The sequence below is a fragment of the Typopeltis vanoorti genome, chromosome 25 (genome assembly GCF_054136105.1).
Source record: "Typopeltis vanoorti isolate ZY-2024b chromosome 25, IOZ_Tvanoo_1.0, whole genome shotgun sequence".
Taxonomy (NCBI): Eukaryota; Metazoa; Arthropoda; class Arachnida; order Uropygi; family Thelyphonidae; genus Typopeltis; species Typopeltis vanoorti.
In genome coordinates, this window is record NC_143573.1 from 13,176,089 (window position 1) to 13,295,529 (window position 119,441).

General features: G+C 36.1%; 1 protein-coding gene and 1 pseudogene across 1 annotated transcript; one reads left to right on the forward strand and one right to left on the reverse strand.

Moving 5' to 3' along the window:
• Positions 1 to 8,962: 8,962 nt before the first annotated feature.
• On the reverse strand, positions 8,963 to 92,938 carry LOC150092549 (prenylcysteine oxidase 1-like). Its single transcript, XM_090414444.1, has 5 exons — positions 92,187 to 92,938; positions 63,694 to 63,900; positions 29,799 to 29,976; positions 19,898 to 20,106; positions 8,963 to 9,838 (listed from the first exon to the last, which is right to left on the reverse strand). The coding sequence occupies exons 1-5, from the start codon at positions 92,251 to 92,253 to the stop codon at positions 9,069 to 9,071; spliced, it is 1,431 nt and encodes a 476-aa protein (XP_090270570.1). The 5' UTR covers positions 92,254 to 92,938; the 3' UTR covers positions 8,963 to 9,068.
• LOC150092550 (integrator complex subunit 7 pseudogene) lies at positions 44,510 to 47,031 on the forward strand (annotated as a pseudogene).
• Positions 92,939 to 119,441: the final 26,503 nt, after the last annotated feature.

The window sequence follows — 119,441 nt, forward strand, 5'->3', positions numbered from 1 at the left end:
ATCCTAATCAGTAAACTGAAGCAGATGGGGATGGATATAGGGTTGGTGAGATGGATAGGAGGGTGGTTAGTGGAGAGATACCAGAGAGTGGTTTATTCAGGAGTTGAGTCTAAAAGACGGCTTGTGACTAGTGGTGTGCCACAAGGCTCTGTTCTTGGACCACTGCTTTTCAATTTGTTCATCAATGATATAGAAAAGGACCTGAGAGGAAGTGTTCACTTGTTTGCTGATGATGCAAAGTTGGGTAGAGCAATTGTGAGTGCACAGGATGTCAAAATTTTACAGGATGATTTGGATAGGTTGGAGGACTGGGCTAGGAAAAATGGATGTCAATTTAATGTGGCAAAGTGTAAGGTTATGCACTTTGGGGTGAAAATAATAGCAGCAGTATATCACATTGGTGGAACCGTACTCCAGGAGATTGATGAGGCCAGGGATTTGGAAGTGTTGGTGGATAGGGAATTGAAGTTTAGGGGGCACATTGCAAAAGTGGCTAAATCAGCTCATCAAATCACTTGGCTTATGAAAAATACTTTAACATGCAGAGACAAACAAGTTGTTGTTCCTCTGTATCGAGCCTTGATAAGACCCCATCTGGACTACTGTGCCCAGTTATGGGTGCCAGGGTTTCTTCATGATGAGGAGGAAGTGGAGAGGATCCAGAGACGGGTGATCAAGATGATAGCAGGTCTGTGGAATAAACCTTGAGAATAGGTTGAAGATTTGTTGGTTGCAGAAATTGGTCGATAGGCGGAAAAGGAGTGATATGATTGAGACATTCAAATTACTGAAGGGTTTCTATAAGATTAATCCAGAAGATATCTTTGAAAATAGGACTGGTGGTGGGAGGACTAGGGGCCATGCATGGAAGCTGGGCAAGATTGTGGTTGACAAGGGTGTTTGAGCTAGGTTTTTTACTTGGAGAGTGGTGAATGAGTGGAATAAGCTGCCAAAGTCTGTTGTGGGTGCTACGACCATCAAGGAGTTCAAGGCAGGGTATGATAGATACTGTGTGATGGTCGAATAGTTGTTCTTTTGACATGATGTTAGGGCCTCCCTCAATGAGTCTGTCGACTCCTTGGAGTTGCCCAGAATAATAATAATAAGAAGAAGAATGATGTTTCTAATTTTGTTAGGTGGCTGTTTGGTGTGTTTGCATAGACTACTATACCGTATCTGAGTAGGGATTCGCAGATATCCCTATTCAGATATCTGCGAATCGCATATGGAATAATGTCTTTTACTTGGAAGAGTTTTGCTGCGATGATCCGGAGTTTGGTATGTAGGTATTTTATATGTTTTGTCCATTTAAGGTAGCAATCTATGTAGAGTCCAAAGTATTTTGCATGTGTTACAGGTTTGATTTCGGGACATTGGCAGGTATTTTTGTTGTTAATGCAGCGGTATGTGTGACAGTGTATCGATAGTGGTGAGGGGCGCATGAGTCTTGGGTAGTGTATTATCAACATCTATGATTTGGTGCCATTGATTACAATTGCATTTTGGTAGAAGTATGTTGTGATTTCATTTAGGTCATGTTGTGCTTTGCAAAGAGCCGTGTTGATATCTGTGTTGATTGTTAGTAGTGCGGTGTCATCTGCGTACTGAAATATTTGACTTCTTATGGCCATGTTATGAATATCGTTAATATGTTGAATAGAGTGTGTGATAATATGGCGCCTTGAGGAACACCGTGTTTTATTTTTATACCCCGGCTGTGACTTGTACCTATTTTTGTTACTTGTGTTCTGTTTGAGAGGTAGTTCCTGAATCATGTATGCAGTGTTCCTCTTATACTTATTGAGTGTAGTTTGATGAGCAGTATGTCATGTTCAAGTGTATCAAATACTTTGGTTAAGTCAAGCAGTATAAGAACGGCGTACTCGTTTTTGTCGAAAGCTTTGTTGTGTCGGTGATGTCTTGTAATATAATGATGGTGCTTTTTGTTTTCTGAAAGCCGTATTGGTTTTGTGACATGATGTTGTACTTTTGTAAATAGTTCTGTAGTCTGGTATGTGTTATTTTTTCTAGAATTTTTGAAATGACTGGTTGAGTAGCTATTGGTCTGTAGTTCTGAGTATCGTTTCTTTTACTATGTTCATAAATTGACGTAATTATTGCAGTTTTTAGTTGTTGCGGAATAATGCCAGTGTCGAATATAATGTTCATGAGTCTCAAAAGTATTGGATTTATTTGTTCAAAGTGTGTTATAAGGTTTGTGAGTCTTATTTTGTCTATTCCTGGAGTGGTCTTTGGTCTGAGTTGTACGAGTGCTTCTTTCAGTTCCTGTTTTGTTACAGGTGGAAAATACATAGTTTGTTTTTGACTTTGTGTCGGTAGTTTTTTGTTGATCGTTGGTAGTTTGTCTTTTTTGGGTTGTGTGATATTGTTTGTGAAGGCATGGTTGAATGAGTTTGCTAGTTCTCTTGGTTTGTGTCCTGACCGAAGCTTTTTGCAATAAAATCTTGTGCTGAAGTTTTCTTTTTTCGAGTTACTAATTCGTTGAATGCAGCCCATGTTTGCTTCATGTTGTCGTTATATTCCATGAATTTTTCGAAGTAGTAGTGTCTTTTTGCCCTAAGAATTTTTGTTGTTAGTTGATTTTTTTTGTATAAGGTTTGTAAATGTGTGTTACTGGGTGACTTTTTGAGTTTTTTCCATAGATTTTCTTTTACAGTAATGCTTTTTAATATGATCAAGTTTTTTCGACTTTTGTGGTGGTGGGAGGGGGGGGGTGGAATAAGTAGCGTAGTAAAACGAAGTTGAGACAAAGCAGTGATCGGCAATTTTGACGTTAATTACTGATGATGTATACTGTATGTATGAATGGGAGCCTGTATGTTGATATGATCAATGCATAATTGTGTTAGTGTATTGTTGAGTATTTCTTCTCTTCTTGGGGAGTTGATGGTAGGTTTTATGTTGTATTGACTTAGTATATCAAGGTTAGTGGTTGAAGAAGCATGGTAAAGAGTATTTATATTAATGTCTCAAAATGAGCCTATGTGTTGTACGGGGTTCGATGCCGCTTAGCCATGCTTCTAACTCATGAAAGCTGAGTGGATTACTATCTGGAGGTCAATATATTGTATTTATTGTGTATTTGTGATTTCCAAAATTAGTGTTTCCGTATGTTCGAAATGAATTTGTTTTTCCATCACATTGTATTTTTCTTTGATAAATGCCACGCTGCCACCTCCTCTTTTGTTTGGTCTACATAAGCTGTAGGTTTGGTAATTATTAATGTTGTATGCGTAAATTTCTGTGTCGTTTATTGCAACTTCGGTCGGTATTAGCGCATCTATATGTCATGGTGTAGTTGAGCAGTGTTATCAATGTAAGCCGGTGTTTTTTCATACTTCTCATGTGTATGTACGATAGTGAAGTTGGTATTGGTAGAAATGTCGTATGACCATTTCTTCAGCGTCAAAGACCTTGAAGTTATTATATTGTCTGACTGGATATGTTCGCCTATGTTTGAGATCTCCATTATATAGTTTTTAAGTGATTTCTAATCTTGTTCTTAAGGACGTGAAGAGTTAGTGTTTTATATTGATCGGCTGTGTAGGTCGGATTCTCTTGTGATTATATAAACTCGAGTTTTTCATTCTTTCTCATAAATATCTGTGAATCCTTAGTCCACAGGAACTTGTAGTCTTTCTCTGTTTTTGTCTTCCTTGCTTGGTATAAAAGATTTTTGAAGTATGGAGCCTAGTGTTGTTATATAGATTGTTGTTTGGAGTTTGTCAGTTAGGATCGATGTTGCATTGTTTTCTTGCTTGCTACAAGAATGGAGTCTCTCAGACTTCTTCTGGTAAAACGAGCGATGATTAGTGGCGGTCTCTCTCTGTTTTTTTGTGGGCTAATAGAGGTGATTCTGTGGTTGCGATTTGAATCCAAATTTTGCTGCCGATCAGTTGCATTAGGTTGCGTAAGTCTTCTGTATTTTCTTTTGTTATTCCCTCAATTTCAAGTTCTTTTTTTCCTTTCTTTTTGTAGCATGTGCTCCATTTGACACTTGAGTGTGTTTACCTCTTTTCGCAGTTCTTCATTTTCGCGCTTGAGTGTTTCTGTCGCTACCATTAAGCGACACTGCCCAAACTGGCAGTGTTGGAATCACTTGTGACGTGCAATCGCAAGAGCAAACGAATATCGGCGAGTCTAGCTGCAATTGGCCGAACGCGATAAGTTGGGAAGCACATTGATTGAATAGTTAATAATTGGAATTGTTCGATTAACGCTTTAGATTACGAAACAAATGCACTGCGATCTAACACAGTGTTGGAATTATCGCGTTCGGCCAATTGCAGCTAGACTCGCTGATATTCGTTTGTGCTTGTATGTTACAAGTGATTCCAACACTGCTTGTTTGGGCAGTGTCACTTACAGATAAATTGTATGCATGCGCGCGTTATTTCTGTAAGATACGAAACTTTTATTATGGGTGTTTGTTCGTGATGAGGGTGAAATATTTTTAATAAAGAAATTTTTTAATATGTAAATTTATTTATTAATAAATTCGTTACTGATTAGTAAAAAAGTATTTTTTTTTTAAAAAAATTCGTATATGCAGCACCCCCCCCCCCCACACACACACTTAAAATTTTCACTGGCCGCCACTGGACTAAACTGAAATCCCTCTGACACTATATAATCAGATTTAACACTTGTCGACCTTGAGTTCCTTCTGTCACATGCTTCTTGAGGAAGTTGTCTAACAACAGCTGAATAAATCTGGTTTCATTCTCATGAGGTTTCACCACTACCCATCGATGTCCATATAATTAAAACCATCCATGATTACTCATTTAGCACCCATCAAGTTGATTTGTTAATGCATTTTGTCATCGCCAGCAACCACCCTACTAGGTCTGTGTCAACACTCTCCCACTATGTATTTTGTCAGAAACCATTTCACACCTGTGACTGCAAACTCACTGCTATATGGAAAATTGTTACTACTTTTGCAGTCATAGCTTTCCACCTCACCGGACTCAAATGATCTGATATCATTAGCAACTTGCCCCATTCCTTTCTATCTTGTCTATCCTTCCTAAAAATACCATACTTTTACACTCGATACAAGTTAGCATGTATTTCTCTGTGAACCAGGTCTTACTGTCTATAATCTGAAGCCCCAATGTGTCCACCAAGGCAGCAAACTCTAGTCCTTTGTTCCTAATACTCCTGGTATTCATGTACAGATACAATAAGATACCTCCAAGGAATCCTTTTTGATAAACACACAATGATCTTTTCCTCATGATCACCTCCATGATAATGCATATTCATGCCATTAACAGAGTTGAATAACTTGGTTGCTCTTATACTTAGACATTCAACCATTTCTCCCATCATGATGTATTTTCCCTGATTCTCCATATCAGGTCTCATGCCAATAAGTAATTTCTCAAGACTCCTGATACCAAATGCATTCAAGTGCAAGCTGTCCTTGTAATATAAATCAGTTCTTTTCTCAAATGCACCCCACACATCCAAAAATTTGCATCCATTCCTTCTACACAACATATGCATCAAATTTTGGCATCGTGGGCATTCTTTGTTGCAATTCACTTCTATCATATCTCAGTAACAAACTAAGGATTTTCATTCTCATACTATAAGTACTGGAAAAGTTGGTTAAGGTCAGAATTCAGGATTGGGTGGATCAGAATTGATACTCTAAAAGGAACAATGGTTTTGTTAAGGATCGGTCCTGCCTTAGCAATTTATTAACTTTTTATAATAGAGACGTCTGAGTTGGAAAAGGGGGATGGCTCACAGTGATACTTCTGGATTTTGCAAAGGCTTTTGACAGGATACCTCATGGAATACTGTTGCACAAATTAAAACAAATGGGGATGGATACTATACTGGTGTAATGGATAAGAATATGACTTATGGAGAGATACCAGAAAGTAGTGTATGGAAGAGCAGAGTCCAGGATGAAGCAGGTGACCAGTGATGTGCCTCAGGGGTCTGTGCTTGGGCTGTTATTGTTTAATTTGTACATAAATGATATAGGAAATGATTTGAAGGGGGAGATGTTCAGTTGTTTGCTGATGATGCAAAGTTGGGAAGCACAATAAGAAATCAAGCCGATATTGAGAGTTTGCAAGATGATTTAAATAAGCTGGTAAAATGGACAAAGGGAAATGGATGTCAGTTCAATGTGAAAAAGTGTCAAGTTATGCATTTTGGGGTTAAAAAATTACCAGCTGTGTACCACATTCATGGAATGGTACTCCAAGAGATTGATGAGGCTAGGGACTTGGGGGGTATCAGTGGATAGGGAGTTGAAGTTCAGCAGACACACATGCTAAGGTGTCCAAGATAGCATATAGGATTACTTGGTTATTGAAGAACACACTGACATCCAGAGATAAAGAGGTTGTTATTCCTCTTAATAAGGAATTGATATTTCCACATTTGGATTAGTGCTCAGAGCCTGGTTGCCTGGATTCCTTGGAGATGAGGAATTGGTGGAGAGGGCTCAGAGGAGAGTGACTAAGTTGGTGAGTGGTGTAAAAAATGCTCCCTACATTGATAGATTGAGAGCTTGTGGATTACAGAGGTTGGTTGATTGGTAGAGAAGAGGGGATATGATAGAAATATTTAAATTACTTAAAGATTTTTATATAAGATTGATGGAAGGGAAATATTTCAGCTGTGTGATAGTGATGGAAAAACAAGAGGTCATCCCTGGAAATTAAGGAAAAGTGTGGTTAACAAGGGTGTGAAAACTAGATTTTTTGCTTGGAGAGTGGTGAATGAATGGAATGCATTGCCTGACTCAGTTGTGAGTGCTTCGTCTGTAAATGTGTTCAAGAAGAGGTATGATAGATATTGTTTTGATAGTTTGGGTCTCCTGCGAAGAGTCTTCTGACTCCATTGAATTATCCATATAATAATAATATTTATCACTAAATCATTTGTACCTATAAGAACTACAATTTCATTACATTTCTGTTTTTCAGCTGCATTTGTTACGTTTCTGTTCTGGAAAAACTAGAAAGGAATCTTTATATGGGTAAGTCTTTGCAGTGGTAGTAGGCAGTAAATGGTAAGTTGTATACAGTGGAATAGAATGCCTTCCTGTGATGACTTCTTGGACTCTTTGGAGATGTCACATAATAATAATAATAAAGCTCAGATTATTACATCATATATGGCATAGGTGGCCAACAGCAGACCCACAGCCCACATGCAGCCCGTAATGTCATTTTGTGCAGCCCACAGCAGTATAAAAACTATATTAAATTATTTGTTGTTTTAAGGATACTTGCGACATAAGACTGAATGATATAATCACGTAATCACAAGAAAGATATTTATTTAACCAAATATTTCGGTCTGGAAATAGCAGACCATCGTCGGTGGTATTACAAGAACAGTTTAAAAAAAAAAAAAAATATATACAAGCTAGAATACTAACAATAGATCGTTGAAATTAGAACATGCCGCGTGATGTTATATCACTAAGTATGAAACGAAATATTTTGAAGTAGAAACATGATTGAATTTGCTATAAAAAAAAAAAAAAAAAAAAAAAAAAAAAAAAAAAAAAAAAAAAATTAATGAGTAATCTTGATTAGGCTTTCCCAGATTTTTGATATAGATATGCAGTCATTACGATTCAGGTTGGGATGATGGAGCAAGGCCTCCATCATCAAGGAAAGCGTGGAGGCCTTGCTCCATCATCCCAACCTGAATCGTAATGACTGCATATCTATATCAAAAATCTGGGAAAGCCTAATCAAGATTACTCATTAATTTTTTTTTTTTTTTTTTTTTTTTTTTATAGCAAATTCAATCATGTTTCTACTTCAAAATATTTCGTTTCATACTTAGTGATATAACATCACGCGGCATGTTCTAATTTCAACGATCTATTGTTAGTATTCTAGCTTGTATATTTTTTTTTTTTTTTTTTTTTTTAAACTGTTCTTGTAATACCACCGACGATGGTCTGCTATTTCCAGACCGAAATATTTGGTTAAATAAATATCTTTCTTGTGATTACGTGATTATATCATTCTATATTAAATTATATGCATTATCAATTTAGTTATTAGCTTCGACCGCAGATTTTCTGATTGATATACTAGTTATATTCATTATTTCTGATGACAGAAACAATTTATATTCTCACAGAATCAAAATTGCTTTATATTTATATATATATATATATATACATATATATATATATATATATACACATTATAGTTATTTATATATATATATATATATATATATAGAAATATGTAATTAAATTTAATTTAACAGCTTATATTTAAATAAATCAAGTATTTTATATTGTTCTCCCAGTAGTAAAATGATTTAACAAATATAGTAATTCAATACAAAAATGCAGAGTTTATTTTTATTTAATTTCTGTCTAAAAGTGTGCAGCCCGTGATGCTAATACTCATCATATATTGGCCCTCGTATAGAATGAAGTTGGCCACGCTTGATATATGACATGTTATATGATAGAACTGCCATACCAAATAACATCCTTCTTTTTCATATTCAACTTAACTTTTCTAATTTTCAGTTACTTAATAACTTACTTGCTTCAGTGCAGTGTTGTCTCTCACTATATAATATAGAGATATTATTTTTAACGATCCTTTTCAATAATAATGGCTAATCTGTACCGGTTTCAGTTCCATGTTCACTCAAAAATGTATCTGTTTTTGTATACAAATTACTGCACATAAACTTTTCAATTTGATATTTTAGCTGCTTTATTATTATTTATTCTTAGAAAATTTTGCCACCAAAGATGTGCCTCATAAAAGATAAAATAATATTAGTGTGACAGTTGTCTCCAATCTTTATTGTTGTTCAGACAAAAACATGATCATGCATAATTATACAGAATACAATGACCCTCGGAATTCTATTCATTGCAATTTTAAAGAAAATAAAAATATAACATAAAAACAGAAACAATACATGTGACTTGAATAATAAATTTTATTTCAAATTTATATAATTATGTACATTTAATTTAAACTAAATCTTAAGAAATTAGAATTTTTAAAGTATTCTTCAACTTTATATTAAAGTTCCTCCTTTTTTGGATATGAAATGTTATCAACTTTTTTCTTATTAACCCAATAATTATATGCTAATAAAGCAGCATTTCTCCCAGCAATGGCACTCATTTCCATAGCACTAGCAGCTGATTCAATAGAACTAGTGTAGAATAATCCATCAGGATGCAAAACAAAAGTGGTAGTAATTTCTGATGCATTATAATGTGGATAAGCTAACCAATCAATAACTTTGTATTCTATTATTTTATCAAAGAGTAAATTTAATTGGTCCAATGTCAGAGGTTCTTTGCTAAATATTTTCCACACTTCAGGAACTTTGTCACCTAATTTATAATCAACAGGAAACACTTTTCCTAAGCTATTAAAAAATAATCCTGGATTATTTGTTAAAATTTCATCAATGAAATCTATGTCTAATGCTAAATAAGATTTATTCAGGTTGCCTTGAACAAACGTTGTCACTATACGTTGGTATCTTCCAGTAATTTTAGGAAAACTTGTAAAATTTAAAAATCTGATATCTGATACTCCTTTAATGAGTGGTACTGCCACTATTACAATATCATAAGTCCTGTTTGCTTCTCTTGAAATTAGTGGTTGTGTTTCATTCTCGTAAAGGACTGTGAAAGTTTCATCAGCATTATGCACAACAGTTATAGCTCTGGCATGGTACACTTCACAGCCAGACCTTTCAATTAATCCTTCTGGTACCAATCTGTTTCCACCAGAAACACTCCACAAACCTGCTTCAGCTGCAGCCATGGAGACAGCACCTAAGAATAACACAAAAGAAAGAAAATTTTTCAAAATTCTAAATAATGTCCCTATTAAAATATTAATCTCTCAGTTATCCAGATATGATGTGAAATTAATTTGCTGGTAACTTACCGTATTTTCCGGTGTATAAGACGCACCTTTTTACCTTAAAAATTGGGTGCGTCTTATATAATGAAGGTAAAGATTGTTTCCTCTTTTCAAAGTCATACGCACTCCCTTTTATGTTCCAAGATCTTTGTAGGCGGTTAATGGTGCAATCAAATTGATGCGTGACCTTCATGTGATGTCTAGCGCATCATTGGCTAAGAACGGGGAGTCCCTATTCAAGTTTCATAATATCTTATCTGAGTAATCAGTTACCGATGTTTATCAGTATTGAGTTGACGTGTTGAGATATTTTGTGTTCAGTTTGATATTTCCCCGTAGATTTTAGTGATGGAAAAAAACAGGCAACATTCATATACTTCAAGTTACAAATTGCAGGTTGTAAACTATGCGGAAGAACACGGGAATAGGGAAGCTGAAAGCATTTTGGACCTCCGCCTACAGAAAAAATGATTGGAACTTGGCGTGGTCAGAAGATTTTGTACAATTTGTGTAATGAAAAGCACATGGAACGTGGAAAAATTGCAAAGTGGCCAGAACTAGAGACCGAAGTTTTTGAAATGGGTGCAAGAAAATCAGCAAAATGGCATTGCCATTTCAACAAAAATGATTCGTACACATTAAAAATTAGCTATTATTTTATCCATTTTTTTTAAAAATCATACTTTAAAGTTTAGGTTTGTTCCAGAAAATTGTATTACATTTTTTCATCATCATCAAATTCCTGCCATGTACCCTCAACGGGAGTACAGGATATGATAGTACTACATGAAAAAAATTACATCATTACTAACTTCCTATCTACAATTTTCCTCCAAATCAGTCTGTTACTTGTCAAGACTCCAACATTATCAGATCTTATATTTCTATTGTCTAAGGCACTTTGTACTGTATCAATCCACCTATATCTTGGTCTACTTCTGGGTCGTTTTGCTGCCAACCTGGCAGAAAACACTTGTTTTGCTAATTTTTCTTCGCCCATTCTGTTTAAGTGACACATTCCTGCATGCTGACAATGTCAAGTTCTTTCCTAATATCCTCATTTTTAATATGATATTGCCATTGATGCCATCTGTTCACGCTTTTAATCTTTCTCAGGACTCTCATATCTGCGGTCTCTAGTCTTTGGTCAAGTGTTTTACTTCTGACCCAGCACTCAGATCCATAAGTTAAAATTGGTTTGAACACTGTCTTGTATACAGCTAATTTAGTGTTCCAACTAATTTCTCTCTTATTCCATATGAATTTATTCAATTGACTTCCCACCATACCAGCTTTGCTGATTCTGTTGTCTATTTCTATATTTAATTTACCATCTTCACTAAAAATCGTGCCTAAGTGGCTGAAATGTTTTACTTGTTCCACAGGTTCTCCATTCACAACACAGTTGACATTTTCAATGATTCTGCCTATTTTCATTGTCTTTGTCTTTTTATTGCTGACCTTCATACCATATCTTTACAACAGTTATTCAATTTAGTCAGAGAATCTTGCAGACTTGTAGCAGATTTATTTAGAAGTATAACATCATCCACATAAAGCAAAGAGCTGACATTAACATCTCCAATTTTGATATCATGTTTAATCCTTCATAATGTGATCCATATAGATAATGAATAACAGAGGAGATAATGTACATCCTTGTCTCACCCCAGATTTAACATTAAACCATCTTCCTGTACTTCCTTCAATTCTAACTGCTGACTTACAACTCAAATACAGACTAAGTATTGCTTGATATAATGCCCCATTGACACCATATAACTGTAGCATATTGAATAGCTACTCTCTTGGTACCTTGTCATATGCCTTTTCCAAATCGACAAAACTTAAATACAGATCTTTGTTACATTCCCATGCTTTCTCAACTATGTATACTTGCATAATTCTTGTCAGGAACACTCAGTAGGGAAACACCTCTGTAATTCTCACATTCAGTTTTATCTCCCTTTTTATATATGGGCACTATGAGAGCTCTACTCCAATCATCGGGAATTCGTCCCTCTGTCCAGGCTTTCTGAACTATGCAGTGTAGCCACTGTAAGACTTTTATACCACCATATTTCAGCATTTCTGGTCGAATATCATCTACTCCTGCTGCCTTTCCACATTTCAAGCCTTTGATGGCTTTTTCTACTTCAAGTATGGATATGTATTCCTGACTGCATGCCTGTCAGTGTTTTTTACCACTGTGCTGTCCTCACCGCTTGTTTCATTTAGCAGTTTTTCAAAGTAATTACTCCATACTTCAAGGATATCTTTTTCTCCCGAATATTTTGCCACCTTCTTGATATTAAAATTAAATTTCTTGGGTGCATCTTATACATAGGGTATCTTATACACCGGAAAATACGGTAAATAAAGTATGGTTAACAGAATGTGTGGTTATACAGGATGTCCACATTAGGCCTCCCTAGTTTTGAAGAATGGTAAAAAATCAAAATAAATACATAAAAATGTAAGGTTTGGGTTGTTCAAACATTCCAGGACTCTACAAGTTTTATCCAGAATGTTTTTTACAAAAACTTGGTGAGTGTTCCTTCTCATTTGTACAAGAGGTCCAATGTAGACATCTTGTATAGTAATATTCTAAAAATCAGCTGACACTAATTCATCCATTAACTGGTTAACTGAAGGTTAAGTTTACTTCAAGATCAGAAAATTGAGAAATAACTGTATATAGAAATTGCACAATGAATTTATGTTCTTCAGTTTTCATGAGAATAAGGCTGGCTAAGATACTCTATGGCAGTGTTTCTGAATTTTTCAGTACCTGCATACTCCTTACCCCTCTAAGCAAAGTTTGAAAAAAGTTATATTTCATTCAAACATGAATAATTATGAAGATTTATTTTTTAAATTTGTATTATAAGAAATTACAAACTTGAAACTAATTTTTTTAAATTATTAAATCCAAAATTATACTTTAAACAAAAATTATGAAATTTAAATTTTCAATAAAGTTTAATAATCTGAATGAAATTGTGTTTTGGAGAAGAAGTGTTAATCTGGTAAAATCCAGTTCTATATTTGTTTAGCCATAGATAGGGCTCCACATCATGAAGAATGTTTCATTTTTTGCAGTTTTGAAGTCCACAAGCACAAAAAAACCCATTTCACATGTATAACCTGTATATCTCTCACAATTTGTGACACAAACAGGATTAAACATGTATCGATGCCTGCATGAATGGTGAAACAACTGCTGAGGACTGTTACAATTGAAAATACAAATGACTCGAAAATTTAGCAGAGAGTTCCAACTGCAAGGTTTGAACCATGCAGTTGTGTCATCAACCAGATGCAGCCCTAACAGAAGTCAGTTGATACATGCCAAGAGATACATTTTGTTTAAAATTTCTTTTAGCCTTTTTTAGTTATGAAAAATTAATTATAGAACAGGCACTTGCACTTATATATGATGATACAGTGACAAAAATATAAAAGTGATCATCAAAATTTTAAAAACAGTACCTAAAAACTCCTAAATACCTTTTGTGTACCCCTAGGAGTATGCATGCCAACACTTTGGGAAATACTGATCTGATTTTAAAGTGTACGTCATGTTCACATTATACAGGAGAGTAACAGTTGAGTTGTGTTTCCATCTGAAGGCAAATTAGCCAGTCACCTATGGAGGTGACTGGGTATCTCATCTGGGAAACTTACATTTTTTATCCTGGCAACCTGTTTAATTAATGCCTTTGCAAGGAATATCTACAGAGTGATATTGCTGCACTTTGTAAAGGCATTTGACAGGTTGCCTGGATGAAATATGTGTATGATTTCCCTAGAGGAGAAACTGCCATCTCCATGTGAGACTGGCTTCAGTTGAAATTTTAACTGAAAGTTGGTTAGTTAATTTGCCTTCAGTTGAAAAGTCCTTGTGAAAGTTCCTCACATCCTAGAGACAAGAAATGAACCCCGGTTGAACATAAATTTCTTTAATAATAGGAAGAAAGTATTTGAGATCTTTGTAGTTTTGGTAATTCACAAAATATTATAGTGAGATTTTGTTTGCCAAAAAGAATGACAGATAACAAGAAATTACAAATTACAACGAAAAAAAGTTTCTGACAAATGGTAGACATTTAGCAGTAACCTTATTAGCTAAGATTTAGAAGACATATAGGATTAATATATATGATATTATTGTTACAGGAATTGTTCATTTTAGAACATCAAGAAATGCACTGTCACTTTTCCCTGCAGGTTTTGAATTTACAAAAATTTACAGCAAAGTGTAAATTGACAGGAAAGGGCAAATGAGATTTAAGTTACAACATGACTATAATGCTTGTTGAATGAGACCTTATTTGACTAATCTATTGACTCCAAGGATATACATTATTACTACAGTGACTAATAATACTAAGCTCAGGTATTTATTCTGTTGACGATGAAAGATTGTAAACCAATCAGACATTAGTACATGGATGGGCTAAGGATTACATAATCCAGAAACCATACACACATTACTCTCTTAAGCACTCTCACAACTCAAATAATCAGGGTGGCAATCTCAGACCAGTCAATGGAAATCATCTTCCACTCATCATAAACACCTATGCCACAATGTGATTAAAAATGGCAAAAATCTTTGGAAAGCAAAGAAGCTAACTATACAGCCAACCAAGATGATACAATATTTCTATGCAACCAATTATTTCAACATTTCTTCCCACCATTTTTTTCATTGATGATGAAATATATATATTGTGGTAAATAAATGTTTCTCATATTTCCTGGCACTTATAAAATTTATTTATGATAAAAACAATTATTCTGTCATGTTGTACCATCATTTTGCATTGTTTTTCATGTAGTACAATTATAATTATCCTGTACACCATTTTTTTCATTGATGATGAAATATATATATTGTGGTAAATAAATGTTTCTCATATTTCCTGGCACTTATAAAATTTATTTATGATAAAAACAATTATTCTGTCATGTTGTACCATCATTTTGCATTGTTTTTCATGTAGTACAATTATAATTATCCTGTACACCCCATGAAAGTATATATCAGGGATCTGATGATGAAATAAAAACATTAAAAAAAATTGCAATAAAACTGGCTGTATTCCTCTCATTTTATTTGTGTAATTACAATTAAAACCACATACTGTATGGTTTTATATTTCTTAAGTATGCTCACTAACTCAATGAGTCACTCCTATGAACATGACTTAATATGTTAAAACTGTTTCCTTAATAACTGTTCTATCTAAATATTTCTACCATACATGTCTCTTTTACAGATATTAGAGGGGTGAGGTGATAACATGTTGCTGGTTCTCTCTACAAAGTGATTGCAGGCATCCTCTGATCCGGAGAGAACCAGATATCTAGGGGTCTTGCATCTGTGATAGGACAGTACTTGTATATAGAGGCTAATGATTTCACATTACTTGCCTTAGTATGTATCCCGTTGCACGTGAAATAATGCAATTATTTCATGTGCAAAACTTTGTTTTGCCTCCTTGGGTAAAGGATTAAAACCAAATATATTCCTTGGTATCTTTAATGTATAATAAAACCAAGGTAAAAAACTTTCAACCACTTACTAACTTGTACATCTCTATCATATCACCCCTCTTTCTCCTATCCACTAGACTTTGCAAATGGTATCGTCTTAACCTTTCTTCATATTTAACATTCCAAAGATCAGAAATTATTTTGGTCAATCGTCCCTGGATCCTCTACAAAATCGCTTCATCCTTTTGAAAACAAGGTGACCAAATCTGTACACACAGTAGTCCATATCCGGTGTAATCAAAGCCTTATACAATGGAACCAGACCTCATTACTTCTACAAGTCAGTGTCCTCCACATCATTCCCAGAATTTGTTGTGTTGTCCTCACAATTTTTGCAATATGTCCTCTAAATTTCAGATCCTTATCCAGCATCACCCCAAGATCTCTTATTACTCCCCACCTCTAACAATATATTCCCACCAAGAGTAAATTCTACATCCTATCTTTGTTTTCCAAATTTTAAAGCCTTACACATTCTGCAACATTGAACTGGCATTCCCATTCACTCAGCCTATTCAAGCCTTCTTGTAAGGGTCACATCTTCTCTACTCCTCACAGTTCGTCTCAACTTTGCATCATTTACAAACAATTGAATATCCGCATCCAAATCTTCCCCAGTATCATTAACATAAAGATTATATAGCAATGTTCCTAAAGCAGTAACATGGCCTTATCTGGGATTATAATAACATCTAGAGCATCCCAGATAAGGCTATGTTACTGTTCTCGAACCTCCTCTTCAAAATCTTGGGAGATGCTTTGCAGGAGCAATGGTTCTTATTACCAAATGAACTTCTAGATGTTATTATAAACAGTATGAAACATCACTGTAGGCACTATACTGCTGCCCACATTCCTTATTGAGGTGAAGACCACATACCCAGACCATGCCTTCATGTACTAAATTTTCCATTTTACTAAATTAAACTATTCATTTACCATTTTTGTAGGTCTTTCTTTCGTATATCAAATCATACCAATTTTCACCAAATTGCATACAAATTCATCATACATTTTTATCATAATTTTTCTCTTTGTCCCATAATTTATGAAGAGTGTAACAGAATGTCCTTCTGCCATTCTTTTATTCTTCTCTATTATTCTGCCAATTTATCATTTAGAATGTACATACTGACAATTTATTTGAGAAAAAAATTGCAAGTAGCGATATAAATTATATATTCATATTGTTTATTATTTTAACGGTATAATAGAACACAGAAACTAAGTAAATAATTAATTTATTAACTTGATGCTGATATTTCGCTGGTGTTATAACCAGCATCTTCAGAGCACAAAAACACTGTTTGTCACAATACGCGAGACTAAAACAACATGGTGTACTTAAACAAAATTGTAGCAGCAACACAAAGACTAGAGTCCTGATTTTGGCGCCCTCTATCTGAAAAAAAAAAAAAAAAAAGCTATCATATATTACTAGAGTTCTAGAAAAGTGCTAGTTTTTTCTTAATATGACAGTCTCCCAGATCTTCGGCAAGTTAATACAGCCATATTTGTTGAGATTTTGAGTGTGTTTTAGGGCTTCTGTCGCCTTTAAGAACAATCTCTCTGATTTATATGGTGTAGTACTTTTGTGTTTTTCCAATTGATCCTGTGTGCAGGGGTATCCAGAGCATGGTCTGCTAGGCCCGACTTCCCATAATGATAATTCCGGACGTATCTTTTATGTTCGCTGATGCGGATGTTCACAGTTCTTCCTGTTTGACCGTAGTAGGCTTGATTGCATGAGCAGGGTGCTTGGTAGACTCCTGGATGTGATAAAGGAGGAATGCTGTCCTTGGGCGAGCAGATGAGGGTGGCTAATTTGCTACATGGTCTGAATGTAGTGCGTAGTTTATGTTTATTGAGAATTCTTGAGATCTTTTCAGATGTGCCTTTAATGTAAGGGATGGTGACTGTTTTGTTGTAGTTCTCTGTGGTGGATGGTGGGATGGGTTTCTTAGGAGTGTTTAGTATTTGTTTATTTTATGTGGATTGTAGCCGTTGGCCAAGAAGGTGTGGCGTAAGTGAGTCAGTTCAGCAGTAAGAGCCTTGTCATTGGAATAGATTGCTCTCACTCTATGGGTTAGCGTTTTTAATATGCCATATTGTTGAAAGGATGATGGTGTGATTGTTTGTATAAGTATCTGCCTGTATGTGTGGGTTTTCTAAAAACTGAAAATGATAAGGAACCATCTGGGAGATGTGTGATGAGTGTATCCAGGAAGGGCAGACAGTTGTTGGCTTCCGGTTCCATAGTAAAGTGGATTTTTGGATGTTGGCTATTTAAATGTGCTAAGAATGTTTTCAATGTCTCAGGGCCATGTGGCCAAATAGCAAGCAAATCATCAACATAGCATAGCCAAAGTGTTGGTTTGAGAGTGGCTGTATTGATTGCTTGTTTTTCCAGGTGTTCTATGTAAAAGTTGGCTGGGGGGGAAAGGGGGGAGTCCATGGCTGTCCCATCAATATGTTTGTATATTTTCCCTTTCCATGTGAAATATCCTGCATGTATTGTGAATCTGAATAGTTCAAATATATCAGGGGGGAAGTGTGACTTCAGTAGATTGAGGGTTTCTATTAGTGGCACATTTGTGAATAGTGAAGTGATGTCAAAGCTTACTATTAAGTCTGAGCTTTTTAGGGTAAGGTGTTATAAGATGCTTTTTACTTAGTTAATTATTTACTTAGTTTCTGTGTTCTATTATACCGTTAAAATAATAAACAACATGTTCGACGAACACATAAGTCTGTCCACACGTTTAAGGATTATATATTCACATATTTGCTACAATAATGCCTCATACCAATTAATATAAAAGTTCTGTCTACTGGCAGTCATGTCTGCTTAACAAATGACCTAAAGCTTGGCTTCTCTAATAAAGGCAGCTGTCCTAATTAAATTCTCTGTTTCGCAGAGTTCAAAAGCTACTAAATTCATAAAAAGTGAATTAATTTCAGCAACTTTAGAAGAGTAACTAAATTCACTATAATTAAGATACCCACAGTTCAAAAAGAACAAGTCAAGATTAATCTTAATACACATGCATAAATTGTTCAATCCTCATTAGAACTGGTAACCTGATTAAATTTAGCAAGATTCCTTTCTGGCAAATTCACAACAAATAATAGTACAGGTAGTTTTTCCCAAGAATAAATAAAATAGGAATATGATATTCATTGTATCATATGACAGGCATGCTTTGCATGTGCTTCCTACAATCTTATAAGACAAAATAGCAATGAGATGGATATTGTATTATTTGACACAAATTCCTGAATATATAATTATCTTATATATGCATAACATCTATGTGGAAAACATAACAGTGACATTTTCTATTCAGGGCAAAACAGCATCACTGTAAACATACTACAGAAGAATGGCTTGAGAAAATTATTATTATTAAATTTCACTAAAGGAAACATCATTACAGAAAATCATTCACTATAACAACAACAAAAAAAAAAATAAAAATCCACTAACAGCTTATATTCTGCAACCTGTTTAGCTCTTTTTGATAACTAGTGGACAGGGGGTCTCCACAATTACCACCACAGATAGCTGGCCTAAGACTACCAATGATTTTAAGAGGCATATGAGGTAGAGAGTATGGCAGATGACTGCAGCCTTCTCATGGTTCTAAATTCTACTGCTTATATTATTCTCTGTAAGCGTAAGTATTACCATACCATCCTTTTAAGTGCAGAGTTAAAACTCGATTTTCCAGGAGGGAAACCCTACTTGTCCATGCCAGAGAGATTGAAGAAAGGCTTAGAAAAGTTCCTGTAGCCAGCGACTAGAATGAATTTATGATCTTTCTCGGGTGGCCTAGTATGTAAGGATAAGGAAGTCATTTTGCCTCTTTATAAGGCCTTGATAAGAACACACCTGGATTACTGTGTGCAAATTTGGTCTCCCAGGTTCCAAGGGATAAAGAAGCTGTGGAAAGGGCGCAAGGAAGAGTTACAAAGATTATATCAGGATTATGGGATTTAGATTATGAGGAGAGATTGTGAGTATGTGGATTACAGACTCTGGTTAACAAGAGAAAGAGGGATGATATGATAGAAGTCTAACACTTTTGAATAGGTGTTACAGGATATTGTCTGATGAAATTTTTGTTATATGGAAGGTGGGGAGAGAACATAGGGGTGTTCATGGAAGTTACGTTTGTTCACAGTCATGTTTCTCTCACAGAGCAGTGAGTGCATCTAGTGTGAATGAATTTAAGATAAGAGGATGACAGTTGGTTTGGGAGATTTATAGCCTTCCTTGATGAGTCCTTGAATCCCTGGAGGTCTCAGATAATAATAATGTCTTTTACTAAATGGTAGTTTATTCTGGATTAGATGTCATAGTGTATTAAGATGTGCACAACAGAGGATAAAAATAGTTTACTTACCAACAAAAGCTGGAATATCAACAGTCTGTCCATAGTTCACTAGCATTGCTGCCTGACATATTTCTTCAATGAATTTCTGTGAGAATCCTTCTTCATTCATGTACACGTGAAAATTAATTTTTGTTAAATTTACAAATGAAGGGTGGAGTGCATCAAGAAGTTCATACAATGTTGTAAAAGCTGTTCCTTTATCCTGCAGACTATATATCCTATTTAAGAAATTAAAATGAAAATTCTCAAACACACATTATAATTATGGTAAGATATATGTAATCGGTCAATACAAACTGTTAAAAAATACAGAAGTATTAATATTATTACTATTACTTATATTTTTTGGAAGGATTTTATTGTGTTTATTTCATTACTAATACTAATTTTTAGGCTTGTGCTATTGAAATTGACAGCTTTTAGTATGACTGTATATTTTTTTTTTTGTTATAAAATTATTGTCTCTATTTAAAGATAAATAATATCAAATATGCAGATGATCTCGTCCTTCTTGCAAGAACCCCAAATGAACTACAAAAGTTGATCAACAAGCTAAATGAAACCTGTAAAACATATGACATGACAATAAATATACAAAAGACAAAAGTGATGAAAATAGGGAGGAACAGAACTACCATCTCAGCCACCCTAAACAGAGAACAATTAGAACAAGTAGACAACTTCATATACCTTGGATCAAAACTAACAGAAACAATAGATGAACTCAAAACAATCAAACACAGAATAGCGATAGGATGGACCACCATGGGAAAATTACAGAAAATCTGGAAAACAAACAAGATATCTAAACAAGCCAAAATCAAATTATATGAAGCAATAATTATACCAACAGTCATCTATGGAGCAGAAGCGTGGACAGTTAAAAAAAGAGAGGAGAAAAAACTGCTGGCATTTGAAATGAAATGCTTAAGAAAAATAAATAGAACAAGTTGGATAGAAAAGAAAACAAACATCACAGTCAGACAGGAACTATTGTATAAAAAAGACAATAATAGAAAAAATTAGAAAACAACAATTGAAATGGTTTGGACACATTGTACGCATGGATGCAGACAGACTTCCTAACGTCCTAATCAATACTTTTCCAACTGAAAAAAGAAGACCTGGAAGACCAAGAATTACCTAGCTAAAATTAATAAAGAACATCTCGGGATCCAGAACATATAAGGAACTTTTTCGAACAGCAAGGAATAGAGAAGACTGGAAGAACCTGCTCAAGAGAAGACTCAACCCGTCTTAGACGGAAGAGAAGAAGAAGAAGAAGAAGAATGTTGTATCAAATTGCAATCTTATTCATCATGGCAGCTACCAGATCTAACATGCTGCTGCTCACCACCATTTAAAGACTGCATTATTCATAGTGTTATGTCCCCCCCCCTTTCTATTGTTATTTCTATTTTATGGTCAAATTATGTCTCTTCCTTCCCTTATTCTTGTTGGCTTCAGTTTGGTCAATCCTACATGACGTCTCGTGTACGGCAGCTAAAAAAGAATTTGAACGAGTACGAAGCCGACATATCAACAAGTTTGATAAATTAACAAAGAACTCAGCGCCCAAACTACAAACCAACACTGTTGTTAACCTATCGTCAGCTACCTTAAAGCCAGAAGCACTCCACGCTCTGTCACGTGGTCACAACTTCGCCATTGCTCCTAGGAAATTACCGGCCGAGGAATTAATGATTCAAATTGAACGCGGGATTCGCCAACTTCCTAACCACGTCGCCAACGATATCAGATTGGATGTAGCCTGTGTTCTCAACAAAGCAAAACCTCCAAAATCCAACATATCCAGTAGTGAATACAAGGCACTACAAGAATTGAAAAGAAACAAAAAAATAGTGATCACCAAAGCGGATAAGGGAAACGCCACTGTGGTACTTAATCTTAAAGATTACTCAGGTAAGCTCAAGGCTTTATTATTAGATCGTTCCACTTACCTCCCCATTGATTGCAATCCCACCAACTCACAAATTAGAAAACTCCATAGGCTCCTTAAGAAGGTCACTTCTTGGCCTGTGGAGATTACCAACAGACTAAAACCCTACAACTCTAGACCCCCCCGCATATATGGGCTCCCAAAAATACACAAAGAAAATGTGCCATTACGTCCCATAGTGGATGGCATTGATTCCCCCACTTACAAACTAGCCAAGCATTTAGCCAAAGCGCTCTCACACTATACTGGCAATACACCATCACACATAAAAAACTCAGCCCACTTCAAAGCCAGTATAGAAAACCTTACACTCCAACATAATGACATAATGGTCAGTTTTGATGTCTCCTCCCTATTCACGAATGTCCCCCTCAAAGAAACCTTAGAGCTAATCCAAGCTAAATTTCCTCCCGATATCTCAGCCCTATTTCAGTTTACAATGAACTCAGGCTATTTCGTTTGGCAGGAAAAATTCTACAAACAGATAGAGGGGACAGCCATGGGTTCACCACTTTCCCCACCCTTGGCCAACTTCTTCATGGAGATGCTTGAAGAGAAAGCCTTAAACTCAGCCCCACAAAAACCTACCATATGGCTTCGCTACGTTGATGATGTTTTCGCTATTTGGCCACATGGCCCGGATTCACTCCTCTCCTTCCTAACACACTTGAACAACCAACACCCTAGAATCAAATTCACCCTGGAAAAAGAGGAAAACAATAACCTCCCCTTCCTAGACACACTAGTCACCCGCCAACCTGATGGAACCTTGGTTTTCTCAGTTTATAGAAAACCCACCCATACAGGCAGATACATTCACCAACAATCCCCCCCCCCCCACAACAATATGGAGTTATTAAAACACTATTCAACAGGGCAAAAATAATCTGTTCTAATGATCAAGCCCTAACCACTGAACTAAATCACATCCGTGACACTTTCTCAGCCAACGGCTACCCCCTCCAAAAAATCCAAAAAATACTTAACCCAGTTATCCACAACCCACCACCCCCTCCCCTTCACAAAAAAGATTACTCTAAATCTATCACTATCCCCTACATCAGAGGCACCTCGGAAAAAATCAATAAAATCCTAAAAAAACATGACTTGACCACTTGTTACAGACCACATAGAAAACTGGCATCCCTTATCCGCTCCACCAAAGACCAACCACTTCCCCTAGACCTACCTGGTGTATACCAGGTCCCTTGCAGCTGTAAACTATCCTACTTTGGCCAAACAGGCAGGAGAGCAAATATCAGAATCTCAGAACACAAGGATTACATCCGATTTCACCAGTACAGCCACTCTGGGCTTGCAGACCACGCTCTGGATACTCGCCACAGAATAAGATGGAAGAAGGCCACAGTAATACACTGCAGCAAGTTCAAGTATGAAAGACTATTCATGGAATCAGCCTCGGCCCTTAGGAACATGCCAAACCTCAACAAATTTGGATGCATGAAACTGCCCCAAATTTGGGAAACTTTTATCAGAAGAACTTCAGCCCAAAGGCCAAGAACTACCAATACAGCCTGCCAGGGGGCACCATCAGGACTTTAGGAAACTCTAGCTTCCTAGCTTCAGTCTCATTTGCTGTTATTAGTACTTGTGTGCACGTGTCTTTGTAGTAAGTTCCCAAGAAGATGGCAACGTGACGTTCGCCGAAATATCGGAAAGTATATATTAAAGTTTATTTAATCTATATTTCTAGTATACGCTGTCAATTCCTTAAATATTAGTTATTATCTTCCTTCCCTTATCTCACTTCTCTTATGTGCTCTAATCTTTACTCTTAACTTGGGGCCATATTTTATTATAAGGATATGGTTCGTGGGTAGAAAGCAAAGAGATTACCACCAGACAATGGCAATTCCTTTGTTTCAAAGCTAATGCTGGTACTTTCTTCGGACTCCAGGAAAATTTCTATTTTAGCTGCACCACCCTAAGTTCTAGATTTTCAAACCGTGAAGAATCAAAGAACCAGTACCGAGCTCTGAACTGTATCCTTAATTTCTGAATTTTATATAAAATAACTGAAGTCTCAAATTTAACCCTTTCTCAGTCTACAGTCGTGACTTCCCTTCCAAAATGCCTCCCGCTGTGGTTCGATTTTTATGGGGGGTGCAGTAGAAAATGATTTCAGGAAAGGCAATTGTTAAATCAAAAGAAAACATTTAATTATGCATTAAACAAATTACAAGTCATGGATAATTCAGATATACGTTTACTTCAATATCAATTTCAGATAAATCATAAGCACTCAATCTCTCTAATTCTATCTTAACAAGCTTAGGTATCAGTTCCACATGGCACGCGAACAAAAGTGAAACAAAGGTGACTCAATACTATTAAGGTTAATTCTGTCAAGCACTAACTTCAATGTCAATTACAGATAAAATATACACACTCAATTTCTCTAATTCTATCTTAACAAGCACAGGTATCAAATCCACATAACACTCAAACAAAGGTAATACAAAGATTAATGACTCAATTCTACTAAGGTTATGCACTTCACAGATGTTCAGATCATGCTATAATTTCTACATTCAAGTCTTGGAATTTAGTCTGTCTTTCTAAACTAGGTTTCTAGAGTCCTTGCGTAAAATCACAATATTCTAGACTTGAGTGTTCTATTAAAAGTTACAATCACTCTTTCTGCACATTTTCATTGAACAAAGAAAAGGTTTCTACGTTACCACCCAGTTGGGAACTGCTGGACAATCATACACATCTCGATACAGCTTCACCTTCAGATTTGTTCCTGGTTCCGTTCGACCTGCTGTTTCCTTGTCGTCAGATTCAGGCTAGATGAATCTCGGACACTGAAGACATGTGCTTGCCGTTCACTGGTCGCCAGGTTTAAGCAAAGCTCGGCTGTCTATACTGCATACCGGACCTCAACTTTGCCGGACGAACTTTGTATCGGCAGATTCTCAAGGACTGCTCAGCATTCTTTTCTCACTTGTGGCTCGACGCCTCGCCCAAGAAACTGGGACGAACATCGGGGCACAGAGAGCATGACTCCCACAAGAGCAGTTGACTGACTGGCAAGGGACTCTGGCAGAGGATCCGAAAAACAAGAGAAAAAGCCCCGGTCCGCAGTGCTGCGCTGCCTTTTTAAATTACGCGCCCCTACACTTCCGTACTACGTCATATCCTTTTCCTTCCTTGCTTACGTCAAAGTACAACTCCCATCACTAGTGCCATATTCTCCCCTAGTAATCTCTTTGGTGGTGGTGGGGGGGGGGGGGATTTAGCCGCGCGTTCCCTTCACGGTCAATGCGTACTCTGGCGCACATGCATTGCCTCTGGCAATCAATCTTTGATCCGTTAGACCTTCACTCAGTAGTGCACAAACACTCATGCTATTTTTAGCAAAGCTTAGGCAGTGGATTTAATCACAACAAAATACATTATAATATTAAGGGATAAATAACAGAATTCTAAAATTATTAATTTGTCAGGCACTTTTACATTTAATTTTACCTGCTTGAATATCAGTATGTGCAAAGTTTTAAAATGCATGTTAAGCTCTGAAGAAATTATACGTTAACCACTTTTTGTTTTATTCAGAACTTAACAATTGCATAGATGAGGACTTTGTAACTTGCTATGCATGTAGCATGCATGCATCTCATGGTTTAAAAATGTGGTAGATCAGGGATGGGAATAACTATGTGCATGAAATGTGCCAAAGGATGCACTAGGATTCATAAGCATTTCAATCTTGAGATTCAGCAACAGCAGCAGAGATAGTGCTTTGGAATGAGTGAATGTTGATTTGTGGATACTAGTAGCATGTTGGGGGGGGGGGGGGAATGAAGAAAATGATACTGAAAAATATACATATGGATTTGACCTTGGGCAGTGTGGCAGAGAGAGATGATTGTGCATGTGAATGTCAGTTGAAAGCAGAATGTGTGGAGAGAGAAAAAGAACTGCTGAGAAATAATAATATGAGAAATAAATGCTGAGTTGAGGAGGGTGAATGAAGAGATTAGGAGGCTGGAGGTTGTTTAGTGCAAAGAAAACAAGAGTAGGTGTGAAAGAAGAGTGCAAGAAAGAAAAGCAGAGATAGAGGAAACAGGAGAAAGTCGAGAGATGAGAGAAATGGTGGGGGGGGGGGAGAGAGAGAGAGAGACTGAAAGCAGAAAGAGTCAGGGATGCAAATGAGAGAAGAATAAATGAATATGTTCAGAGAATGCAGAGTAAGGTACTTGCCAAGTGGACTGTGTGGTAATCTAGTGAAGTGAGGTGAAAATGTAGACAAGCTGATAGTAGTGGTTGGTGTGTGAATGGCCTAAAAGGCAGTGTGAATTGTGTGTAACAAGAGATTTGAGTTTGATTTTAGGGATAGTGTCAGAGGGATAATAGCAAGTGTGTTACTTTATTATGATATTGTGGAGTGGAGAAGAAAAGCAGGAATGAATAATATAGTGAACATGTAGAGGTTTGGAATATATCAATGTGTGGAGTACATTTGAGGATAGAAGAGAGCCATATGCAAGAGATGGTTTGCATTCAAACACAGAAAGACACAGGCATTTAGAGAGACTTGTTTTCTGGGCAAATTATTATTATTATTATGTGACACCTCCAGGGAGCCCAAATACTCATTGAGGGAGGAAACCCACTCTACAACTCTCTGTCTTCACTAACTATAACAAACTGCAACTACCATCATCTACACCAATGCCATCTACCGCTCACCACCATCACCAGTACTTTTGCAGACAATCACAAACATCTATGCCCACTTCAAGATTCAAACCCACAGCCTTTTGGAAGGCGAGTGGATATGCTAACCACTTGGCCAACCAAGCTAGTTGGTTGGCCAAGTGGTTAGGGATGGCATTGTGTGGGGATACTGGCTTGAGAAATGAGATGGCATGTACAATATTGCAAAGCCAGGTGGAGTATACAGAGAATAATAATACCCACAATGCTATAAGTTTTATGTATATAAATGCTAGGAGCATTAGGAATAAAGGGAATGACTTGGTGTAAGTGATTGACTCAGTTGCTCCAAAGATTGTTGGAATCAGTGAAACTTGGTTAACTGAGGATGATGATCTAACAAGAATACACATCAAAGAGTATAACAAGTTTCATCAGGATAGGAAAGGTAAATGTGGTGGAGGTGGAGTGATACCCATGATAAGAGATGAATTATGATATCTCAAGGTGGAGAATAGTGAGAGATACATTTATAAAACAAGATATTTAATGGGATGTTGCTAATGACCAGATAATACAGATGGTGATTAGCAGGAAATGTTTACAGAAATCTGCTTGGCAAGTGCAAACCAAGTGATCATTATGAGGAACTTCAACTATAGCAATATAAACTGGACAGTGGAAGCAGTATCTAGTACTAAGAGAACTGAATTTTTGGATTTCTTTAGAGACAACTGTCTAAGGCAGAATGCAGTGGAAGGAACATGAAGATCAAGACTTTTTGAATTTGATCACAGCATCAGATTATCCACTAGTGACTGAGATGTCATATCTGCCTCCAGTCGGTAAGAGTAACCATATAGTTCTAATATGGAGGATGAATAAGCATGTACACATAGGTTCCTCTGGTTAAGCAGTTTTGTAAGTAGTTTTCGGTATTGAGACCACATTGTAATATAAAGAGTTTATTAAAAATAAACAAATTAAAACTTGACAAGTTTCGAGTGTTGTAAGATTTACATCATCAGGGGTAATGGTACATAAAAGTTTTATACAACAAAAGCCTATTAATGATTAATTACACATATTAGATGTTTTTTATAACTTCACAACTGTTAAATAATTGATAAACCAGAATGCAAATGATACATTTGTTATTGTATGTGTGTTGGAACATTGTTAGTTGTTGCTATCACATTCTGTGATATCACACATGCTGTATCCTAGGTCTATAGCAGTTAAATTTTTGATGAAAGCAGACCAAACTTAATGAAATTAAGCTTTGATTTTTATTGCATTGTGTAGGGATCCTCAGCATTTGTGAGGCTTCTTTAAATTTTCTTATGAAACAGTTATTATCAATATATGACATTTTTGTCTGTTGCCAGAGTACTTGATGGCCAGTAGTGGTTGTTTGGAATGCCAGACCTGATTTATGCTCTCTTCTTTTTTCGACGTCTTTTATGTATTCAGATATGCAGATCCCTCTCGACCTTCCTGCCTGGCCTACATAACAAATGCCACAAGAGCAATGAATCTCATAGATGCCAGGTTTTTTTTTCAAGGGGTGATGTGGAGGTTTTGGTGGATGTAGGACTCTAGAATATTTTTTGTAAACGTAAAAAAAAGTCACTTTTATGTTGTACTCGCAGAGCAATGTAGACTTTGTCCAAGACATATTTGATGTAAGGCAGCATTGCATCAAATAAAATTTCAATAAAATCTCTTCAGCCATAGGACATGAATAATTTGTTTATATATGCACAGATTAAAAAAAAATTAATATATGCATAAAAGGAATTCAGGAAAAAAAAATTGAAAAAGTAATAAAATGCTTTTTTACAAGATTTAATATATGTTTTTTATTATTTAATTTTATACATTTACTCATTTTATTTTGTATCACACTTCCAACACAGTTTGGCATATTTCTATTATTTTTTTTTTAATGAAATTAAGAGAAAGGACAACATGCTGGTGCTCACTTAACTTACAGTACGACAAGGAAGCACTTAAATTTTGTGAGGAAGTATCCTTCGGTTAAGGCATCTATTAATAATGAGATTGATGCAGCACATACCAATGTTCTGATATTACATCATCTACTGTAACATCAAGCACTGATTTAAAATAAATTAGGTGTTAAAAAGGAAAAAAAAAGAAACAGAAATTTCTGCACCTCAAATCCTAATTGCATTTTAAATATCTACATTTCTGTACACCCCTTGAGGGTACATGGCAGAAATTTGATGATGATGATATCTACATTTGCTTTGGTACTCTGTCTCTCTTTGCATTCAAAATGGATAGCAGATGTTTTAGCCAGGTGAGCTTGGCTACTACAAAAAAAGAATGACTGGGAGATTTTAACTACAGCAGTATAAACTGGGAAGAGGAAACTGCATGTAGTAATAGTAAGGGAATGGAATTTCTGGAATTCTTGAGGGACAGATGTCTTAGGCAACATGTAGTAGAAAGGAAAACAAGGTTCAAGAGTCTTAGATTTGGTCACAGCATCAGAAGATCTGATTATAACTGAGAAGGAATCTCAGTTATAATCAGATCTAATGCATTTATATTTACCCACATATAATGTGAGCGAAAGAATAAGGAGTTAATTTTAACAATTAAACTCTCTGCGAAAAATATAATTCCAATCTGCATTCAAGATAATTGAAACTTTCAAACTAAGTCAAGTGGAAAAGAATAATGACTGTTCTAAAATGTATTTATATACAATGCCTCTTTAAAGGGTCTGGCAGCATTTATAAAATATCTCTTAATTGTAACAAGAAATATATAAACTGATAACATATAGTTGTAATAAGATACTACTATAGCAATTTGATGTGAAATCGTCTGCTTTATATACAAGTAGACAATTCGTGAGGTTACTTCATGTACACTTTTGTTTACCTGGGCAAAGGATAAAGAAAGCATATAACTTCATGTCAAGTATAATTTAATGTATGATATCTGAATTTCTGGAAAACTAGTCTCTGTAAATATGTGAGCAAACTAACAGCCTTCAGAAATTATGTGCATGCATATCAATTTGCTATTTCAATAAGACTCATCGCTGGAGGACACCCGCGATGAGTTTTCGGACTCCTTGGAGGTATCAGAAATAATAATAATGCCCTGACAATGCTTATAAAACATTGTTGAATCATATTTATCTTTGTCAAATGCCAATACATTGCCTAGTTAATTTGTTTTAAATTATTATCAACAAATCTTGTAAAATATAAAAGGAAAATGACATACCTATTGAAATTATTTAATATATCTGCTAGCAAAGGTTTTAAATACATGGTCTTCATTCCATAACGCCACAACATCTTTATTATGTCTAAAAACTCCCAAGAGCTTTGTTTAAAAATATATTCTTTGCCATCATATATAGCCATATGGCCTCCTACCATGGGTGTCTTAGCAGATAATCCTGAAAGAAAGAAAGAAAAAAAGAAAGCCTGTTCCACATATAAAGAAAAACTGTTCAATATATTATAACTAAATTATTATTAGCAAGAGTGGGTAGCTTGCAGAGAGAGAGAGATATATAGATGGCTGAAAGATGGGGTGGAATGTCTTGGGAATGAGTTGAAAAGCATGAAAGAAGAGATTAAACAACTGGAAACAATGAATGCAAAACAAATCAGAGTAGGATTGAGAGAGAGTAATGGGAATGATAGAACAGGAGAGAATAGAACCAGAAAAAGAGAGGGAATGAGAAAAATGCAAGGGAGTGCTGGAACCAGAGATGGAGAGATACCAAGACAACAGATAAGTAGGGGAACAATGAAAGAAAGTGTTAGAGCAGACAGAGTGAGGGATACAGGTGAGCAAAGAAGAAACAGAGTGATAAGAGGTGTGATGTATGTAGACTGGATGATCTGTGGTGAGCAAGATAGAATGCCTGAGGAGTGTTTGCCTGGAAGAAGGATAGAATGTGGGTATAGCAATAAAGTGAAGTGAAAGGGTGGATGAGATGGCTGTGGGGCATGAATGACTTGAGAGGCAGTGTGAACCAGGTAGCAAGAGATCTGAGGTTCATGCTTGAGGTTGTATGGAAAAAACTGAAAGAGGGAAGATAGTGTAGGTTTGTGTTGCCCAGGTATGATAATGCAGAGCTGAGGAGAAGACAATTAATAATGAATAGTATAATAGCTAGAATGTGTCAAAGGAGAGAGGATTGGAATATGTGGATGCTTGGAGGGCATTTGAGGACAAAAAGGAACTGTATATGAGAAAAGGCTTGCATTTGAATGAGAAAGGACGTAGAGAGAATACTGTTCTCTGAATGAGTCAATGCAGGGAAATTATCAGGATGGATAGCAGCAAGGGTGGCATCATGTGGGAATAAGTGCTTGGGAGAAGGGGAAATACATTGGGTAATGCTGAATCCAGTGGGGGTCTGGAGGAGATAGGTATAGAAAGAGTGACATTTTTATTCTTTATACTAATGCTAGGAGCATCCAGAATAAAGGAGATGAATTGGTGGCACTGATAGCATCAGCATGTCATAAGATTATTGGGATTTCTGAGACATGGTTTAAAGAAGATGATATAGTAACAGGAATAGAAGTAGTAGGATACAGCATTTTTTGGACAGGATAGGAAGGAAAAATACAGTGGTGGAGTTCTGCTTATGATAAGTGATGGCTTATGTTCTCTCAGTGTGGAGGATTTGGAGGGAAATGACACTATTGGTTTTGAAAGCATATGGTGTGAGGTAGAGGTTGGCAGAACAGGATATTTAATGGGATGTTGATACTAACCAAGGAGCATAGAGGATGAGGAGCAGGAGATGTTTAGGCAGTTGAGCTTAACAAGTGCAAGAATAATGATTGTTATGGGAGATTTTAACTACAGCAGTATAAACTGGGAAGAGGAACCTGCATGTAGTAGTAAGGGAATGAAATTTCAGCAATTCATAAGGGAAAAATGTCTTAAGCAACATGTAGTAGAAAGGAAAACAATGTTCAAGAGTTTAGAATTGGTCATAGCATCAATAGATTTGATTATAACTGAGATGGAATCTCTGCCCCCAGTTAGAGAGAGAGAGAGAGAGAGACCATGCAGTTTTGATTTTATATATTATTTGATATTATATTTTGATATAATAGTTTTAGATATCAACTTGGGGCAATTCCGTGGAGGGAGGAATTGGAATGGCAAGATATCATCAGTGATTAGGAACTTGTGAAGAAATATTTATTAGCAGCAATAGCAAGTTGTATACAATGAATGAAGAAAACACAATTTGACGTAAAATGGATAACAAGCAATATCAAATAGGAATTATTATTATTACCACCCCAAGACCTCATGGAGTCAAAGACTCATTTGGGAGGTCCTTTTATCACACACACAGCTCATCATACCGTGTTTTAAACACATTCAAACTCTTTGTAGACACCACATTCTCAGGCAAGGCATTCCAATCATTCACAACTCTGCACGAAAAAAACCTGCCTCTCAACTCCCATACTCATACCCTCTTTATACAGTTTCCAGGGATGATCTCTGGTTCTCCCCTGATCTCCAACTAATCTCTGTAAAACTTCTCCAGCATTGATCCTAAAACAATCCCTTACCAACTTGTAGGTCTCTATCATATCTCCCCTCTTCCTCCTATCCACCAGACTCTGCAAATTACATATTCTCAATCTTTCTTCATACTCAACATTCCCAAGGTCAGAAACTACCTTAGTCAGTCTCCTTTGGATCTATTCCAACATCTCTTCATCCTTCTGAAAACCCTGTGACCAAATCTGGGCACAATAGTCCATGTGTGGCCTAATCAAAGCCTTATACAGCAGAACAAGAATCTCCCCACTTCTACATGTCAGTGTCCTCTGCATCATTCCCAGAAGTCTTTGTGTTGTCTTCACAATTTTGGCAATGTGTCCCCTAAATTTTAGATCCTTATCCACTATCACCCCTAGATCTCTTATTTCCTCTACCTCCAACAATATATTCTCACCAAGCATAAATTCTGCATCCCATCTTTGTTTTCCAAATTTTAAAACCTTAAATTTTGCAACATTGAACTCACATCCCCATTTCTGTGCCCAATCACTCAATCTATTCAAGTCTTCCTGTAAGGCCACAACATCTTTGCTACACTTCATGGTTCGTCCCACCTTTGCATCATCAGCAAACAACTGAATATCTCCATCCAAATCTTCATCTATATCATTAATATACAAGTTAAACAGCAATGGACCTAAAACAGACCCCTGAGGCACTCCACTAGTGACTTTCCTTTTTCTGGATATCGCTCCCCCATAACTTGTTGATACCTATCAGATAGCCAGTCTCCAATCCAATGCACCAATCTAATATCCAACCCCATCTGCTCTAGTTTGACTGTCAACCTATCATGAGGTACTCTATCAAAGGCCTTTGCAAAATCCAAGTATATTATTATTATTATTACGGGCAACTCCAGGGAGTCCTTAGACTCATCGAGGGAGGCCCCAACTCATGTTCATCACAACTATTCGACATTCATACTGTATCTATCATACCTCGCCTTAAACTCATTCACTGTCACAGCATCCACCACACACTCTGGCAGCCCATTCCACTCATTCACCACTCTAAAAGTAAAGAACCCAGCTCTAACACCCTTACTAACCACACTTTTTCCCAGTTTCCATGGATGTCCCCTAGTCCTCCCACAACCAGCCCTATTCTCAAAAATATCTTCTGAATAATTTTATAGAAACCCTTCAGTAATTTGAATGTCTCAATCATACTCCCCTCCTCCGCCTATCAACCAATTTTTGCAACCCACAAATCCTCAACCTGTTCTCATAAGGTTCATTCCACAGACCTGCTATCATCTTGGTCACTCGCCTCTGGATCCTCTCAACCTCCTCCCCATCAAGAAGAAACCTAGGTGACAAAATCTGGGCACAGTAGTCGAGATGGAGTCTTATCAAGCCTCGATACAGAGGAACAATAACCTGCTTGTCAACGTATTCTTCAGCAACCAAGTGATTTGATGAGCTGATTTGGCCACTTTTGCAATGTGCCCCCTAAACTTCAACTCCTTATCCACCAACAATCCTAAATCTCTTGCCTCATCAATTTCCTGGAATATAGTTCCACCAATGTAGTCAACTGCTGCTAATCTTTTCACCCCAAAATGTATAACCATACATTTTGCCACATTAAATTGACATCCATTCTCCTTAGCCCAGACCTTCAATCTATCCAAATCATCCTGCAAAATTTTGACATCCTGTGCAGTCACAATTGCTCTACCCAACTTTGCATCATCAGCAAACAAGTGAACACTTCCTCTCAGATCCTTTCCTATACCATTAATGAACAAATTAAACACCAGTGGTCCAAGAATAGATCCTTGTGGCACACCACTAGTCACAGGCCGTCTTGTGGACTCTACTCCTGAATAAACCACTCTCTGATATCTCTCCGTCAACCACCCTCCTATCCATCTCACCAACCCTATATCCATCCCCATATGCTGTAATTTACTGATTAGAATTCCATGTGGTATCCTGTCAAAGGCCTTAGCAAGGTCCAGTAGAATCACTGTAAACCCATTACCCTTATCCAGTTTAGCCGTCACTGTGTTATAATACGTGAGCAAGTTACTGAGCCATGACCTACCCTTGACAAAACCATGCTGTCCCCGATACAGTATCCTATTTTCATCTATCCAATCTTGTATTTTCCTCTTGACTATTTTCTCAAAGACCTTGATAAGATTATGCTGATTGGCCAGTAATTTTCAACAGCAGTCTTGGAACCTCCTTTATGCAGCGGAACTATTTTCCCCTCTTTCCACCCCCTTGGGACTGACCCAGGCCCAAGGTTCAAATTAAACAAAATGGTCAAGGGCACTGACAATTCTTTAGCCGCTTCACGTACGACACGAGCTGGTATACTATCCAATCCCACAGATGTATTGACATTGAGGTTCTGTAATAGACTAGTTACCTCTACTTCATTCATCACAATTCCAGTATAAGCTGTTGGTTCTTCCATTCCTGCAATGTCACCACCTGGATGATATACTCTTGCAAAGTGATCGCTCAGTAATTCCACTATATCGACTGATTCGGTTACCTCCCTACCCTCAGCATTTTTTAAAATCATTCTGCCATGAACATTTTTCCTTTTACTTGCAACATATTGAAAAAACTGTTTGGGATTCTCTTTAGCCTGCATGGCCAATTTTCTTTCGTAATCCACTTTTGCTTTTCTTACCACCCTTGTTATTACCATCCTGGCCTGAGCTTTATACTGTTCCTGCACCTGCTGGTCACCTTTCTCCTTAAATTCCCTCCACAATTGTTTCTTTTTTTTTTCAGCTCAAGCTTAATAGTGTTATTCATCCATTTAACCCCTACTTGATTTATTATTCGGACTCTTGGTATACAGTCACCCATTGCCTCCTGCAAACACTTCTTAACCACCTCCCATGCACTATCAACATCCAGCCCTTGCAGTTTTACATGCACCGAGCCAAGCACACTCCTAAGCTTGTCATACTTACCAGCCTGGTAATTCCACATGTACCCTGTCTTAATTGTAATTTCACTCCTTCAGCCACCTCCCAAGTCATGACCTTATGATCACTCTCACCAATTGGTGGCAACATGGTCATGTTCGTTACAGCCACATTAATAGGTCAAGCACTCTCTGCCTCATAGTATTTTCCACTACATGCTGTCACAGATAGTTATCCCTTAATAACTGCATAAAATCCAATTCCTTCCTCCCATGTGCCCTTTCCTCTTTCCAGTCATTGTTACCATAATTGAAATCACCCATAATAATTACCCTCCTTCCAATCATTTCTTCTATTTGCCTATGCATACTATCCCCACCATCTATTCCATCACCTGGTCTATAGCAGCACCCAATTGTATATTTTGTTCTGCTAGACTCTATCTCACACCAAATAGCCTCAAATGTGCTCTTTTCTCTATCCTGCAGTTCAACTTCTATACTCCTTGGCTGCAACTCATCAGCTATCATCAATAACACTCCTCCCCCTTTTTATTCTCCCTGTCACTCCTGAACATGCTATACCCATCGCATTCAATCCCACTAGCTTTATCATCTTCTGTCAGCTATGTTTCACTAATACCAAGAACCTGTGGCCTGGAAGTGCCAACCAAGGCCAAAACCTCTTCCTTCTTGTTCCTAATACTCCTGGCATTAGTGTACATACATAGAATTGCAGAAGCCCATTAGTCCCATCCCTACTTTGATGCCTTATACTAACTATCCCATTCTGATTTGTTGTCCTTCGTACTCGCTTGGGCATATTATACTCATTCACACACTCAACTGCCTCCCTAAAGTCTGCATATCTACTCCCCCCTCCCTTAACAAATCTAGTTTCCCTGAGTCTGTACATCCACTTCCACTTCATTCATCAACACTTTTTCAAGCCTCCGTACACCAAATCCATTCAAATGCAACTCATCCATCTTATATAAATCCTTTCACCCATCGAACTCACTCCACAAATTCCACACCACTCTCCATGCATAACCCACGCATAAAGTCATTGGCAATTATGGCCCTCCTTCTAAACACTTCACTGTCATACCGCAGCAAAATACTCACCATTCTAACTCTCTCACTCTTCTCTTTTGCTACCTCAAGTAATTCCCTCACATCCTCTATCATTTCCATTTTGTCTTCTTTCAAATCATTTGTTCCTGCCACAATTATCATCTCTTTCACCCTCTGTTTTTGAACTCGAATAGATTCGCTGACGTCCTTTATGTTCGCACCCGGCTGGTACGATTTTGTCAAACTCTCGACTATCACACCTCTTATCATTATCATGAAGTCACATTCACAAGACTGAAAGACCTTTATGAACTGCACATTAAGAATCTCCACTATATTCTTCCACAAAAGCTGTCTTTATACCATTTTCCCCAATCAATGTCGTCCTTCCATAATCATTCTTTTTTTTTTTTGCTGGCTACATATCAAAAGAACTCTTTAGGATTCTTTTTGGCTTCATTAGCTAACTGCTACTCATACCTCACTTTTGTTACCCTTACCAACCAAGTCACCTGCCTTACCTGGTCTTTGTAATCTTCATGGAATTGGTTATTACCACTTCTCTTATGCTGCTTCCATAATGCCCTTTTTCTCTGTATCTATCGCATGCTTAATCTCTTTATTCATCCATTTCACACCTACCCTATTTAACCTTCTGACCCTTGGAATACATTTAGAAATTGCTTCTACTAGATAGTTCTTGAAAATCTCCCGAGCTGCATTTATCTCTTTTCCAGCTAACTCCACATTCCATGCTACACCCGCAAGCTGTCTCCTAAGCTCTTCATAATCACCCCCCTCCCCATGTAGTTCCATATATATGCTTTTCTCACAGAGGTCCTCACACTGCTGGCAACCACCTAGGTAATCATTTCATGGTCACTCTCACCAATTGGTGGGTGATTGGACACCTCATTTATAATTACATCCTCTGATGAGGATAATTACATCCAAATCCAAGACCCTCAATCCTCATGCACCCTCTGTTACATACTGCCTGAGGTAATTGTCGCTCAGAAACTCAAGAAACTCATTTTCTTTACTTCCAGTTGCTATCTCATCATTCCAGTCTATATTGCCATAATTAAAATCACCCATAATGATCACCCTTTTCTTATTTGCTTGGCTAATTGATATACATTTCATAGTCATACCATCCACATTATCAGGTCTATAACAACATCCAACCAAATATTTCATTCTATTCACTTCTATCTCACACCATACTGCCTCAAAACCACTGGCACTATTTCCTTCTTGCATTTCTACTTTGTACATAACTCTTTCTCTATCATCAATAGAACTCCACTTCCCTTTCTATCCTCACAAAACATATCACACCCGTCCATCTCTATTCCTCTCAGGATGTCGTCCTCATCTAACCATGTCTCACTTATTCCAACAAGGCAGATGCAGCCATTTCATCTACCTTGTTTCTTACATTTGTAGCATTTGTATACAAATACAACAGCTCATTCCTGGATCTACAACTAGTTCCACTGATACCACTCATTAGATATGTGATTTTTGCATGCTTAGATGGAGTCATTTCCCTTTCTGCTTATTCATTTTAGAACCCTCTTCAAGTCCAACTGTTTCCTCTTGATCTCAGGTAATCCCATTCCTTTCCTGTCTACACATGCATTCACATCCTCTTGGAGCATCCGCCTTTCTCACTCCGTGTTCCCCTGTTCACCCTGAGGCTCTCAGTTTCCCTGTTCATCTTGCACACCCATTCTCTACATTCATGTCACTCACTTCCTCATTCATAACCACCTCTTCAATCTCTCCTGTTTTGCTCTCCCACATCGCTTCCCACTTGATCAGCTTCATTCTCTATACTCATGTCTCTACCTTCCAGCAGCAGTCTCTCCAAGCAACTTACACCAAGACCACTCAAATGCAGTCCATCACTCTTATATAGTTCACTTCGTCCTTCAAACTCATTTCACACATTAACAAACTGCACTCCTTTCTCCTCACACATTTCAGCTAACATATCATTCATAATCCTTGCTCTCCGCCTCATCTCACCACTGTCATACCTAGGCAATATGCTACCTTTCCTATCATACTATTCTCTTTTATCCATCTAAGCAACATCCTGATATCCAAACTGATGTGCTCTTGGTTCTCAGTCAAGTCATCATTTGTCCCTACAAAAACTACCAACTCTTTTTCTTGCTTCCTTCTCATATCCAGTGTCTCAATCACTCTACTCATTCTACCGCCAGGAAAACATACCTTGTGCATCCTCTCATCAAAGCATACCTTTAATAATTGATTCGCCATACAACACCACTCACAGGTCTTTCATTACCTCTTTTATACCAACATGATTTGTTTTAATCATTTTCACTCTCTCATACATTTCCCAAATTTTCTTAACTTCATTCGGCATCCATTTCATCTCTTACATCCTAACCAACTCAACTTTTGAATCTGGCATCACATTTTCTCTGTCATTCATTCTTTCAAATTTTCAAACTCTCAAACCCTGCTTCACACTTTCACTCTCATTCATCCTTTTGAGTTTTCGTACTTTCGATCCTTGTGTCCAATGTTCGCTGTCATTCATTCTTTCGATTTTTCCAGCTTTCAAACCTTGCATCACACTATTTCCAGTTTCATTCATTCTCTCAATTTTGTTGCCTTCCACCACATTTGCATCACTTTCATCCTTTTTACCATCCATTAAGGTTTTCAAGTCACTCATTTATCCTTTCTTCAGAGAAATCCTGATGTGACTGGCAACAACCAAAGTAATCACTTCATGGTTACTCATCAACTGGAGGGAGATTTGATTTTACACCTCATTTATAACGAGATGAGATAATGAAATCCAAAACCTTCAATCCTTGCATGCTCTCTGTTGCATACTGCCTGAGGTGGACGTCTCTCAAAAACTCATTTTCTTTACTTTTGGATGCTTCTCGTCATTCCAATCTATATTCACATAATTAAAATCACCCATAATAATCCCCCTTTTCTTATTTGCTTGTCTAATTTGCTTATATGCTTCATGACCACTACCCTGCACATTACCAGGTTTATAGCAACATCCAACTAAGTATTTCATTCTATTCACCTCTAACCCACACTATACTGGCTCAGAACCATTGCCATTTTTCTCCCTTGCATGGGCACAACTTCTTTTTTTTTTTTTATGTTCAACAGCACTTCTCTTTTTGTCTTTTCTATCTTTACGAGAAACATTATACCTCTCCATTTCTATTCTTGTCTAGATGCCATCCTAATCTAACCATGTCTCTCATATTCCAACAAATTTTGGGTGAACGAACTCCATCCAATGCAAGAATTTCAGTCCATTTGTTTCTGATACTTCTAGCATTCGTACCAAACATAATAGTTCATTTTTGGATCTATAACAAGTTTCACTGATGCCACTTACTAGATGTGACACCTCCATGCTTTTCTTAAGCCATTCCTCTTTCTCTCATTACCCATTCCAGAACCCTCTCCAAATTCAAATGTTCTCTCTACATCCCAAGCCATCTCACTCCTTTCTTGCCTCTACTCATACATTCATTTCCTCTTTCAGAATTGACCTTTCTCATGCCATGTCCCCTTGTTCACTCTGACTCCCCCCCTTCCATTTCCCTGTCTATCTTGCACATTTGTTCTCTCATTTTCCACACTTATGCTATCCCACTTCTCCATTCATAAGCACTACTTCAACTATTTCTTTACTCTTCTGCTTTTCCACATTGCTTCTTACTTGCTCAGATTCATTCTCTGCATTCTTTACTCTCCAGATGACTTACACCAAAACCACTGAAATACAGTTGCTTTGGTGTAAGTTATACAGTTCCATTCATCTTTCAACTTATCCCACACATTAACAAACCACACTCTTTTTTTACACAAATTTCTGCTAACATATTCATGATATTTGCTCTTTGCCTCAATTCATCTGGCAATACACTGCCAATACTTTCCTATCACACTACTATCTTTTCTTCTTCTCAATAGCTCCATGACATCTAGTCTTACATTCTCCCTGTTGTCAATCAAGTTATTTGTTCCTGCAACTCTTTGTTCCCTTACTCTTCATATTCAATATCTTAATCACTCTATTCATTCTATCTCCAGCATTACAAACCTTGTACATCTCATTCACCATACCTCTAATAATCAAATTTCCATACAACATAACTCGCAAGCCTTTTGTTACTTCCATCATAATGACATCATTCATTTCAGTCTTCTTAACTCTTCCAAACACATCACAGTTCTCTCATTTCACTCCACATTCTCTTCATCTCTTGCCTCATCATCACCAACTTGGCTTTCAAATCTTACATCATCTATATTAGAGCAGGAACATGGCTTTCTTAATATTCAACAATTTTTCTTCACCTCCATTTCATTTACAAAGCTATGTTCCTTGCTCTAATTCAAACAGCTTCATGGTCCATCAGTATTTCACACTTCTTACATACCCACTTTCACTGCTTTCTCTTATTCAACCTCTCCTGAAAAAAGTACTTAAATGAAGTGAGGTTGGAGATGAAAAATCAGGGAAACTAGGCCTATTAGGGGTGGGGGAGAGAAACTATTGAATGAATCCACAAATACCAATGAAGCAACTACGTATGAAAATGTACAATAAAATGCCTAAGTTAGTAATGCTCATATAAACTAGAATGGTATAGTTAGTATAGCAGTGAGCCTAGGGAGCAATTGTGCTTTATCTACACTAATGCTGGGAGCAATTTGGAAAACAGGGGAGGAGTTTTTGCCACTGATTAGTTCCTCTTGGCCAAAAGTTATTGGCATTACTGAGACATGGCTGACAGAAGATGATATAGTGAGAGTGGGACAGAATGTGAAGGGTATAGTATTTTCAGATAAGATAGAGAAAAAAGAATGGGGAGAGGTATTGTTGATGACAGGTGATGAACTGAAGCCAAAGGGAGTAGGATTTGAGCTGGAGGTTAGTGAAAATAGTGCATTTAAGGCCATCTAGTATAAGATAGAGGCCAACAGGACAAAATATATGGTTGGGTGCTTGCTACATGCACCAAAGAATGTGAAGGATGAGGAAAACTATCAGCATCAGCAATGGAAGGCAAGTAATTATTATGAAGGACTTCAAACTAGAACATAGACTGAAAAGAGAAAAAAGATGCATTGCAGGAAGGAAACAGAATTTATGCAGTAAGTAAAGAATAATTACCTGAGACAGCATGTGATGAATGTCCCAGGGGTTTGAGAGTGCTAGATCTAAAAAAAAAAAAAAAACACCAGCTAATGCATTTTATTCCTTTATAGGGAATAGGCAAGGCCATTTTAGCCCTATCTATGTTTTGGAGACTGGGAGAGATAGTTCAGTCTTCACTTGCAGCCAATCAGAGATAGCTAGCCCAAGATTATCACTAATTATAAGTGGCATCCAATGAAAAGATGACTTACAAGTGTCGCCATCTCTCGGTCCCTAACACAACATGTTATTGTCTGAAATATTGTGGGTTTTACAGTTGATTTTCTTGACTTTACGAGATGAAAAACCCAAGTTTCTGGGAGAAAAAACCCACTTGCCGATGCCAGAGATCAACTAACTCAGGAACTGGTTGAAGAATGGCTTAGATAAAGTTCCTCTAGTCAGTGACTAGAATCGAACCTAGATCATTCTTTGGATAGCTTGGAATGACCGCATCTAGTAATTATTATGACCACACTAACCTTTAGACACACAATAACTATCATACCTCTCCTTAAACTCATTCACAGTCACATTCATTCACTAATACAAGATCTCACCAAGCAAAAAAATCTAGTCTGCATACCCTTACTAACTACATTTTTCACAATTTCAAGAGGTGATTCTAGTTCTCTCTCTCTCTCTCTCTCTCTCTCTCTATTCATCATATATTGAAAATTTTAATTTGTGTCAATCTTACAAAATCCTTTTAATAACATAAGTTTTTATCATTAAATAGGTTCCCTCTTTTCTACCTATCAACTAAACTTTGCAATCCATACACCAATCTATGCTCATAGGGAGCTTTCCACAGACCTGTCACCATCTTGGTCACTTCATCTCTAAATTCTGTCTGCTGCCTCCTGATCTCCAAGAAACCCAGGTGACCAAATCTCTGCACTGTAGTCAAGATGCTGCCGAATCACAGCCTTATAAAGAGAAATAATAACTTCCCTATCTTTACTTTTAGTTTGCTTTGTAACATCCAAGTAATATTTTGAACTATTTTACCAACTTTTGCAATGTCTGAACTTGAAATATGGGAACATAAATTGGAAGGAGGAAAGGACATATGGGAGGAAGGTAATGGAATTTGTACAGTTATTAAGGAATAATTATCTGAAGCTACATGTGATGTAATGTACTAGGGGTTTGAGAGTGCTGGATCTCATAAGTACATGAAGCGATGAACTGGAAGGAAAGATCACTCTCGCCAGTTGGCAGCAACAGGTGAGAGTGATCATGTGGTCTTGACCTGGAAGACAGTTAAATGAGTGGAATTTTCAGTTCAGAGGGCATATATGTGGAATTAAAGGGCTGGTAAGGATGCTTGGAGCAATGCCATTGCATGAGAAACTGCATGGGTTGGATTTTGATAATGCATGGGGAGGTGGCAAGGAGTTAGTAATAGCAGATTACATACTACAGTCAGGAGGATAAATCAAGTGGGGGTTAAATGGATGAATAACATCATTAAGTAGGAACTACAAAAAAAAAAAAAAAAAAAAAATCTGCTGAGAGAATTCAAAGAGAAAGGTGACCACAGCAGGCACATGAGCAGGACAAAGCACAAGGGTGACCAGTATGGTAAGAAAGAAAAGAGTACGAGAGAAAATTAGCAGTGCAAGGCAAAAGTAATTCCAAAGAGTTCTTTCAATATCTGGCAAGTAAAAGGAAGAATGACAATGGAAAAATAATTCTGATGAATGCCAATGGTAGGGAGGTAACTGAAGCAGATGAAGCAGTTGAATTACTAAGTGAGCACTTTGCAAGTGTATATCATCCAGGTGAAGATACTGCAATAACAAGAAAGACAAGGTATGGAAATAGAGACAGATGAACTGGAAGGATATGACAGAACCTTGATGTGAATACAGCAATAAGATAAGATAGCATAAAAGCTGGAGTATTACTAAAAGGTACTAGGGAATTGACAGTGCCTTAGACCACACAGTTTAAGTCTCAGCTCTGGGATTGTTCCAAATCAGCATCTCAGGAGTGGTGGTCGGTGCCGTGCCGTGGGTAGGAGGCGCTCTTGTGAAAACTTTTTCAGCGCTCCCATAAAATAAGTTTCCATGAAAAATTTTTGCGAAAAATTTTACTTTCGTAAAAGTACAAAACAGTTTATACGCATATATAAAAATAAATTTTATTTAACAATAGTGGAACATTGTAATCACTAAAATTCATTAATAAGGAATTTTTAATAATAAAAATTTTCAAAATTGTTTATTTCGTTAATATATAAATACAATAAAAAAAAAAATATATATATATATATTCTACTTTGAAATATATATATATTTCTACTTTGGGACATAGAGCTCGCTCTCTTCTTCACGACCCAGATGAACTTCATAAAGAAATCAATTTTCTTAGAATCTACTTTCAGACACTGAATAGTTATTCTCAAAAAATTACTAAAAAACACCTTTTTAATCCTCCTAGTCGCCATACTGAAGAAATGAATAATGTTAAAGGCAATATATCTATATCACACATAAGCTGAGTATCTCAAAAATTAGCCAAGGTTCTCAAAAAATATAACATTAGAACTTTATTCACTCCGTTTCCTAAGATCCACTCTCTAGTGAGCCATTCAAAGCCTAGCCATCACAACCTAAAATATCCCGGTGTATACAAGATATTGTGTGACTGCGACATTCCTTACTTTGGCCAGACATCCGGATAAGTCTATTGAACTGCATATGGAGGAGCACAGGAGGGACATCACTTACCAGAGAATACGTGCCAGTGCTTTATCCAGCCATATCCTTTCTTCTGCCGATTCTGATGATCAAAACCATAGTCATACAATCCTTAGGGATAGATCTAACAACATTTTCCATTGCCATGACGAATTGGAGAGAAAAATTGTAGAATCTAGAGAAATCATCCTCAACCCTGTACATTTAAATAATAATTTAAGCTACAACTTCCCAGACTGGAAGATTTTATCAGGAAAAGAAAAAAAGAGCAAAAGATGCGACTTTAGAGGTGGTCATTTGTTTTATCAAATAAAATCTAGAAGAATGCTTATTATTCCCAGTAAATCTGAGTGGGGATTGATTTGTTTATCCTGTTAAGAAGCACATGCTGATACTGATTTTGAAAGGAACTTGAAATGCAACAACAGTTTTTACTTTGGCTAGTTTTTATTATTATATTTATAAAACAGTATAAAGACATGGCTTCAGTATCAGCTAGGTTAGCCATGATTGGTGAAAATGGATTTGCTGAAACAGATTAGGACGCAAATTCAGCATTAACCAAACTAGATAAAGGTTTAAGATCTGGTAAAGTTGGCAAACAGTATGAAGCAATAGTCCAGTTTCCATGCCTTTTTGAGAAATATCCATTTCCTATTCTCATCAACTCTGTATGCTTAAAACTAGCAGAAGTTTTCAGATATGGCACAAACTTTCTGCAGGTTTTGGTTTTAAAAGTAATGCAGCAAAGCCAAAAACATTTAGACAAGATACTAAACATTGATGAATTTGTATGTAGAATCTATTCTGTTATCTACAGCAATGATCCTGTAGCCAGAGCATTAACCCTCAGAACCCTAGGAAGTACAGTAAGTATTGTAGCTGAAAGAAAGAATGTTCATCATAGTATAAGAAACAGTCTTGATTCTCATGATGCTGTGGAATTAGAGGCCGCTATATATGCTACAGGACATTTTGCAGCACAATCTAAGACATTTTGCATCAAATATATGCACCAAGATTGGAGAAATAATTCACAGATTGGCAACACCAGTTGATGTGAAGCTTAAACTGTTGTCTGTTTTTCAGCATATGCACCATGATGCCCAAATTACTGTTCTGGTTAGAAAACTATGTACTGAATTGCTGCCAAGCTATCCTTCCTGCCAGTTTGTCCTGGTAACACTTCATACAGTCACACAGCTTGCTGCTGCTTCTGTAACTAATATACCAGAACAGGCAGAACTGCTTATTCATTATTTACATGAAGATCCTCGTAGTGCTGTTAAAATCCATGCCCTTCGAGATCTGAAGCATCTAGCAGACAAAGGTGCACACCTGTGAAGCACAGCAAATGTAGAGGAAGTGGTGATTTATGCTCTGAGCACCCCTTACTTAAGTTTAAAGTGTGGTGCATTGTCTGTTCTTGTTGCGTTGTCTCATTCAGTGGCTGTAGATAAATTTGAAATAGGCCGAGGAAGCAGAGTTTAGAATTATCTCAGGAATGTGTTTTCCACAATAGTATAAAGCTGTGTTCTTGTGCTGTGGAACTACTGACTCAGTTTGCAATTCATGTTTTTCAAGAGGATATTATAATAGAAGGAATAGACCTTATGCAAGAAGCATCCAGTGCTGTTGAAACTTTGCTACTAATTGCATGTACAAACCAGAGTGATAAAGATACACATAAGGATGCTCTTAGGCACTGCTTCCAGTGTGCGGTAAATCTTTGTGAGGTGAATCCTGAACTTTGCACTCAGTTTGTTGATACTCTAGGATCATTAGTGGGAAACAGTAGTGATGAATATGTTGTACCTTTATGTGAAGCTCTCTGTACCTTAGGAAACAAAAGGGAAAGTGTAATGAGATGATGGCAGAGTGAACTAGTTACAAAAATCCTGGAGTTCTCGTGCAAAGATTCAAAGAATGCTCAAGCAATAGTTATGGTGTGTACATTACTCTTTCAAGATGGAATTGACAGACCTTGGTTATCTCAAGATAGTAGTAGTGCTATCCTGAAAGCTGTAGAAAGTGTGGACATGTGGTCAGCATATAGGGTAGCACGACAGGCAACTAGATATGGACATCACCAGTTTGCTGCTCACTTTTTTTCCCAAATTTATGATAGAGTCAGTTCTGAACATCTCCACTTCTGTCTTGTAAGTCTGTGGGAAATTAGCCAAGCAGAAAATTGTCTCCTCAGCAAGGTAACCAAAGGTGGTACTATAGGTGGACTGGAAGATAATTTCTCTTGGGCGATATCACACTATATGAAAGCTGTGTCAGCTTTAAAGGCTTCAACTTCTCCTCTTCATTCCCTTACCTTTCGGTGTAAGTATGCACGCTTGCAAAGTAAATACTGCAGGCTCATTTACAACTCCAACATACTTGTTCCTGTGTAAAGACCTCTCTGCCTCCTGCTATTGCTGCCTCTGTTGCCGTGACATGTAGAGATGAAGTGTGGAAGGATAGTTTCACAGCTAAGAAAATGCTCCAAAGATTTCCGTAATCTTGCAGACCAGTATGCCTTTTTATATCAGTCTATATTTGATGCTGATCCCAAGACTTTAGGGAACATACAGAACTTACAACAGAGCTGCTTGTTAGCTGCTCAGGCAATAGACAAGTTGGCTCAACACAATCAAGGAATAGGATTTTCCTTAGGTGAAGAAGATATCTTAACTACAGAACACAGCAACCAGACCCTTGAAAATTATCGGATGCATGATGCCTGTAAGAAGACTTCTTTATTAATTAGGGATCTCACTAATGACTGTGAATGGTGGGCCAATGGAAGACAAGAAATTGATCATCTGTTAAGAATCAGTCATGAATTAGTATTGGTGCCTCTGTCTTCCCCGTTACTTTCATCAGTCTTCAGTCCACAAATATTAAGTTGGCTATTTCTCCACAGCCTCATGTAGCTGGGGAACCAATTTTGATTCACCATACTGCTCATCTTGCTGTCAAAGTGGAAGGAGCTGTTTAGCATGGAGCCTGACCAGGACTTTATCGCAAAGTAGCTGGTGTATTGCTCACTGTTTCTTCAGCACTCCAGGTCAGGAATCTGAATGCACAGCAGGATACAAAGGTATCTCAAGATACAAAAAATCTTATGACTGTCATTCTGCTGTGATCACATACTGGCACTCACAAGATGCTAGCGCACGCACTTATACGCACGCACTCACCCAACAATGTGGCCAACGAAGGAACAGCTTTGAATACATTAACTACAATTTTCACGTTAAATATGTATAGTGACTTTCCTGTGCTGTTCACAGTTTTTATCTTCAATGTTTAATGTTTTTTTCTTTTCTTTTTATGAAAGCACCTCAAGAAGGCTGTAAAAAGCCGAAACTAGTCATTAAACCTTTTTCCTTTCCTCTCGGTTTATGTCATTCAATTCTTTTAAAAAATATGTTAAACAACCGAGTAAATCAACCTCAGTACATTTTATATATATAAGTGCAAATTTTTACAATGTTTCATTAAATCTTCATCACTCCAACCTTTTAATTTGCTAATGTCTCTTATAACTTTCAAACCCTCACTATGTTGTTTTAAGAGTATAAATCTTTCCGTGACTGAAGTTACTGTCGTGTCTAAAATCGCGAAGAAAAAATATATTTAAAATTTTGTTTAGGATCATGCATTGTCTCATCTGATGCTTCGTAACCAAACATTTTTGTTTTTGTTATTTTGCGAATCTCTTGAAAAATAGGATCAATATTAAAATCGTTTCCTACTTCTTTTGCAGTTCTAATAATATTTTCAAAATATCGGTCTGTTCAGCAAGTATTTAATTCTTGTATAACATAATCAAAATTTTCTGTAATTTTTCCTATAACAAATATCGGATTCTGCATTATTTTGCTTGCAACATTTACGAGACTTAAGATTTCGTACCAAACATGAACAGAGCAAATAAATTTAAACGAATAAATCTTTAAAATTAAGTTGTCTGCCTATCAATACTCAAATGTTGCCAATCATTACAACCATATTCATTAGTAAGTTGGGAATTTTGACTACCAAATAATTGGCAATAATGACAGAAAACCGAATTTTGCAATTCTGAATAAACTAAATAACTTCATAAAAGTTTTTCTCCATTTGTTAAAGTTCGATAATAGTATGAACCGGAAAACTTGCGGCCAGATTCATCTTTAGGAAATTCTTTATTAACTACTCGATGTGGGCAATGTTCAACTAAATCTCTAAATTTGGTAATTATATGATTTGGCCACCTCGATCATTAACATTAAAATTTAAAGTAAAATTTGAAGTTTTGGGTTTCGCTGAATTGGAATCCAATATTTCTTCTGCTGCATCTGTAGACAGTCCAGTCTCATTTTCACATGTAACATTTGTTTCTTCAGAGTTATCTTGTGTCCTTTCTTCTTCTGTAGTAGAGCTACACAGAGTATTTGCTTTGTCAGAACTTTCTGTTCTTCATTTTTTATGTGGTCCTGAAGTTAAAAATTTATTCAGTGATCCGGCCAATTTATGTTCCAGTTTTCGCGTTGCAATTGTCTTTTCCTGTTTTGTGATACAAGATAAAATCTTTGGCTTTTTTTCCAACATCTAGGGGTTAACATACTTGGTTAGACTTTAAAATAAGAAGAGCGGTAAAAGTTGTCTGCCAAAATAATAATAATTTCTGAAATTTCCCATTAAACTTATTTTTTAATCACTTAGCCGACTATTATATTTTAAGATGAATGGCCCAAAACTGACTATTTCTTTTATTAGAGAATTTGATTTTTCAGATGTTTTGAATAGTAAATATGCTTACATTTTAGGTATTTTTTTGAAAATTAACATGTAGAGATATTAGCCACTGATTGATTTCTCAGTGATATTTATTTAATAATTTTTTAACATTCTGGTAATTATTTAATAATTAAGAAATTTCTAGAATATTAAAGAAATTAGTAAAAGGAACCCAACCCCAATGTCTTCCAACCAGAACACGAAGAAATATATAAATAAATCTCTTACTAAAAATTATTTATTTTCTAGACGTCTACCCAACATAAAATAAAAATCTTTTGTTTTCAAAATAAGATAATTAACTAAAATGAAACAATTTAACTGATTTTCAAACTTAGCAAAAATATAATAGACGTACTTACTTTATGTGAATAATAATCCAAATTCACAAAAAATTTACTAAACAACAATAAATATATTTTACAAAACAAAAGACAACTGCACAGTAATACTGTAACGCACAAAATGAAATGATTCAAAATACATCAAAAAAGTATCAAGAAAGGGCCAATTGCAGTATGTGTAAACAAACCTAGATCATCTAAAGAGTTTTATAGCTCATAAATAACCTATGTTTATTAATATAAGTTGACCGCATCAACTTGACATGCTGACAAGAACACCGTTAGTCTACCCAGCATATATACGGGATTTTTAGCTATGGTCCCTCAGCAGTGACCTGTATATATACGGGATAATCAGTTAAGGCAGCGGTTCCCAAAGTGTGCACCACGGCACCCTGGGGAGCCGCAGTTTCCTCACAAAAGGCACCGTGATTACAAAATTTTCATAATTTTATTTCCATTTTCAATTCAATGTGATAGGACGCAACATCTGGTGGACCTGGTGCAAACCAGTAACTCACTTAGTAATAACTGTTTGCAGAAGCCTTTAAAAATGGTTACTAGATGGTGCTCTACAATAATCAAGTTTCTCGATTGTTTTAGTAGTTTCTCGAACTTTCTCGGTACTTTGTGTTCGTATATAAATAGCTGTCAGTTTCACGAGGTCTTAGTGTTGAATTAGTTTTCGGAGATTGTATCAATTGAATATTGTTGTGATTTAGTCAAGTGAAGTTTTTGAAGTATTTCTTCTCATATGTATTTTTAAAAATGGATCGGATTTTACTAAACAGTAATAAGTGTTGTGAGAGAAAAAATAAAGAGGGCACACCGTCAAATAGTGGCAAGAGTGTGAAGAAGCGTAAATATCAAAAATACGATGACAGTTATTTGGACTTTGGTTTTACGTCGACAGAAGTCAATGGTGAAGGGAGGCCACAGTGTGTACTGTGTATGACAGTTTTGGCACCAGAGTGCATGCTACCAAGTAAGTTGAAATGCCATTTAGAAACCAATCATCCCAGCATGGTTAGTACATCTCATGACTACTTTACCAGAAAGTTAAAAGAGCTAAATCAACAAAAAGATAGTTTTTATAAGCAGGCATCAATACTAAGCAATGCTTTGTTAGCATCTCACAAGGTGGCACATAGAATCGCAAAATATAAGAAGCCTCATACCATCGCAGAAGAACTCATTTTACCGGCTGCTGTAGACATGGTGAACATTATGATTGGTGAGTCTGCTGGAAAGCTGCTTTCAAAAGTGCCTTTGTCCAATAACACCATCACTCGCAGAATATATCACATAGCAGAGGACCTCAATGATCAATGAATTGAAAAAATAAAAGGGAAGGAATATGGGTTGCAGCTGGATGAGACCACAGATTATAATAATGATGCTCACTTGATTTGCTATGTACAGTTTATAGATTCCATTACAGATCCATTACAGAAGACCTTCTCTTTTGTAAAAGTATCACTGCTGGTGCTAAGGCTCAACACTTGTTCGAGATCTTTGATACTTTTATATCCAAAAATAATTTGAAGTGGACTAAGTGTGCTGGTGTCTGTACTGATGGTGTTCATTCTATGTCCGGCTGTTATGGAGGATTGCAGGCACTTATTCGAAGCAAAGCCCCTGATGCAGTGTAGACCCGTTGCGTTATTAACAGGGAAGCACTCCTGTCAAAATATCTGAGTCCTACATTGAACCAGGTCTTAGAATATGTAGTGAATGTAGTAAACTTTATAAAAACTCAGCCGTTCAAGGCAAGGTTTTTCAAAAAACTATGTGAAGATATGGGATCTGAGCACACGTCTTTGTTGTACTACAGCACTTCGCGATGGCTCTCTTGTGGTAATGTTTTGTTTCGTACGTTTGAACTGCAACAGGAAATTTATATTTTTGTTAAAGAGGTAGACCACAAGTACACCAAAAATTTTGTGAATGAAGATTTTTTGGTAAAACTAGCATACTTATGTGATATTTTTGAAAAGATGAATGGTCTGAATCTCTCCCTGCAGGGATGCAACATGCAATTTTTAAAGTCGACTGAGAAAATTTCAACTTTTATAAAAAAAACTAAAACTATGGAAAAGAAAAATGAATGAAGACGGAGACAAAGAATGTTTCCCCTTATTGCAACAGTTTTTGACCTCCAATGGAGTTGATTTCCCTCGAGGTATGAAATCCATTTTTGAAGAACAGTTATCACAGCTTATCACCTGGTTTGAGAAATATTTTCAAAATGATAATATTGATAAATTTGTATGGATTCAAGATCCATTTAATGCCAGTGCTCCATCTGAATTTACTGCTGCAGAAGAACAGAATCTTATATGTTGTATCTTATATGTTAAACAATATGTTGAAAACAAAATTTAGCAGCATGGAATTAATTGAATTTTGGATATCAGTAAAAGACGAATATCCCCTTCTGAGTGAAAAAGCTCAGAGAATTTTAATTCCATTTGCGACTTCTTATTTGTACAAATCTGGATTTTCGGCAGTCACTGTGATAAAAACTAAGTATTGCACGCAAATCAATGTGGAGAAGGATATGAGGGTGGCTGTGTCCATTTTGATTCCAAGTTTTGAGAAAATGTGCAGTGATCAACAGGCTCATCCATCCCACTAATGAATTTGTTCAATTACTTTTTTTTTGTGATCTTACATACATGTTTTATTTATTTTTACCTAACCCTTTAATTAAAAAAAATTATTCGCTATTTGGCAAAGTGTACTTGCTAGAATTTGACATGGGTGCCTTGGGAAAACCTGGATTCAGCAAGGCGCTGAGAATCGAAAAAGTTTGGGAATCACTGGGTTAAGAAGTTAAGAAGAAAATAATAGGTAAATTTATAAAAAAAAAAAAAAAAAATGAAAATTATTCAATTATACAACAAAAATAACAGTCATTTAGAATTTTTTTTTTTTTTAAATGTTATAAATGTTTTTCGTGAAAACTAGAGGTTCAATTAAAATCAAAATTTATTTTGGCTGGTAAATTTTACCGCCCTTTTTATTTTAAAGTCTCACAATATGCTTACTGTTGAAAAAAAAATCAAATATGTTATAGTTTCTTACCTTACAAATTTGCAGAACAATGTCACTGTTTCAGTCACAATCATACATCCGCAAAGCACAGCATAAGAATGAATTCACAGTCTGTCTTAAACTAATAATTTCCACTAAAAATATAATAAACAATCGAGAATATTTATACAATTTTCACTGAGTCGATGCTTACTCTGTGAAATAAAATCTGTGGTAATATTGATAACGTTTCACTTCAAACAAATTATAATAAAACTGGTGATGTATTAAGTTAAAAATATTGTTAAATTATTAAGAATTCATAATAATTTGACTGATTTTAAATTTCATTTTTATTGCATTAACTATAATTTGTAATTGTGTAATTTATATAGTACGATATAATTCAAGAATAAGAAAATTTATATTTTTTTTTTTATTATTTCCCATGGTGAAATGCCACCCCCCCCCCCTCATCTTCAAGTGCCCTTGTGTTGGGCATAATCTGCACAACCGCATGGCATGGCCCTGGTGGTGGTCAAGGTATTAGATAAGTTCATTAAGGGCGAATTCCAGAAATGGGTAGATAGGAATAAGATACTATATGTGGGGGAAACACTCACTTTCTGCAATGCAATGACATCTGAGTTATAAAGGTAAAGGATATATATACTGATATTGCTGGACTTTGTAAAGGCTTTTGACAGGATATACTGGAATTTTGATAAATAAATGCACATGAGGATGGATATTAAGTTGAAGTGGATAAGTGGGTGGTTAATAGAGAGAGATGCCAGGCAGTAGATTATTAGAAATAGAGTCCTGTAGAAGGAGGCCTTGTAGCACACTGGTGGTGTGCCACAAGGCTCTGTACTTGAGCCACTGCTATTTAATTGGCACATTAATGATAACAGGAAATGATCTAAGAGGAAATATTCACCATTGTTGCAAAATTGGTAGAGCAATAGTCAATAAAGATGATGTTAAAATTTTGCAGGATGATTTAAACAGACTAGCAGTATGTGCAAAGGAGAAGAAAGTGTAGCAAAATGTAAGGTTATGTATTTTGGTATGAAGAGATTACCAACTGCATACCATATTGATGGAACTTTAATCCAGGAAACCGATGAAGCAAGGATTTGGGGATGTCAGTAGACAGAGAGTTAAAGTTTAGAGGAGACATACTGCAAAAGTGGCTAAGACAGCTCATCCAATTACTTAGAATACCCTGATGGGCAGAGACAAACAGGTTACTTGCAGCCTTTGATAAGACTGCATTTTGATTGCTATGCACATATCTGGTCAACTGGGTTTCTTGGGGATGAGGTAGAGAAGATCCAGAGGCGAGTGACCAAGATGGCAGCAGGTCTATGGAATGCACCTTATGAAGACAGGTTAAAGATTTGTGGGTTAGTCAGAAATTAGTTGATAAGCAAATAAGGGGCAATATGATTGAGACATACAAACAACTGAAATGATTTTTACAGGATTAAAATCATTTTTACAGAACTGTGAAAACTAGAGCCATCCTTGGAAATCGAGCAAGAGTGGGAGGACTAGATTGTTTGGTTGGAGAGTGGTGAATGAATGGAATATATTGCTGGCATCTGTTGTGGATACTGTGAATCAGTATGAAAAAAAGTATGATAGATGTCAGGCGAATATTAGATAGTGCTTGGCATGTTTAAAACCACCCTTGATGAGTCAAATGGACTCCATGGAGTTGCCTGTGTAATAATAATAATGATGATGCTCATGTTTATCAGTCACATATGTTATTTGGTATATATCAGACATAAAATGTTCATTGTATTGCAAGCCTTTAGATGCTTGTTGCATAATGGAGGTTTTATGTCTGATATACCAAATAACGTATGTGACTACCTTATGTTATTATTAGTTATATGTTTCAAAAATACAAGAATGGGTGAAATATGTAGAAGAACTCTTTACTGATAACAGACAGAACCCAGAAAACACTCATGAACTGATGGAAGGTCAATGCATTCTAAGATCAGAGGTAAAATGTGTGTAGAACTCAGCTAAAAATGATAAAGCCTTAGGCCCTGATAGAATACCAGCAGAAATAGTAAATTTATTAGAAGGTGACAACATATTATATTAGTAAAGCTATTTAATAAGATCTACAATACAGGCATAATCCCTCAAGACTGGTTATAGTCGATCTTCATCATGCTACCTAAAAAAGCAAATGCAAAAACTTGTAATCACTACAGAATGATCAGCCTAATGAGTCATGTTCTCAAAATGTTTCTGAAAATAATTCAGAAAAGAATATACAGAAAATGTGATGACACCATTAGTGATACCCAATTTGGCTTTAGAAACGGTTTGAGAATGAGAAGGCTCTTTTCTGTTCTCAAATCTTATTCCAAAAAAACATTTGCATACAGTTCATTTGCTTCATTGACTTCGACAAAGCATTTGACAAAGTTCGACATATTAAAATGATTGCACTATTAAAAGAATTGGATTAAGCAGCCATCAGGATCATTGAAAACATATATATTGGAACTAAAAGGCATCTGTTCAAGTTGATATTATTACAGACTCCATTAATATCAAATGAGGAGTAAGGCAAGGATGTGTGCTGCTTCTTCTTTTTAACATAATACTCAGAAGCCACATTTCAAAAAATTTTAAAAGGAAGAGTGGAAGGGATTAATGTAAATGGTGAAATCATCAGTAACATCCAATATGCTGATGACACAGCTCTGCTGGCTGACAATATTCAGAATCTTCAGAATCTTCTGATGAACAAAGAGAGTGAAAAAATGGGATAAAAAATAAAGATTGCCAAAAACTAATTCGTGGTCATAAGCAAGAATCCAATTCTTAATTCAACACTTTCTTTAAATGGGAAACAAATTGAAAGAGTGACAAAGTTTATATATCTCAGATGCTGGTTAAATGAAGAATGCAATCCAAAAAATGAAAAAAAGTTGGAATTGAAATGGCAAGAAAAAATGTTCTCCTGATGAAATCAACACTATGTAAACACAATTTAAATTTAGAGCTTAGAGTGCGCATGGTTAAATGCTATGTATGGTCTGTACTGCTGTAACAGTGCAGAAACTTGGACCTTGAAGACAACATCAATAAAAAAACCTGAAGCCTTTGAGATGTGGTTATACAGATGAATGTTAAAAATCCCTTGGACAGCAAAAACATCCAGTCAGGAAGTACCGGAACAATGGGGATATAACTTTTAGATACTTTAAAAAGAAGGAAAACTGCATATCTTGCTCATCTACTTTGTAATGAAAAATATAAGATACTTCAATTGATTATAAAAGGGAAGATAAATGGAAGAAAAAGACAAGGAAGACAAAGAAAATCTTAGCTGGCAAACATCAGACAGTGTACTGGCATGAGCTCTAAGCGACTGTTCAGAGTGGCTGAGGATCACTCAAAATTTGCCAAGGTGATCGCCAACCTGCCGACTTCCGATAGGAGATGGAACTCAAAGAGGAAGTTATGTCTCAAAAAAAAAAAAAAAAAAAAAAAAATATATATATATATATATACTGTTAGAAGTTCTCAGATATTTTGAATATTATCTAATATGTTCATCTTCCTAACAGAGTCATTAAAAGACAAAGAAACACATAGCAGTTTAGTTTATTTTTACAATATATATATATATATATATATATATATATATATATATATGACTAAATTCCACAACTGTAGTTTGTTACTTACGGTCTTTAGGTACAGAAAGGCTTAGGTGTTGTTGTTCTATCTAACAGGTAAGCTTAAGTGTTGACAGTTATCCATGACTTGTTTTTGAACAGTATTACCAACACCAAATAATTTTATCAAAAGATGTTTTATTAACTGCTTATATTTCGCTGAATTTCAAATCACCATCATCAGAACAAAACACACTTGTACACGCAACAGTAAGTGAAACAATACATTTACAATGGACAAAAGATCTAAAGTGATTTTAGCGCCTTCTAATGTTAAAAAAAAAAAAAAACATTACAGCTATGTGGGAGTTGTTTTAAGATAAGTCTCCCAAATATTTGGCAAATTAATGCAACCATATTTGTTAAGGTTAGGAGAATTCTTCAGTCATTGCTGACTCAAAAAATAATCTTTCAGATCTGTTATGACCCCAAAATAGCACATTAGTTTTCTTCGATCTAATCCTGTGTGGAGGAATGTCCAAAGAGTGGTCTGCCAGTCCTGACTTGCCATAGTAATAGTAACAAAGGTAATTTTTATGTTCTTCCAGGCAGATGTTAACTGATCTTCCTGTTCGCCCATAGGAGGCCAAGTCACGGTCACAGGGAACTTCATATATTCCTGAGTGTGCTAAAGGGTGAAGTTTATCCTTAGGTGAGTGGATCAGAGTTGCTAGTGTGACATGAGGTTTGAAAGTGGTGCGAAGACCATGTTTCATCAGTACTTTGGCTATGTTTTCTGATGTACCTCTGACATAGGGAATAGAAATGGTCATGTTGTGTTCTTGTTTATTAGGGGAGTGAGGAGTAATGGGACTATGTAGTATTTTATCTATTTTGTAAGGATTGTAGTCATTGGCCAAGAATGTATGGAAAACAGATATCTGAGTTCGGTGGTCAGAGCTGTATTGTTAGAACAAATGGCTCTGGCTCTGTGTGTAAGTGTTTTTAAAATGCAATACTGCTGGACTGGATGATGATGTGGTTGTTTATGTAGGTATCTTCCTGTGTGTGTTGGCTTTCTGTAAATGGAAAAAGACAGTGATCTATCTGAAAGGCGGAAGACTAATGTGTAAAGAAATCATAAGCAGTTATTAGATGATTTTTCTACTGTGAAGTGGATTTGGGATGTTGGCTGTTTAGGTAGGTGACAAACGCATCCAAAGTGTCTTGAACATGGGGCCAAATGGCAAGCTCATCATCTACATAGTGTAACCCCACTGTGGTAAGTACTTTGTTTTCAAAGTGTTCCATGTAAAAATTTGCTGGAGGGGAGGGGACCCTTAGCCATACCATCAATCTGTTTGTAGATTTTTCCTCCCCATGAAAAGTAACCTGCATACATAGTAAATTTGAATAATTCAAACATACAGGGGCAGACTTGATCAAATCAAGAGTGTCTATAAGTTTTACATTGGTAATAATAAAGAGGTGAAATAAAGAGGTGACATCAAAACTAACAATTATGCCTGAATTTTTCAGGATATGATTTTTAACTAGAGTTTTGAAATGGACTGAATTTTTTACAAAAGTAGAGGAGTTGCCAGTAAAGGGAGCAAGCGACTTGGCTAACTGTTGGGCCAGTTTATACGTGGGACTATCTATGCTATGACTATGGGGCATAGGGGGATATTAGGTTTATTGATTTTTGGTAATCCATAAATACGGGGTGGTTTAACATGGACTGCTTTTATTTATTTTTATTTTTTGATGATTTCTCTGGGCACGAAGTCACTTTCTCGGTAATTTTTGGACTGTTTTCCTTTGAGACATAGTGAGGGTCTCAATGTATAATTTAGTATGTGGAACCGTCACATAGGAGTCCTTGCTTTTTTTCAAAAGTTTAAAGCAAACACCTGAAGAAATATGAACTCCTACAACAGCACAAACATACCAAGTTCCAACCGCAACTTCAAAGAGACTGTGTGGTAGTAAACCTATCGTCTGAAATACTCACAGAAGTAGCCAAGAACGCTCTCACTCTAGAGTATATCTTTGCCATCACACCCAAACAAATTCCAAAATTAGAAATCATGATGAAGGTAGAATGGGTCATCTACGATCTTCTGCTGGCAAAGGCCAATAATGTGCATTTACATATAGCAGTATTCTAAACAAGGTTAAGCCTTCAAAAAGCAACATACCACATAATGAAATAACTGACTTTAAAAAAAGTTATATAAGAATAAAAATATTATTATTACAAAAGCCGATAAAGGAAATGCAACATTTATCATTGATCAAGAAGATTATAACAGAAAAATGCAAGATCTCCTATGTGACAGTTCCACATACCAAATTATACATCGAAACCCCACTATGTCTCAAAGGAAAAAAGTCTGAAAATTACCAAAAAAAAGTGACTTCCTGACACAAAGAAATCACCAAAAAAATAAAACCAGTTTAGGTTAAACCATCCTGTATTTATGGATTACCAAAAATCTAATATTCCCCTATGCCAAATAGTCGATAGCATAGAAAGTCCCACGTATAAACTGGCACAAAAGTTAGTCACGTTGCCTGCTTCCCTTATTGGCAACCACTCTACTTTTGTAAAAAATTCACTCCATTTCAAAACGCTAGTTCAAAATCATAGCCTAAAAAATTCTGACATAATGGTTAGTTCTGATGTCACCTCTTTATTTACCAATGTAAAACTTATAGACACTCTTGATTTGATCAAGTCTAAATTTCGCCCTGGTATTTTTGAATTATTCAAATTTACTGTGTATGCCATGGGGAGGAAAAATCTACAAACAGATTAATTGTATGGGTTCCCCCCTCTTAGCAAATTTTTACATGGAACACTTTGAAAACAAAATATTTACAAGCCACTAGTGGAGTTACACTATGTAGATGATGTGTTTGCCATTTGGCCTATGGACAAGGCATAATAAATTTAGTTTAATCCTTTATCCAACTATAAGCAAACAAAGTTTGCGCTTGAGTTGGACCAAACTCTCATCATTACTTGTCTTAGTATCTCCCATAATGCAAAGCACATCTCCTTGCAGACATGTATAATGCTATACATTAATGGAAGGGCCACTACCCAGGCTGGTTTCGACCTTTATTGAGGTCTCATCATTGGGCGCCAGACTCAGAGGTGGTGATACTAAGGTGGAATCAATGGAGAAATCATATATACCTATACGAGTTGCCAAAAGGTGTCTCACCTTATTATTAAATTACTCTGGATTTAGAGAAAGATGTTGGAAGTTTTATCCCACTTGGTTAGACTATAATAAATTTAGTTTAATCCTTTATCCAAGTGCAAGCAAACAAAGTTTGTGCCTGAAGTATCTTAGAACTGAAGCAACTCGTGGTAAAGGAGGACCAAATTCTCATCTCCACTTGTCTTAGTATCTCCCATAATGCAAAGCACATCACCTTGCAGACATATATAAAGCTATGCATTAAGGAAAGGTATAGGTAAATAAGACTTCTCCATTGCTTCCACCTTAGTATCACTGCCTCTGGGTCTGGCTCCCACTGACGAGACATCAATAAAGGTCGAAACTGGTCTGGGTGGTGGCTCTTCCCTTAATGCATAGCATTATACATGTCAGCAAGGAGATGTGTGTTGCATTATGGGGGATATTAAGACTCGGTCCTGAAGATACTTCAAGCGCAAACTTTGTTTGCTTACACTTGGATAAAGGATTAAACTAAATTTATTATAGTCTAACCAAGTGGAAAAAACTTCCAACATGGACAAGGCACTTTGGATGCTTTTGTTACCTACCTAAACAGCCAACACCCCAAAATCCACTTCAAAGTAGAAAAAGAATCTAATAACTGTTTACCATTTCTTGACACATTAGTCACCTGCCTTTCACAGATGGATCACTATCTTTTTCCGTTTACCTAAAGCCAACACACACAGGAAGATACCTACATAAACAATCACATCGTCATCATCATCGAGTCCAATAGTATGGCATTTTAAAAACATTACACATAGAGTCAGAGCCATTTGTTCTAACGATACAGCTCTGACCACCGAACTCAAATATCTCTGCCATACGTTCTTGCCCAATGTCTACAATCCTTACAAAATAGATAAAATACTACATAATCCCATTACTTCTCCCTCCCCTAATAAACAGGAACACAACATGACCATTTCTATTCCCTACATCAGAGGTACATCAGAAAAGATAGCCAAAGTACTGATGAAACATGGCTTTCACACCACTTTCAAACCTCATGTCACACTAGCAACTCTGATCTGCTCACCTAAGGATAAATCTTAGGCTAACAGGAAGATCAGTTAACATCTGCCTGGAAGAACATAAAAAATACCATTGCTACTATTTCTATGGCAAGTCAGGACTGGCAGACCATGTTTTGTACACTCCTGCACACAGGATAAGATGGAAGAAAACAAATGTGCTATTTAGGAATTGTTACAGATCTGAAAGATTATTTTTTGAGTCAGCAATAACTTTGAAGAATTCTCCTAACCTTAACAAATACGGTTGCATTAATTTGTCAAAATTCTGGGAGACTGTTATCTTAAAAGCAACTCCCACATAGCCAGAATGTTGTTTTTTTTCTCTAACATTAGAGGGCGCCAAAATAGGACTTGAGATCTTTTGTCCATTGCAATTGTATTGTTTCACTTACTGTTGCGTGAACAAGTGTGTTTTGTTCTGATGATGGTGATTTGAAATTCAGCGAAATATAAGCAACTAATAAAACATCTTTTGATAAAATTGTTTGGTGTTGTTAATACCGTCAAAAAATAAGTCATGTTGTTGTTGTTATTTATTCATAATAGTGCTTCAAGGATAAACACCAAGAGAGAGAGAGAGAGAGGAAAAAAAAATCAATTTATTGAGCTTACTAATATCTTGCTGATTTTCTATTATTATTATTACATGACACCTCCAGAGAGCCCAAAGACTTGTCGAGGGAGTGCTCCTACTCTACAACTCTGTCTCCACCCACTCAAATCCACCAACTACAACGAACTGCAACTACACCAACGCCATCTACCACTCACCACCACCACCACTAGCATTTTCACAGATAATCAAACATCCATTCCCACAGTGGGATTCACCTGGTTTGCCGGGTGGTTAGCGTATTCACTCTCCAGCCTTTTTGGCTGGAGAGTGAATATGCTAACCACCCGGCCAACCAGGCCAGCAAACTAACATCTTCAGAGCATAAATGATAACTGTGACAAGCACACATCACCCAACTAAATCATTATAGAAACCATTCAAATTATAACTGAAACAGAACTAATGTCCTCACACAGCAATCTCTAAGGGCCAAATAACCATTAAGTTAATTTAGAGAAGTCAGACTATCTGGTCTCAAAATGACTGTCTCTTGCATCCTTGGTGAATTAATACAACAATACTAGTTAAGATTTGGTATGTGCTTCATAGCCAATGCTAATTCAAAAAATTTTAGTCCTCAGATCTACAGCGACTTGTATGTAACACCAATATCTTCTTCCAGCTAATCCCATGTGAAGGAATTTCCACAGTATGGTCTGCCATTCCCAACTTAAACAGATGATCACAGATGTAATTTTCGTGTTCTTCAAGGCATTAACAGTTCTTCTAATATGTCCAAAGTAGACTAAATTGTTGGCACAAGGAACTTTATATACTCCAGAATGGGCAAGAGGATGAAGTTGATCTTTAAGAGAACAGATAAAAATAGCTAGCTGAATGAGTGGTTTAAAACACTGATCTAGTAGTAACCCCTTTATATATCAATCGTATCCCCACTTTCTCCTCCTGAATACTGAAAGGAGTATTCAGAACATGATCTGTTAATCCTGACTTGCCATACAGATGATCACAGATATAATTTTTGTGTTTTTCAAGACTCTATACCTCTCCAACAAATTCTGCAAATTGAATTCCTTCAATCTGTCTTCATACTGAACATTCCAGAGACCAGCAACCACCTTAGTTGATTGTCTTTGGATCCCTTCCAATATCTCTTTATCCTTTTAAGAACTAGGTGACCCACTCTGTGCACAATAATCCATATATGGTTTGATCAAAGCCTCATACAACAGAACCATAATATTCTTACTTCTACACATCAGTGTCATAATGCACTGTGTTATACTCACAAATGTAGCAAAATGTCCTAAAATTTCAGGTTCCTATCCACTAACACCTCAAGATCCTCATCTCCTCCACCCACCTTTAGGTCTTCCTGTCAATTGCATATTCTGCATTCCATTCCATCTATGCTTAGTAAATTTTAAAATCTTACATTTTGCAACACTGAACTGTTAACCCGATTCAGCCAGTCTATCCTGTCTATCCAGTCTTCATGCATACACATCTGTTCTACATCTGCTTTGCATCATCTGCAGATCAACTGCATATCACCATTCAAACCTTTCTCTATATGCAAATTAAACAGCAATGGTCCCAAAACAGACCTCTTGGGTACACTACTAGTGATTTTCCTTTTTTACGATACTGCTCTTCCATACACGACTTGCTGATATCAGACAACCAATCTCCAATCCAGTTCCATCGTTTCCAATTTAATTACCAGATTTTCATGCAGCAATTTATCAAAGGCTTTTGCAAAAAAGTACATATAACACTGTATATTTACCTCCATTGTCCAAATACAACCTTGTTATAATTAGTAAGTAAACTGTTAAAATGCAATTTTCTTTCAGAAAACTTCTGAATCATGGTCCTGAATAACTTTACTAACATTTTAACCACAATTCTGGACACACACTCTGGGCTATAATTCAAAGCCTTCATCTTATCACCTCTTTTATGAAGGGGAAAATTTTTGTCCTCTTTCCACTCCTCCTTTGGAACTTAGTCCAACCTAATATTCATGTTAAAAAGATATGTGAGCACTCTTATTAACTCTCGGGAATATTCCTCCTCAGATATTTATAACACTGCTTACACTTGATCTAAGTTTTACTAAGGTTTTAACATTGTCACTTAACTCACTCTCCTTTATTAATTGAGATGATCTGGAATAAATAAATTTATGACACTTCATTAACAAAAAAAAACAGCAGAGTATTTCATTATCACATTTAGTCAATTTGAGTACAAACACAACTTCACACCAAGACAGCTAACATGCGAATCAACAAAACTGAGCTGAGGAATGTAGGGGATGGAATGGCAAATAACATGTTGAATCCTGCAACAACATGCTGTTTGATGAGTCACAGGTACTTATAAACCTGCATTACATCTAACTTGCCTTTATTACCACAAGTTCTACAGCCTTCACAATTCTTATATGTTTGGACACAAGAATTTTAATACTTTATACAATTCCTATGAATATTCTACTCTTTCTTTGATATCAAAATACTATTATCCCTCTCTCTCTCTCTCTTGAAAATGAAATGAAGGAATGAAATGTGAAAAAAAAAATTAATTACAGATTATAGAGTTTCTATGATTAGATGTTTAACACTTCATGTACCTGTATATAAATGTTAATTATTTTTTCTTTGAAACCCAAAGTTTGAAACCCAAAAAAGTTATGTGGAAGATCAAATAACAATTTGAAATAACAAATTTTAATTTGTTCAAAAAATTTGAGGCAATTTTTTAATAGAAGAAATGTATATTCTACTATATGTTTAAATGAAATGCACAAAATATTAGACATAAATTCAACCTCAAAAGCAAATGTCTGCCATATTGAAAAAAAAAAAAATTGTTTGTCTGAAAATGCAAATAAGAAATCAAAAAGTACAAAAGGTCTTTGGTAATAATAATAATGATAATAATATTAAAAAATATAATTATAAATAAAATTTACCAAGAAATTTAAGGAAGTTTTTGAAGTATAAATTGCTAGGATGGATAATTGAACCTCCTGCTTCATACCGCTTTCCAGCAATTTCGGCTACTGCCAATCTTCCTCCAATTGATTTCATTTCATACAGATCAACAGCACAATTTTCCTGAAACAAATTTTTCAAGAAGTGTGAAGCTGATGCTCCTCCAATGCCTCCTCCAAGGATTGCTAAAAGGAGTAAATAACAATATCATTGTTAATATATGCATATTAATTATATATCGATAATAATACTGTTAATCTAATAGTGCACGCAAATTTGTAAAAAAGTTACTTTATTCTGCAGCACATACATATTAACCTTCAGACAGAAAAGTAGAAAAATTATGATAAACCAATTTGTCCTTTCCAGACTCAGAATTACTGTTGCAGACAATCACATTAAGTTAACTGTTCTGATCCTTCATAGAATTAATAAAAAATCCTTCAAAAGTATGTTAAATTATAATTAAACTGCTAAGCATCCATGTTGTTTTATTGCAACATTCCAATATATCTATCCACAGGCTCCTAGAAGAGTAAGATTGTGAATTTTTTATTTTTAATTTGGATAAAAGTTTAAAATTCATATTCATTCTCTTCAAATACATGTCAAAAACTTTGCGCTGCATTTCAGAAGACTTCATTGCCACTGTGATAGGCTGTGGATGGGGTATACAGAGCCAGAAAACAGATAAAGTTATATCTGCATTTACAATAAAACCCTTCAGGGAATTAATAACTGCATCATTGTTTGGCTCACTAAATGAGTAGCATGTCTGTAATGTGGTATCTTAAACTCATTCACACTCTTGCAAATTCATAACACATCCCACTCACCTGACACACTCTCTCTCTATATATATATACACACAGTAAAACCCCCGAAGTTACGCAGTTGGTGGGACCAACAAAAAGCGCATAAGTCGAATTCGCATATCTCAGGGTATAATTTTGCATGTAATTTTATATACAAACATATAATTGGGACCAAAGGTTTAAAACAAACACATATTTTTTAATAAATATAATCATAATTGTAGTTTATTGTATATAAAAAAAAGAAAGTTATTTCAATGTCGATGGTTTCATAAAATCTAATAGATTCGTCTAACGGCATAATGTCTTTTTCTTGTCACACAAAATTTCTTCATAGCAAGCTAATGATTTTTTTATTCCTTGCCTTATGGCTACAATTCGTTCCTCTTTAGAATCTATGTCCTCCAAAATCTGTAAACCTTTCTTTTATGATTGTTCTTACTGTGGATTCCTGTAGATCGAACTTCTTTGCTAGCTCACAAATTTTCATTCCGCCTTCAAAATCCTTAATAATGTTGAGTTTTGTTTCCAAAGTCAATGTTTTTCTTTTCTTGCTAGCTGTAGAAGAATCGGACTTGCTTCTTTTGGATGACATTATTATTTTTTATATGATAAAATTTTTATCATAACATTAAACAATTGCAAGGTTTGTAGACTATAAAAATCGTGTATGAATGGAGACCGAGCAAAACATGTCAGTGCTTGTTCACAGCATGTGCGGCCAGTGCCTGAAAGATACGACTAGTGGTGAGGCGTGAAGTGGGACGGGAATACGTACATATAAGAAACCGCGTAACTCCGGATTCGCGTAAGTCGGGGTATGACTGTATATATATATATAAAATTATTTATTTTATACAATCCAGGGATGGCTTCTCATTCTTCTCCACCCTGCAAACTGTCCTTCCATATCATTTTTATCAATGTTTCCATCATATCATCTCTCTCTGCCAACTATTCATGATGCACTGTAATTTACATTACATCAACCTCTCCTCACAGCCAACATTTCAGAGTCCTGTACTGCTTAAATTACTATCTCCGAATCCTCTCTACAGTTTCGTCATTGCAAAGGGCATCAATCATACCCACTGACTGGAAAGATCTATGTTTGAATCCCATCCAGGATGTGCAGGCTTTTTTTTTTTTTTCATCATTAAGTGAGTTAGCCAATTTTATATGGAGCTGGCAGGAGTTTTCATCATGCTAAACAGCCAGAAGAACATACAAAATTTACAGACAAATACACTGGTATTACAGCCTTAGCTGCTTCAGGTGTAATTCCAAAGACCAAAATCTGTGTACGACATTTCACATGCGGTCTGATAGAGGTCTTGTACAGTAATTCAACTGTCTCCTTATCTTGAATATTAGGTGCTCTCCTTATCATAACAGCAACATGAATCTTTTCGACTCTAGCAACATGCTAACTGAATCCAAGTCTCTGTTGACCATCACTGCAAGATCACAAACCTTGTCCACTTTCCAAAATACAATCCTACAGATACAGTATACAGCATTCTACTCATGTGCTCTGAAATGGTGCAAAACCTTGCACTCTCAGCAATTAAAATAGTAATGTTCATTTGTCCAAGCTAACAACATGCCATTTAAGCCATTCAGAGGGGACCTGACATCATTATCATTCCTTATAACTCTTCCCAACTCTGCACTATCAACATATTACTGAAATTTCCTTGTTAAAATACATAAAATATTATTAACAACTAAGGTGACTAAATAGTTAGAAATATCTGTGGCATACTTTTTTTTTTATCTGCCTGATTATTATTATAATTTATTATTTTCTTTTTTGGGAGAAAATGCTCCCTAATACATACCTTTCTAGTTCTTTCAGACAACAAAACTATAATAGATTACTGAGCTACCCAACTCAATAATCTGTTATCTTTCCCAGTTTTCTCAATTCATACTCACCATGCTGAAATCTGTCTAATGCCTATGCAAAATCCAAAAATATGAGTCTCTCTCTCAGTGCATTCCTCATCACTGGTTGAGTAGAAATGTCCAAATGGATAATGGTCCTGCTCTCCAAACAACAGGTTTTGGGCTTAAATCCCACTGTGAATGTGGCTGTTTGTAAATGTTTTTTGCGTTTGTTTGCAAATACATTAGCGTCAGTGCTGTGGTTCAGCTAAGATTAGATAATCTGGAACCCCTGCTCTAGTGATCAAATGTAACATTTTCAAGCACTTCAGGCTTCTATGGGTCACTAGAGCAGGGGTTCTAGATTATCTAACCTTAGTTGAACCATAGCACTGACGCTAATGTATTGTTATGTTGCACTATTATATACGTGGAATGTTTCAGAAGATACAATGCAAAAGTGAGGATTATAAAAAGTAGATTAAAAAAGCAGTTGGATACCAGCAGTAGAACTCCAAAATTTGACTAGCATTAGATTAACAAAGGATGATCTTGTAAAGAGAGGGTATTAGTCATTATAATGTACAGGTTATGAATGTTAAGTAACCTTGCTATCTATCCTCCACTGCGAGAAAGATGCCTGCTATGAGACTTAAGTTAAAGAGCCTAGTCAGAGGCATTATCAGTTCCTCTGCACATAATCGTAAAATGACAGTTTGACAAGAATATACAATGGTGGAACAATTTTTTTTTTTAACAACAACAAAAAAAAAAAAAAAAAAACAATGGTCAAGAACTCAGTCCACTCATTCACACATTTCCTGAAAATATGAACCAATATATCATCCAGATATGAAACAAATAAGAGTTCAATGCATACCGGAACTAACTTTGCAGGTGGTCACTAATATTACTAGAACTCATAAAGCAGCTTATTTGTTAATCGTATATCCTCTTAATTCTACTAAAATGTTATTTTTACGATGATTATGATTCAGGCTCACATGGAGTCATAAGACTCATCGCAGAAGGCCAAAAATAAAAAACACGAAGTCTATCATACTACTCCTTGAACACATTCACTGTTCATGCTCATACCACTCTATCAGGCAATGCATTCCATCCTCTAAGCAAAACATATAACATTGAAACATATAATATATTAATATGGTTAATAACCCAAGCATTAGAAAGTATTTGATGGAAGTCTCTTTTGTCCATGAAAACTCATGCATAGACAAAGAAGAGTACTTGAGGAATAAAAATCATCTAAGTTTTTCCCCTCTTTTCTGTTTTTGCAGTATAGTAGGTATTCAAAAAATGCAAAATAAAATGAAGATATTTTTATTATTATTAATCAGGTCTCCATGAGTCACAAAACTCATATCACGGGAGGCAGAAAACAAACTCTCCCATATCACTCCTAAAACCCACTCGCCATTCATGAATGGATTTAAGGAGTGGTTCGTGCTCTCACCATTTTATCAGACAATGCATTCCATGGTTCAACCATTCTCCAAGCAAAGAAATCACTCCTTACTGTCTTGCTCACAACTTTCTTTTGTAACTTCTAGGGATGGCCCACTTGTCCTCACTCCTTCCCCTTGTTCCACCAAATGAAAGAACTCTCCAGTGTCAACTCTGTAATTACCTCTCAACAGGTAAAGAGTCTCAATCATATTACCTATCCTTCTATCTACCAAACCCTGCAGTTCAAATTCCTTCAACCTACCCCATAACTAACACTGTACAGTGCTGATATCATATTTCTTATCCACCGCTGCACTTTTTCCATGGTTAATTTATTCCCTTCAGATGTTGGTGACCCAATTTGAGCACAATAGTCCAGGTGTGGTCTGATCATGGCTTTATAGGATGGAGTGTGTTAAATTGTGAATGAAGATATTCTATATATTATAATACTTCATTCATATTTAACATAATCCATCATGTCATAAGCAAGACTTGTAAATATTATTTGTTGTTAGTCTCTTGCTTGTAATATGTTATTCATATAAATGCTTTTGAGTTTTGTTTGTTATTAATTAATTATATAATCTTAGGATATGTAATAGTAATAAAAAGACTCTATATAAAAATGTCATTCATTTTTATTACTTTATTCTGTAAAATTTATTATAAGAAACTGTGTGTATATAAATTTAAATGTACTTTATATGAACTGTGATATATTTTTTTTATTATCTCTGTAAGTGAAAGTAAATTTATAGAATTCTACTGATGGGATTTGATTGGCTAATAATGGAAAAACTGAGTTTATTTTTAGTTAGCTTCTGCGGAGAGCATGAGCTACTGTGTATGATGAGAAAAGTCAGGATATAAGCTGAACTGGTTAGAACCGGATTTTGGAGGGAAAAAGAGAACGGAGTTGATTGGAAAACAAAAGTAAAAAGAAAGAGAAGCCTTAGAGACAGCATAGAGATCAGTAGCGAGTGGCAGAAGGAGAATTGATATATGCCGTAAATCGACTAGGAAAGGACCGGGAATTAATAAGCATTTCGAATTACTTCTATGGGAGTTCTGATACTATGATAAATTCCAAATGTTTAGTGGAAGAATAGTGCAGAACTGAAGTTGATACATAGAAGAAAATAAGGAGTTAGTAGATAACTTAAACCAAGTGCATCAAGACATGTATTTCTGTGTCTATAATTCAGTTATTATAGACACAATTGTGTTGCCATAAAGTAAAAGTCAACAAGAATTTCAAATGTGCTTATGCGAATTTGATGTGTAAAAGCTGTAGCCCGGTAAGAATTGTCCTTTCTATAACCTGTGTGAAGCAATAACAGTTAATCGTTGTTATTGCAATAATAATCAATCGCTGGATGTAAGATGTATTGAAGTACTTTGCCTTCGAAATGATAAGCGCTATGGTGTTCTATTAAGTGTTAACTGACTGAGAGAGAATATAGAAATATCTGTCATAAGATTAGCTATTGTTACATTTGGAAAGAAACTTTTAAGAACTGTTTACAATCTGATTGACTGAGCATAAAGAACTGAAGGGTGAATGTTTGTTAGTTAATGGATTGTAATTGTTCTGAATACTTTGAACTAAGCTGATATATTTATGATTTGATTCATCTAATTGGATAGAGAGAAATATGTGAAAGAAATACTAATGTTTTAAGAATTAAGAAGTGTTAACATTAGTCATAATCTTCAAACCTAATTGAGATGTTACTAATATCTAAATGTGAATTTTTGTATATTTTCAATTGGATAATCTTTTGCAGATAGTTATACTTGAATGTATATGTTGTACTATTCCACATTAAATGTTTTCTTTGTTGAGTTAAACTTGGTGTTTGCCTGATTTTCTTTCATTGCACCGCTCATAAAATTAATCGGACCTTTGCGGAAGCCTTAAAAGCTATTAATAACCTCGGCCTGAAGATAAAGTGATAATAGAAGTATAGTTGATGATTGATTCCTCTATATTATTTAGACTAATCTGAATATAGGGTGGCACAGTATAATATAAATTTCTTTATATTCAGATGAGCATCAATCAACAACTAATGAATAAAAACGGAAAATTTAAAGAGGTAAAGATAAGATTAACAAACCAACAAAAATGGAACAGTCAGTTAGGTAGGACGTTCCAGCAAATGACAACTCTTTAACTCTACATGTGAGTGTCATTCTCAGTATTGCAACAATCTTTTGAGTTACCTTCACCACCTCTGCAGTATGTTCTCTAAATTTCAGGTTTCTATCAATCATCACTCCCCACATGATTCAGTACAGTTCCTCCTACAGAGTAGGCAGTCTCCCATCGATGTATCCCAAACTTAAGGACTTTACATTTAGTTCTGTTAAACTGAAATCTCAATTCATTTGCCCATCTATCCAGCTTATTCAAAACTTCTTACAGGGCTACCACATCTGCATTATTACACATGGGTGGTTGTTTGCAGATTCATATCATCTGTAAACAACTGAATATCACCCTGTAATCCATTGAAAATATCAATGATATAAAGATTAAACAATATAGGTCCAGTACCGAGCCCTGTGGGACCCAACTTGCAACCTTCTGCTTCCTTGATACTGCTCAATAATACACAACTCTCTGATGCCTATCAAATAGCTAATCCCAAATTCAGTTCACTAACTTCATCTAAACCCATGTGCTGCAACTTAAATATCACCTTATTAAGTGGTGCCCTGTCAAATGCCTTTGTATAATCCAACCAAAAAAATGCCCCATCAATCATTTCTGTCACTTTATGATAAAAGGAAATGATATTACTAAAACAAGAGCACCCTTAACAAATCAAAGCTGACCTTCACAAATAACATTACTTTCATCTGTCCATTGCTGTAATTGATCCTCAAGTAATTTCTAAAAAATCTTAACTACTGATGAAATACAAACTGGTCTATAGTTTAACACTTCCAGTCTGCAACCACCCTTATGCAATGGACCATCTTACTCTCCTTCTGCTCCTTGGGTTCCCTTCCTGTAGCCCGACTTTTATTGAAAATCAAGGTCAATGGAGCTGTCAGTTCTTTAGCACAATCTCTCAAAACTCATGGCAAAATTCCAGTCCCTTTGTTTTATTGCCATCCAGAGTACTCTTCCTCCTGCATGTCTAAATCTCGAACCTGCCCTATTCCTCTAGTATTAAAACCTACTTCTACAGGATGAAAAACTCCAATAAAGTTTCATTGAACAACTCCACTATGTCCTTTGCATCAGTCACTCTATTCCCATTTTTATACAACAATGTGATTCTTTCATAATCATTTTACCTCCTACTAGCCAAATAATGAAAGATTTCCTTAGGATTTTCTTTGGATCTCCAAATCAATCTCTTCTCATATTCCAGTTTTGCCTTCCGTAACATACTAGTCCTGAGTCTTATATTCTTCATGCATCTTCTCTCCAATGTTTCCTTATATCTCTTCCATAACCTGTTTTTCTCCTGCAGTTGTCATTTGATATTGCTTGTTCCACTTTACACCAAATTGTGTTCTGTTCCTCACTCATGGTATACAATTTGCTATTGGTGCTAATAAATATTCCTTCACAAGTTCCCAAGCACTGAAGATATCTCATTCGTCCAATTCATCCATTCATGGAACTGCCCCAAACTGATATCTAAGACTGTTATAATCACCTGTCTTATAATTCCATATACATTCCCTTTAATAAATTTAGTTTAATCCTTTATCCAAGTGTAAGCAAACAAAGTTTGCACTTGAAGTACCTTCAGGACTGAGGCAACTCGTGGTAAAGGTGGACCAAGGTCTCATCACTACTTGTCTTAGTATCTCCCATAACGCAAAGCACATCTCCTTGCAGACATGTATAATGCTATGCATTAAGGGAAGGACCACTACCCAGACCGGTTTCGACCTTTATTGAGGTCTCGTCAGTGGGAGCCAGACCAAGAGGTGGTAATCCTCAGGTAGAAGCAATGGAGAGGTCCACCTTAGGATCACCACCTCTGGGTTTGGCTCCCACTAACGAGATCTCAATAAAGGTTGAAACCGGTCTGGGTAGTAGTCCTTCCCTAAATGCATAGCATTATACATGTCTGCAAGGAGATGTGTTTTGCATTATGGGAGATACTAAGACAAGTAGTGATGAGACCTTGGTCCACCTTTACCACGAGTTGCCGCAGTCCTGAAGATACTTCTGGTGCAAACTTTGTTTGCTTACACTTGGATAAAGGATTAAACTAAATTTATTATAGTCTAACCAAGTGCAAAAAAACTTCCAATACATTCCCTTCTCTCTGATACTCATGCATGTCTATTCATCTTCCAAGTAAAACCCATACTGTCACTCTCTCCAGCCAGGGACAAAGATGTCATCTCAGTTACAATCAGATCTTTCGATGCTATGACCAAATCGAAAACTTTTGAACCTCATTTTCTTTCTACTACTTGTTGCCTAAGACATTTGTCCCTCAAGAATTCGAAATTTCATTTCCTTACTACCACATACATGCAGTTTCTTCTTCCCAGTTTATATAAATCTCAAATAACAATCATTCTTTTTGCACTCACCAAGCTCAACTGTAAACATTTACTGCTCTTCACTCTCTAAGTTCCCTGGCTTATAGTAACACCCCAATAATATCCTGTCCTTCCCACCTCTACTGCACACCATATGCTTTCAAAACCATTAGTGCCACTGCCCTCTAAATCCTCCATTCTGAGATGACATAACTCATCACTTATCATAAGCAGTACTCCACCACATTTGCCCTTCCTGTGGCATTGAAAAATGCTATATCCTCCTACTTTTATTCCTGTTAGTATATCCTGATCTTAATCAATAATGTCTCAGAGATCCCAGTAATCTTGGGACAGGCTGATAGTATCAGCAACACTAATTCATCTCCTTTATTCCAGATACTCCTGGCATTAGTATAAAGAATCAAAGCATTGCCACTGTTTCTATCCCTATCATTATCCCTTTCACACTTCACTGGATGAGGCATTACATGTATTCTCCCTTCTTACAAACAACTATTCCCACAAGAGGTCACCCCCTGCTACTATCCGCCCCGATAATTCCAGTTTCCCTGCATTGATACACTGACTTGTTTGGAAAACAACATTCCCTCAGGTGCCTACATCCTTCCTCTTTTGAATGAGGAAGGGCATAGCCTTCTCATGCATACAGTTCCTTTCTGTACTGAAATGCCCTCCAAGCATCCATGTAATCCAAGCCTCTCTTTTGACACATTCGACTATTACACTATTCATTACTAATGTCCAGCTCTGCATTATCATACCTGGGCAACACACTCGCTATCTTTCCCCCTGTCTTCTTCCATACATCCTCAAGCATGAACCTCAGATCTCTTGCCACCCAATTCACACCGCCTCTCAAGTCATTCATGCTCACCATAACAGTCATCTCATCTACCATTTCACCTCACTTTATTGCCATAGCCACACTTTGCATCCTTCCTCCAGGCAAACACTCCTCTAGTATTCTATCTTTAACACCACTGATCATCGAGTCGTCATATGTCACACTTCTTACCATTCTGTTTTTGTTTTGCTCAAATAGATCTGTCACTCTCTCTCTTCTAACACTTTTTTCTTTGTTCTCCCACTTACCTGCATTCTGGCATCTCTCCATCCCTGGTATCTTGCCTTTCTCTCATTCCTTCTTTTTCACTGGTTCTCCTATTCTCTCATCTTCTATCATTCCCAGAACACTCTCACTCCTACTCTGATTTGTTGTTTCCAGTTGCCTAATCTCTTCTTTCATGCTTCTCAACTCATTCCTGACACATTCCCCCTTCTTCTTTCAGCGCAAGCTCTCTCTCTCTCTCTCTACAAGCTACCTACTCTTGCTCAACATTCATCCTCCCAATCAACACCATCTCTAAAAACTTCACGATTTTCAAACTTACTACATTCACTACTTTTATATTTTCATTCACATTCCACTTGTTTTCCTCACCCTCAATCATGTCACTCATCTCTCTCAGTCAGTATTCACCTGTTTCTGACAGAATGATGCTGAGATCCATTATGGTAATTGCTAAATCACAAAGTTCTTCCCAGTTTCTACATTTTATGCAGACATACATTCCCTGATCTCTTATGCATATGCTGCAAGCACTGAATACTGCAAAATACAATAGTCCTTAAACAGGGGCAGACTTAGTGATAAGATATTGGCAAACAGATGCAGCTGTCACCATTATTTAAACACTGCACAAAGAATATCACAAACTATACTGAAATGTTGCATTTACTTATAAATTCCCCAGCTGCAAATTACCCACAGACTATACATTCTGTCTAGGTTAGAATCCCCATAATTTAAAGTAAAAACTCTAATAAATAATAATGAAAGCTTATCTTTTTTTTTTTGCTGCTACCTAGTAAGTCGAACTAATTCTTAATATCTTATGAAAAATACAAACAAAAGGTACAAGAAGTGGTATTACTAATAGATAAAGAGAGAGTTTTTGTTTGTTTGTCACCAAGGATGTATGAGTATAATGACAAACAAAATTATTGAATTTTAAAAAAGAAATTAGTTCAGCCACCAGATAATCAGCAAAAAAATTGCATAAGTTACAATCCTTTAATTTAAATTTAATTTACAATATTTCACACTAATGACTCCAAACATATAAATTCCTACATCATTTGTTAATTTTGGGTAAAGTAAAGAAGTTGTATTTTGGGGCAAAAAAACAATCTTCATATTTTCATTAAGATCAGCAAGCCACACCCTAGGATGACTGGAAGCATTATCCAATAACAAAAGTGCTTTAAAGGTAAGATTATTTTTCTTGCAGTAGTCTGCAACTGAAGGACAAAAATAACAGTTGAACTACTCCTCAAAAAGAGTTCTGGTCACCCAAGCCTTCTTATTTGATTTCTAAATTACTGGCAGTTTTTGTTGGTTACATCCTCTTAATAATATTGGATTTTGCATATGATAAACTAATATTTTTCTTGCAGTAGTCTGCAACTGAAGGACAAAAATAACAATTGAACTACTCCTCAAAAAGAGTTCTGGTCACCCAAGCCTTCTTATTTGATTTCTAAATTACTGGCAGTTTTTGTTGGTTACATCCTCTTAATAATATTGGATTTTGCATATGATAAAGTAATACAGGCTTGAGTTTAAAGTGGCCTTCGGCATTGTCTCCTAATAAAAATGTAAGATGATCTTTAGATACTTTGTATCCTGGTTGAGATGCTTCAGTTTTAGCTAGGAAAGCTTTTGCTGGCATACACTTCCAAAAGAAACCAGTTTCGTCAAAGATGAATATTATTGATGATTGTCATAATCACTATCTTGAATTATCCTTTGCAATTCTTCAGGAAACTTGGCTGCAGAATCTTTATTAGCACTAGAAAATTCCCCAGTTATGCTTACGTTAAACAGCTGAATTTTTAAAATGGTCAAACCATCCTAAACTTGCAGGAAAGCTTTCACGTTCCTCTTGAAATTTGGTCTCTTTCAATGATGTAAAACTATTGAAAGCTTTTGCCTGAATATTCCTTGTACTAAGAGGTATTCTTTTTTGATTACAATCCTCAATCCAGAGTGATAGAAGATGTTCCATCTCGATCATTAAATGGCTTCTATTTTGGGTGATCTGCATGCTTAAAGAAGCAGTGGCAACTTTTCCTTGTTCTTTGCTCTTATTTAATATAGTCCGAACTGTAGCCACATTGTATCCCAGGGCTCAGACAATCATAGTATTACTAGCGCCACTTTCATGTATCTTAATGACTTCCAGCTTTCCCTCTAACTTAATTACTTTTCTTCTCTTTTCATATTGCCACTTTCTTTATCAGTATTTCTCTTTTCCATATCAGGGGTTGAATATAATAAAGCCTTATAGGTATCTAAATTAAAGCAAAATGAAGTGATTTAGCAAGAGAAAAGTTTGCATGTCCGCTTGCAATGATAGTTTAAGTCGACTGTTGAATTTCAGAGGTCCCTACCTGCAGCACTACCACTGCCCATTTGCATATCAGGGGTTGAATATAATAAAGCCTTATAGGTATCTAAATTAAAGCAAAATGAAGTGATTTAGCAGGAGAAAACTTTGCATGTCCACTTGCGATGATAGTTTAAGTCGACTGTCGAATTTCGGAGGTCCCTACCTGCAGCACTACCACTGCCCATTTGCATATCAGGGGTTGAATATAATAAAGCCTTATAGGTATCTAAATTAAAGCAAAATGAAGTGATTTAGCAAGAGAAAACTTTGCATGTCCGCTTGTGATGATAGTTTAAGTCGACTGTCGAATTTCGGAGGTCACTACCTGCAGCACTACCACTGCCCATTTGCTGCTACAATGACAAGTGCCGCCACTTGCTGCAGATTGGCAACAAAAAATCGCATTAACTGATTAATCACTTGGTTGAAGAGGGAAATAGTATCATTTCACTCAATCACGCTAATTGATTATCGTGCAATTGAATGTGTTAAGCAAGACTACTGTACTGATTTTTGATCTCCAACTACCTATGTAAATTTATTTTTTAAAAAACTACTCATTATTTTAGTTATTGTAGAGTGTAAAGTCTATCAATCTCTCCATTTTCATCAGGACAGTTTTCTCCACAGCTATTATTATTATTACTCCCATGAAGTTGGCAAACTTATTGTGGGAGATTCATTCAACTCGCAACATATCTAGCATACTGAATCTTAAAATCCTTAACACTCGCTGCAATAACATATTCTGGTAATGCATTCCATTCACTGACAATTCTCCCTGCAGAATATCTACTCCTCACACCCCTCTTCACCACACTCTTACATAACTTCCAGGGATGGAGTCTGGTTCTTCCCCCTCTCGCCTGCAACTCTTTTTACAATTGTCTCTGGATTAATCTGATAAAATTCCCTCACTAGCTAAATGTCTCTATTGTGTCAATTCTTTTCCTTCTATCCACCAAACTCTGAAATCCTTGTTTCTTTAATCTCTCTCTCTTGCTCTATAGCCAACATTCCACAGACCTGATATTGTCTTAGTCACTCTTTTCTCTAGATCCTCTCCAATGTTTCTATATCACATTGAAAACCAGGTGACCAAATCAGAGCACAATAGACAAGTGTGGTCTAACCAGTGCTTTATACAGTGGCACAACCTCCTTATCAGTATATGTTACAATACTTCTTATCACAGCAGTACTATGATGTGCAGTCTTTGCAGCACTTGCAATGTACCCTCTAGATTTCAGTCTACTGTCAACCATCTTTCCCACATTTCAATTCACATCCACTTCCTGCAGTACAGTTCCATCAATACAGTACACAGCCTTATATCTCTGTGCTCCAAAATGCAACACTTTGCACTTATTAATATTAAAACTTCAACCCCACTCATTTGTCCAAGCTAAAAGTCTGTGCAGATCATTCTGAAGAAAATTAACATACACAGTATTTCTTATAATACTCTGCAACTTTGCATCATCAGCAAACAAATGAAATGAAGATCCCCAGTTAGTCCACATTATATATCATTTACAAACAAGCTAAACATCAGGGCCCAAGAAGAGAACCCTAAGGCATGCCACTGGTTACCCTCCTTTTTAAAGACACGGTCCCATCATATACAACTTGCTGGTATTGTTCAAGAACCAATCTCTGATCCATCTAACCAGTATACTATCTATTCTCATCTTCTGCAGTTTATATGAACTAATCATGTGGTAATCTATCAAACACTTTTGCAAAGTCCAAGAATATCACTGCATATGATTCTTATCTAACACGCTATCATAAAATGTGAGTAAATTACTAAAACAAGCCCTATCCTTCACAAATCATAAAGAATACTATGCCCATCATTCCAATCTTGTATTCTATTCCTAACCAGTCTCTTTAATACCTTGACTACAACAGCAGTTATACTGACTGGTCTATAATTGGAAGCTTCTGTCCTAGAGCCATGCATGTGGAATGGTACTATTTTGCCTTCCTTCCACTCTTTAGGAACTTTACCTACCACAAGACTTTTATTAAATAACCAGGTCAAGGGCATATCTAACTGTTGTGCACATTCCTTAAGAATACATGGTGATGTTATCCATTCCCACAGCCTTATTAATATCTAACCCAATCAACACCTAATATGCCTATGATTCTTTCACTTCCAATTCTGCTAATATGTTGCCATATAGCCATATGCCAGCAAAGGTTGGTCGATTGGTAGAGCTTCTGCTACTAATGGCTCGCAAAAAGTTAAGCAAGCTTGAGCGCAGTTAGTAGTTGGAAGGGGTTCAATCATTCGATGCTATTGTACACTCTCCCTCGATGAGTCTTTAGACTCCCTGGAGGTGTCACATAATAATAATAATATAGCAAAAGAATTCCCTTGAATTAATCTTGGCTTGATCAGCCAATCTCCTTTCATACTTTTTTTTCTTTACCATTATTAACCACTGTTTGCCCTCCTTATCCATTAACCATTACCACTAACTTACTTTACGAAACTATGAAAGTTTCGTAAAGTAAGCTGACCAGATAGCTTACAGGAATACACTCTCTGGCATTCAGGAGTTGCCTCCCAAACTACGACTACTCAAGCAACTCCTGAATGCCATGAAGTGTATTCCCATAAGCTATCTGGTCAACTTACTTGACAAAACTTTCACAGTTTCTATACATTTGGCTTTGAAATAATGCTAGATCTTATATCCACTTTACTCATATAATTTTGCATACTGAACTGAAGCCTTTTGGCTCTTTACTTTAGTAAATTTCTTTACCATGCTTGTTGCCTTACTTGCCTGCACTTTATACTCTTTATGGATCTGATTACCACCCTGCTTGTACCTTCTCCATAGCATTTTATTTTCTAACACAGCTTGCTTGATTTCTCTGTTCATCCATTTCATTCCTACTCTATTTACTTGCTTAACCCTTGGTATGCAGTTATAGATTGCCTGTGTTAGATACTACCTTACGAGTTTCCATTCACTATCAACATCTTTTCTGCACAACTCATCTACCCAACGTAATAATGCTAGCTGATTACAGAGTTTCCTATAATCACCCACCTAATAATTCCATGTATATCCAATTTTATCTTTGCCTTGCTACACTTAAGATTTTAAAATCTTTTTCTATCTTAACTAACCTCAAGATCTAAATCAATCCTTGCATATCGTGCACTATGTAGAAAGGCGGTCTAAAATTCTGGCCGATTCCCAGATTATTCACGTGTATCTCTTAACTGATAAAGGTTCTTTCTTAGTTAGGAGCAAACCCTTAATGATTACTATCTGAGATTGTCTCTTGATCAGATACTGGCAAATTTATTTGATACACTGTGCCAGACAATATCTTAGGATTAGAAGGGATTCTTATCCAAGGAGACCTTCCCAGACTATTATACAGAGGTGAAGAATCTAACACTAAATCTTATTAACAATATACTCTACTTCAGCTATGTCTAACTTAGTTTGCAATCGTGGCTTCTAGAATATCATATTCATCTTCCCCCACCCACCCACCCCCACTTTGGTTCCAGTTTATAAGGGGTATTGAATTCATATCTCAGGCCAAGGTCAGGTATAGAATACAAAACATATTTATTGAAATCCTAAATTTTACACAATCAGATATGTTATACACTCAGTCAATTCATTATCACTACACACTAAATTAGATAAATCAACTAAAACTCAATTGGATATGATCATTAACTTGATCTATGAGATTAACATTAATACACACCACATGCTAGTCTTAAATTATCCATTCTAAATTTCTCTCTGTTACGATAATCGCTCACATTAAACACTGTCACAATTCACCTATAATCTTTTCAGATAAATTATCCAGTGGAGACAGGCCACTATCAAACATAATAATTATCTAAGATTTCTCTATAAATTGTCCATGCTCAACAGTTACACAACACTTTCCTTTTTTTTCTCTTTACTCTAATTGGGGAGATTATAACAAAATTCTGTACATTACCATCTCTTGGCAGGATTACCAGATCCGTCAATTCTGTTTACTGCTTTGTCTAGTACAATTCGATCCTTCTTTTGCCTTTAGTCCACGTGGTGGGTCATGGTGGTCATCCTGTTAGGCTTTACCGTGTGACAGGTGGTATGTTCACATCTCTCTGGATCTGTTGCCGGTCATTCTTGTCAGTGCTATCAGTTCGATAGTTGCTTTCTGCTATTTCACTCCAGGGAGATGTACAGCCAAGGTACTAGGACTATAGGTGACGACATCTAACGTCTCCGTACGGTCCAGAATCCATCAGGTACGGGAAGAGGTCAGGAACGAGCAGGTCCGAAGAAGAAAAAAAACTCGAAAAAAGGGTGCAAACTCCTTTTATTCTCTATCTTTGGCACGCTCTTTTTTGCTACATTTTTTCCACTCGTCCCCGTGCCCGTGAGATAATCCGTTACACTGGTTCTCCTCGTGCAGCGTTCTTTTCCAGGAATGCAAACTAGCACCGCTTTCCATGAAAGCTCTTGCCTTAAGCTATACGTTCAACTGAACGGCTCACACATGAACTTTGGACTTTTGCTTACATCTTATTCAATTATTCACTTTACATAGAATAAATACCCTTTTATAACTATATTCAACACTAAAATTCTTTACTTGATTTTGAATAGACAAGATTGCTTTTATAACTCTACATCAAAGTATTTACAACCCTACATACAGTTATTACTTATTTCTTTTTCTACTTAAGTGCAAGTTTTCTCTGTGTTGACCTATTAGACTTGTTAAATCTTGAATGAATAATTTCCTATAAAGTTTCCCCATTCAAGATCTAACAAAACATTACATATGCATATGATGATGTATGATGATCAGCATTGGTTTGTGAAAGATGGTTCTTGTTTTAGCAACCTGCTTATGTTTTATGATAAGGTGACAAATGTGTTGAATAAGGAAGATTCATATACAGTAATTTTTTTTTTTTTGGACTTTGCAAATTTGATTGATTAACATATAAGCTGCAGAAGATGAGATTAGATAGGCAGGTTGGTTAAATGGATTGAAGACTAGCTTTCTGAAAAATACCAGCAAATTGTGAATGATAGAGCAGTGTCTCAGAAAAAGAAGGTAACCAGTGGCATGCCTCAAGGTTCTGTTCTTGTTTCCCTACTTTAACTTATTTGTTAATGATATTATTATTACATAACACCTCTAGGGAGTCCAAAGACTCATCGAGTGAAGGTACCTACTCTACAACTCTCCGTCTCCACCAGTGCACTAACCGCAACTACCTTCATCATCTACACCAACACCATCTACTGCTGACCATCACCACTCTTATTTTCACGGACAATCACACACATCCATGACCACGGCAGGATTTGAACCCACAGTCTTTTGGCTTGAGAGTGAATACGTTAACCACTTGGCCAACCAGGCCAGAAAAAAAAAAAGGTTGGAAAAAGTTCCTCCAGTTGGTGACTAGACTCGAATTTAAGTCTATCTTTGAGGGGCTTAGCACTTAGCACAGAGAACTCAAGAGCCACTTCCACTGAGCTACATGGGCCTTCCACTTATTTCACTTATTGGTTGATGACACAAAGTCAGGTAGAATTATCAGTAGTAGTGCTGATGTTAATTCTCAAAAGGAAGATTTGAAGACTTTTAGCTTGGAGAAATGAGTGGGGTTGAGTTTTAATATTAATAAATGAAAAGGGTTACACTTTGGGATAGAGAGAGATATAGCTATGTACTGTACTGGTGGAGCTGTACTTCAGAAAGTAGATGAGATTCGGGATCTTGGAGTGATGGTAGACAGTGGACCGAAGTTCTGAGGGCACATCAAAGTGTTGCAAAGACTGCACATTGTATTGCTTCTATGATAAAAAATACATTGACATGCAGGGATAAGTGGTGGTGCCTTGGTTTCTATCATATCTCATGATAGAGACCTTCAAATAGTTAAGAAATTCTATCAGATTAATACAGATGGAATTATAAAAAGAGCAGATGTTAAGATGGGAAGAATGATATACCATCCTTGGAAGTTGTTGTTGTTGTTATTATTATTATTATTATTATTATTCCTTCCTGCTGTTCCACCAAGCGAAAGAACTCCCCAATGTCAACCGTGTAACTACTTCTCAACAGCTTAAAGTCTTAATCATCAACTCTCCTTCTATCTACCAACTCTGCAGACCACATTCCCTTGGCTGATCCTCATAACTAACATTGTACAGTCCTGAAACCATCTTTGTTATCTGCCTCTGTACCGTTCAAATCCTGGGGACCAAATTTGAGAAAAATAGTCTAAGTGTGGCCTGATCGGGGTCTTATACCCTGATCAGACCCAATGGAACAATAACTCTTTTATCTCTGCAGGTCAGCATCCTTCTAAGTATTGCAGCAATTCACTGGGTTATCTTCACCAATCTTTGCAAAATGCTCCCTGAATTGCAGGTTTCTATCAATCATCAACCCCCAGATCTCTTGTCTCCCCTTTTTCCTCCAGTACAGATCCTTCACTCGAGTATGCAGCCTCCCATCGATATATCCCAAACTTTAAGACTTTACATTTTGATGGATTAAACCAACATCCCCATTCATTTGCGCATCTGTCTAGTTTATTTAAATCCTCTTGCAGGGCTCTGCCACATCTGCACTATTACTAATAACCCTTCCCAGCTTCACATCATCTGCAAGCAACTGAATATCCCCTGTAATCCACTGACAATGTCATTGATAAAAAGGTTAAACAATGCAGGTCCCAGTACTGAGCCTTGTGAGACCCCACTTGTAACCTTCTGCCTCCTTGATACTGCTCAATAATATACAACTCTCTGATACCTATCAGATAGCTAATCTTGAATCCAGTTGACTAACCCAACATCTAAATCCATGTGCTGCAACTTAAATATCAGCTTATCGTGTGGCACCCTATCAAATGCCTTTGCAAAATCCAAAAAAATGACAGTATATGCCTTCCCCTCATCAACTGCTCTTGTCACTTTAATAAAAGGCAATCATATTACTAAAGCAAGAGCACCCCCTTTAACAAATCCATGTTGACTCTCACAAATAACATTACCCTCATCTGCCCAACACTGTATATGGTCCCTCACTAATAAGATCTTAACAACTACCGATGAAACACAAACTGGCCTAGAATTAGATACTTCCAGTCTGCTACCGTCTTTATGCAATGGCACTATCTTACCTTCCTTCCTTGGGTACCTTTCCCATAAGACTTTCATTGAAAAGCCATGTCAATGAAGTCAGTTCTTTAGCACATTCTCTCAAAACTCGTGGCAAAATTCCGGTTCCTTTGTTTTATTGCCATCCGGAGTGCTCAGTATTGGAAACACACTCTCCTCCTGAATGTCTAAACCTCAAACCTGCCCTATCCCTCTAGTATTAAAACATACTTCTCCAGGATGAAATATTCCAATAAAGTGTTCAATGAACAACTCTACTATGTCCTCTGCATCAGTCACTCTATTCCCATTTTTATCCCACAATGTCATTCTTCCACAATCATTTCTCCTTCTACTGGCCACATAGCTAAAAAATTCCCTAGGATTTTTTTTTGGATCTTAGTCTCTTCTCATATTCCAGTTTTGCCTTCCTCACCATACTAGTCATTCTCCTGGCCTGAGTTTTATATTATTCATGCATCTGCTCTCCACCCCTCTCCTTATATCTCTTCCATAATCTCTTTTTCACTTGCAGTTCCTGTTTGATATTGTTCATCCACTTTACACCAAATTGTGTCCGCTTCTTCACTCGTGGAATGCAGCTTACCATTGCTGCTAACAAATATTCCTTCACAATTTCCCAAGCACTAATGATATCTCAACCTTCCAATTCCACCTTCCATGGAACTGCCCCAAGTTGATATCTAAGACTATTATAATTGCCCACCTTATAGGAATAGGTTTTTACATGGAATAGTAGAAGAGTAAATTTTTTACATGGTGAGTTGATAGTGAGTGGAATGCATTGCTGGAGTGCATTATGAATGCGGGTAGTTCAAAGTTCATTATGATAGACATGTTGCTGGTTGAGTGGGCCTCCCATGAGTCTAATGACTACTCCATTAATGTTACCAAAATAATAATAATAATAATAATGAAAATAGGATTCAGTGAATCGTAAGACCATGGAAAAAATTAAAAGATGGATAATGCTTCACTGTAAAGCCAAACACTATTCATCTTTTGCAATGTAATGTACTTTTTTATTGCATCATTCCTACTCCATTAATGTTACCAAAATAATAATAATAATGAAAATACGATTCAGTGAATCATAAGACCATGGAAGAAATTAAAAGATGGACAATGCTTGGCTGTAAAGCCAAGCACTATTCATCTTTTGCAATGTAATGTACTTTTTTATACATCATTCCTATTGCAATTCTATAAAATATCAAGAAATTCCTATTCCTTATATAAAACAAATTTGATAGAGAGATAAAGAGTAGCATATGGCATGGCAGAATCAAGGATATGCCATGCCTGTACTTGAGGCATGGAGCTGAAATCCAAATTCCTCCCAAGTACTTGCACAGAGGGCTCTACATTTTTGCCACTGCTATTAAATCTCTATGTTACTGATACAAGGAATGATATAAGGACAAATATCCAATTGATATTTGTCCTTATATCAATCCAGTTGATAATGTAAAACTAGGTGGCATAACAGGTAATAAAGTTGCTGCAGAGATTCTGCAGAATGTTTTAGACTGATAGCATGAGCAAGAAGGGCCAGATTCATGCATAAACTAGACAAGCTATAGCTTACAGTCTCTTGTAACAAAGTTGGCCTCTGTAACTTTACTAAAATAGAATTTATTTAGTAGAAGGGGGGGGGCTCTTAAAAATTATAGCCTACAGCTACCACAACCTCAAATCCAGCCCAGTGATGTTATCAGTTTAATGTAGCAAAATGTAAAGTTATGCACTTTGGAATGAAAAGATTACAAGCTGTGCATTACACTGACAGAACTGAACTGTAGGAAACTGACAAGACTGGGGATTTGGAAGTGATAATGGACAGCAATTGGAGTTCAAAGGACCTACTGCAAAAATGAGGTATTTTGCCAACTCTGTCTGGATACTGAAAAGCACACTGGCAAACAGAGATGAGGATATTATTATCCTTCTTTATAAGTCTTCCACAGACCACACTGGACTACTGTGCACACAGATTCAGTTGCACTGGTTTCTTGGGGATGAGGATGCAGTGGAGAGGACCCTGTTTAACATGAGTCATGCAACAGGCATGAGATTAGTCCCAAAGAGAGTGAAAAGTGGGAAAAAAATTCTGCAACAACAATTTTTTTTTCTCCGACTTTTCTGATACACTTTCTGTTGAACCAGGGCTTGGAAAGCAGATGAGGATTTGGGCTAAAATGGGAGATGAAGGCCTTCATGCCACTGAGGATAATTTGTTTGACTCATTCAGAGCAGATGTTGGGGTGAGATAATTTGAAGCAATAGTCAAACAAGGGAGTAGAAGTTCCAGAGTTCATCCCTATTTGGCACCTCTGTTGTACTGGAGGATGTGAAGTCAGAGTGGCTTCAGGAAGGGAGTTCTGAGAGTGAGAGAGAGAGAGAGAGAGAAGGTGTGTACAAGACTGTTGTCTGAGCTGCTAGAAGGGAAGGTGAACTCTATGGAATATTTGGAGGGAGAATAAACTGGTTAAAATGAGATTCAAAGTACTGAGGAAGCAAAGAGGGTTGTCAAGAATTTGTGTAAGTAGATAAACATTGTGCATTAGGTCAATGCACATTGTTTATGGACAAAGATTTCTGCCTCTCATCCAGCTTGGTCGGTGGTGTCAGAAAAAAGGAGCCAGTTGAAATTATGGATGTTAGGATGCATAGGACGATGACCTGACCTTACTATCTGGAAATTACTCGACCATCTGTAATGGCTGAATTACAGATGGTCGAGTTTCGTGGAATGTGAAGAGGTCTAAGTTATCAGAGTTTGGAGAATGGTAAATGCAGCAGACGAATATTACTAGATGGTGCAAGAAAATTGAGCCAGAGGAAGTTCAAAGGAGAGGATTTAAAATTATCTACTCTCTGACATGCAATTCTGATCTCAGAAAGACAGCGGTAACACCCTTGTGTCAAAAGGAATTGTGAAGTGTGTAATTTCGACATTGGAGGTGGACAATAGTGGGTGTAGATGCTGTTTGGGTGTCTGTCAAGAGTAAGAGGTCTGGTCTGGATGACTATAAGTGATGGTGAATATCATTTATGTCGTGTTAATGATATGGATATTAGTAAAGTGGATATGAAAGTGATTTTTTAATAAGATTCTAATTACTAAACCAGAATTAGTTTATGAGGGAGATTCCTTTTTGTTGCAGCATCATTGTCATTGTTCTGTAAGGTTCATCATTAGTTCATCATGGTAAGATGGAAAAACAGAGTAGGGATGTATAGTGAGAGAAAACAGACTCTTGGACATGACATCCATACAGAGAGTGATCAGTCTTCTTCCTATAACATGGCCTCAACAGTGTCTCTCACATACCACTCTCCATGTATGAACTGGCAGAGTATGTGGCAACAAGATTATGTGCCAGATGATGGGAAGCCTCGTGACTCATTACTAACAGGTTTGGGCCCATTCAATAACTGTCAGCTGGCCTGTGGCACCACCATTTTAACTGATGTATCCTCAAAATGGAGGTCATGAGTTTCCAAACTATGTATGGTGTGACCTTGAAGAATGTTGTTCTCATTGCATAAAGAAGAGCAGAAGGACAAAAACCAGAATCCCTGCTTTGAACATCAAGAAGATTAGGCTACTTCAGGTCTCCAATAAGCTGCATGGTGGTATTTCACTATGCAGTGAAGGTTATCTACCACCTAGTGGTCTAGTTGGTATTTCCTCCAACTAAGAAGATATCCCTTTACAGTCGGAATACTTGTTGGTTTTTCCAGCGTTCCTTTTATGGAAAAAGGCTATGAAAAGGCAAGGTTGGCTTGACAGGAGGAGTCAGTATATTGGGCACTGCCTGCCCATTAGAGGCCTGATATATAGAAATGGAGGTGCATAGAGTCTTTCACAAGATAGGAAGAAGAATAAAAAAAATAAATTAAAAAAAAAAAAAGGGAGGGAGGAAGAAAGTATTGCTAGCTACTGCAGAGAAATTGTGCATGCTAAGGATACAGATGAAAAATGGGATCATGTGTGATAGCTTTGAAAATGTTTAGGATAAACATAAAATAAATGGAAGAGTAAGTATGGTATGGTGGGAAAAAAAACAGTATGAACTTCGACACCTTCAGTCCATAATATATATTGTTGTAGTTATTCATTATTTTATTTTTATTGTGTGTGTGTATATGTGTACCATACTGTATAATAGCAAATTATTGCAAGCTAAAGAATGTTCAGGACAATGATTGCAAAATGTTTAGCCCTAAACATTTTGCAATCATTGTCCTGAACATTCTTGAACTCTTTTTACTTGCCAAATTAATTTGGCAAGTAAAAAGAGGATGATCCCAATGGGGGATTTTAATTATAGAAAAATGGATTGGAAGAGGAAATAGTGTAAACAAAGAGAAAGAATTTCAAGAGTTTCAGAGGAATAACTACCTCATGCAAAGTGAGTTGGATGCAACAGAATGTGATTATGAATAACATATCAATACCTACCATTAGCAGTCATGAGGTACTTGCTTAGGAGGTAGTCAATGGGATAGGGAAAGTGATCAGAACACACCTAATATGGACACTGTACAACTATATACAAAACGTTAGGTGAATAAATAATGTAAGAGTGAAATGGATGAACAGTGCAATTAGGCAAGCAGTGTGGGAAGTGTTACGGAGGAAATATAACATCAGTGTATTCAGATGCTTGAGGAGTATAAAATACAAGAGCAGCTGGAATAGTAAGAAGCAAGGTTTAAAAAAAAAAAAATAAAAAAAAAAAAAAACAATATGAGAGGAGACCAGACAGGCCAAAAGAAACTTAAAGAATTATTCTGCTAAGTGGCATGCAAGAGAAGGAACAGTTAAGGAATGCTTTCATTGATGAATAGCACTGTTAACAAGGTGACCACAGCAATAATAGATAAACTAATCAATGAGCACATTGTTAATGTATATCATACCAGTGTGAATGAAAAAAAGCTAAAAGTGAAAGAACTAAAAGAATGAAGTGCTGAGTAGGTTAATGTTAAAAAGGTAGAAGGACTACCACATTTTTAGGGAATATGCAAAAGCATTAACAGTGCTGTTGATCTAGTTGTTTAACACTCTTGCATTAGGGTGAATCCAAAGGAGTAAAAAGAGAAGAATAAAAATGCTGCCTGTGCTCAAAAGTAGTGCAATGACAGATGTTTCCAATATAAAAGAGTCTGTATATTTGCAGTTGTGTTTATGGTACTGGTTAGGAATATCATACATGCATAATAAATATAGGATTCCCAATTCCATCAGTGGTTCAGTGATAGGCACAGCTTGCTTTAGATGTGCCCATCACTGAACAATTTACTTGCATTTTATGATAAGGGAAACTCGTTGGTTTTATGTTTATATGTAGACCTGCAAACTTTCAAAAACAGATCCAACAGAAAAATGTGGCTAATACTTATTGCTTTATTGTGTATATTCTGGCCAGTTTGCCTGTTTTGCAGGATGAAAAACCCAAGTTTCCAGGAGAAGAAACCCTGCTGCCTCTGTATGTGACCAGTTATCTCACCTTCAGATGGAAAGCCCTGATAAAGGTTCTTGACATCCTAAGCTAGAACCAAAGTCTTTCCAACCAAAGGACAACATTGAAACCGACTGAGCTATGGAAACCTCAACCCATATACAGGGTGGCCATGAATAAAGAGGTATTCAAAGCCTTAGCATGTGGATTGGAATTACTTAAACAATAATGGCTAGAAGAGACACAACAAATCAATTTTTGTGTTCATATAACTTAGATGTGGTTCAATATGTCCTCCTTTCAGATGTTCAAAGAACTGCATTTTGTGAACGACATTTTCTATAGCAGAACCCAACACACCTGCATTGATTTGCCTCACATGCTGCATTATTCTGTCTTTCAAGGTTGCTATATCAGTAACATGTCCTTCATACATCATGCATTTCAGATAGCCCCACAACCAATATGGAGTGGTGCTCCATCCTGCATGAATATGATATGAGTCAAGACATTTTTGCTACTGCAGTTGCAAATCAACAAAGTTGCACAGCATCTCTCGATATCTCACAACAGAGATGGTACAAGTCACTGGTCCTATCAGGTAAAGTTCTCCGAAAAAATACGGACCGATAATAAACGATACAGTGAAACCACACCACACTGTGACTTTCAGTAAGTGTAAAGGGGTCTGTTGGAACACGAAAGCTATTTGCAGCCCAAATGCAGTAATTGTGTCAGTTAACATTACTGTTCAGATAAATATGTGCCTCATCACTCCACAAGATTTTCCATGTTCATGCATCATCCACCTCCATTCAAGCTAAGAACATAAGGGCGAACTGCAGTTGAGTTTCTGCACTATGAAGAAAAGCCTGAGTATGGGAGATCTTGTAGGGGAAAAACCTCAGCATTTGACACAGGATTTTCCACAGAGTTGACTATGCCATATCCATTTGCATTGATATTGCTGGAGTACTGCTGGACTTATAGTGCCAAATGTCACCTACTATTATTTATCTTTTGTAAATAAAAACCCCATGTTCTAGAGTATACTTGCACCAAGTTTGTTGAAAGTTTTTCCACTTGGTTATATAATACCAGGTGCAAACCTTGTTTGCTTACACTTGGATAAAGGATTAAAACTAAATTTATTATATTCTAACCAAGTGGAAAAAAACTTCCAACATCTTTCTCTAAATCCAGAGTAATTTAATAATAAGGTGAGACACCTTTTGGCAACTGATATAGGTAAATATGACTTCTCCATTGCTTCCACCTTAGTATCATCACCTCTGGGTCTGGCTCCCACTGATGAAACCTCAATAAAGGTTGAAACCGGTCTGGGTAGTGGCCCTTCCCTTAATGCATAGCATTATACATGTCTGCAAGGAGATGTGCTTGGCATTATGGGAGATACTAAGACAAATAGTGGTACAGCTTGGTCCAACTTTGCCACGAGTAGCATCAGTCCTGAAGATACTTCAGGTGCAAACTTTGTTTGCTTAGACCTGGATAAAGGATTAAACTAAATTTATTGGTTATACTAAATTAAAGATGACAAAAAGTTATATTTTTGGATTAATCCTTTATCCAAGTGTATGCAAACAAAGTTTGCAAGTTAAGTTGCTTCATGATAGGGCTACTTGTATATAAAAGCTAATGACTTAACATCAATTGCCTTAGTATCCCATAATGCAATGCACATATCCTTACAAACATGTATAATGTTTGTAAGGATATAAACATGTATAATGCTTTTCATTATGGGAAGAGCTACTACCCTGACTGGTTTCGACCTTTTCATGTGAAGTCATTAGCTTATATATATATATATATATATATATGTGTGTGTGTGTGTGTGAGTAGCCTACTCATGATGTAACTTCATGAGCAAACTTTGTTTGCATATACTTAAATAAAGGATTAAGCCAAGAATATAACTTCTTGACATCTTTAATTTATATTATAACCAAATGGAAAATTTTTCAACATCTATCTCTAATAATGAGTATTTTAATAATAAGATGTGACATCTTTTGACTACTTGTATATGGCAATATGACTTCTGCATTACTATAACTTTGGTATCACTTCTGGCTCCCACTGATGAGACTTCAATAAAGGTCAAAACCAGTCTGAGTAGTGGCTTTTCCCATAATGCAAAGCATTATGATGATTTGTACTTTGCATTATAGGATACTAAGGCAACTGATGTGAAGTCATTAGCCTCTATATATATACACGTAGCTCAGTATTCTTGTGTAGAGGCTTAAGTGCTGTGAGGACATTATGTTGGAGATTTAATGGATTTTTTACAACACTCAAAAAGAATTAAAATAGAATTTAATGCTTCCTATATTTCGTCCTAGTCACTAGGACATCTACGGGGATTACAAAGACAATTAATGTAACATGCACACAAAAACTTACAATACTAAGCCCAACCACGTGGGTGACAATAAAGTCCTATCTAGGTGGAGCGCCCTCTAAGGGCAGTAGTAGGTGGCTTGGAATGTAAGGTGGGACCTCTGGTGATGACTGTTTCCCAAATCTTCGGAAGCTTAATGCAACCGTATTTGTTAAGATTTGGTTGGTTTCTGAGAGCTGCTGCTGCTTCTAAGAAAAGTCTCTCTTTCTTGAATTTGCTGTGTGGTGGAGCATGGTGGTTTTCTTCCATGATACTCTGTGGGTAGTGTCCAAAACATGGTCAGCCAAGCCTGAATGCCCTGAGAGGGCGCTCCACCTATATAGGACTTTGTCACCCACGAGGTTGGGCTTAGTCTTGTAAGTTTTTGTGTGCATGTTACATTAATTGTCTTTGTAATCCCCGTAGATGTCCTAGTGACTAGGACGAAATATAGGAAGCATTAAAATCTATTTTAATTCTTTTTGAGTGTTGTAAAAAATCCATTAAACCTCCAACATAACGTAGCTCAGTAGTGAAGTGACTTCATGTGCAAACTTTTTTTGCACACACACAATTAGATAAAGAGTTAACCCAAGAATATAATTTCTTGGCATGTTTAATTTACACCAAGTTTTGATGAATTTTATTCAAGACATTTTTCACTACAAGGCTCTGAATGCCCCCTCTTTAATTATGGTCACTCTGTATAGTGATATTTCTGGAGTATTATGCTAGTATATCAAACCTCAGCAGCAAACAGTACTCTAAATACTAGTGAAGAGTACTGTACTCTTTGCTGGGAGAGCATTTTTCTATTTGTTATTATTTTCATTCAGCTACATTAGAACATTAACTTTTTTTTTATGTTCTGCTCTCATAGGATGATATTACCAAACTTAAGTAATATTACTGCACTAAGCCAGATGGGATAATAGTATATTGATGCACCTGTAAAGCTAATAGTGGTGAGATTTTATTACAAAGGATTAAAAAAAAAATACAAAAGCATAGCAACTTGGTAATAATCAGATAAATTTGCTGAATGTAGTTTAATGCATGCAAGGTGCAGGGTCAACTAAAACAAAACAAAACCTCCTTCATTCCAAGGTACAGAGTTTCAACTTAAAGTGTCTAAGGTACTAAAAAATGAGTTAGTAATTTCAGACCTGTAGTGTTCTGGAGTAATTTAATTTAAATCTTTAGATATAAAGACAAACATTCATACCAATCCTGGGTGAGGATGAGGCCGCTAGCATCACATGAAAGGATATCAACATGATATGAATATTCATATCCTCCAGTTTACAGGAATACAGTATTTATTATTATTTCGTGACACCTCCAAAAGATTCATAGGGCAAGGGCACCGACTCTACAACTCTCCGTCTCCATCATCTACATCACCGCCATCTACCTGCTTATCACCACTAGTATTTTTGTCTGTAAATTGCGTGGGTCCTAAAGGTTGATTTGTGTGTATGCGGGATAAAAAAAACCCTAGTTCCGGGAGAAAAAATCCTGCTACCTTCGTATGAGATCGTCTAACTCATCTTCAATTGAAAAAAAAAAAAAAAAAACATTAAAGATTCCTCCCGTCACGACGAGAATCGAACTCAGGCCTTTTCCAGTCGAAGGGGACCGCAACAACCTTCGGGGAAAAGATGCTACTAATAGTTATAACGAAATTTCAGCTTCCGTGATTGTTGTTTCCCATTGTAGAAAAATGAAAACTTTCGGAATTGAAAAAATTGGAATAATCTAACAAATTTAACATTAAAATAGTGTTATTTATACAAGTAAATAGTTACAAGCACAGCGCGGAGGTAGAAATCGACTTCATAGAAATTGTGAAGAGGTAAATGCAATAAAACAAATTGCAAGTAGTTCCATATTTTTTACATGGGCATTTAGAAGTAAATGTAAATGCAACTAGAAGCGTGCAATTAGTTCCGTATTTTTTTTAAGTATAAAGCAGTTATTCTTAACCTTCTTTTACCTCGCGCCCCATTTACAACTATTTGTGTGGCTTGACGCCCCCTACTCAACTTTACAAAAGCTTAATTCCAATAAGATAATTATAATTTATTATTAGGCAAACCTAAATTACCATCAACATATTTGAATTGATCAAAAAAAAAAAAAAATCAGCTAACGCCTTTTTATTCCCGTATATACGGGAGTAGGCGAGGCCATTTAGCCCTATCTAACTTTTGGAGATTGAGTGGGCAGTTCAATCTCCACTGGTACCCAATCAGAGACAGATGGCCCAAGGCTATCACTAATTAAGCGGTACGCAGTGAAGAGAGACGGCTCAAATGTGCCGCCATCTCGTGGTCTCTAACCCTAACACAATATATTTAATGTCTGAAATAATGTGGGTTCTACGGTCGATTTTCTTGAGTTTACAGGACGAAAAACCCGAGTTTCCGGGAGGAAAAACCTGCTTGCCCGTGCCAGAGATCGACTAACTCGGGAACCGGTCGAAAAAAGGCTTAGAAAAATTTCCTCTAGTCGCCGACTAGACTCGAAACGAAGACTTCCTTCGTGCGGCCTAGCGCGGTGGTGTGCAAACGTCACATCCACTGAGCTACACAGGCTCTGATAGTTAATTAAAAATTAATTACTTCGATACAAATTAATTTTTACTCAAAAAAAAGGATGTAAAATACTGTACTCAATAAGCTAGTCATTAAGGGCTACCCTGAGCCTGATGAGATCCTGCTTATTTTTCAATATCGGGTTCAATGTTCGCCAAAGTCTCCTCCATCACTTATTTGCTCTATGTCGCTGCTTAGCTAACAATTGCAATACCATGCTGAATCCTTTCTCGACCCAGGTATTATTATTATTATTATTATTATTATTATTATTATTCAAAAATAAAAAGAAAATCAGCTAACGCCTTTTTATTCCCGTATATACGGGAATAATAATTTTCAATTACTATATACGGGAGTAGGCGAGGCCATTTAGCCCTATCTAACTTTTTGGAGACTGAGTGGGCAGTTCAATCTCCACTGGTACCCAATCAGAGACAGATGGCCCAAGGCTATCACTAATTAAGCGGTACGCAGTGAAGAGAGACGGCTCAAATGTGCCGCCATCTCGTGGTCTCTAACCCTAACACAATATATTTAATGTCTGAAATAATGTGGGTTCTACGGTCGATTTTCTTGAGTTTACAGGACGAAAAACCCGAGTTTCCGGGAGAAAAAACCCACTTGCCCGTGCCAGAGATCGACTAACTCGGGAACCGGTCGAAAAAAGGCTTAGAAAAATTTCCTCTAGTCGCCGACTAGACTCGAAACCAAGACTTCCTGCGGCCTAGCGCGGTGGTGTGCAAACGCCACATCCACCGAGCTACACAGGCTATATATTATTATTATTATTATTATTATTATTATTATTATTATTATTATTATTATTATTATTATTATTATTATTATTATTATTATTATTATTATTATTATTATTATTATTATTATTGATACCTCCAGAGCCTGTGTAGCTCAGTGGATGTGGCGTTTGCTCACCACCGCGCTAGGCCGCACGAAGGAAGTCTTGGTTTCGAGTCTAGTCGGCGACTAGAGGAAATTTTTCTAAGCCTTTTTTCGACCGGTTCCCGAGTTAGTCGATCTCTGGCACGGGCAAGCAGGTTTTTCCTCCCGGAAACTCGGGTTTTTCGTCCTGTAAACTCAAGAAAATCGACCGTAGAACCCACATTATTTCAGACATTAAATATATTGTGTTAGGGTTAGAGACCACGAGATGGCGGCACATTTGAGCCGTCTCTCTTCACTGCGTACCGCTTAATTAGTGATAGCCTTGGGCCATCTGTCTCTAATTGGGTACCAGTGGAGATTGAACTGCCCACTCAGTCTCCAAAAAAAGTTAGATAGGGCTAAATGGCCTCGCCTACTCCCGTATATACGGGAATAAAAAGGCGTTAGCTGATTTTTTTTTTTTTGATACCTCCAAGGAGTCCAAAAACTCATCGCAGGAGGACACCTACAACTGTCTCAACCACTATGCCGAGCCTCTACTGGGAATCATCTCCATCAACGCCATCTACCGCCCACCACCACAACAACTAGTATGAAGAAGGAAAAGCAATGAGCAGTAAATTTATTTGTTGCCAAATATGAGGATACATGCATTGCATGTTTGGCCAGAATCTTTCATATCTACACTGTTAAAATTGTACTTAAGCTTCAAAATAATTTTTAAGTCAATAAATTTCCCACACAAATTTGAATGAACAGAACTGGAATCAGAAAGAAATGGATTTATGATCCAATCGGGTATTTTAAGCTCATCGAAGTCTTTCAATCTGATCATGAAGTCTTCTTTCACTGTCGGAAGATAGGAACAATAACATTCCAAATTTGTATCTAATATTAAATCGTCATATATTATTTGTAGACTTGGGAACTGCAGAAAATCTCGTCTTGCAATGCACTGCTCATAGAATGCTAATTTGCTGATATAAGCGTTTATAATTTCCTTTGCTTAAATAAGATTCAGGTTACTTCCCTGCAATTTAACGTTAACCTCATTTAATTTGGTGAAAATATCGGAAAGATATGAGAGGTCAACCTTTTCCTCTTTCAGAACATCACACATGTTCTCATCAGATGAATTAAGAAATTCCAAAACAGTATCCGAGAAATCATTAAAGCGTCGCAGATAGTTGCAATGTTCAGTTTCCCTTTGAGAGCCATTTAACTTCGGTGTGAAGCAAAATACTCTTAAATTCTTCTTCATTTTCATGGCAAAGTTCCCGAAAAATACGGGTATCCAATGACTAGGCTTTTATTTTATACACTAACATCATCCAAAGTCTTACATAGTCTGCCACTGAGTTTTCAGCTAAGTGCTGTCTATGAAAAATGCAGTAAATTGTACAGATATTTGGAACTGCTTCTTTTAAATGTGTTATAAATCACGGTGATGACCAACCATAGTTGGTTCTCCATCAATTGCATATGCAATAATATTTGTGATAGGAATGGTTAGCATTAAAAAAAGTCTTTAACAACCTTCAAAATTGTAGAACCTTTCGTGTCAATTTTCATTTGTTCAGCAAACAGAAACTATTCAATAATTTCTTCATTAGTATTTATATAACGCACTTAGGCCATTACCAAAGCTTCGTTATCAAGTAAAGTTGTCTCATCAAGCTGCAAAGAAAATTCTATGGTTTTTAAATCATCACAAAGTCCTTTTTCAATTTCAATGTCCTTTGCCATTTCGTCAATACTGAACTATTGCTGAGAGGAATTGACGACTTCATGTTGCTTTTACCTGGGCTACTGATCTGGTCTAAAACTTCATTTATAGCCGATAAGGTGAAAGTTTCGCCAATAGTATGTGACTTTCACATTTGGCAATTAATTTTGAAAGTTTATAAGACACAACAAGTGTTTTCTCTTGTTGGTTCTTTTGTTTTGCAACCAACACTTTAAGTCCAGGACGATTTTTAAATTTAGTCTATAATTCACGAAAGTACTCCACATTCATTTTTTGCTATATTTGAATGCTTTGTTCTTAAATGCTCGATCAATCTAGAAGTCTTCATTCCTTCTTTTGAGAAGGTTTTTTTTTTATATTAAGCACATTGGTAACTGCTGATTATTTATAGACTGAATAATTCCAAATTTTAAATATTCACTTGGATATTGAAGACACTTTCTTTTTTCACTCATTTTAATGGGCAACACTGTAGATGCTTCACTGCTATACAATATCAACGACATGCGCCACATGATGCAACACGCTAGATTTAATCTGCAAACTAGGCTTGTTAGATAGGAGTTAGGAAGAATAGCAGATAAAGCTTATAAAAGTAGTGGATTCTGCTAAAAATATCGCAAGTGAATAATTTTCAATGTAGAGAATTCATACTAAAAAGTAACTCAATTACTTGACTTTCAATAAAAAAAATTCTAAAAAATAAAAACAAATAAATAAGCAGTGAATGAATTTGAACAGTATTGCCAGACATGACAATATTATTATTATTATTATTACATAATACAAAACATGCATTTAAAAATACGAAATTAACTGCATGCTCCAGATTTTCCATAAAGCCAAACTGACAATTTATACCTCCGAGCTCGTTCAATAGGATTTCATGGCCAGTGAACACCTAAATAAATGCCGTTTTTAAAGTATTGAAATTGCACACATCTTCTTCATTTGCGTTTAATTATTTCTTTATTTACACCTCCTGTTTTTAAGTGATCAAATATCAGTTAGCAATTTAAGCAATTTAATTATCGCTAGGAGATGTCAGACACATTTAGCCCTAACTTTGGGAAATGGATGGGCAGTTGTTTTCAATCAATCTTATGATAATTGATAACAGAGATTATGTTACTGAGAATTTTAAAGTCAAGAAAAGAATACAGCAGACACCTACCACAGTTCATGATCCAGAGTCCTAACTTGTACTATTGTATTAAATGGCGATTTAACAACGGTCGGTTCTCCGCGTTGTGGGTTAAAAACGAAATTTCGAGAAAAACCAAACTTGCTCCAGGATGCTGACTGGCAAAAGGCCTTTTTCCAGCAAGCAGAAGTGAAAGAATTCCGATATTTATCTCCAGCAATATAATGTTAGAGGAGCAGAACATTTTATTTTCTGAAAGAATGCATCTTGAAAGAAAGAATGAATTTTGAAAAGCACCTCTTATTAATAATAAGAAGTGCTTTTCAAAATTTCAGAAGCACAGTTTCCCTGTTTACCACCAAAAAGTCATAATAAGATTCCTGAGCACATAGGAAAAGGCTATCCAGGAAGACCCAATCAATTAACCATGACATTTCTTTTCTCTGTCGCCTTGTTAAATGTTTGAGTGTACCCTAGCAGTGTGAAAAGGAGGCCAAATGAAACTTATGTTTTACAGTGACACGCGGAAATTTCTCTGAGAGATACGCAGTATATTTGTGATGTAAAGAAAGAACGCTAATACACAGAAAACTAATTCTTATTAGAGCTTTGTAAGGTTTACGCATGTTAGTGTAGGTGTTCTTATTCAGGCTTTCCATAATATCCAGAAAGAAACAGAAAAATGAATCTTAATAATAGTCTGGAAATCTATAAATAGGTTCTAAGTGGTGATGATTGCGTAATATAATGAAGTCAAGGACTTCATTATCTATAACATTATATATATATATATATATATATATACAGTATATAACATTATATATAGCATCTCCCACTCAAATACCACCCTCCCCTTTTCGTGTTAAAATCCTGTTATCACAAACGAGACTCTGGTGACCTGGTATCGTCGGTATAACCGAAACAACTCCACGAGAGTAAATGTTCGTGTATAAAAAGCATATCTGGATGCTGGGAGCAGCCCTACTACCAGAATAGGAACTCTATAAGCTAAAAATCCACAAGTCTCCGAAATTTTAAATGTTGTTTTCAAATGCAGATATCGGACGTATTCCTTGGTCATTAGAAAATTAGGATATAAATTCCAAGAGAATGTTAAAATATTCTGCCAAACAAGAAAACTAGCAAAATTAAGACAGAAGATGGAAAAATATAAAATTGAATTATTGAAGTTACCAAAGTAAGTTGGAACGATATTGATAGAATAAATTTTCCCAGTGGAGATGTGTTTCTTTATTCAGGGATGCCTAATATAACTGATATACGTCAATATGGATTAGGAATTCTCATGAGCAAAAGATTTAGTCTAGCAATGCTTGGTTGAGAACCAGTTTCGAAACGAATAATGACAGCAAATCTTAAAATTAAATGCGGAAGGTTGAGTTGTTTAGTGCAATATTAAAATTGAGCATGCATCCTTTTTAGAAAAGAAACGTTTTACACTGTATTTGATAAAAACTTTGTGGTGACAACTGGCAACGAGAGCAAGCTTCTCGTGGGTGATTTCTACTCTAAAGATCAGGGCCGGCGGAAGCGAGCATGCGGACATCGCTATGATGGGGTACCGCCGCCAGGGAACGGTTCATAATTTCATTTTTAAGAAACAAAATTTTTATCATAAAAACAAATTTAAATAATTCTTAGAATGATCAATATTAAAATAAATGAGGCCGTATACACTGAATAAAAATTTTTACAAAATGTATATTGCCGCCTCTTTGATCAGCCAGCTGTTTACAATTTTGCAGCTAGAGCAGGCTAAATACTTGCCTGCAGAATGTTATGTCTACTGCAGTCTATCTAAAGTGAAACGGTGAACAGTTTTCATGCGCAGAAACGAATTTTCGTACAAAACATTTGTTGCTAGTTAACCAGTCATATGGTATGCATCTCAGTAGGCTACTGACAGTAGCGCAGTACGGAGTATTATTTCGTCTCTCTGTCGTGTTGTGTAATAATTTCTTGTGGGTATAAAATAGAAATGGAATCAAAAATTAAAAAAAAAAGTTATCCGGTGCACAAAATTATAAGCGTCATGCTGCGAAAGAAGCAGATATTAAGAAACAAACTGGGGCTCTTAATAAATTTGTTAAAATATTAAAATATTCTGATGTATCGAGTTGTAACCAACTCGATACATCAGAAATCAGAGTTGAAGAACCGTGCACATCATCCAGTGTGCATGAAGGTACTATTGCAACTATTGAACTAGATAACTGAACATGATTTAAGTGAAAAATAGTTAGGATTTAGTCAACTACAACAATATTTAGTTAGTTGTAGTTGACCACGAAACTACCACATTGTTAGTCTCTGTGAATTTAGAAGATCCAGGTGAACGGGGAAATATTGATGAAAAATTACGAGTTGTTTTCATTGAAATGAGGCCTGTTCAAAATAAAAATATAATATATCCCAGAGATACATATGGTCGTAAATTTGGCGACACGTATTATAATAGAAAAATGGAAAACGGGAGCTCATGCCATGAAGATGGCTCATTTATTCCGAAACTTTAAATTCTGTTTCTTGCTTTTGTTGCAAACTTGTCGCACTTACTGAATCAACTTAATCACCCACTGAGTCTTGTAGAATGTTATAACGATTGGAGAAATGTAAGTACAACTTTACAGAGACGTGAGACTAGTTTAACTCACATGAAAAATTTCTTAAAATGGAAGGAACTTGATAAAAATTTAAAAAACAAAACTACTATTGATTTCCAGACTCAAAGCATGTATGAAATGGAAAAGAAACATGGGACAAGTGTTTTAGAACGCTTGATTGAAATTATAAAATTGGTTGGTAGCCGAAATTTAGCTTTTCGCGGATCATCTCATAAATTATATGAAAGAAATAACGGGATTTTTTTTAAATTAGTCGGACTGTTTGGGAAGTTTGATCCCGATATGGAAAATCATGTTGAAAGGTTCCTACAACGAAACAGTAGAGTACACTGTTTGAGTAAAGACAAAATGAAATATTGGAAACTTTAAGTAATGCAATCAGGGATACAATTTTATTATCAATTCGAAAATCTAAATATTATTCCATTATTTTAGACTGCACACCTGATGCAAGTAAAATGACTATTATTATTCGCTTTGTTTCCTGTGACAATGGAATTGTCAAGATCAAAGAAAATTTTTAGGTTTTGCAGATATATCAGATTCCACAGGACGTGGTTTATGTGCAACAATAATGGAACAACTGGAAAAACAGAACATTCCCATTGAAGACATGCGAGGTCAAGGTTATGACAATGGGGCAAATATATGCTCCAAAATTTGTTTTTGAACAAAAATCCTCTAGCATGTTACATGCCATGTGCTGCTCATACTCTAAATTTAATCATTAACGAGGCAGCCAAAGTGAATGCAGATACAATTAGTTTCTTTGCAATTATTCAAGAAATATACAATTATTTTCATTCTTTTACAAACGTTGGGCAATCCTTTTAAAGTTCGTAAAAAAATTAACATTGAAACAGCCATCAGAAACGCGATGGGAAAGTAAAATTATACAATCCGCCCTCTACGATATCAATTAGGAGAAATTTATGATGCACTTTTTTTAAATTTTAAATAATGAAAATATTAATAAAGAAACTGAGCATGAAGTACGAACATTGTGTGCTAAAATAAAGGACTACAAATTTATTTGCACCCTTATAACTTGGTATGATTTACTTAACAGAATAAACCCTGTGAGTAAAATGCTTCAAGACCAAAATATGAACATTACAACTTGCTTTAGAATCTATCGAAAACTTAAAAATATTCTTAGAAGAGTATCGATCAGATACAAATTTTAAAGAAGTTCTCAAAACGGCAAAATAACTGAGTGAAGAGGTGGATGGAGAACAAGAATTTAAAACTGGTACAGAAGTTCAACGACGAAAGAAGACACGACAATTTGACTACGAGCAACATGACGAAACTCTCTTGAAGGACTGCGACAATAAAAACGTAAATGCAATAGAACTATATGACGAGTTATGTGCCTTCCGGGATATTTTTCGGAAGGATAATTTAAATATTCAAAAGCCCTTTCGATATTCTTAATTTTATTGTGTCCAATAATTTATCTTTCCCTAACTTTTCAATTGCTTTAAGAATACTATTAACTGTGCCTGTTAGTGTAGCGAGCGGTGAACGTTCCTTTTCCAAGTTGAAATTGATTAAAACCTACTTAAGAACAAGTATGTCACAAAAAAGGCTTGTTAGTTTGGCTTTAATAGCTATTGAAAATGATATATGTGCGGAATTAAATGTTAAGACCATTATTTCAATTTTGTGAAGATGAAATCAAAAACCTTGAAATTTTAATAAAAAAAATATGTATGTAATTTAATTTATTTTCTGTTATTCTGTAAAGATGTCATTTTTTTAATACTTATATTAAATGTTCTAATTATTTCTGAATTCTTTTCTTATTTTCTCATCTATTTTGAGTTTCTTTTATTTTTCTAAAAGATAGTTCCACTTCTAAAAATTAATAAAAAAAATTTTACAAGTTACTAAGAATTTAGTAACTTGTAAAATGCAAGAATTTTTTAAACTTTAATTCAAATAAATTTTAACTTTAATTAAAATTCATTGTAATTTTGTTAGCGATTCGGGTCGGTGAGAAGGCTATAATCCCAGTATCATTATATTCAAAGATTAAAGTGAAGTGGCTTTATCAAACTTTGCTTTAACTTTTGAGAATTTTTTGAATATACGGATTTTTACCGATTATCTTGCCTAGTCAACACTCACGGTTCGTTACATTTAGAGAACCAACGTGTGGCTGTTCTGTCAAAAATTATTTAAGAAATTTCAAATAATTAAAATTTTTATTATCGTAAAAGAACCACACATTCCCGGATCGTTACAGGAGCACTTAGATAGAAATTGCATGCGGGCATCAAAGACCCTAGCGTCGACTCTGCTAAAGATTTACAAATAATGAGGGGCTAGAGAAGGTAATGGGTAAGTATGGTTTGAGAGAGAGAAATTTAAAGGATGAACTGTTGGTAGGACTGTGTAGAATATATCACTTAGTGATAGGTGATGATGCAATGATCTAGCATACGAGAATACATAGGAGTAAACTAGGTGTTATCAGATGACAAAACGAAAATCAAGTGGATCATATTTCCGTCAGCTAAATTGCAGGAAAATTTCATTAGATATCCGAAATAAAAGAAGTCGTGATATTGGCTGAGATCATCACCTCATAATGAGATATATGTAGTTTACATATATAATCGAAACAGTCAAAGGGGAAAATATTTAATAATAAGGAATTTGATGTTGCTAAATTACAAAATACCAAAATCACTAATGTGATTAAAATACAGTTAAATACTTAGTTGGATGTTGCTATAGAATGCGGATGGAAGTGACCATGAACTGTATTGTATAGCAATTTAGTCAAACAATAAGAAAAGCGTGATTATTATGGATGATGTTAATTATGGCAATATAGGCTGGAATGATGACATTGCAACTGAAAGTAAAGAAAATGTTTCTCGAATTTTTGAGGGACAATTACCTTAGGCAGTATGCAATGAAGGAACACGTGAATTGAATGTCTTGGATTTTATAATCTCATCAGTGGGTGTTATTATAAATTAGGAGTTAAATCACCATCCATTTAGTGATGGCCACCATGAAGTGATTACCTAGGTGATTACCAACCATAGGATGACTTCTGGGAAGAAAGGATATATGTGGAAGTACAAGGCAAGTGATTATGAGAAGGTCAGAAAAGAGCTTGCAGCTCGAGCATGGAATGAGGAGTTGGGTAGAAAGAAAAAAGATCGCTTCTACTTGGGCGATATTACAAGAGCTATCCATAAGTACCTCGTACTAGAAGCAATGTTTAAATATATTCCAAAGTTCAGAAGGTCAAATAAAGCAGGTGTGAAATGGATGAATGAAGAGATTAAACATGCAAACTGAGAAAAAAAAGCAATTATGGAGGCAAAATAAGATGAGTGGTAATAATAAATTCCATGAGGATTACCAAGAACAGGGAAGAAGGATGATTTGGTTTGTAAGGGAAGCAAAAGTTCATTATGAGCAGAAGTTAGCTGATGAAACAAAAATAAAAATTAAAACAAAGCGGAGAGAGTTCATTCGATATGTAGCCAGCAAAAAAAAAAAAATTATTGAACGATGACATTAGAGAAAATGGGATAAAAACAGTTGCTTTTGAGGGTATAGTTGAAATATTAATGAACAGTTCATGACGGTATTTCATCCTTATGAATTTGACATCATGAGAGTTTGAGAGCAGCAGAAGATGAGGAGAAATTATTCGTATGTGAGCAAGAGTTACATGTGGAATTGATAATATATCACCACGTATTTTGAAAGAATGTGCCAGGGAGCCGACATTTTTGTTTAATATGTGTCTTCGATTGGGTAAATTTACCGAGGCCTGGAAGAAAGGCAAGATCGTACCGCTTCTTAAAGGAGGCGATAAAAACTCAAGCATTAAATTATAGGCCTATCTGTGTGTCAGTTATTGTGATTAAAATGGTAGAGAAGGGAGATCGTGATTTAGTAATCTAATTATTACAATAAGGTCACGGCTTCATTGGACAAAAGAAATACACAAATAGTAGTGTATCAGATTTTGGAAAGGCGTTAGATTGATTACTGGTAAGTTTTTAGGCAAACTAGAGTGATGTGGTTGGATATTAGACTAGTGCATTGGATTGGAGATTTACTATCTGATAGGTATCAGGAAGTTGTGTATGGGGAAGCAATATCCTGAAAAATGAAAGTCATTAGTCGTGTGTCTCAGGGATTTCTTTAAGGGACATTGTATAACCGGTATGTTAATAATATTGAGGAAGATTGGATGGAGATATTCAGCTATGCAAATGATGAAAAGGTAGGATGAACTAACAGAAGTAGTGAAGATGTACTGAACTTACAAGAAGATTCGAATAGATTGAGTGAATTGGCATGAGAGTGGAATGCTATTTTAATTTTGCATAATGTAAGGTTTTAAATTTTGGGGAAAAAATATGGGATGCAGAATTTATGCTCGTTGGGGATATAGTGTTGGAAGTGATGGAAATAGGAGGTCTTGAGTGTGATGGCGAATAAGGATCTAAAATTTGAGGGGCACCTTGTCAAAATTGTGTGGACAACACAACCAATTCTGGGAATGATGCATCAATGACAAACATGTAGAAGTAGGGAGATTTTTTTTCCATTGTATAAGGCCTGGCAGATTAGACCAGATATGGACTACAATAGATAAATTTGGTCAGCTGGTTTTCAAAAGAATAAAAGATATTGAAAAGGGTCCATATGTGATTGACTAAGATAGTTTCTTATCTCTGGAATGTTGAATAGAAAGAAAGGTTGAGAAGATTCAGTTTACAGAGGCTAGTGGAAAGGAGGAAAAGGGTTGATATGAGAGAAACCTACAAATTGGTAATGGGTTGCTTTAGGATTAACATTGAAGAGGTTTTTCATAAAAAGGCTTGAGATTGAGAGAACAAAAGGCCATCCCTGGAAGGTGTACAAGAAGATGGGAGCAAGGGTATCAGATGCAGGTTGTTTGCTAGTTGAGTTGTGAATAATTGAAATGCATTGCCTGAGAGCATGGTGTCTGCAAATAATTTTAATGTTTAAGGCAAGGTATGAACAGTTGTTTGCAGCGCCACGCCAACCCGAGGTTACAAGGGGTGCCCCACACCCAGGCGGTTGCACCCGGGCGAAAATTACCCTTGGCGCACTCCTGGTTGTTTGTATGACAAAGTGTCCTCCCAATGAGTCATTTATTCTGTGAGGTTCATAGGATATAATAATAAAATATAAATAAAATAAAATAAATCAGCTAACGCATTTATTTCCTTATAGGGAGTAGGCGAGACCTTTATACCTCGCCTACTCCAAATAGAGAGTAGGCGAGGTATAATCTCCCTTTGGGGACTGAGTGGGAAGTTCGATATCCACCGGTAGCCAATCAAATATAACTGGCCCATGTCTATCACTAATTCTAGGCAGATACAGATGGAGAGGCTGGCAATCAAGTGCTGCCATCTCTTGGTACCTAACCCTAACAAGGTATGTTACCGTCTGAAATAATGTGGGTACTACGGTTGATTTTCTGGAGTTTACAGGACGAAAAACCCGAGTTTCCGGAGTAAAAACCCACTTTCCCATGCCATAAATTTAAAGAAAAGTGCTAGAAATGATAAAAAGCAATGGTTTGAAGAACTAGTAGTTTGAAGTTCTTTGATACGAGTCTTTCAAACTTATATCAAAGAACAACTGTATAGGTGGAGAAATGGAGGCATAATCTTGAATAATAGAGATTTAATAAAATAAAAAAAAATCAGCTAACGCCTTTTTATTCCCATATACGGGGAGTAGGCGAGACCAATTAGCCCTATCCAACTTTTGGAGACTGAGTGGGCAGTTCAATCTCCACTGGTACCAATCAGAGATAGATGGCCCAAGGCTATCACTAATTAAGCGGTACTCAGTGAAGAGAGACGGCTCAAATGTGCCACATTTGAGTTTACAGGACGAAAAACCCGAGTTTCCAAGAGGAAAAACCTGCTTGCCTGTGCCAGAGATCGACTAACTCGGGAACCGGTCGAAAAAAGGCTTAGAAAAATTTCCTCTAGTCGCCGACTAGACTCGAAACAGTGGTGTAGCTCAGTGGATGTGGCGTTTGCACACCATGGCGCTTGACGGCACGAAGGAAGACTTCTTGGTTTCGAATCTAGTCGGCAACTAGAAGAGATTTAATACAAATAGAAATAAAAAAAGGAGTAGACGATTTAAACATTGATACCAGCTCACCAAATTAGAGATAAAAAGGCTATTAAAAAAATGGAAAATGATCAGGACATGACTATATCATGGCATAGGTTCTAACATCTGACACCACAATTATCATGGATATGAAGATTTTTGGGGAAAAAGACATTTCGTTGGGATTCCAATACAACAGTGTTTCACTACCTTTTTTGGATCACGCCCCACATCAACGACTCGAATATTTTGATGCCCCACCTCAACATCTCAAAGATTTTGATGCTCCCCTCTAGCATAATAGTCAGCCAAATTCTGAAAAAGTATAATATAAATATGTATAAATATGTACATGTACATTTTCTAATTTCCCCCCAAAATATTCAAATTGCCCCTGTGTGGGACGTACGCCCCACGTTGAGAAACACTGGAATACAGGAATAATAGTAAAAATACCAAAGAAAGGGGATTTAGGAAATTGTAATAATTGCAGTGGTATAAACCTACTTTCTGTCATTAGCAAAATTTTATGCAAGATTGTTAATAATTATCGAACAGTCCAGTGAATTTAACTCTCCAATGTATATTTGCTGTTGTGGATTATGAAAAGCCTTCGATGCAACTACAAATTCCACTTTCAAGTGCATCATGATGGATATTTTTCACAGCACTTTCAAATTGTTTGTAGAATACGACAAGGATGCCTTCTATCTCCTCGATTATTTATACTGGTGCTAGATCATGTTGTAGAACAGACACAGTGTAACGTGCCAAAGGAATATCACGAAAAATAAATCTTTGGATGATCTTTGGATTTGGTTACGGGCCGCATGCGGCCCGCGGCAGGATAAAAACGTAAAAAGAAGCAGACCGACTGATGTCCACCTTCAGGATTTATTACGAATATCGTCATCGTCGTCGAAAATCGACTTTGATGAACTTGTTGACGCACATGAACCCCCACAGTGTTCTCATTAAGTTGTGTTACATGTAAAGACACCAGAAATATGTAATTAAATTTAATTTAACAACTTATATTTAAATCAATCAAGTATTTTATATTTTTCTCCCAGTAGTAAAATGGTTTAAAAAATATAGTAATTCAATACATATGACTATTGCCATGAAAAAAATGCAGAATATAAATATAAATAGCCAATAGGCTTCATTTCGGCGATATAAACATCATTTAAATTAAGGGGATATTAAATCCCACATTGTTTTAAAATCGAATAGGAAACTCAAAGATTGGAATCAGAGTTTCATGCCGAATATAGTAAACTATAAAAGTATCGGCGATTACTAGCGTGAGCTAATGCAAGTAGTCGTAGTACGTAGTACAATACCAGGCAACTCGCAGCAAAGGTGGTAAAGTTCTGATCGCTATTCTTGGTATTTTCCATAATGTAAGAACACATTTCCTAGGAAGTGTATGCTGTTATTACAGATATGTTATTACAGATAATGTAAAAACACATTTCCTAGGAAATGTATGCTGTTATTACAGATATGGAAAATACCAAGAATAGCGATCAGAACTTTACCACCTTTGCTGCGAGTTGCCTGGGATTGTACTACGTACTACGACTACTTGCATTAGCTCACGCTAGTAATCGCCGATACTTTTATAGTTTACTATATTTGGCATGAAACTCTCTGATTCCAATCTTTGAATTTCGTATTCGGTTTTAAAACAATGTGGGGTTTAATATCCCCTTAATTTAAATTATGTTTATATCGCCGAAATGAAGCCTATTGGCTCTTTATATTTAAGTAACTTAATGGGTGCACCTGTTTGACAACTCATATAGCAGAGTATATAGGCTATTTTTGCTGTACCATTTGGTATTAATTTGGTCTTGCTACTCACTGATGAAGCCTCAAAAAGGCTGAATCCGGTGGGGACTATTATGAGTTCGCTCTCTTAAGGTTTTGCCTTAAGGGAGCAATTTGAGTCTCCGGGGAAAGTGTTTTCCGGCACGGCCCGGTAAGGGGCTTTGTCAGTGAATGCTTTTCTTCGGAATATGAGCGGTTCTGCTCGGTGGTGGTGGTGGATGGGAGGCCATCACTGAGTGGAGCCAACACTGAGATGGACGGTCTTTCGCCCACAATTGAGTGGCCTAGGGTAGTCCGAATTTTTAGAGACGGCTTTACTTATTCATAAGGCTGAAACCGGTCTGGGTAGTGACCTCCTGCCATAATGTAATAAGAGCATCCATTTCCTAGGAAATGTGTTTTTACCTTATGGAAAATTCCAAGAATAGCGATCAGAACTTTACCACCTTTGCTGCGAGTTGCCCGGTATTGTACTACGTACTACGACTACTTGCATTAGCTCACGCTAGTAATCGCCGATACTTTTATAGTTTACTATATTTGGCATGAAACTCTCTGATTCCAATCTTTGAGTTTAGTATTCGGTTTTAAAACAATGTGGGATTTAATATCCCCTTAATTTAAACGATGCAGAGTTTATTTTATTTAAGTTCTGTCTTAAAGTGTGCTACGCCTGATCTAGACTGTTCAAATTATGTATGTCTAATTGCTCGCAGGTATGCAGATATCCAAAATAAACAAACCACATTACAAGACGCAGCACTGAAAGTTCATTTGAAAAAAATATGAAGAAAAAGAAAGAAATAACAAAAAATCAGTGTGAACAAGACACCAAGTACAATTGAAAATGAAAACAATTGAAACTGTTCAAAATATTACGTATCTCAGCAGCGTTTTATCTGCATATAGAGGAGCAACTAGAGATTTTGGTATAGGCATTCAAAAGGCAAGAAGTGCATATGCTAAATGTACACACAGATACAAATATAAAAAAATATTTAATGCATGTATTATATGAATGCAAATCAGTTTTATATGGATGTGAAACGTTACTGGCTACAAAGGAAATAAAAAGAAAGCTACGAACATTCAAAAACCGATGTAAGTGGAGCACACTTCGAATTTGGTGGCGACAGATTATTACTAATGAAGACCTCTGGAAAGAAGAAATCGGCCAAACGTCAACCTTTGAAATCAGCAATTCAACATTTAGATGGATTGGACATACACTTTGGAGAGATCATCAAGACATCTGTCAAGCATCCCTGGAATGAAATCCACAAGGAAACAGAGTACTGAAAATACATGCAGAAGATCGACTTTAATGGAATGTGAGGAGAAGTAGAAGGGTTTTGCTGAATGAAGCAAGAATTTACAGACTCCCGACGATTTTTACCTGATGGTATCTAGTAAAGAAGAAGAAATTATATATTGCTTTTAAGAGAACAACTGCTTTTGGGCCAGCTATCTCTGGTTGCCTTCCCGTGGAGATTGAACCGCATACTCAGTTTCAAAACGTTAGAGAGTGCTAAAAACGGCCTCTCATACTCCACATAAGGGAATAAAAGGCTTTAGCTGGATTTATTGCGGAGAACAGCTGAACAACAATTCTTGGGGGAAATATAATACCTATATGGTACATCATAGTGATCGAAGACCAGAACCGAATTAAAAAATCAGGCAGTAAATAAAAGACTTAGCCCATAAAATAAAACAAGACATATATAAAAAAAATGCTTTGATAATGCCCAACTGACATTATGGAGGATATATATGGAAGCCCCAAGCCTCCATCTGTATGACTTAAGGAAATGGTTTGATGTCTGAATATTTTTAAAGAAACATTGCAATAGTGCTTAAACATTTCGACATCAGCAATTCAAATACATACCCACTCCTTCCTAGGTCCTATATAAAACAGGTTGAAATCAGTTATGGCCTATACAGATTTGCCAGATAGCCCATTGATCTTTTCAACTAAACTGTTCCAACTGTCATGATGTTACTGGCCTGAGGCTCATAGCCGAAATTTAAATTAGTCACAAGATATAATACAATAGAAAGTTGGCAATGAACATTCCTTTCTTGATAGAACAAGCAACAGGCAAAAGTATACAGAAGGAATTTTAAAATGAGAATAGTGATACCCATTCATCTGCTTTTATAATAGGCGATTCAAATGCCTTAAGAAAGAATTATCTTCCCTAAAATTTCTAACGTGGAGAATTTTGTCAATATTTATAAAACAATGTTTATAAAATATATTAACTTCCAAATTCCATCGGCAGGCCATTGGAACGAACCGTTTACCTGCTTCTCATTTTACTCAATGCATATTCTGCCCCTCCTCTACTGCTGTCTCTTATTGTATATTGTTTGTAAATGGTCGTGTATTCTGTGTGGGCATTCCAAATTAACAGTGGTATAAACAGCATGCTTCCGTCGATCCCTGATATTTCCGTTATACATTGTTGATATAAGTATGGCGATCCTTTCTGTTTTCGTCTTCACATTCGGTTTGTTCAGCCACAAAGCAAAAACATACATCTGAAGCCTTACATTTATGTTTTGTCTATGGTACACAGGGTCATAGGGAAAATGCTACAAACATTGAAAGAGGGTTAAATGTCATTGGGTTATAATTTATTAATATGGGCCAGCAACTCATCAATCAAAATCAACAAACAATTGATGGTTACTCCCAGACGTATACGGTTTTAAATCTCACAATATAGACAAGAAGGAAATAATAACACAGAAATAAAATAACATCACTATTGTTTTGCCAGTAACTTAAACCAAACTAATGAGTTCGTTTAATTTCATTTAAGTTCATTTTATATGAGTAATTATGTGAGAACATGAATAAGATAACTGAAATTGGGTTTATTGGTCGGAATTTGATACAACTACCAACCGATTAGTTTCGCCACGTTAACTGATGGCTTCTTCTTGGTTTGATGAACATACAAATTATCAACTTAAAACAAGCGAGCTTAGATTATGAATCAATACATAACTGAAAGACGAATTCTGTGTTTTTTTCAGTTATGTATTGATTAATAATCTAAGCTAGTTTGTTTTTAAGTTGATATTTGTATGTTCATCTCAAACCAAGAAGAAGCCACCAGCTAACGTGCCGAAACTATCGGTTACTAGTTGTATCAAATTCCAACCAATAAAAACCAATTTCAGGTTATCTTAGTCAAATATTTGGTGGTTGAAAATAGCATATTGGTTATGTGAGAACATGTTGCTCTCTAGCTTAATATAATGATTTGTCTTCTCTTAATGATTTGTAATCAACAGGACTCTAGCTTTGATATATTAAGGGTTATTTCCCGCAGGTCAGGCCTGTAGTTTTAACTGTTGACCAAATTACTATAACTTTAGCATACCACCTAGATCGTAATGTAGTTTGTTTCTTTGTATATATGTGCATAATCCAGATGATGACCTTATATGAAGGTCGAAACGTCCAGTGAATCTTTTGCTTTTATTAAACTGAGGTTTTACTATAACACGGTTGTTGTTTTTATAATTTTTAATAGTGAGTTACTTTTAAATCTTGAAATGGGCCGCATTCCATTATATTTAAGCAGAAAATGATGTTGTGTGCTGACGTGGTTAATTCTGTTGTACATAGGTGATAAAAAAAGACATAAATTTTATTCTGTTTGCCGATTAGAGGAATTTTTCTAGGCCTCTATCTTCGCCGATTCTCGAGATTGTCTATCTCTGGCACAGTTTAGTAAGGCTTTCACTCATGGGAACAATGGGTTTAATCATCAACCTAGAAAACTTGATTATAGAAGTTATACTTTTGAAAGCAACAGTAAGAGTGTGTTCAGGATTAAGAAATGGTTAGAGCTTGCTTAACCTCCTTCCTCCTGCCTCGAAAATTATCGATAAGTTATTAAATTATTTTTGCTTTCAAATGCGACTGAATTCTACTCATCGAATGCGCTAAGACAAAAGCGCGCCGCAAAAATTTCAAGAAGCTCATTAAAACGTTGTTGTGAGAGCAAGAATCATAGATATATGGTTGGAGAACAGAAGGAAAATAGTCTTACTCAGGAGCTTATAAAAGCATAACTTCAGATGTTACTGTTATCATATGGCACCTATAAGAAAGCATTTGATTCTTCTAAGGACCTCTTGCAAGTCAAAACAACACATCCTATTGTTTTTAGTATTAAATTCCATCTATACCCCTTTATGCTAAGGCTAACTGATATTATTTTTGTCTCTGAATTGCGTGTGGACGTTGGACAATCAATCATTAAAAGATCTAATAGATAAGCTTAGCTGTTGGCGGTTATTCGCGAGTTACGTTTTTAACGGTGTAAACAACACCAATCAAAAGATGTTTAATTAACTGCTTATTTTCGCTGAATTTCAAAACAGCATCATCAGAGCACAACACACTTGTACAAAGTGAGTAAATAAAACAATAAAATTGCAGTGTACAAAAGATCTAAAGTCCCATTTATGGCGCCCTCTGATGTTGGAAAAAAATTATTACAATTATGTTGGAGTTGCTCTTAGGATGACAGTCTCCCAAATTTTTGGCAAATTAATGCAACTATTCTTGTTCAGGTTAGGAGAATTCTTCAAAGCCATTGCTGACTCAAAAATAATCTTTCAGATCTGTAACAACTCCTAAATAACACATTTCTTTTCTTCCATCTAATACTGTGTGAAGGAATATCCGAAGCGTGGTCTACCAGTACTGACTTGTAATAGTAGCGAATGTATTTTTTATATTCGTCCAGGCGAATGTTAACTGATCTTCCTGTTTGTCCATAGTAGGCCAAGTCACAGTCACAGGGAACTTCATACACTCGTGGGTGTGATAAAGGGTGAAGTTTAGCATTTGGCGAGCGGATTGGAGTTGCTAGTTTTACGTGCGGTTTGAAAGTGATGCGAAGGCCATGTTTCATCAGTACTTTGGCTATCTTTTCTGATATACCTCTGACATGGGGAATAGAGATCGTCATGTTGTGTTCCTGTGTATTAGAGGAGGGTGGAGTAATAAGGCTAAGTAGTATTTTATATATTTTGTAGGGATTCTAGCTGTTGGCTAAGAACGTATGGCACAGATATTTGACTTCTGTGGTCAGAGCTGCATCGTTAGAATAAATGGCTCTGGCTCTGTATATGAGTGTTTTTAAAATGCCACACTGTTGGACTGGATGATGATGGTGTGATTGTGTATGTAGGTATCTTCCTTTGTGTGTTGGCTTTCTGTAAATGGAAAAAGCTGGTTATCCATCTGAAAGGCGGGTGACTAATGTGTCAAGAAATGGTAAACAGGTATTAGATTCGTTTTCTACTGCGAAGTGGATTTTGGGGTGTTGACTCTTTAGGTAGGTGAAAAATGAATCCAAAGTGTCTTGTCCATGGGGAGAAATGGCAAGCACATCATCTACATATCGTAATCAAACTAGTGGCTTGTATGTAGATGTGGTAAGTACTTTGTTTTCAAAGTGTTCCATGTAAAATTTTGCTAAAGGGGGAGAAGGGGAACCCATAGCAGTACCATTAATCTCTTTGTAGATTTTTCCTCCCCATGTAAAGTAACCTGCATACAGAATAAATTTAAATAATTCAAAAATATCAGAGTGAAATTTAGACTTGATCAAATCAAGAGTGTCTATAAGTGGTACATTGATAAATAAAGAGGTGACATCAAAACTAAGCATTATTTCCGAAATTTTTAGGATATGATTTTGAACTAGTGTTTTGAAATGGACTGAATTTTTTACAAAAGTAGAGGAGTTGCCAGTAAGAGGAGCAAGCGACTTAGCTAACTGTTGGACCAGTTTATACATGGAACTCCCTGTGCTATCTACTATGAAACCGTCTCGTATTTATTAGATCCATAAATACGGGACAGTTTAACATGAATTGGTTTTATTTATTATATTTTATTTTTTTATTTTTTAGGTGATTTCTTTTGGCCAGGAAGTCACTTTTTTTAGTAATTTTCAGTCTTTTTTTTTTCTCTGAGACATAGTGGGATTTCGATCTATAATTTGGTATGTGGAACTGTCACATGGGTCAAGATTATAACATTTTTTTGTTATAATCTTGACCCATGATAACTGTAGCATTTCCTTTATCGACTTTTGTAATGGTAATATTTTTATTGTTATATATCTTTTTTAAAGCAGTTATTTCATTACTTGGTACATTGCATTTTGGGGGTTTAGCTTTGTTAAGAATATTTGCTATGTCTAAGCGCACATTGCATAAGAGCTAACAGGTTTCGGTGAAGTAAAATTATTCAAAATATTTGTGCACCTTTTGACAATTCGTACAGTAACAAAATAAGCTCTGACTACTGAACCCTTAGTATTACATCTAGGTCTATCTACTCGCTGATGAGACCTCAAAAAAGGTTGAAACCGGTCTGGGTAGTCACCTTCTCTCATAATGTAGAACAGTAATACATCTCCTAGGAGCTGTGTTGTACATTATGAGAAAATACTAAGGCCAGTGATCGGATCTTACTCCACCTTTACCCAATGCTAGAGCAACACCTGGTAGTTGCTCTGGCATTGTGCTACCAGGTGTTGGCTTTCGCTTGGTTCGCCGAACTTCATATAGTTTTCTATATTCAGCATGAATCTCTTTGATTAGATTTCCTATCTTTGAGTTTCTTATTCGGCTAAGAAATAATGTGGTATTCAATATCCACTTAATCTTGAATAATTTTACTTTGCCGAAGTGAAGCCCGTTAGCTCTTATTTCAGTAATAATAATAATAATAATAAACCGAATAATCAGCATTCTGGAAGAACTTGTTCTAAGCCTATTTTTGATCGGTTCCAGAGTTAGTCGATTTCTGCACGGGCAAGCTGCTTTTTTCTCCCTGAAACTCGGGTTTTTCGTCCTCGAAAAGTGAAGAAAATCGACCGTAGTACCCACATTATTTCAGACAATAACATATCCTGTTATGGTTAGGTACCAAGAGATGGCAGCTTGAAACTAGAACTCAGTCTCCCAATTTAACTTCAGGTGTAACAGCATAGCAGCCACCAATGAAGAGGCTGCTATAATTAGTGAAGACATGGGCCAGCTGTCTCTGAATGACTACTGGTGGAGACTGAACTGCCCGCTCTTTCCTAAAGCTAGATAGTGTATAAAGGCCTCGCCTACTCCCTGTAAGGAAATAAAAGGCGTTAGCTGATTTATATATATATATATATATATATATATATATATATATATATATATATATATATATATATATATATATATATATTTCGCTTGGGTGTGCTGTCCTGGCTTATGCAACCAGCGCTACAGATTTGACGTCGGTTTGACCGTATGATTGCATTTTTATCTATGTATGAAAGTTTTAAGAGTATATAGCATATCGGGGCTCATCTTAATTGATCTAATGCAATCAACTGTAGGATAACTTTGAATACTTTCATTTATCAATTAATTGTATCTAAATCTGCACAAAGTGGGAGACAATGTGTTTGTTTTAAGACTATATGAGTATGTATATTAGAAAACAGTAATGAAGGAGCATTCTATATTTAGTTGGTATATTTGAATTACTCAAAGGTGTGAAATTTAGGAGAGGAGAACGAGGTTTACCTCCTTCTAGTACAATGCTGTTTCCTATTGTAAATATGGGCAAAAAAGTTATAAATTTATATATTAAAATTACATATTAAAACTTATCTATTTTATATATAAAAACTTGCGTACTACGTCAGTTAACAATTCAATGTTCAATTGGATTGGTTGGCAGAATTACCAATCACAGCCTCTAGGTAGAATTGTCTCAGAGTTCAACTCGCCTTCTGAGTGATTGAAAACTACTAGAACGTAAAGAATTTGACCTGGCTATGTGTTCATCTTCTTAAAGAGCTCAAAGATATATGATGCTCCAATTATGTTACACGTTGAACAACTAAGCTGTAAATTATGATCAAAGTAGGATATTACTATCTTTCCTTCCATCGTATCAGTTACTGAATGAGAAAAATTTCAGCAATGTATGGGAATCTTTGAAAAAAATTTTTAAATGAGACAGTATCTGAATATATCCCTAGTGTTGGAAGTATAAATAGGTTGGGAGAGAAATAGATGTGTAACCTAATTAAACAAGAGATCCACAAGAAGAAGATAATGTGAAAAGAATATCGTGAGAATAAGATAGATAAGGAGTTATGAAATATATAAAGCCCAGGCCAGAAAAGTAAAGAGTATTGTGAGGAAAGCTAAATCGCGTATGAAAATAAATTGACCATGCAAACTAAAAACAATCCAAAAGAATTTTATCTTTATGTCGAAAGCAAAAGAAAGAATGAATATGAAAAAAAACTTTATTGAATGTAGATGGTATTCGACTTTCGGAAGATAATGAGAGTGTTCAATTAATGAAGCCTCACTTTGCCAAGATATATGAACAAAGTGTATGTAACATGGTGCGTAGTGCTACCTGCGCACGATGTTACATACAGAAATGGGTAGAAAAATATGCTATACTCTGCAAGGAGCAGCATGGGTTTACTATAGGAAGGTCATGTTTTAGCATTGTGCTCATATTCCATAAAACTATTACAACTGCTTCATGAGTTTTATCTTGTGTGTTTGCAATTCTATTCTGTGTTCATTGAAAGAAGAGTTAGATGCTCATGAAAATGAAGTTAAAGCGCTCTTTCATAACCCGATTAAAAATTTGTCTATAGGGATAGATGGAATACCAGCCCGTTTGCTAATGGAATGTTCAGCTGAATTGGCAAGGCTTTCCACGTGTTTGTATAACCTGAGTCGCAGCTGAGGAATAATACCACAAGAATGGAAGGAATTTATGTTAGTTCCATTGTACCAGAGTGGTGCAAAAACTGATGTGCCTAACTACTGATCTATCAGTATCTCCGGTGTGGTAGTGAAGATTTTAGCGAAATTGATACGAACCCGCATATAGAAATGGGTAGAAAAATATGTTATACTCTGCAAAGATCAGCATGGGTTTACTAAAGGAAGGTCATGTTTTAGCAATGTGCTCATATTGCATAAACCTATTACAGCCAAGTTGCATAAATGGAATGGATACACTATAATAATGTTGGATTTTTCTTAGGAATTTGATAGGATACCACACATAAGGCTGTTACATAAACTGGAGAATAAATATGGGATTGTAACGTAACCTCTTGATTTGCATCAAGGGATGGTTGACAGACAGATGTCAAAAAGTGGTATACAGTACGTGTGAATCTGTCAGATTTAAGATGGATAGTCAAAAAAGGTTAGAACAAGGTTTTTCTCTCACAGAGCAGTGAGTGCGTGTAGTAGTTTGCCTTTATCGACATCGTCTCCATAGAGGTCTCAGATAATAATAATAATAATAATAATAATAATAATAATAACAACAACAAACATTGTGCTTTATGACTGCTTTGTCAAAAAAAAAAAAACTCGAGCTATGAGTTTCGTATTTTAGTGTTAATAATCGACAAATATCAATTTCATGTGGAAATTAACAGATTAAAATATAATGGACATATTTTTCAACTGTTGTATAGGTTCTGCTTATAAATATCTGGTTTCTTGTGGTATTATAATGTCGAGAAAAGATAGAAATATTTGATTTAATAGTTACTTTTTTGCATTATTTTGGTTTCATTCATTACAATTTTGCTTCATAAGTTTTATCTTGTGTGTTCTTGAAATTATATTCCGTATTCATATTTCAATTCCTTTTTTACCCGTTTTCTAATTTATATCTTTCTCTTGGGATATTTGAATGAATGACTTTTGTACACTAACTTCTCTCATGTAGATAAATTGAACATGGCTCTTTTAGCGATATACACTTTGTTTTGTATACATTTTATGTTTAATAGCAGCTGCTGATATGTTCTTTGTTTATTTGTTTTTCTCAATCAAAATATATCAATCTCCTGAATATTCTGTTTCCAGTTTATCAAGAACATTTTTATTGTTTTGTTTTTAATTCCTCAAAATGACTCTTAAGCCTTGTGCCAATAACATTGGCATTCATATTGCCAGGCTACCTGAAGAAAGACCGTTTTATATACGATTCGCTTCGGCGACTGGAGGAACTTTTGCTAAGGTTTTCTTCGACTCGGTTATGGGCATATAAGATTTTTTTTTTACTGAAGACTTGGTTTTTAATCCTGAAACTTCAGATAATTCATTGCAGAACTCATTCTAATTCAGACAATAGTATATAGGGTTAGGGACTACAAGCTCTTCGAAACACTCTTCCATACTCCCTTTTTTGTCATGTTGCACTTCAGTTACTTTTCTGTTTTTCAAATTTTGGTAGTTTGATGAGAATTAACTTAAATGTGTTTCTGTGGACTGATTGCCTCTTTTGAATGATTTCATTTTATCTTCGTGAATTTGCGTTTGAGTAAACCATTCGATCACAATTTTGCTTCTGTGTTCATATTCACATCATATCATATTTTCCTCCGATGCCGAGGCATGGTACATAATGTGTCTGTACACTTGCTTCTCTGATTCTTAATTCTGAATAGACTAAGGGGTTTTATGTGAACCAAAACAATAACTATTTTCTTTTTCTTTAGGTTGATGATATAAGGAAAGTATTTGATTTTTAGCAATCCATTTAATTTCAAAGTTGCATTATTTTTATTACTAAGTATATTTGTCCAGTTGTTATTTTTAATAGTGGCAATATTGTCTAGGAACTTAAATTTGCCACCCTTTCTAAATCTGGTGCAACTAATCTATATGGCACATGCTGTGGCATCCAACACATGAGAAGTATTAGTATTTAATGAGACCATAGACCACTTGTAGTTGTCATATAAATAAAAATAGTTATTTCCTAGATGATTTTATAACGCGTTTGGTACATGCATGAGAGAATTAATTTTATTTCTTTTACCACACTTTTAATTATATCTTACCCTTGATAGAAGCCTATGTAGCTCAGTGGTGGTTGCTCCTGAGCACTAAACTGTTCGAAGATATACTAGTCAAGTCTAGTCGCCGACTATAGGAACTTTTATTAAGCCTTTATTCGACCGGTTCCCGAGTTAGTCGATGTCTGGTACGGAAAAGCGGCTTTTTCTGCAGGAAACTCGGGTTTTTCGTCCCATAAACTCAAGAAAATCGACTGTAGAACCCTCACTATTTCAGACATAAAAATATCTTCTTAGGGTTAGGGACAACGAAATGGCTGCACTTGTTGTTGTGCTGTATCTTCACAATGGGCTGCTGAATTAGTGATAGCCATAGGCCAGCTATCTCTGATTGGCTACCAGTGGAGATTGAACTTCACACTCATTTTCCAAAGGTTAGATAGGGCTAAAACGGCCTCGCCTACTCCCTATACTGGAATAAAAAGGTGTTAGCTGATTTTTCCTCCTTAATAGGAACCAAACGTTGGGTCACAGTTCGATATCGCTGTTTCTGATCAGTCTACCTTTGATGGTAA

Coding starts and splice junctions, on each gene's coding strand:
- LOC150092549 (XM_090414444.1), bottom strand. CDS start 92,253: ATGAATATTCATATCATGTTGATATCCTTTCATGTGATGCTAGCGGCC. Junction 29,977..63,693: donor AAACTTCCTTAAATTTCTTG/GTAAATTTTATT, acceptor TCTTTCTTTCAG/GATTATCTGCTAAGACACCC. Junction 9,839..19,897: donor TGATATTCCAGCTTTTGTTG/GTAAGTAAACTA, acceptor TGTTATTCTTAG/GTGCTGTCTCCATGGCTGCA.